Genomic DNA, 144179 nt, shown 5'->3' on the forward strand with positions numbered 1-144179 from the left:
ATGTCAGTCTGTGGCAAGGGGGGGGGGGCCTTTCAAAAATCTGACCAGCATTATTCGAGCGCACTCTGGCAACAGGGCATAAAAAGTTCATTGACCTCTTAAAGGTCACCAGAGGTCAAATATGAAATGCCCTTCATAGGAAAATGCTTTTCATAGCATGAACACCTAACTTTTACAATTGGGTTTTGAAAAAGTTGGGGTTTAAAGTGCTTATCTTATAAATTACTACAAATACTGTATATATATGTCATTGACCTCTGAAAGGTCACCGGAGGTCAACTATGATTTTTTTTTTCACATCTGATCATTATTTCCATTGCCTGAAGACCTATGACATAGACTGAGGTCATAGGAAAGTGGTGTTTTCAAGACCAATTAGTATAAATAATGTATGTAAAGTTCATTGACCTCTCAAAGGTATTAACCAGAGGTCATATATGAAATGTCCCTACATTTGAAAATTTTCTTTGTGGCATGAATAACCAACATGCGAAGTTTCATGCTTTAGTCACAAAGTGCACAATCGTTACATTTGCTGAATGAATAGGCCTATATATTATAGGCATGAGATATTTTTTTTAGGGGGGGGGGGCGAACATGAACCCACCTCCCTCCCCCCACGATCCTCCCTCCCGGGGCCATGCCCTACTCTCCCAATCGTGTCCAATCTGTCCATAGAAAAAATGGACTGGTTTGTACATTTTTTTTCACGTTTTTAGTGCAGCCCAGGCATGTTGGCCATACGGGTTCAACTTAACGAATTATCATATAGCTACAGAAACTTTTTTGAAATTGCTTCCAGACAACAAAATAAGTAAAATGATACCAATAAATTACAGATATGACATTTATGTTGGTTTGGGAAAAACGGATGCAAAAAGTGGCAAAGTGGGGGTGAGGCCCAACAAACTGACCTCAGATTATAGGGGGAGGGGCGGGGGGGCCAACGGGGCCATGCCCCTCCCTCTTTATAGTGACGTCGCTAAAAAGGCAGCTATTGAATTTACCACCCACAAAACTCAACAACTAATGTGCAACCCTTCCCCATTTTTTTCATATTTAATTTGTGGCGGAAATTTTTGGACACATTTTTCTTCAACTTAATTCCCCCGTAGCTCGCCGCGGCGAGATAGTAGCTCGCCGCGGCGAGATAGTAGCTCGCCGCGGCGAGATAGAAGCTCGCCGCGGCGAGATAGTAACTCACCGCGGCGAGATAGTAACTCGATTTTTTAATTTCTCGTGGCCCTTCTACGCTTCCGTAAATACCTTTCCGTACGCTTTCTTGCTATTAGCTTGTGAACATTTTTAAATACTAAACATGTCTAGATTATTGGTGGATAGTGTTTAACAATTAAACATTAATGGTCGCGAATTGGACACCTAGTGTTTAACAGCTTCTGACATTTTTTACAAAGCGATAACAAGCTTGTGTTTTGTTGATAAGCACAGTTTTTGGAGTGTCAGTAGGATTATTCGCTAACGGTTATTAGGCAGTGCCATGAAATGTGTCCCAGGCCTTTACTCTGATAACTCTGTTAACATTCATAACTCTACTAACATTCCAGGTCCCTTCGTCGACTCACTAAGAAGCGTTTTTGAGACCTTTATCACTCATGTGAATAATTACACAAACAACAATTCTTCAACAGCCGCGAACGAAGCTAAGAAGAATGTGAGCAATGCAATAAAGCGGTTTGTACGTCAACGTCCGATTACGAAAGAAAGATTGCAAGAGTTGGCGGCGGATAAGGAAAAACGCCACAAGAATGTGCAACCAGCCAAAGTACGTACGTCGTAATTGTCACCGGTCTTAACGTTTTTAGACCTGTATCTTTCTATAGAAACATTGTTAACTGCAGATAACGGATAATTTAATCCTACATTTTTGTCAAGTAGGATATCCGCATCCTTTCATTCTAAGATTGAAATAAAGGGTAATCCATTCGCATCATTCTATTTTTAGATTCAAATAGGGGTTGTCAATTCGCATCTTTGCATTCTGAGATTCAAATGGAGGGTTGTCAATTTGTATCCTTCTATTTTGAGATTCAAATGGAGGGTTGTCAATTTGCATCCTTTCATTGTAAGAATGAAATAGAGGGTTAAGACACGGAGTTGTAACTGGGCGAGCCTTTAATCAAAAGTCAATCACAGATCCATCACTAGACCGGTATAATCTAAGGCGAGACGAATGCAAGGAACTGTTTTTTTTTTGTGTCACAGTTTGAGTGACGTGACGTCCAGGAAATGGCAGCATCACTGCTTCCAGTTCTTGAACATCGCCCAGCCGTTGTGTATGCCTCAGATTTCTTACCACTGGCATCGCATACTGTTCCCAACGTTGAGTATTTAACGTGTTCTTTCGTCACTATATATATACCTACCAGATAGAGCCTTTTCAATATGTTTGTTTCATTTCTTCGTTCTGAATAGATTGTTGGGAGTGCAGCCGGAATTGTGGGTTCTGTTGTTTCCATTTTTGGTTTCGCAACGTCGTTGTTAACCTTCGGAGCGGCTATCCCTATAGTAACCATCGGGGCAGGCATTGGAGTCGCCGGCGGACTGATCACAGTCGGGAGCAATGTAGCGGAGACATTCACCTCCGACAAAGTTGAGACGGGTGCTCAAAAAGCACTCGAAGATGACAAAAAAGAATATGGCAGATTCGTGGATGCTTTGCAGAAACTGAAACTAACCAACACCGGGAAGAAGCTCACAGTATTGAACAGTCCAGGACTGAGGACTGTAACTGCGTTAGGGCATGGGCTTGGGACAATGGGAGGGATAGCAGGATTGGGCGCCAAGGCAGCCAACGTTGGGAAGGCAGCCAACGTTGCGAAGGCAGCCAACGCTGGGAAGGCAGCCGGTCAGGCGGCGTTCAAGGCGGCCTCGACCGCCGGTCGATGCCTGGCCATCGTCGGTGTGGTATCCAGTGTCGTTGCAATACCCATCGACGTGTACACGCTGGTGACCTCGATCGAGAACGTCAACAACAAGACGGTGCCTGAACTAGCCAAAATACTCAAAAAAATTGCGGATGGGCTCCCTTGCCCATCCGAGCAAGATATGTGGGCTTATGTTAATCGACAGACAGAGTAAAATGTAGACAAGTCAAAATGGAAACAAAAACCTTCTTATACAGGTTTCAAGAGGCCTAGGGCTCTACCCCTGCACAGTGACAACTCTTCTTTTTTCCTCTCACACCACTGATTGATAAAGCATGATAACGAATATTGACAGTTAACCACCATAAATTAAATTTTACATTGCAGTTTTGTGACCTCACAGAGGTGGATTTATGGTTTTCAAAAAGGATGGGAGTTGGAATCCAAAAATCATTCATGTGGGAAAGGGAATGTAGATGGAGCGTTTCCGTCAAAGCTTAACAAAAAAAAAAAGCGATGAATCAAGATTTGTTATATTGAGAGAAAACGGTATTCACTGGGCTTTAGGAAATAATAAACATTGTTGCGTGGACAGGAGGGGGTTTAGCCATTTCACGACTGACACTTCCCCGTTTCCTGTTTGAACCGTTGCACGTTGTGTGAACATGTCGAACACTTCAAATTGTGAACAAACAAAAAACTCTCCTAATAAATCTTGTTCAGACCAACCACTGCAAATATTCCAAAATCTAGGAATTGTTGATGCTAAACGAGCTGTAATACTTCAGTTTCTACTTTTTGCTTATCTCATGAATAAAAGAAAATCGCCACCTAAAGCCACCAAAACACAGATGAAAATGGCAATATAAAGATTAAGAAGAACAGACTGCATTATCATTTAAGTAGCCTATAGCGAAGTATTATGAAAAAGCGTATTCGATTTGCATATCGTTTTTTGTACTAAATAATTCATAAAATTATTCCGTCTGGCTTCCTGTTAGAAAAAAAGGTACATGTAGGTTGTTGTGAAGTGTTTGTAAATGATCGTATCACTTAATCGATGTACGCACGATATGTAGGCCTATATACGCAGCACCATGCTCGCGAACAGCGCGCGGTGACCAATCACCAACGCAAACAAATATGGTTTCTTACACGTCCGCAAAATGCGAACACTTGACGGATGAAATCACAACTAGCATCAAAACAGCTCGACTTATTGGGGTCGCAAAAGTGGACCCCAAAATTCGTTCACGCACGCATAAAACAGGAATAAAACAAAAACGCCCAGTTTTGAAAGGATAGTTGTGTGGATGTTTATTCCCTACTTTTAAATGTTCTTTCCGATTAATATCATTTCATTCAAAGCGCGTTTTGTAACCCAATTGGTCTGTTCTATGACCACTGCACTTAAAGACGTGCAGTGCGAAAAGGTCGGTGACGAATCTCGACAGGCATGTACAAATGCCAGAAAAGATGGCGTAAATGATGTGTATACTGAAGATTGTCTCTAAGATATCAAACCACTGTGCTTCTAATCACATCATGCATCCAAATAAAAAAAATGGATCATGATAAATTCATCATGAAACACGTGAAATGACACAAGGGATGTACGTATAATTTGTTCGTTTAATTGGAAACATTCGAGGAAAACAAAATAATTTCGTTTCAATGCTCATTGCTTTTATCGTAAAATCTAGTACACATTTTATTTTCTTCAGAATAATCTGAGGAATTATTGTCATAGAGCATAACATAATTGTAACGAATATTAGGACAGCAACTGACCTACAAGTAGGCTAAGTTCGTTGGTTATACAATGTTGACAACGTTGCAAATGCGAAGACGAAGTAACTAAAATGCCGACGACGCGTCGACGAAGGACGACGACGAAAACACAACAACGAAGCGATTTTGAAGTGGTAAAACGGTAACTACTGCGTGAAATACCTCTCCAAATAGGATGTGAAATAACTGCATAATGTTCATTGCTCTGTGGCAGGAACAAAGATCCTTCTGAATAACATGGTAACAAGAAGCGATGAAGAAACAGTTATTGTTGCACGTTGTAAAAAAACTATGAACTAAAAACGTGATTGCAGCATGGCACAACACAAAACTCTATAATAGTGCGGCTGGTATTAGTGCTGTTGTGTTAGCAGCCGTTGACCGCTGACACTCCGTGTGGTATGGCGCACCACGAGAGGCATAAATAATAGTACACAACAATTCGCACTAACGTTCTTTTACAATGTGTGTTACTGTAAGAAACGCATGCCTAAACAAAACAAACCAGTTGGTTGCATAATGCTTTTCAATCTGAAGATACAGTTTACGTATGTATTCAACAATTTAAAGCTTTGTAACAATTTAAAGCTTTGTAAATATAATGGCGCAAAATTGTGACTGAATTGTAGACCCTTACGAGGAAATGAGGAAAGTAAAATGTTTAATGACTAATGAGCTTCTGATAATTGTACAGAAACCAATTTCGCTGTTATTTCTAGTTAATGATAAGTCGTGCAAAATTGTATACGGATGTACATATTTAAATATTCTTCACTGGCGATGAAATCCTTTCCGATGGAGAAGAGTAAAAAGGGTACTTTGAATCATTCCACAAATATACAATATTCATGGTATGTTGTAATAAGTAAGTGCTTAATTGCCTGTATCATTTTCTTAAGTAAGAAGAGTGGGAGTTGCATGTTTATTATCTACCGTGTAATACAAAAGGGCTTTCGTTTTTAACCTATCAGGATCCAATGATTAATTTTGCGTCCTTCTCAGGAAAAAAAACCCATCCCAATGTTCACATGGCTTGGCCCATATTCATAAAATCTGATAGGAATATTGTTAGGCCTGTGCACTTTATGACGTCATTCTAGTACTCAAGGCCAACACAGGAGGGTTACTTACTAAATTGTTGCCACTTTTTTGGTTAACAACATTGTTTTAAAATTCTTTCCTTATTTTTAATAATAATTATTTGAGTCATCAATTTAAACAGCTTTCGGCCACCAAACTCTCTGTTAGAGCGCACTACCATGATTTGTAATAATTTTACCGGCGTGCATTGTTGTTGTTCACGTGACCACTATTTCTAGTTTGAAATGAACACTTAATAAGTTCGGGCACAGAATCCCTGTTTTTGACCTCAAATAAAATTTCAAATAAAGACAATCTCAAAATAATGTACAAAAAGAAGTTCATTCATGATAACTTTTTTTCTATCAGTTGCCCTGTCGAACAGTTAGGTTTTTGCCCGTTGATTTTCATACCAGATTGACCATGATAAAATTTAGCTTAGTTCAGCAAATTTCTCGCCCATCTGCCGAAGCGTTGCAGAGCTATTACGAAGGTTGTGGAGAGATACAAATTACTTGACTGGGTCCTGATAAGGTCAATTATATGATTCACAAGGAAACATGATTTTGTTCAACAGGTCCTTCGTCTTTATAATATATCTTCGTGTATATACTTAAAAAAATATATATCAAGCACAATAATTTGATTGAAATGTATTTTATAGAGCATAACAATGAATACATAATTAGAGACTTTGCTTTAACGTTATGTTCTTATGTTGCAATAGGTAAAAAGTCTGAATCACCAGTATCCTATTCTTAGTTAGTACAATGTTTTAAATGTCAAGCTTGAATAAGTTACTGCATGTGAAGCTACACAAAATAGCTGCAAAATATAAACACAGTCGCTTAAAACAGAACATCAGCTTGTCTGAAGAGTTTGTCAGTTTGTCCTTTGGTGTTTTTTTTCTCTCCATGAAGTCTGAAAGCCGTCATTGAGTCTGTACCCTTTTTAGAAAAAAACAATTTGGAATTTGGAAGGGAGGAAGGATTATTAACACACCACCAACTCTTGCAGTTATGAAATAGCAGATTTGCTGGCCCCACTGACCGACCGGCCGACCGAATGACTGTCACTTGCGAGCCGCGCAATCACAAAGACGAGTCCCAAAATTAGCACTAAAAACGAGGCTGTCAGTGCAAAGGCATTTGTGAATTGAGGACATTTTATTCGTTTATTCCTCGCAACATAAGAAAGCCCTACGGCCTTCGGCTTCATTGCCATCCGAGCACGCAATACAGGGCGAGTAAGATAAGAAACGAAACTCAAATGTCGGGACCATTGTTTTAGTGAAGTTCTGCATGTAGCACTTTGAACACCTAGGATATGAAAGCCCAATTCATCAACGTTCTTTTAGTAGTAGTACAAGAATCATTCAAATCACTTATGCAATTTTCAAGTTACGGAATTTTAAACACAACCACCGCTTTAAAGTTCTGTCCACGGATCACAAAAACAGGTGTGCGTTCTTTTAGCAAAACGAAAACAATTCACACACATCCCTATATGATTTTTGTTTTCATTTTTCTGAAATAATTAACAATTACCTTTTTGTGATCTGTGGACAGAACTTTAAAATTATTGTTGTGTTAAGTTAAAATTCTGCAACTTGAAAATGACGTGAGTGATTTAAACGAGTCTTGTACTAAAAGAAAGCTTCTGAGTTGGGCTTTCATATCCTAGATTTTAAAAGTGCTATATGCAGAACTTCACTAAAAAAATGGTCCCGAAATTTTGGTTTCGTTTTTTTTTTTTTTTTTGGCTGTTTTTTGTTTTTGTTTTGTTACTTACCCTGTACATGCAGGAGGCCCACTTCAAGGGAGAACCCAATGTGCACGCTATTGATACAAAGGAACTGCCCCCGGGGCCAATTTTCTGAACTATAGCGAGCACGATGCTTTCGCCATTGAATGGGGCCTTTGTGATAGAATCAATAGAGTGCCCAGATTAGTCTAGAAAAGTATCCCTTGAAACTAACGAATTACTTAATCCAGCATATCGCGGACTTTCAGTAAACAGCCATTTTGAATATCATGCGCTCTGGGACCAGCTCTAATAATAATTATTATTATTAAAACCATTCTTATAGCGAATATCACCATGAAGTCTTTATGCGCTTAAGTCCTAATGCCCTTTACTATAGGCCTGCCCAATGAATTTCGTAATCATTAAGCCACCGGTCCGTCTAGAATCCCGGCCAAAATGGTTAGGACACGTCACATTAAGCACGCCCGCTTTTTATGGCGGTTTTTGTATTTCTTGTTGCATAAAGTATTTCACATGGTTTTGCATTTGGTGAATGAGCATAGCCTCCCCTGGTTTTCACGCTCCCTGGTCAACGTTGTCATCTCGCGCTTGAGCGCAGACCGCAGACCGCGCAATGAGGGACATCACTGGCCAGGAGCAGGGAGGTGGGGGCCCAGTGAGTTTGGTCGGATTGTGGGTCAAACTATTTTCATTTAAGTGGCGCATATCCAGTCTGGGGAGGGGGCAACTTGCCACTTGCAAAAATATTCAATACACCCCTTAAAATATATTGATGACACTAAAACAACACCGAACAACTTACTCTGGAAAATAAAACTATCGGACTTAAATCATACATGGCGAAGTTCTTGCTACGATTATCTCGTCACTTTATGGTAGTGAATCTTAATCGCCAAAGGAACAGCAGCCGCCAACCCAGTCAAACCGAGAATGATGAAAGCGTTGTCGTAACTTCCCGTAGCGTCGTATATCCAACCTATACAACAAATATCAAATCAATAATCTGAAATATTATTTTTTTTTAACAGAGCAGGCGGTGGGTAATGCTTTAACTTGTTTCGAGATTCGAAATAACTTCGACCGTCTACAACCAGTGTGCTGTACAGGGTCTTGCACGGGGGTATTGAACATGGTGTTCCATAGAATATTGAATGGGGTGCTGTATTGGGTTGTGCTTAGCGTGTTGCATCGGTTATGGTATTTGGTATTGCTTATAGGGTATCAGTTAGAATGTTGTATAGGGTGTTGCATTGAGTACTGCATGGGCTGTTCTGCATAGACTGATGCAAGGGATGTTGCGCAGGGTTTTGCATCGGTTGTTGCACGGGGGGGGGGGGGGGGGTGCAGTGTGTTGCACATGGCTCTGTGGATAGTGTTGACTGGGTTTTACAGAGGATAATGCGTGGGATATTGCATTTGTTGATGTAAACAATGTTACATGGGGTGTTGCAAATGGTATTGCATGGGAACGTCGAAGGTTTTATTTTAAAGGTTTTTGTATTTTGTTGTTGTATAAAGTATTGCAGATGGTTTTGCATTCGGTGAAACAAATAGAGTTTTCTATGGGGTATTGCATTAAGGGTGTTTCACATTGTGTTCCATAGGGTATCTGTTTTGTAGAATGCACACGGCTGACTCATTCAATCTTGATATAAGATCCCATCTACATACCGGGCATAAATCCTCCCAGCAACTTTGCAGGACTAGTCAGGAAGCTCATCAAGCCAAAACAGCTTGCCATGCGCTCCGCTCCGTATACATCTCTCACTTGGCGATCCACCAGCGCGTACATTAAGCTACCACTAGCGATCAGGCTTGATGTTGATACTGCCAGCGGTAGAGAAGACATCAGCCACGGATCTACCAGGAAGCTCACAGCATGCACTGCTAGGGTAGCGAAGATAGCAGTGACGTTACTGACCAAACCTCTGTCGACCACCTCACCAGCCATCAATTTGATCAGGATAGCAAACACTCCGGCCACAATGCATAGGTTAGCTGCCACATTGATAGCGATGCCTTTGGCCCCAGCGTGCGAGACATAGTAGATCATCCAGGCCTCTAAGTCGAATCGCACGCAGAAGGACATCCAACTCAAGCAGAGGAAATCAGCTTCCACCAACAGGGACAGATCCAAACCACGAATGACACCACGCAGACAACTAGGCTCATTTTTGTCAGCGTCGTCAAGCCGGAGGCTCGTCAGTTCTGTCGCTCCAGCTCGTGTCGACTTTGATTTTTGACAAGTTGTTTGTTTGATGGTGCAATTGTTACCCGGCAATCTGGCGTATTCTTGGATAGGTGGAAGTTTTAAGGCAGTGCTTATCAGCACCAAATGCACAGTGATCGCTCCAATGATCATAATTGCCCCTCGCCAACCGTACACATCAAGAAGAGCCTGAGACACAGGTCCAAAGAAGAGCAGGCTCAACGGAATGCCATTGTAGGCGATTGCACATGCAAGAGAGTAACGTCTGGTCCAACATCGACCAAGCAATGCTCTGGATACCACGGTAGAGCAGGCCAACCCAGGCCCTTTAAAACAAAATCATGATAGGAATACATTTATGTTATTACTATAGTCTGAAAGAATATCCTGAAACAGGTGCAATAATTTTCAAAGATTGCAAATCGATATAATATTAGTGTATAAATGACATCAACATACACGTAAATGCAATACCGAATACTGTGTGGGCGCAGGCACAATAAAGTTGTACTCAAGTTGACATACCCTGTCGACCAAGTATAATAACAACTACATCTAGCTTTATTTCAAAAGTCTAAAACAAAGTAAACAGATATTAGTTTTAAAATTGATATCACAATAGCATAACATTATCAAAATTCACGTAAATTCATATGAACCTTGGTTCCTGAAATGGCGAGATCGTATAGTTCACAAATTATCCAAAGATTTTAGGCATTACTATGGATATAGGGCAACATTGCTGTCCTATATGCGGGCCAAGTAAGACAGAATAAGATCGGCCGTTGGCTATAATGTTATCCGCAATATGTACCCATTTGTTTTATTATTACCTACAACATTTTGAACTTTTGAATGTTCCTACTATGAATTTATCAAGCTTCGTTCACAAAGCCAACTTCTCAACAACTTATCATAAGTATTTGAAGAGATAACTCATAATGTGCACAGTGTAGATTGAAACAACGCCTAATGCACATCTTTCCAGAATAGTTCAGCTATTTGAATGAAGCCAACGGCTAATTGAAACTCACCTACTACCAAGACAGACAACAGCGCCATCTGAGATGGATGTGTAGTCAGTGATGCCATAATCACGCCCACGCTCAGCATTAAACTACCAACAACCAACAGTTGTCGAGTTCCGAATTTCCTCTCCAAAAGGTTGACGATAGGAGCTGTGGATATTACGAGTAATACCCGGAACAAAGCAAACAAAAATGAAGAAGAAAGATGAAAACATTCAATTGAATGACAAAGTTTAGCCTCGTTACATCACAATGAACTGTATTAGACATGTGCCGATTGCAATGCGAGGATTCAGTAATGCTCACGACATTGCCCTCGTTGATCATGCGTACGAATCAGTTCCATTTGCGTGTGTACATGCACTTATGATCCAAACCCATGAAAAGTGCACATTACACGGAATGATATATTTATCAAACTATTACACATTATAGACTGGTGATGAGGTGAATAGTGCATGTCAATGCAACCCAAGAAACTTTGAGTTACCATAAGAAAGTCGTATTTCCCAAGGTTGAAGTCCGAGGGAAATAAGAACATGTAGGAAACATTTCATTTCGTCAGACTGTAAAAGTCTTATTTTTGGTCGAAAAAAACATTTAGCATAATCGTCTGTCGAACCTAATCATTCCTGTAATGCAGTCTTTGTAGGGTCTGGTTTTATTGCAACACTATGATTACGTGATTGCATTATGGTCTATATACTTACAAAACATATCAACACTAAAACTCATGACAGCCACAACCCATCCCATGATCCACGTGCTTGTGCTAAAGTCGTCTCTGATGGCAAAGAACATCACCCCGTAGCTTTTGTTAACACCGCCCCAGACCGCCAGAGAAATGAGTGTGTTGACAACAACCAGCCAGCTTGCAAGACCGCCGTCGGTCGTCTCGTCCGCACGTCGGGCTCCCTTTCTTCGATGCAGCGCCATTGTAACGCGCAACCGACAATCGTTAAACAACTTTCTCGGGAAAAATGCAAGATGGCGCAAACTTGAAAATTATAGTATGAACGCGGTTGTGATAAGCATTGCATGTCGTACCGTAAACATCCTTTGGCAACAGTTTTACACAGTGCACACAGCCAGATAGACTGTGTGGGCGGTCTTGCAACAGTGCTTCTTTTAGAGTGTGACGAAAAAAATAAGAAGCACCGGTCCGTGACAAGGGCAGATCCAGAACACAATTTTTTGGGGGGCCAAAATTTTTTTTGGACCCCCAAAAAAGTGGGTCCAAAAAATTACGGCGTGGGGTTCCTGGCCCGCTTAAGGGCCCCGAATTTTTTTTGGATTCTAGATGCTCTGTGGTGCGATCTGAGGCAATTTCTGACCACTTTAACCAATGTTTTTTTGAGGAAAAGATTATGGTGTACTCATTGCCTGCCTTTATTGCGATGTCAGATAAAAAAAAAAAAAAAAATTGGTCTCCTTTTTTTTGGGGGGGGGGGGGGGGGGGCATGGACCCCCTTTGGCCCCCCCCCCCGGATCCGCCCTTGGTCCGTGACAATCAACCCGTGTATCTCAATCGGCCTAATATAGATACACGTCAATGTCACGAACAGGAGCTGCTTTTTTTTAAATTTATTTATTATTGTTTTTATGTCCCACTATGAAAGAAGCATTATAACTTTACAGACAATATCCCCTTCTGTTACTTTGCAGGTGGGGTATACCAATAAAGGGACACTGGGTCCTGGAACAGCCCAATTGGGCTACAAAACGCGCTTTGAACGAGATGACGTTAATCGGAAAGAACATTTAAAAGTAGGATATAAACAACCATACAAATATCTTTTAACCCTATTAAAGGGCCGGGGCGGAATCCCCCCTCGACTTTTTTTCCGCGATAGCCTTGATTGGCTCTCTACCAATAGGAATGGGTGATGTCTAAAGTATTTATGAATGCATCTTTGTACACACAATGGACAAGATTTAACCCATACACTGGGATTATTCTATATGCTACCCAACAAGGGGTAATCATATACAATGGTACTAACGACCAACAAGGGGGGGGGGGGGGGGTCGGGATGTCAGTCTGTCAGTCGGGGAGTCAGTCAGTAAGACAGGTACAAAGAGGACACTAGGCTGGGACTACAAGGAAACAACAAACACACAAAAGTTTCTTAACAATGACCAATACACGCGAATCTTCTCCGTTCCACATTTGTACAAAATGTATAAATTGTTTAATCGCAAATTGTTTTAATAGTTTACATACGGAGTATGTTACACTTATCGTACATGGTTGGATGTCAACAGACAAGCATAAAATAATATATGCATGGCAGCAGTATAATAGCAAATGACAAAATCAGTAACAAAATGATAACATTAATAAACATACCTTCTAAGAGTTTTTTTAAGTACGTAACATTTCTAAGAATACTTATGAATACATAACTTGGTATATAACGGACCCACATGATCAGATCCACTTGAATAGCATGGATTCTGACGAACTAAGCTGGTTACATGTTTAGATTAGTTGGGTCAAGCGATAACAACCTCATTAATTGTTGCTTCAAAGTCAATCATTTGTTTTATAACTTAAGTCTGAGAAATGTGTGTTATGCCAATGGTTCAGAGTGTTCAATATACACCGTGGCTGTAGTATATAATGTATGCCCTCAATCAAATACAGTACTGCAGAATACGAAATTAAGTACTGTGACGAGTTTTTTTTTTCACCTTCAATGTATACCAAACTGGTTTAGATAGATATATGCGTAGCATCATGCAACACAAAGTCTAGTCAACTGTAACGCTGTCATAATACAATTACTTTTAAGTAGAACACCAGTGCCCCTTGAACCTATAGTAATGTGATAACAGTTCAGAGATATTTAAGCAATACTGCTCAATTTAATAATTATTCAGTGCATAGTACCTGCATCAGAGAAAATGTTGTGCAATGTTTAATATTAATGCTCAGATCAGGATGCTGAGCAACACGTCCTTGATCGCAGTGATTAGCATTACTTTTGTTGTCCCAATGCCTACTTGACTGTGATGTACATTATGTTTGGCGTGGATAAATAATAATAATCAGCACTTCTCTTTATCCGAATACATATGCATTTTTAAAAAAATAATAAATAAAATGCACCTAGGGAGCAAAAGTACTGTGTTTTCATAGTACATGTACCGGTACCGTAACTACTGAAATACCATAATACTATGATACAATAGTACATGTACCATGCATATTTTGATGTGAATATGGGATCCTCACTATTCAATACAATAAATGTAGGGCCCACATAACTTACGATACTTTTTGCAAAAAAGCATCAGAATAGGACGTACTGAATGTTGAAATCTCATCAAATAAATATTAGAAGTACAAAACCATCATGGACATTTCTAGATAAAAAACATTGTTTTCTTTTTTTCCCAAGAGAGACATAAATTAATGATGCATGAATCGGTAAGGCTTCCATGATTAACCGTAGAGATATTTTGGTAGGAATCTGTCGGAATTCTTTGACATGATCGAGCACCACGCAGGAATTAAAAGGCATATTCCCATGGTTGCCAACAATTGGAAATTTCAATTTGTAATACCACCACGCGGTGAAACTATAATTAGGAACGCCAACATCAACACTTCCATACACATAGGGGTCTTTACATACATGCATTTGGTCTACACTATTGGGCTGGACCATTCACTGGAATTACAGTGTGAATCCTATACGATAGCACTGCTTGGCTCAGAAGTGACAATCAGTGAGTCAGTCAGTGAGTTGGTCAGTGTAAGGCCAAAAAAAAAAAATATTCGGTCTCTGGTCAGACCACAGTTCCGGAATTGATGCCTTTTTTTTTTTTGAAGCTTGGATTGTACAGACAAGGTGGGTACTATTTTGCTTTTGTTGTGTCCTCATATACATTGGGGACCTCCATAATTTGCCTTGGTGCCCTCCATCATTTGCCTTGGTACAATTTCCCCATTCCTTGGTTAAAGACTTTGAGGAGGTGCGGCAATAGAGGGCGCTGCTATAGCTACCGCGGACAATTTGAAAAAAGAAAAGAAAAAAGGTTGACGCGCATGATTAAAATCGACGCGCGCGCTGACCAAAGACCGACTTATTTTTTTTTTGGCCTTATGGGAACACAGACACTAGAATAGCCCTTTACGACCAGCAAAAGCAGCACAATCACATTGTATTAATCCTAGTATCGTATCCAACTGTATTTTTAAGGTCAAATTTAAATGCATACATTCTGGCAGTTAATTTCTATTAAAAGGAAAATACAACATTTGCAAACATCAAAAAATAAAAGTACCAAATCATTTTGAAATACCTTGCTGGACTGTTAGTGAATGACAGTGTAAAGCATCCCGTAAAATCATGGCACGTGGTATACTGTGTTTTTCAAGAAAAGTGGTATTTTTGTATCAATTTCCAACGCTGATCGGCTGATCAGCGTTGGAAAAAAACTGGCTTTTTTTTCAAATACTGGCCCCAGTTGACCAATCGCACTTGTTTGCAATCGATTACACACCTATGAACGGGTACAAGCCAGCTGGCAAGCCAGACTGGTTCCCTGACCTTACAATTCCCCAATGTATGAAAATTGCTCTGTTTCTTCTTAAATGGAGTCAGGGAAACCAGACTGCAGGAAAATGATTGTTTTTCTTGGTTTTTATAGCATTTTCGAACCCAAAACCTCAAAAAAGTCAGTGTAACTATATTTGCTATATATTTCCAATCCCCCAATTCCATCCATTTCTGAAAATTACAGCAAAAGCAAATGATGTATATTCCCTTTAAATTTGTTCATTTATAATTGTTGCCAATTCATCATAACGGTTGGAAGCTATGGCTGTCACTTTACGTACCTCAACTTTCAACCCTTGGAATACAGTGAAAATCCAATGCTTGAATTTGCAGCACTGATAATATGTACATGATTTGGCAGGATTTTTTTCTTTTACATTAAATGAGGTGATCAAAAGAAAATACATGTATATCTTGCAAAACAAGATCAAACGGTAATCCCTAAAAAAAAAAAAGAAGTTGTACATCAAAATGTATTGGAAGTTTGTTTGCTTACTCATAACGTCATTTTAAAATTAACTGATTCTGGCGTTGTTAAAAGCTTGTTCAAAAAATTTAAATATGTTTGTCTGTAAAATTGCGATCATCGATTTTACAATTTGCATCAAGTAAATGAGGTTTGTGGGGTTTAAAACAACGGGTAAACACGAACTCTTGCTCGTAGCCAAAGGTTATAAAAGCAAAAAAATAATAAAAAAAAAATAATAATAATTTGATTGAATTGCAAGAATTACACAAACCGCACTGTAATGCCCATAATCACATAAATCAATATTTAGGTCTTGGAATGGCAATTTTTAAACAAATTCCATTTCGGTGGGCTACAAAAAAAAAAAATGTAGTTACTGTGAATTTGGTCAGATTGGTATACATGTAAATGTATGCACCCCACTGGGTTAATGATGTCTTTGTTTTGCATTTAAAAAAAAAAACAAGTTTACACGTTAACATTTAAATATATTCAATATTTTTAAACTCTGTTTAAAATATATTTACATTATAATACACTATGTGATAAAATACTTCCGCCTCTACATACCCGCACGTTAAGTCAATAGTGGACGATCCAGGTTGAAGGTGATTCATTGAGGTCAAATTTGAAGAAGAAAAAAAAATGGGTCAAAGGTCATTTTGTACATTTTACTGATTATAGGTGCAGGACTAACTAACATGGAGCCCCCTTTGCATTAAAAAAAAAAAATCAAAAAGAAAAGTAATAAAAATATATATTTTGCTGAGGTATAAATACTACAAATGAAATAAAAACAGAAGGAGTTCTATGTACACGCAAAGTAAAAAGTGGTAAAAATGTGCCAGGGACGTAAATCCTGATTGTCTAATGTATCCTTAGTTACAAACTTTGGTGTGGCTGTGCCAAATCAATATACCAAATTTGTGATTCGATCAAGCTAAATGAGTCGTTTGTTCACCCTGGTCATTTTTTTTTTTTTTTTTTACAGATTTGAATAGAACACAATCTCAGCATTACTGCTGTGAAAACTGCATGTTGGTAACATCTTTAGTTCAACAATTATGGAAGTCGGAACACCAAGAAATGCGATGAAGTGATGTGATGAAGTGGCCCTATTTTGGCCTGAATCTTCCAATGAAAATTCCCGACAAACGACTCATTTAGCTTGATCGCATCACATAATATGATCATCAACCGAATATCCGTAAAAAGTGAGCAGTCTTGAAATTATTAAATGCACAGCCCTAGACTTTGGTTAAAGCTCAAATATCGACAAGGGGGAAAAGGACTTTCAGTGAGCGAGGTATTCGTGTATCAATCTCATCCGTTAACATTTAAGGGCAAAGTACTTCAGAGCCCGGTACTTCAGGGACATCTGGTACTATTTCAATGAGTATTAATCACCGGAACAAAACTGTAACAGACATGGAGTAGAAATAAGATGACTACAAATAAGGCCAAAAAAAATATATATTCGGTCTCTGGTCAGACCACAGTTCCGGAATTGACGCGGCCACGCGGCTTTTTTTTTTTTTTTTTGCTTTTTTTTTTTTTTCTTAAAGCTTGGATTGTACATACAAGGTAGGTACTATTTTGTTTTTTTGGTGTCCTCATGTACATTGGTGTCCTCCATAATTTGCCTTGGTGCTATCGATCACTTGCCTTGGTGCAATTTCTCATTCCTTGGTGCTCTTTGGTTAAAAAAAAATTGAGGTGTGGAAATAGAGGGCGCTGTTGGAGCTACCGCAGAACATTTTGGGAAAAAAAAGATCGACGCGCATGATTAAAATCGACGCGCGCGCTGACCAGAGACCGACTTATTTTTTTTTTGGCCTAAGATGACTACAACAGAGGCTTTTAAGCACGGCATGGCTCAGTTGGTTGTGGATGAAGAGGAGTACTGGTTTATAACTGGCGCAGCAATTCCTCTGAGGGATGACGGAGGGTGCCAAGCAACCTGACCACAGAATGCCGAACATGGAGCAGTGACTAAGCAAAGGCGTTGTCCACGCTTTCAATCCATCTGAACGCAAACCCTGATAGATACTGATAACGAGTTGATCAATTCTCTCCCACCGATTCCATCACGTTGAGTCTGTGGCGGGTGAGGGGGGTGGTGGGTATGGGTTGAAGAAGCTCCTCTCCGTGGAGGGCGATGGCGGGCAACTCTCGTAGTTATTGTCCGACATGATTGGCGTCGGCGGAGGCGGGTGGGGCTCCGGATCGTACGCCACATCAAAGTTTGTCACATTGGTGTAATACTTGTTGCCACGCTTCCTTCGGGCGGCGTGGTGCTTTTGGTGGTGAGGCGTCTTGACGTAAGGTTCACTGTCCTCACAGAAGTCGGTGCTGCAGGGCGTCGGTGGGGGTGGGATGTTGCGCATCTTGTAATGTCTGTAAATGAGAAACGTACTAGTAAGTAAACTCGCAAAAGAATTATCACTGCTATACGAAAAAGTAGCTTTTGTGTGTGTGTATTTGTGTTGCTCATAAGTCGCTCGTGCAAATCAAACTGTTAGGGAATTTTTGTGTCTGCATCGGTGATGTAGTTGTGTCCATCGTAAATCGTCCAGTCTCGTCAATTCACAAGCTCTTCAGATAAGCTGTGTTGTTGTTCCATTTCCTGTTACTTATGAACCGACTTGTAAATAGTCTTGATTTAATACTTGTGTCCTGATTTGTAAAATAATTATGATGGATTTGAACAATCCTAAACCAACTTCGATGATATTCCCACTAGGATCTACCAGTGGTAGGATTCCGAGGTGGATAGTCAAGATCACTTTAAACTGTGATTTAGAGTCTCCTTATGAAGCATTCCAACTTTTTCCAAAAACAATCTGTAGAATTCCCCACAAGTTAGACACCTGAAATTGAGACCAATGTCACCGGAACACCTAATACTTACCTATATGATCTACTCGTGGTAGGATTCTGGGGTGGATAGTACAGATCCGCCATGCACTGTGACCGATCCGTGACGGGACTCGGCGGAGGGTTCAGGGTCTCCTTGGGGTAGTTGCTGTTTCCCGAGACGCTCATCATCTCAGAGCTGCAGGACGACGCGCCGGTCGGGTGAGCGCGCTCAAAGAGACCGCCGCAGCTGCTGCTGCTGCCACTCTTGCCGTTGGCACAGCTGTGCAGGTTTGTGGACTTCGGGTTGCTGCCGCGCGCTGAGCCTGTTATGCCGAAAAAGAAAAACAAAAGTCAATAGAGTTCATTATTGCCTCTGATGAAATTGTTTTTGCTTCTGATGAAAATGTTTTTATGAAAGCTTATGCAGAGTTTTTCCTCAGGTTAGTCATTAACGAGCTACACGTCCCTTATCACTCTACAGAGAATGAATAGTGCAGTGCATTTGACCATCACAATGCACGATAAACTAAAGCCGCCAGCCATTCACTTTAAAGGTCTCCAATGGCTGGTGCTACATGCTTGCAGTGTACACAGTGGGTCATGCAATCAATACTGCCACACACATTTGAGTATATTTTAGGCCTCGCAAGATGGTGCCATGCAATTTCTGCCTGTGATCTTGATGCGTTATCCTGTGTGTGTATATAGTGATCAGTGATAAACAAAAGAGGGGTTGTCTGTCAATACAGCTTATTGTCTCAGGGGAAACTGGATAATTGTTGACACCACAATGTGAAAGAGCAATGAATCGCAAACCAATAAGGACGTGGTATCAAGTGCAGAACGCGAGAAACAAGGACGTGGAAGAAGAAAAGGACCACTTCAAGCGGTTCTCTAAAGGACGATACCATGCCGACTACCTGATGCAAATGAAGAAGGTAGCGCCGAGCTACTGCACATACCGTAGTACAAGGAAAAGGATTCTCAAAGATCTTAACTTACCTGAGAGATATTTACTAGACGAATCTCTCCCTCCAAGCTGGTTGACCATCAAGACAGTAGAATACTGACCGTTATCCGCTGCTCCTCGGCCGGCCCCGCCCCCTTGTTGGGCGGCACACCGGCAGTGACGGAAGATGATGATGATACCGATGACGATGAAGATGACAAAGATGAGGGCTACGATGCTTCCAATGACCGCGCCAGACATCTCGGCGGGTTTGTTGACTGTTGGAACATCGTCGGGATTGTCATCTGAAAAATGCAGTGTAAGATTCGTAATCATGTCATCGAAAGGAATCTCAAGGAATCCAATGTGATCATAAGGGATCACAAGGAATCAAATGTCACCATAAGGAATCACAAGTAAATCACAAGTCATCACAAATCAACCACAAGTCATTCACAAGGGAATCACAGGTCAATCACATTTTCACAAGTATTTACAAGACGTTCACAACATCACGACTCATCACAAAGCATCACAAGTCATCACAAAGCATCACAAGTCATCACAAAGCATCACAAGTCATCGCAAGTCATCACAAGAGGTCATACATGTCCATGATATATGGCCAAATACACAATGACTGGTATCAGACTCTGTATATATCTTAAGTGTGAGCTACTCACCGCAATTCTTCTCGTCGCTCCCATCATAGCAGTGCCTGATTCCATCGCAAGCCGGTTCCTCCACATCCACACACTGCTTATTGGAGCACTCATACTGATTGGCCTTGCAGGGCGCCGTGCAGTACTGCTCATCGGAGTCGTCCGAGCAGTCGTTCTTGGAGTTGCAGCGAAGGACAAGATCAATGCATTGGCCATTGTCGCAGCGGAACTCGTTGGGTTTGCAAAACGCTGAGAGATTGATCAAATATAAAGCATTAGAGACTGATCCATTAAAACCTAACTCCCTAGGCCTTTAACCCTAACCCCCTAGGCTCTTGCACTAGAAAGTATACCAAACCTAACAAATTTCAACAGCTGCATACAGGTCTGTAAGCACTGGTACCAAAACTGCCAAACTCCAACAGGCCTTGTACGGGGAACAGTACTAAACCTGCCAAACTCCAACTGTTGGAGTTTGATTGACTTGGTATGGATGGGCCTACGCATTGTCGAGTGATTGGATAGGGATGGTACCAAACCTAACAAAATAAAGCAATATGTACATGCACATTTGACCACAAACTGTGCCGAGGGCCATGGGTGAGCATACCCACAAAGAAATGCCAGTGAACTCCCTCAAACTCCAACGTGTTCACAAATCTCATGCCCTTCTGCCCCGAACCTCACATAATTCAACAGGGTCTCCCTGGGTCTTTGGTACCCAGTCAATCAAAGTCCAACACCAGCTGGCCAGTGTTCGGTACCAACCCTGCCAAAATCAAGCAAAACCCGCTGTTGGAGCTTGATGGGCTCAGGGTTGTTAGGGTTAAGCTAGGATGTAGCCTTAATTCCAATTAGCCCAAAACCTCCAATTAGCCTCATGGAAAAATAACATATAGCCTCAATCCTGCAAATGCCTCCATATTTCTTGACTAAGGTCTGTGGAGGGGTGACCACTGCCTGAATCCTGCAAAATCTGCGGCAGTGACTGTCAATGTTGAGGCTTGGCTAGTGACATCCTGGAGCAGTACGAAGGATTTCAAGCATAATCCAGGCCTATATTTATGCATGGCTGAGCAAAAACAACACAAGGTCTGGCCCAAGACCTTGACAAAGTGCACCAAAAAGGTGTCAAAATACCATTTAAAATGGTGAAATGAAAATCAAAAATAAGGATAAATGGGACACGAAGGTGCATTTACAAGGGCCTGTATTAAAAAAAAAAAAACATAACATGGCCCTTTAAAAACACAGACAAAGCTTATCAGCAGACACAAAGAGAGACAAATGTCATGGGTCAAAAGTTCAAATTTCACATATTGACTGAGGAATGACACGACGGGTCGTCGTTCAACTTACGACAATCTTCTTCATCGCTGTGATCATCACAATCAAAATCAGAATCACATCTCCACGACAACGGGACACACAGGTTGCTGTCAGAGACACAGGTGAACTCCTTGGTGGAACAAGTTGGTGGATCTGTCAAAGAGAAAAATGAAGGCAAATATGTAAACACAAACTCTGAAAAAAAGATTGGCCCCATGTTTACAGTTTAATGCATGTTCAATATTCAATGTCAATCATTTAATCGGAAATTGTCAGCTACGGAATCTGTTCACAAGTATCCCCTCAATGCTTACAAAGCTTTCAGAGTTGATTCTGTAAAGACCACTAAAATATATTTCAAAGAATCATTTTTTGCGTACCTCCACAAGTACTCTCATCTTCCTGTAGAACCAGATCCAGTGGACATGAGCATCGTGATTGGCCGTCGCCCATGGCGATGCAAATATGAGAACAACCACCATTATCATCGATGCATGGATGATCAGCTGCAAAACAAATAACAAATTACCAATAATAATAATGTATTTGCATAAAAAGAAAGCAAAAAATTCAAAAGTAGTGAACACAACATCCTTATTATAATGGCACTTTAGTTGTTGGAATTTTTTTTGGCAATCTTTGCTTCACATTGTGAGTTAAAATGGTGTGTAAAGTTCTGAGTTTTGATGAAGTAAAAAGACTGCAGAACTGGGTGTGATGGACTTGTGATTAACTTATGTCTTGGGATGGCTTGTAATGACTTGTGATGACTATTGATGACTAGTGACAATTAGTGACAGTGTATCGACAGACTACTGATTGATTTGTGGTAACCTGTGATGACAAATAATGACATGTGATGACTTGTGCCAATTAGTGTTAGAGTATTGATTGACTTCTGATGATTTATGACGACTTATGATGACTTGTGATGACTTATGACATGTAATGACTTGTGCCAATTAGTGATAGAGTATCAACTGACTTGTGATGGACTTATGATGACTTATGGTGGACTTTTGAAGACTTATGATGACTTTTGATGACTTATGATGACTTTTGATGACTGTTGATGACTTATGATGACTTTTGATGACTTATGATGACTTATGATGACTTATGGCGACTGTTGATGACTTATGGCGACTGTTGATGACTTATGATGACTTATGGTGACTGTTGATGACTTATGATGACTTTGGATGACTTTTGATGACTTATGATGACTAATGATGACTTATGGTGACTTTTGATGACCGATGATGACTTTTGATGACTTATGATGACATATGGTGACTTTTGATCACTTATGATGACTTTTGATGACTTATGAATACTTATGGTGACTTTTGATGACCGATGATGACAAGTGATGACTTATGACATATAATGACTTGTGATGGACTTTTAATGACTTGTGTTTAACCTGTTGATGTTTTCTGATGATTTGTGATGACTTGTGACTGACTTGTGATGACTATTTTCCAAGCAAGGAAAATAAGATTTGCAGTTACATCAGATTTTGGTTGAAAACAGTTATGTCCATTTTCAGAGAATTAGGGTTTACCTTGCATTGGAGTTCCGACAGCCTGTATATCAGTCAGATAACTAGTCTCTCCCTGGATCCGCACCCAGCCACTGCCTGTGTGCTTGTTGACTCTGGCGATGATCTCGGCCTGTTTGTCCACCCAGTACAGGTGCTCGCCTAGCACCGCTATGCCCACGGGGAGCAGAATGTGGTCCTCTACGAGGGTACGGCGATCAGAACCTGGGGTACAACAGAAGGGGGAGTAAGGAATTAAAAAGGGGAAAGTAACAACAGGTGTAGATTGTGTTGTTACTACTTTCCAATATGAACCTCATAATTGATTATTTTATCATTTGACGTTAGTATACAAATATTGAATGCTTCGAGTGGTGTAGTAAAACTAGCCTCCCGAGGTGATCCATGGACATTCTATTTTCCCGAGGCGAAGCTGAGGGAAAATAGAATGGTCCATGGATCACCGAGGTAGGCTAGTTTTACTTCACCACGAGATAAAGCATTCAATATTTGTTTTATAACACTTCACCTACAGATTCTGCTTAATTTTAATATTTCACATTATTTAAATCTGAACACAGTTGAAATAAAGTTCAATTTCAATACAAAATTGGTGGAAAATGTATTTCTCTCTTAAAAACTCCCCCTTCACGAAATGTTTGAACCCAAGTCTGCGGCGCGCTCTCTTTGGAATGATACGCGCTACGCACAACGCGCACACCAGCATGCATTTGCACACAAATACCGCGCCATGGAAATAGTACTTTGGTTGCTAATGGTATAGTACTTTGGTTGCTATGCGCATAGTACTTTTGGCCGTGCACAGAAAAATAGCAAAATTAGACAGTAACATGTGACTTGCTCTTGGCCAATCAAGACACAGAATCTGTGGGTGAGGTGTTATAAATGTTAATATTCTGGTTTTTTTTTAAAGCTCCCCTATCACTGCTTTTTATCCCTAACTTGCATGATTTACTAGGAACCATACCCATCCTGGCAAATTCCAATATCATGTGGGAAACTGCACACACATATTTCTGACTTTGATTCTGGAGGTGTGCCAACCCAATGTAAGAGACTGTCGGTTTAGGGGAACTGTACCCTTCATGACAGATTCCAACAAAACATGCTGTTGGGGTTTGATAGGTTGAGTTCTGTTAGGGTTAGTGTCACGTCCTTTTCTGAAGTATGTGCAAATTTTCTGATGTTTATAATTATATATTGCAATTTGACAGCAGTTCAGCTTTTGGATGCTACGGTCGAATGGTATAATAAACCATTTCAAATTCAACTTCAAATCTCTTGCTTACAAGTGCAGCCAAGGTCGGCTGGCAAGTTCAAATCTGACATTAGCTGTGGGTACTGCAACCAATCACTTTGTTATAATGGACATTGTTTGGGGGGGGGGGGGTCGGGGAGATGTAAATTTCACATTGGGTTTAAATTTCTATCGCCTGGATGGAAAAACAAACTCCATCATAAAATAGAGAACATACGTTACATACTTCAAGATCAATCTTATACACTTATATTCTTGTATGTGTTTTAACCAAAGAAGCATGGGCCACTTATATCAGGACTAAAAACATTCACAGCAGTCAGTAGAATGAAAGGGAAAGATTTCCATACAAGGCCACCACTCATATTCCTCAATATGACCTGAAAAGTTCAAAAACCTATAAATCTGATAAGAAACACTATTTTAGGAGTGCAAAATTACTTTCATAATACTTAATAACTTTTCAAGTATTAGAAGTAAAATTTGTTCAGTGGGTCTGAGTGGTGGCCAATGCAAGCATCCACCAGCGAGTTTTACAGAGTGCAGTGAATTTGATCACCAAGTCTTCGTCAGGACTCACCGGAGATGTGCGCGCTTTCGATTCTCTTCAGCAGCGTGTCGACCCAGAATAGCATCTCGCTGGCAGGGTCTGCAGTCATGGGTCCCAGTTCGCCCAGGTTAGCACTGAACAGGACGGTGTGCTCCGTGCCGTCGTACGACGCTCGCTCTATCTTGTGCTGGGTCCGGACCACGTTGGTCCAGAACATAAGCCTGTCAATACAAGCAACAAGAAGTTTAATTAGCCTATTAGCACGTGTACAACATTGTCTTACATTGTATTTATTCCCGAAGAATCCCTAAAACCATAGAGTGCAGAGGATGCTACAGAAAGTGCAAGGTGTAATAGGCAGGTCAAATAATAACAGAAATCTGCAATAATAGTGTCATATTTTAGAGAACGGTGAAGCCTATTAAAGCTTCATGTTTCATAAATGTTATAGTGACAATCCAACATAAACTCTCTTGCTTTATCCCAATGACGTCAGTGTTTTAGACTAGTACAAGCAATAGTCAAGTTAACCCTCCTATGCAAACATAGATTCTGTGCCAAGTTGTCCTTGCAGTCAAAATCGATCAAGTGACTGTTTTCAACCCGTAAGAATTCCCAGCCCACATACAGCAGGATTGACTGCCTTGGACTGCTTAAAGTAACTTGTTACAGCTATGTTTTGACTCCCGACGACCGGGTGAGTGATAAAACAGCTGTGACCACAACTTGCCTGCTATGTCTATTGACCCAGTTTGACTAGTCACAGTGATTGCTTGACATATGATCTGACATGCTGGTGACTAGCCTTTGTTAAAAGTATAGCAGGGGAAGTGGAAGTGAATTTTGAGTTCAGCACGGCAATTGCACGGTATTTAGAACAGGCCTTACTTTACACTATCCAAGGGATTTTCAAATGGATGATATCTTACCCTTTCTCTGGTAGAAGCGCTATTGCACGTGGTTTCTGATTATCGTCCCCTTTGACCACACCGACTGACGTTCCATCCAGGCGGGTGATGCGTATCGTGTTGGTCTCGGAGCACGTCCAGAACATCATCCGCGTGTAGGGGTCGATGGTGATGTCGTAGGGGTTGTAGACTGGGGGATCGCTGGTGTCGATGAAGACTTCAGGCTGTGGAAAGCATGCCAATAATGTAATGAAACTGTACTGTAATACAATATAAATGTAATGTAATGTAACTTTTCATATGTTATGTATTATAGTATTGCTATTTAGTGCAAATTTTCATTATATTCAGTAATGCACCAGTTATATAACACTATCTTAGTTGTAAAGGGCATTGAAATGTTAACCCTTACTCTCTGAGGGTAGTTTACTGCATGTCAGTTGGTTATGCCAATGCCCTCCAGCTGCAGTTATTTGGCAGATAACAAGTCTTAACAGTGAAGGCTCCAATTGGCAGGAGTTGGAGGCCCTGGAGGGTGCCTGATACTGACCAGCTGGGGGCACTCACTTTGTTATCAGAGGACTCTCATTGTTCTCTGTGGCAAGTATTGGAGTGCCTGTCCAGTTACCCTTGAAATGACATGGCAGATATTGGAGGGCCATGCAAAAAACATAGGAGATTTTCTTGAGGCACAATTGGCATGCGTTGGAGGGTCAAGTAGGGTAAGGGTTAATGTAAAGAGCTCTACAAGTGTACATTATTATTAGGATTATTAACACGTACTTTGTTATTTGGACTGTGCTTTGTCTTTGTGTGAGCTATTGTGCCAGTGTTTGAACTGACATGATATATCAACACTATTTCTCTACATTGAGTTTTATTCTAAGCTAAGCTTGGGCAACTCATTTGAAATCGCATGGTATCAATTTAAAATCTGGAATTGGAATTGTGATCGTAGCGAGCGACTCAGCTTGTATTCACTCAATAATTCAGCAACGTTATTTGGTGCGCTTTGCTTGTGAGTAACAAAATCTTCAACACAATCCTCTTGCAGACTGGACTGGTAGCCAGTGTAGTCACTGAAAGATGGCTGTGATATGTTGATGCTTTTTTTCATGTTGTCCAACGATTCTGGTGGCGGCATTTTGAACTTGCTGCAGTTTGGAGATATCGCAGTTCGGCAAACCAAATGAACTGTCACGCTAGTCTAAACGCGAGGTGATATAACGCGTGGACGAGCTTCTCAGTGGTTGATCGGTCAAGATACTTGCAAATTTTGCTATAACAGTTTGTATATGTAATTATGGTTTTTGGCCCAGCCATCTGAAATTAAACTTGGTAAATTTGGAGTTGATCCTAAATGGAATCCTGACGCCTACATGGAATTGGAATTGGTTCCACAAAGTTTCGATTTTTCCCAAGCCTGGAATTGCAAAAAGAGGAGCAAAAACAAACGTAGCAGTACCTGTACACCATTGTCGTAAGATCTGCGTATAGTCTTGGCCCGTCCATTGATCCAGTACACTCTCTTCTCCTCGGCGTCATATTCAATGGCCCGGATGTTCCTCTTGGGGTTGTAGATGGGTAGGACTACATCTGGGCTCTCCTTGTAGTCCACCGCCATGCGACTGATGGTGTTCTTCTGGGAGAACAGGAGGAACGTGTCTGGCGCTGTTGGGTGAAGAAATAAATAGATTGTCATTTGGGAAAACTGAAATTCATCTCTAGATGAAGATCACTTTAATTCTGTTTCTTAAGGCTTCCCTCTCTCAAAACAAAACAAAAACCAACCCCCCATAAAAATCCAAACAAACAAACAAACAAACCAACAAACAAAACAAAAACAGAAACACCATTGGAAATATACATTTCACAGCGTTAACCAAGACAAAAAAAAACCTTGCAAAGTCCCTTTAACATAATCAAGTGGAAATTGTCAAAATCGTTTCCTACTTTGGACCTTAACATATATGTGCCATGTGTACAGTACATAATTTAATTGAGAACATCGGTTTTTTTTCTTAGGTACAAATGTGGTCAAATATCAAATGCTTTATCATAATTCAGTCTTATCTGTGTCGGAAAACTGAAAACTGAAGCATAGTCAGAAAATCTCAGTTATGAGCAATGACTATACTCAACCTTTTTTCTAGACCTCAATTTATTCATTATAGTGAAATTCTACTGTATGTTGAAAGTACATGTATAAAGAGACTTACGTGTGCATGTTCGTTGGTCTTCATTGAGTGTGTAGTGAGTGGGACACTCACAGACGTAATCCCATTCTCCTGTGGTATCGTTGGGATGGGACAGGCAGAGATACTGGCAGCCTCCGTTATTGACTGCACACTCATTCCATCCTATAGCAAAGAAAACAACATATCACATGGAACGTTAAAGTTTACTTAACCTGTTAGCACTAGTATTGCATTCAGGGTTCTCCCCACGTACAAACGTGCGTATCGGCCCGATACGCTGGAATTGCGGCCCGATGCGCCGACAAAAATGCCGATCACATTTTTCAGCCCCCGATACGCACAATATAATTATTATACAAGCCATTAAAATGCACAACATAATCGTTTCATACACCATTATTTCATCTTGACTGCAAAATCTTGACAAAAATCCCGCATTTCTGATGCATGCGTGATCAAAATGCACACGATGACGGGTCTTTCGCGTCAACCGCCAGCTACACATGTATATATTAGCGCATACAGCACGGTACACTGGTTCCCTTCGCGTGCTAACAGTATCAATGCTATGATGAAGGACCGGAACCAGTGACTACTGCCTCGTGCGTGCATACATGATGATGATGTCGGCCGAAGTTGGATCGTAAAAACACCAAACAAACATCGATGGAGAAAGAGAATTTCTGCAAATTAATTCACAGAACGTGATCTTTATTTTCTGTGTATGTATTTTCCATTAAAATGACGAGATTGCAAAGCTCGAACTTGTGGCGAAACATCGTAGCGTGCTTCTTAGAAGTAGTAGGGCCGTACACAGTGCAGTAATGCACACTGATACTGCGCGATGTACGGCCGGCCAGACTGAATGTTGGCAGTGCCAGGGGCCGTGATCGATGTACGTTAAGCATAGTGGAATCAACCTCCTCAAATATATTTTTAATTAGATGAGGCAAGTTTTAATCACTTCTGATGGTCAGTCTTGATAATTTTCGTGGTGCAAAGGAAAATAATCCAGGCACAAAACTACATGATTCCTTGTTCAATATGCTCCATTCAATCATGTGTTTTTATTCCTCCATGATTCAATCAGCAGCCCAAAAAAATGGCGAAATAATTTTTCCGACCTACCGACGCTATTTTGAAAGCCATGTAGTCGGAAGCAAAAGTGATTTTTTTCTTCACCTTAATTTCTTAATTTGAAACTTGCTTGTAAATATAATCCATACTTTCTAGATCAAGAAGGTTTAACACAGGTTTTGAAATGTTGATTTTTTTTTTTAAGTTAAAAACGTTGATATTTTTTTTCCCTAATTACAAAAAATATCACAAGATCTCCTCTAAATTTTAAGGAAAAATCTTCCTTAAAGACTCCCCAGATTTGCTCTAAAATGCACCAGAGAGCCTCTAAAGTTCAAAATTTTTCGGGGCCCTTAAGCGGGCCCCGAACCCCACACCGTGGCTTCGCAGGTTGGTGAATCACAACAAAACTTCCCCCACAGGTTTGAAAAAATCCTGGGGAGAACCCTGTATTGCATTGTTTAATACTGTATTACACTGTATAACATTGTATTACATTGTATTAAATTCCTGATGAATCCATTCATCAATTCAGTGTTAGGCCATATCATGCACAATCCATCTTATAAATAGTTTGCACAATATGGATAACTGTTTATTAAAATTCTGTGTGGTCATGATGATTTAGATAAGGTGAAAATTGTGCTTACTACTCATCCAGCAGGGCCTTTGAAGTTCTGCCCATGCTGCCTGTTTGCAGTTTCTTAACACCACGTATCTTACATGTGTAATTTGTTGATGTAAAAGTTCACCCAGAAAAGTAACCGATAATACCGAATACCGCGGTGTGTTTTGTGGCGGTATACCGTGGACACTCAAAATCTATTACCGGCCAAGCCTTGTACTGTTCAATTGTTTTGTTTCCTGTTTGGACTTTGACATGTCCCATACATGCCATAAGGTTTGTTTCACAAACAGAACCGAGGACTAGGGCTCATGTCCTCTGTTATCTCACGTCACCCATTGTCTCAAGTCCGCAGATATAAAGGAAAACCTGTACATCCTTACCTGATTGTCTTGAAGAGTGGAAGACAAGAATGTCCAAGACATATTCCAGGCCGTCTTGGATGAGCGTCCGGTTCTGACCATTAGTCTTATTGGCTCTCTCGATGCTCTGCGTGTTCCAATCAGCCCAGTAGATGTAATCCTCGTACTGTGTCAGACCAAAGGGGTGGGGGAGATCATCAGGAATGACGCGACGTCTATTACCACCTGAGAAGAGAAGGAATCATTGGATTTTTCTTAAGGTACAAATTCTTCTGCCTCACAAATTAGGTTGTATAGACATCAAATTTAGGCAACCGGCCGTTATTTTAGCTTGCTGACCAGTCTTGTTGACATGACGATGGATTATCCATGCCCAGTGGCGAGGCCGGCTAGACTCACTAAATGCATGAGGATTTTATTACACAACATGCGGTTCTTGTCAGAAGGCTGGTGTCTGGCCGGAAAGAATGTTGCAACCCGACGCTGTTTTTTTTTCTTCGTATATCATCTCAATGAAGGTCAGTCAATGCAAAAATGATATGACCCATGAATCTGGGACTAAGAAATATTTCCAACTTTGTTAGGAAGTACTTAGAAAATTTTCTTGACTCTCCATAGACTTTGTACACAACCGTTGCAGTAGCGCCAGGTTGCAACATTCTTTCTGTCTGGCCTGCATTGGCAGGTCAATAGTTTTAAATATATAAAAAGGCACTCATAAAGTTATTTGGCAATTTTTGTGATGAGGTACGTGTGGAATATGAAATTCGTTAGACTGAGAACATTTGGAGTAATTAAAAAATAAGAAAACAAGACTTGATTTTAGAGCATGATCCCACAGAGCCATGTTAGAAAGTCAGGCCACAGCCAAGTAAATCAGATTCAGGCTTTCAGTCTCATAGAGCAAAGACTAGCATCACACTTACCAATCAGATCCGCAGACTCGATAGTGTTGGTGTCCAGTGAAGTCCAGTACAGTCTCTTCTCTAGGTAGTCTATGGTCAAGCCGTTTGCACGGCCACCGCGATAAATGACACTGCGATGTGTGCCGTCCATGTAGGCACGCTCTATCTGCGCCTGACCACTGAAATCTGACCAGTACATGTAGCTGTCGGGGGGAAATTAAAACATAACTTATTTTCTTTGTTTGTAAGCTGAAGTCTCAGGATTATTTATTAGTGCACCATCTGGTAGCACAAAACACAACAGTGGTAAACAGCGGTATTGAAAGCTGTAATTATCACTATAATGAGACATTATACCAAAATGCAGTTTATAGTGGAGACTAGAACCAGGCATGCAACTGGGAATTTAGAGGGGAAAAAATAGGAAATTCCAAACCATTTGTAGTGGCATTCATGTGAAGTAAAAAGCGAGGAAATCAGAGATCAGAAGAAAAGTTGCATGCCTGTCGAACTTAAACAACCCTTTTGCCAAGTCGAATACAATCAATTACAAACTTTGAAGCAGGATTATAACTCCTCTCAATGTGTGGGGAAATGTGGTATGCGTACATTATTCCACTGAGTATGAAAATTCCAAAGATGTCTGTGTCAAACAGGATTTCAAGAAAAAATAGAAAGCAATAATAAACAGTTGTCAAACAATTTACAAAACAGAAATTGTCAAAATCTTGTGTAATGGAATTGTTTGTCCTGGTGGTGTCATTTTGTAACAATGGAATTTGCCTTTCACCATTATCAATAATACATGAAACCACTCACTGCTCTAAGGCAGTGCGTGCATCCGTTGTCTAAAGCTACTGTCTAGGTTTTTTACAACTATGGGTTCATAGGAACATGCTGACAATATCTGTAGCCATAGCTCTAGAAGCCAATTTCACCCACAGCCTTGGTAGAAACAAACATGGTCTGGTACCTACCCTTCTGATGGGTGCAATGCTATGGATCGTGGAGACTGTACTCGCTCCCACACTAACACTCGTCTGGCTGAACCATCTAGCCGCGCCACCTCGATGCGGTCCGTTCCCGTGTCAGAGAAGTAGATGTTGTGCGCAACCCAGTCGATGGCCATGCCTTCTGGGAAACTCAGACCAAACTCAATGACGTTCTCGACACCGCTGCCATTCAGGAAGGCTCGACTTATTGTCTTAAGAAAAAAAAAAGATTAATTAATTGATACATGTTTACTGATGACGTCTCTTCACATCTTGTGCATGTGCTGGTACACATAATCTGTTGTGCAGATACATTCCCTACCCAACTTGCATCAGATCAAAACATGCTAATCACATTGCACATAATTTGTACATTTTTAAAGTAGAAATGGTCATCAACAACCAACGTTGGAATGACCACGTTACCAATATTAAGTAATAATCCATACAAGTCGGAGGAACTCTTACTTTGAATAAAATGTTCTGGGCCAAATTTCACATGCTGGTACACATAATCTGTTGTGCAGATACATTCCCTACCCAACTTGCATCAGATCAAAACATGCTAATCACATTGCAAATAATTTGTACATTTTCAAAGTAGAAATGGTCATCAACAATCAACGATGGAATGACCATGGCACCAATATTAAGTAATAATCCATACAAGTCGAAGGAACTCTTACTTTGTATGAAATGTTTTTGTACTTCATTCAATCTAATAATCCTAACCTTCCCAAGTCCTCCGAAATCATCTTTGCAAAACGAAGGATTTTGCAGGATTGAGGCTGTGTCAAGGTCTTGGGCCGGACCTTGTGTTGTTTATGCTCAGCCATGCATAAATTTAGGCCTAAATTATACTTGAAATCTTCCGCACTGCTCCATGATATCACTGGCTCTGCCTCAAGATATTAACAGCACTGCAGGATTTTGCAGGATTGAGGCAGTGGTCACCCCTCCAAGAACCATATTCAAGAAATAACGGAGGATTATGCAGGATTGAGGCTGAATACAATTAAACATGAAGGCAGTTGGAGGATTTTGCAGGATTGAGGTTACAATACATCCTAACAAAAATGCCTAGGGAGTCAGGGTTAAAGATTGTAAAATTGCAATTTTTCGATTGAGGCAACATTTAAATTACATCAATAACTTGAGATTCACGTCTGGTTGCACTACCAAATGGCATCGTTACATAGCCCTTCCTTGGTCTATTGGATTTTGTTTGTTAATTTCAAAAATAAAATGGAGAATTACTACAAACCAACCTTTGCATCGATATCACTCCAGTATATCCTGTTATCATTGATGTCAAAATCCAACGCCCCTGCTTCTTTCACCCCGGTCAGCGGTATCTCAACATCATTGTGATTGGTCTCTAGTGATATCCGTCGGATGTCGCTAGCCAATGAGAACAGCAGGAAGGCCTCGGGGACGATGCAGGTGCGCTGGTCAGCCAGAAGCTCGTAGCCGATTGGACAGGAGCAGGTGTTGCCCGGAGGGAGGTAGAAACAGAGGTGGGAACAGCCGCCGTTGTTGTCACCGCAAGGGTTGTGACCTGGTCGACAGGAAACAAGAAATGCATAGGGGACCAGTGAATAAGGAATGATTTGGTATAACAGGAATAACGGTAACTGCTGATCAATTTCTTGATTTAAATTTTGCTATTAAAATTCCTTACATTTTGTGTTGAGTGTAAAGGTCTAAATGTTACAGTGTCTGACAGTGCATGGGAAAATAGTGTCTGTGTTCTTGGGCAAGACACTTTACTACCGTCTACGATAGGCTCTATCCACCAGGGAGTATATTAAATGAGTATGTGTGAAGTACAGAGGTTTAATGGTTCAGGTGTCCGACTTGTTTAACAGGTGCATGGGTTTTGAGCCCTGACTGGCACAAAGTGTAGGTGTTCTTGGGAAAGACACTTTACAACAATCGCCTGTGGATACCTGTGACGATATGACCAGATTGTGCTTAACTCAAGCCGCTGCGTAAAACTGGTCTCATGGCCTGACAAACAGGGGTGATTAGTGAGAAGACCATTGAGACATTGGCATAAAATGCTATATCAACCACCTAATTATCGGGATTCAACAATTGAGATTCAGCTTTTAAGGGCTGAAAATTTGATAGATACATTTCAAAGAAGCTCACTGTTAAACCCAAACATCTTACATTCTTCAAACTTAAATTAGATACCACCAAGGATTCTGATAGGATTTCGTTGGATTTAGGATGGCACAGCCTACCCACTATCACTTGACATGGGATTTAATGCCAAGTGAAAAGCAAACACAAAAGTGTAAACAAAAGGAATGGCCGATCGATTGATTACTTGATCAATTGATTGATTGACTGACTAGCTGTGAATACCTCGTATTCCTCTGACACTGCTTGCTGTCAAACCCATAACATCCGATGTCTCCATAATCATCTGTCGGTCCTCTCCCGTGTGTTTGTTGACTCGCTCAATGGTCCTCCGCTGCCAATCAGTCCAGTAAATGAAGTCACCTGAGAGAACAAACATACAAAATTGGTCAAATACTCTGTATGCTGTTTGCGATTGCCAGACTTGAAGGGATTTGACCTGCATGCCTCAAAACGTCACTAAAGCCTTGTGTAGAGCCCAAGCCCCTTGCAGCATGGGATCCAAGCTGATCAACCTATTAGCACCTTTCCTACATTGTGTTACATTGTATTTATACCCTGTAAAACTCATGAAACCATAGAGAGCCTGGGCAGGTTTTGGTCAATACAGGAGGAAAAAGGCAAGGCAGTTTAGGGCAGTGCAGGTGCTATTGGATTGATGACCTAGGGAATTTTGTTTTATAAGTCTAGATACTTTGAGTCATGTTAGTACCCGATAGAATTTAACTCATCTAGCAAACTACAGTCAAACATATGCACTGTTTTCAGCACTAACCCACAACAGTTACCGCACAAAGCCAGTAAAGGATCTCTAGCTTGTGCTCGGACAGAATTAATCCTGAACTCACCTAGGAGACTGAAGCCGAATATATGCGGTATCTCATTATCCACCAGGACCCTTCGATTCCGTCCGTCCATGTCCACAACCTCGATTCTGTCCTCTTTACCGTCGCCCCAGTAGATCTTGCCCCCCTCGTGGTCGATGGCGATACCGTTGGGCCAACTGATGGAGGTATTGATGAGGACCGAGCGACCGGTGCCGTCTAAGCTGGCTCTCTCGATCTTGGGAGTTTCACCCCAGTCACTCCAGTACATCAACCTGTTGGACATCAAACAGGTGTATTAAATCATTAGACATTGTTTGGCACTGTTTGACATTGTATGACACTACATGACATTGTATGACATTGCATGACATTGCATGACATTGTATGACATTGCATGACATTGTATGACATTGCATGACATTGTATGACATTGCATGACATTGTATGACATTGCATGACATTGTATGACATTGCATGACATTGCATGACATTGTATGATACTGTATGACACTGTATGACAATGTATCACATTGCATGACATTGTATGATACTGTATGACACTGTATGACAATGTATCACATTCTATGATACTGTATGACATTGTATTTATTCCCTGATGAATCCATTAAACCATACAACGCTTGGACTGTTTTAGGTGGAAAAGACTTAACAGGAATGTTTGGGGAAGTACAGGAACTAAACATGAGTTAAGCTACATGTAGTTATCAAATTAAATTCAACTTAATAATGTACCGGAACCTCTTCTCTTGCTGGCAAATTCACCAAATCCATCCCAGCAGCCAAAATCAAGTGACCATTTTTAAAAGTCAAGTGCTATCTGCCTACTTAAACTATGGCTGACTAGCTATGACTGTTTATGTACATGTATTGGTAGCTTGATTCAGCTACTTGTATACATATTCTTTATCTACTGGGTGACTGACATTAAAACCAGCTGTACCGGTATCTACTAGCTACATGTAATACTAAATGTATGTTTTTCCTGCTAATGGCATTTGACTTGTCACAGTGCTCTATCAAAACGTGATCTGACTGGTGGTGACTAGCCTGTATATAAAGGCATGGCACAAGCATACGATTGACTGTCTTTGACTGTTCAGACAGCAGAAGGGTTCACGTTATAGATTTATTTACTTACCCTGCCAAAGGATCAACTGCAATCGCTCTTGGCTCGTCTAGCCCTTCCGAGATCAAAACCTTCCTGGATGTTCCATTCAGTCGGGACACTTCAATCCTGTCGGTGCCAGTCACTGTCCAGTACAGGTTACGTGCGATCCAGTCGATGGCGATACCCTCTGAATGGTCAATGTCTGATGTTACGATGTACTCACTCGCTGTGTGATAAAACAAGAAGAGAACATAAAACATGAATGACAACATTCCGCGGCAATTTCTCTGGCAAGGTAACAATTTCTTTGATGTAGAATTCCACAAAATACTCACTTAGTACAGAATGTCTCTTGCTGTCTTTTATGAGTATTTAACAAAAGTTTCAAAAACTGGACAAGGTAAAAAAAACAAAAAAACGTCGGTGAAGGGCAAAACCTAATTTGATTTATATCACCCCGGCGCAAAAATTCCATCTTATAATAGTTTATGCGGTACCTGCTGCTATGTACATCAGATTCGAACCGGCCAACCGATCCCGTTAGCTCGGTGGTCGAGTGGTAAGACATCTGCACTAGAAAGCAGGAGGTCGTGGGTTCGAGTCCCACCCGAGTGATTTTTTCCAACTTTCACTCGGGAGGTAACACACTGAGTATACAGTGTTTAAAAAAACCAAAAAAAAACAAACGTCGGTGAAGGGCAAAACCTAATTTGATTTATATCACCCCGGCGCACAAATTCCATCTTATAATGGACAAGGTAAAACGCATCTCGTTAATTTATGTACATGTTATTTTTTCGTTGCAAAGTTGTTCAGTTAAGATATGCAGTTAAGATGGTTCCTACGATGAAATTCTATAAATAATCCAGCCCATCTTTACCTGAACCGTCCAGTTTTGCTCTCCTGATTGCCTTGACATCATTATCGGTCCAGTAGATAAAGCCTTCGACCGGATCATAGTCGATAGCCACAGCGTGTTGGATATCATCCAGTGGTACGATGATATCCGTGTAGTCCGGTGTGTCTAGCGAGATCTTGCGAATGTCTCTGCGGCGGGCTAGGATCAGGATTTCTTGAGCACCTGAGGTGGTGTCCACACACACAAAATAATAGTGAGCATGAAGACCTCAACATACTTGTACCTGGCTCGTTAAAAAAAAATTGGCCAAGTAGAGAAACAATCAGCTGAAAACCAGCCATAAGGAAGACACTAGGCATGCGCGACTGGTTAACTTGTATAGTCGACTAGTCGTGTGATAACAAGTTGTGACTAGTTGACTAATCAGGCTATTAACACATTATTTATTTATCCAGTAATACCTCTAGTCAATGGAGCAATGTAGCATATGGATCTGCGCATGTGCAATAACAATTTGGAACGATGTCACACTTATCCAGTTTTGTGTGGGTAAAGTTTTACCACGTTTATACCTTAAGTTTGAACGGCTTATTAGGCAGTTTTGAACAAAAATCTGTTTGCCCAACAATTCAGTGATCATATCTATAATTACATGTACCAGTATGCTTACGGTACATCGACAAACTCGACGACGTGCATGTACATGTACATACATGTATGCACCGTTCGTGACTGTGTAGTGCAACTGCTAGCCCCAGCATAGTGGAACGACTATAGTTGACTGACTAAACAATTGGCAGTCGTGACTTACCAATGCCTTTTAGCATTGGCGACTAGTCGACTAGTCGCACATGCTGAAAAGACGCACAATATGGCATTCTGGCTAAGGAATCATAAAAGGAAATATTTTGTCTTAGCAAGTTTCTGTGCTGATCAGTTCCGTGAAATTGGCCGTTAGGTTATAGTGAACTCTGCTACTCACGTTTTATTTCTTAGGACTCGCAGTGCAATTCGTAACAAAGGGGATGCCCTAAACATGGCCCATTTTATCAGGATCTACATGTACCGGTATGTACATGTATACTTGTGCATGTACCGTTTCAAGTGAGGCAGTTAAAGGGAAGATACAACATTTGCAAACATCAAAAAAAGAAATTATCAATTTATCACAAAATATCTTACTGGATTGTTAGGAAAGACAGTCCAAAGCATCCTGTAAAGTTGGGGCTCCTGGTTTGCTGACATTTTCAAGAAAGACTGTATTTTTCCAACGCTGGTCGGCCGACCAGCGTTGGAAAAAAATGGCTTTTTTCCCAAAAGTGCTCCTACTTTTTTATATTTTGTTCGTCTGCTTTTTCTTTGCAATTGATTACACACCTGTGAAGACTACGACCCTGCTAGACTGATTCTCTGATCTTACAATTCCTAAAAGGCTATCAATTGCTCCGTTTCATATTAAGTGGGGTCAGGGAACCAGACTACAAGAATATGATTGGTTTTCTTGTTTTTTTTCCAGCATCTGCGAACCCAAAACGTGAAACAAGTCAGTTTAACAATATTTGCTATAACATACTAATCCTCCAAATCCATATACATCTGAAAATTGCAGCAAAAGCAAATGTTGTACATTCCCTTTAACCCTTTTGTCACTGTAGCGCCCGGAACCGTCCTGCCCATTACTCACTGTTGCACCCAAAACCGCCCAAGCACTAGTCTCTGTTTTCTTTTTCTTCTTCAGTGAATACACACAATGTAATGATATGTAGCACAGGTGTTAATGGGTTAAACAGATCCAGGCTGTATATTTAATTAAAGCATAACGCTTGGTCTGTTGTGTCATCATCAAAAATGTTGGCATGTTGGCACACATGTACATTGTACAATGTACATGTAATCATTTTTCAATGTAAGCATTTCTTATCTTACAATTAAAATAACAATCTATTGCATGTATACCGGTAAATATACTACTGACAGCAGTATCCATTTGTTCATATCACTCTAATGGAAACCAGACTGTTGTACCATTAGTACAGTAGTTGATGAAAGAAGTATGCATCAAAAAATGATCATTATAGGTGTATGATGCACTCTAGTGTTTGGATAAAGTGAATAGTCACTGAGCAGTCATGCACGACTGCCATGTGCCTGGCTGGCTCGCTGGTTGCGGCTTTGAATATCAATAATTGCACGCGAAGAGTGACATGTCATGAAGTTTGCTCATTCTTAAAGGGGCAGGACTGGGCCAAACTTCAGACAGTTGTTTAGCAGAACAAATCAGGAAATTTATTGTATAGCCCCCTCAACAAATTTGGTTGGGAACCAGATACAAGCTGTATTTCAGACACAGGTTGTGGTGTGCATTTATGGGTAGTGCGGGAACCAGGTACCCTATTGAAGTACAACACGGGTAAGATACCCAACCCCAAAATATAAATTCTGAAAGCTGTCTGAGGGCTTTATACCTTTCCATTATAAACTACAACTTTCGTGAGCGTTATCTGTTGCACGTGTTATTAACTACAACTTTCGTGAGCGTCATCTGTTGCACGTTAAAATGCATGTAATTTGTTTTGGTTTTCCATGTAGCCTGGCATTCACTTTGAAAATTCTCCACAAATGGCATTCCAACCTTTCAGTTTCATTGTCTGAGAAGTTAACTTAGTTATTTGTAAAGTTTGTAATGGGTACCCGATACCTTATCTGGAACTGGGTCCTGACATCAGCAGTTGGGTACACGTTTCCGATGCACACCCCTAGACACTGGCTATATACGCAGACAAACTGTTACCCTACACTGCTGCTTTTTGATGGCGTACATGTACACATGTAGGTCTGAATCCCACCGCTGCCACCATGTAACAATATCAATGGATTCACTGAACAACCATGACGCATGCGCGCCACTTTGCTAGACTATAGTGTTCCCTATGAATGATGTCCATAACACTGCACGTCAAGCAGCACAAAAATTTCCGGCGTCAATGTGTTTTTAATTTTCCATCCAGTTTTGTACATGTACCGTATGGTTTTCCGGTACATGTACATGTTGTATGCATTTTGACTCATTTGCTTGATGCATGACCTCACACAACCAACAAGCATTCTATCACTGTTCAATGCCTCTTTGGCAGGGGGAGGGCTACTTCATAAACAGTAATAACTTTGCCTCCATTTGTTATTGTTGGATTTCAAAGGGTGTCTACATGTGCATGTACATTTAGCCTATCGGTACACAAACAAAATGCACATTGTACAATACAATGTGCATGTAATACTGGCAGCACGTACCGGTATGTGCGTAGCCTATAGGGCTCTACAGGTACAATTTACATGAACATACATGTACAATTGTACACATGTGCGCCATGTACATGTATGTGTGTACTTTATATGAGGTTTGTAGACCTAACCAACAGTCTTGGTCAAGGCTAACCCAACTCGCCTGTGTGATGTAGGAAAGCCTCTTTAAACATTCTCACACCAGACAGGGTGTGGGTCTCTGGAGTCTCATACATCAATTCACTGATCTTTGGGCTCTGAATGGTAAACGACCACAGATGTGTGCTGATGGTGGGGTGGTAGTTGGGGGGCACTGCAAGGAGTTCTCTGATGAATGTCTTTGAGTTCAATGATTCCACATGATCTGGACTGATTATATTGTATATCTAACCATATAGTACATGTGAATGAGGGATTCCGGAAATAGTGGGATGGGGGTATGCCTAGAGGGGCCTTCTAAGGTTTGGCATACAGCAGGGGTGTGAGTGACCACTGATAAAAAGAGCTGAAAAAAGGATTTAAAAGGCTGAACTTTGGAAATCTCCTATACTTTTGCACACAGCAAGTGAGGGAAAACCATCCAAAAAAGAAGAAGAAGAAGCTGAAATCAGATTTAAAGCTGAGATTTCACACCCCTGTGACAGCAACGCAGATAAAGACATAATCAAAATCCATGCATACATGTGTACTAAGAACCTCCCTGAATCCTTGAACAACACATCGTAATTGTACACATGTGCATGCCAACATTCATTGTGCATGAATTCCCGGTTTGTGTGTATAGAGTATATGTACCTGTACATTGTACATGTACATGTATACATACACATGTACCAGTCCTTGTACACATGTACATGTACATGTACAAGTACATGTACATGTACGGTAAATATGTATTCTTACAGGTCTGGTCCTCCAGGGGTATACACACTGTACATGTACATGTACCTGTACACATACATATGCACAAGAACATGTACCGGTACATGTGGAAGTACCCAGTTAACACAGTAGTTCTGTACACTGTAAACATGTTTACAGTGTATGGTACATGCATGTACAGGTATGTTTAACAGTGACACTAGAAACTTAGAAAGAGGCAGCCATGCATCTTTGCAGGGTTGGCCCCAAGTTTAACTTCTCGTTCATTTTCTTAAAAATTGTATGGCTTCCAGTAGGAGGATTTTGGTGATTTTCACTTTCTCAAGAATCCACCACCATCTTGAAGAACCTGCATCACACCTTCCAATTATTTCCACTTGGTTTTTCCCACACACAGCCTGGGTCTGATCAGAGTCCTCCCCACAAATAAATCAGCCACATTCACACATTGCATTGGGCGACGACAGACTGACAACGATTAATGGTGTTGCCCCACTCACATGCATGTCAATGCAAAGAGAGAAAAAAAAAGGGGGGGGGGAGGGTTGGCTCTTTGCAGACACTGTACTCACACTTTATGCTATGGGATCAAAGGTTGGGTGGATGTGGCCAAGGCAGGTAAAAAGTCTTGGGTCAAGTTCAGGATTGTTAAAAAAGTGACAACACAACAGCACTTTTTTTGTCTCGGTGCAGATTCAATTGGAAGAAGTCATCATACATGTACCGGTATTTCTGGTAATTATGCTGATAGATCACCGTAAGTATAGACTTCATGTAATTCGACGACAGCTATTTCCTAAGGTAGCACCAGGCTAGCGTGAGTAGTGCTCAGGTAGTGCGCATGCACTCTGGGCTCCTTCGACCAAAAGGGTTACCAAAATATGCGCACACCTTGTATTTATTATGTAAGAATGTGTGCAACATGCACGCGAAAGCTAGTGGTTCCATCTCAAAAATGGCTTCTCGTTTAGATCGTTGACTCAGTAATTAATGTTTATGTAGAACTCTCCAGAACATGTATGTACAGTTGACTCTCGTTAGTACAAACTCGGCAAATGTTTGTTGTATCAGAATTTTGTGTTAAGAGGAGCATAGTCCCATTCATTGTGCACATAAATGCTCAGTCGGGACCAAGCCTTTCTGGGTCATTCTATCAATTTGGGGTCCAATTTTTTCCCCGTCCCTGTTACATCTGACATCTATGATTGTATAATTCTGATGCACTCCTTAATGCAGTCATCCTCCAAGAGTGATTATGAATAGCAAACTACCTACCCAACAAATAAACAATCATTTGAAGTCACTTTTAATGATGCTTGAATGGCAAATTACAAAGTACCAAGGTAACAGGGACGGGAAAAATGTCACACTTTGGACCCCAAATTTATAGAATGACCCACCTGTTTGTTATAACCAGAATATGTATTAAAAGTGTTTGAACTTTATAGGAAAGTCGACTGTAATTCCTGACTTTGCAAGTTGTTGGAGCAAGCACACAGAAAAAAATGCTGATTTTGTTCAAAACAAACTTGTAGCAAAAACATTACAAAGATCATTAAATCAGTGGATTTAGGCCTATAGTTAGATCAGATTGTAACAGGTTCAATGTGAGCAGGTGTTGACACCAAACAAGACTTCATATTTGTCTGGCCTCACTCCAAACCCATCAATGATTTATGATGCCATCCAGCCAGCCATAATGCCCAATACGGTTCTCTCAGCCAAACAAATCCATATCCAAACAGACTTGACAGTTAATATTCCCACAATCCTGTCAAGACTGGCTCCATGTGTTTTTTTTTTCTTCTCTTTTATTTTCTTCAGGTCTGTGTTTCTGTCACCTCCGCCTGATCTTTCTTCCGAATTTGCCCGTCCTGAAAGATTTGCACACGTTCAACATGTTACAGATGCCAGGAGTTGTGGGCACTAAACAGTACAGTAGAAGGTCTGATAGGCAGCAAACAACATGTCATAAATAATAACTGCTTCATCAAATTGGCTAATTCAAATGCCAAAGTGGACATGAAATATGTGGAGATGGTTTTGAAAGGCTTCAGAAAAAAATAGCGAGGTGTGTAATAATGTCTCTGATTGTTTTGAAAAGTAACTCCGGGTAACTGTTTGCAAAGCTCCCAGAATATTTTAAATCAATCATCAATAAGAAAAAAAAACAACTACCAAAACGTTTTTGTACAATTTGGGAAAATTGCTACATAATGAGCAGTGAAGAAGCGCTGGAAATCTAGATGTTTCTTTTTGATAAATGTCTGTAATCCACACAGGGGTAACTGCATTACTTTCAAATGGTTAATGTGTGAAATGTTGATGTTTGTTGCAAAGAAACTGGATTACATTTTCCAATGGGGTTCACATAATTTCTTTGAAAATGTTTGAGTATTGAAAATGTAATATTTCAATTTAACACAATGGGTTCACGTCTTTTTTTTTCTTTAATGTGCAGTATTTAGGGTAATGGACCACATCACCAGTTGGAATTTAGATTTCATTCAAAGAAAAGAATAAGATCTGTTATTACATGTACATTTTTTCCTCTTAAATTCACAGCCACCTCAGGTTCTGTCAACATTGGCTGTTTTTATTACACAGACAAAAAAATAATGTGCCTCATGCTGCAATATGGCCGTTCCATCAATCACTCAACGCAGCATTCCCCTCTGCACCACATGTGACAGATAATACGGCCATGAAAGTGTCAGGCCAATTTTGGCATTCTTGATGGCTGGACAAAAAAACCTTGGTGGGTAAATTCTGGCCCTGAAATTTCACCTGATGTGTTGGAGAATATAATGTTCTACAGATGTTAGGCAGAGTCCTGCATAAAACACACTCTGGTCAGAGTTATCAAATATAGTCCTAGTGTACAGTCCTCAGTCCTTAGTGGTGGGATGGTACAGCATGCACAGGTTATTGGACAGTGCAGCAATACACTGAAGTGGGCGCTGCACACATGCTTACAAGCCGTAAAGGACGTCTTGGGAATCTTGTATTTCTGCTTGGAAATTCCGAGCAGAGTTGTGTGGCCTTTATTAGCAAGTCTGGTTTCTGTACATACTGCCGCAGTTTTCCAAGCATTATCAAATGCACATCTACCGGTACGTTGTAAACATGTAAGTCACCTTACTAACGGTTTTCAGAACAGCTATTTTTTTTCCACGACGGCGCATGCTCTGTTATTCTGCAAATCTGCATAGTACGTCACGCCCTATTGCAATGCAAGATTCCCAAGACGTTCTTTGCGATTTTAATTTCCTTTAACATTGTTAATTTGTTTCAACTTAAATACAGAAGATGGGGGAAAGTACCGGTACAAACAAACAAACAAAACCACTTGAAAACCCTTTTCTCTTCAGCTTGCTAATAGTTATAAAATGCAAAATTTCACGCATTCAACCTACCGTCAGCGCAGGTGTAACCGTCGGACTGTAACCGTACCCCAGTAGGGCAAGCACAGGCGTAGTAAGGAGGGTCAGGCGACATCAGGCAAAGATGGGAACAACCCCCGTTATTCACCGCGCAAGGTCTTGAAACTGAAAAAAGTGAAGATGTTAGTTGCAATTTGCATGTCTCCTTTAAACCGAAAACATGACAAAAAGCCAACTTGATATTAGGCCAAAAAAAATTAAGTCTCCGGTTTCTGGTATGGAGCTTGCCCAAAAAGTGGTGCAGTGACGCGACTTTTTATTTTTTTTACCTGATTTTTTTTGCCTCAAATGTCGGCTGATGACTGCAAATGGTGCCCGACTAGACTTAGTGCAAATACATGGGAGTCCAGAGAAGCCACATAAAGCTTATTCTCGATCATAACCCCATCTAAAAACACATTAAAATTGTGCAGCAGCAGGATTCCAGTCAAACCAGTGAATTTGGCGGTTTTGAGACATCATATTTCATTGGAAAAAAAACCTTTTTCATTTTGCCGACGCGCATGGCTACGGCGACGCGCGCGCATACCAGAAACCGGAGACTTTTTTTTTTTGGCCTTGCATGTATCAACAAGAGAATTGCAAAAGATGCATGTTCTATGTTCCGTGATGGGGAACAATAAACTAACTTGCTGAATAGAACAGTTTTCCAAAACTTGGTACACTATCAAGTGACCACAAGTGTGACATGCTCCATACAGTTCCATACTTTTGCCTTCAGGGTCCAGTCGCAGCAAATATGTGCCTGAAAAGAACAGGCTGCCACGATTAACTCTTTCCCTGGCAAACAAATACACCTGACTTTATGTCACAAATTTTCCAATTTCTACTCTTTCCACCAGGGGAAAAAAAATCATTCCAACATCCGAACACCAACCTTCCTTTTGCCTTAAGGCTGAAAAACTGTGTATATCCATCGGTGAGAACAAGTCCTCATGCACAACCCGCAAGTTCCCGCCGTCTATTTTATCACAAGCGTGTATCGAGTGCGTCTCCCAATCTGTCCAATACAGCGTATCCTCAAACAGTGTCAGCGCGAACGGATGCGGCAACGACCCTTGGAGGACCTGCTCGCGATTGCCGCCGTCAAAGTCGCACCTGTGGATGTAGCTGTATTTGGCGTCCGCCCAGTATAGCTTGGACGCATCGTAGTCTAATGTTAGGCCGTTCGGCCAAAAGATATTTGTGTCGATAATGACCATCCGGTAATTTTCGGAACCATCCATGCCGGCACGCTCTATCTTGGGAATTTCGCCCCAGTCTGTCCAGAAGAGCAGCCTGTGTTGGAAGAAAACAATAAAACAAAAACAATTAGAAATAGAAAAGTTGTGTAAATCTTTAAATAATTTGTAAAGATTGAGATTGCATTTACCACAGGTAATTCACATCTACATGTAGTCTGAAAGTCCTAGAAGAGACCATAATTTGAGAATTTCACATTAACTTTCTATTCAATTTCAACTCAACAGTCTCAACTTAATGTTCGAACCAGTCTATAAATGCATCCTACAAATTGGAATGAACAAATACATGTAACGCAGATATGAGAAAAAGGATTTGAAATGAATGGTTGAGATAACACAAAGTTTCACAAGACATTAAACGCTTATCTGTGTTTAATATCCTTGTATCATCCAGAAGAGATAACATGTAAGCTATTTAATTAAGAGATTAAGGGACCTATAAATAACCACAAATGATACAATGTATTAAGTCACCAACATTATAAGGCATTAAAATGTACCGGTACTGTACAATGAAAACAATTTAAAAATAAAATGTGCAGTTGTGTACCATTGAAAGGGCACAATGATTCAGAATTTTTAAATTTTGTTTGTTCTTTTTAGTTCAAGTTTAAAAGAAGTACACAACTAATTGAGTTTACACCAGACTGGGCATAAACTTACAATCAAACCCTGATAAAAAGAGCACTGTTAATATAACATCCTGCTTTTAGGAAAATGTAAGGCCCAAGTCTTTGTTTTTCTTTGTTTTCCATTACTGATAATACAACTTCAAGGTACCGGTACATGTACCTGTTATAACAAGGTAATTTGTAAAGTCCCAAGGACCTTGTTATAAAGGTGTTCAACTGTACATCTTTAATTTCAAAGAAACTGCTTCTAAAAATGCCCATGGAAGTTGAATACTGATAAGCCAGTAGCTGTAAGCTTTCTACCTACGTACCGGTATGTACTTCCATTTTAGCTTTTTATTAACTTCTAAAAATACACCAGCCGTGTGTGACAAAATGTAATATCGAGCAAAATTGCCGAGATTGTTTTGCGCTTTTCGCCCATCGGGTTGGCTCCACCTGAATCCCCTTGTTCTCAGATGGCTCTTTTCTTCTCTCAGGTATCACCAGTATTTTCTTCTTGCTCATAAAAAAAAAGAGAGAGCGGGGAAAAAATGGCCATTTCTGTTCTCAAATATCCGGGCCGGCCTAAGGGAGGGAAGGAAGCCGCGCTAACGTTTTCCAGTCGCATATCGATTGAAAGTAGTCTCCAGAATGTCTAGCGGAGTATGGATCGGCTTCTATTTTCCTCCGTTTTTTAAAGCTTTTTTTTTTCTGGATGAATTTCTCTCTCTTTTCTTTGTCAGCCTGGGGGGCCTTTTTTCCCTAGTGATATGGAGAGATGAGTGGTTTACCTGGCTTTCGGGATATTGTGGTTTTGGGAAGGGATGGGTGTAGTAGGTCTTTGATTACAGGTAGTGTATGCGCTTTATTAGGTTGTTATTTGGCCAGAACATGTAAATTCTGTCTGCCCGAGTTTAGTCCTGAGAGCAAGTAACGCAGGTATGGCAGTGTCTATTACTATACACAGTCGGCCGAAAGCATTTGAAATTGTTTTTGTTAATCTGTGTGCAATTGCTACACGATTCTTATGTAACCTCACAAATTAAATAAAGATTTATATATTTCAGGTCCATCCAGTCAGTAAGCAGTTTGCAGCAGTCTTACTTTTTTTCATTTTTTTCAAATTAAATAATGGTTAACCTACATGAATTAGTGTTTTTACTGCCCAAAACCACCCCAGCATTGAATTGTTTTTGAGACTTATCAATTTCATGTGAATGAAATAATGTATTACAGTGTGATACAATGAAGTACCGGTACAAGAGCTACTGGGTAAAAAAACCAAAAAAAAAACCCCATCCCTCCCCCCAGGAAATAGTATAATTTGTTTTAATTGTTCGATAAATGTACAGAAACTTTACACAATATTTCTTCAATCTGAAAGGAAGGTTTGTTAGTTCTCATCTGAAACAAGAAGAGTTTGCTGCTTTTTATATTAGACTGTCGGTGAAATATGAGTAGGAGGTTTTAATAAACTTGATTGACACTGGACCAAATTTCATTAGTTTATGAGAGTGTGCGAATGTAAACTGTGCTCTGAGTCACTTCAGCCTGATGCCACTCTGTCCTACAAATTTCTGCATTCTGCAAGGCCACATAGGCCTACTGGAACAAATTTATCCCTTCTGCATTCTGGTATATTTTCATTCACGCAATTTGTTTCTCGCTGCAAAAAAAATATAATTTGTTCAGTAACAGGTTAATGTGTAATGTGTTAAAGTGTAATATGATAGAAATTACAGTAGGCCTACAGTTGAGTCTCGTTATAACAAACTCGTTCGGACCTAGCCAATTTGTTTGTTATATCAGAATTTTGTATTAAGAAGAACATCAGTCCCATTCATTGTGCACATAAATGCACAGTTGGGACCAAGGCTTTATGTTTGTTACAACCAGAATTTTGTATTAACAGAGTTTGTACTAACGAGAGTCGACTGTATTTGCAATTGTACATGTACACTCTTTTTCTCAAACTCAAAATGAAAAGAGGCATATTATTATTATCTACAAGTCACTGGTACCAGAACACTGGCCCTTGAAACAAATCCACTTTTCAATGTGGCCCCATAAATTGATTGACCTGTGGAACTTGATTGAATCACCTGGAGTGCTCACCAAAGGGGAATAATTATTAATAACGTTATTATGGTTAGCACTGAGGCATAATAGTACATGTGCGATAGGCCTACATACTATCTGTATACCAGTAGGGATACAAACATAGGCCTACCGGTACTATACAAGTGCAATGTATTTTAGACAGTAAACTAAAAAAAAACTTGTGACTGAACCGTTCTTGAAAAATAATTTTATAACATACATTGTACAACATGTAGAGTTTGAACTTGAGAATCGTTTTAGGATAGAATTTTAGTGTACATGTACATGCACATGAACAGGCACCAGTGAGTGTACCCGGTACCTGTACAAATGTAAGTAAGATTTGAGGCTTTGCATGGTGGAGATACTAAATAATGCAAGGTTTGCGGAAACACCATGTGCGAATAATTTCTCAACTAAGAGAATGGTTCTGAAAAGAACCAGAGGTATAAACTCGACGTTCCGGTCAGTGTGCTCTGACCGTCTTCAGGAGAGTGTACAAATGTAGTGCGTCCACATCGGTGGGGTACATGAATGTGTGTGTACATGAACATTGTCCTTGTTTTCTATATTGTCGATGCTTGTTTTGTTTTGTTTTTGTCAAAGTTTGATCAAGTTTGTGAGTTAGAACCACGGCATGAAAAAAAATGTAGTACTTTAATTGAAAAAAAGCTTTTCTGGACAACAAATTCACTGAAGCATAATATAAAAAACTTTCCTGGATACGTGATCAGACTGGCCCCACAATGCAACCCATTCCCAATGTAGTTTGTGTGCTGCGCGACACAGGAGATACGACTTCAGCCAGAACCCCACAAACAAAAGAGGCCTGTCAGTGTGAGACATGTCAAACTCCAAACTGCCTCTCTCTCTCTCTTTGAAAAAAAAAAAAAAAAAAAAAAAAAAAAAAGCAGAAAGATGGATCACCTCAAGACTGAATAGAAGAGAACGAATAATCAGAGGAGAGAGAAAAACACTCTAGAGCCCAACCTCTGTTGTTAGGCACACCACAGGGTTACCAATGTGTCTGTAGGAATAACACCATGCACCACTGCTTCTATTGTGGGCTAACATGATGGGAACAATCACCCACAAAATGGGTACTGGAAGGTGGTAGGCAGTGCAGTAACACAGGGTTTTTGTGGCAACCGTGGCCGGAGAAAAGGAAATCTTAAGCCCGGTTGGCTAGATCGTTTTTCTTTTCCAGCTAAGCCCTGTCTGTCTAAACACAGGGTGGATTTACCTTCTCTTTTTTTTTTTTCTTGTCTTCCAGGGAACCGATTCACCAACTGTGGAAAAAAGAGAGAGGCTTGGCATGCCCTGAACAAACATGACCTTTGACCTCGGTTCGCTCGGTAGCCTGTCAATCATATGTCAAGTTGTCTGGTATTCTACACTGCTGGAATGTTCGGTGCTGGGAGCAAGGGCCAAGTTCAGGCTGATAAGAGCCAATGGTTGTGTTTACTTTGGTGGGGTATGCTTGGTTCAGCCACACTGCTGTTTCCAGCATGTATACTGTACGCGCTGGAGGGTTTTTTAATGCACTGAAACACTGCATGTGTTCATGTACAAATACTCGATCTAGCTTGAAAGTGTTCTGTGCAATTACGAAACATGTGTTTGTAGCAATGTCAATTTGTCTTTCTTGCTATGCTTAAAGGGAAAATACAACATTTGCAAACATCAAAAAATAAAACTACCAAATCATTTTGAAATACCTTGCTGGACTGTTAGTGAATGACAGTGTAAAGCATCCTGTAAAATCATGGCACCTGGTATACTGTCATTTTCAAGAAAAGTGGTATTTTTGTATCAATTTCCAACGCTGATCGGCCGATGAGCGTTGGAAAAAACTGGCTTTTTTTCAAATACTGGCCCCAATTGACCATCGCACTTGTTTGCAATCGATTACAAACCTATGAACGGGTACGAGCCAGCTAGACTGGTTCCCTGACCTTACAATTCCCCAATGTATGTAAACTGCTCTGTTTCTTCTTATATGGAGTCAGGGAACCAGACTACAGGAAAATGGTTTTTATAGCATTTTCGAACCCAAAACCGCAAAAAAGTCAGTGTAACTATATTTGCTATATATTTCCAACCCCCCAATTCCATCCATATCTGAAAATTACAGCAAAAGCAAATGATGTATATTCCCTTTAACAAAACACTCCAAATATATTTGGCAACAACGGAAAAATATCTCCCATTACAGCTAGCAATGTCAATTTGTCTTTCTTATTGTGCTCAACAATCCAAATCTAGTTGGCAACAACGGAAAAATATCCCAGTACAGGCAGACACTGTATTCTGTTTCACATTCAATGTTTCACATAATGTTCAAGGGGTCTGTAGAAGAATTGAATACTCTGCTAGTGTGACCATAGATTTTGTAAACTGTATGCATGTACATGTATGGTATGCATTTTGAGTGAAACTACGGTACAACAGAATTTAGGATGCAAATAACTTTAGTCCCCGGCAGATGCAATATACCGGTAGGCCTATTGAAATACTGTACTTTGAATGAGAATAACACTAACAGCAGTGGAAAAAAACCAAACAAAAACAAACAAACCAAATGCACAAGGAGATCATATCCAGGAGTAATTCAAGCCCCTTAAATTCTATTGGTTTCTGATTGTGATTTGCAATGACATGACACTAGCGCGTTCAGACCCACTGACTACACGGCCCATAGAGATCTCCGTTTGCATTGACAGATGAACTCCCAATCAAATGTGACAGCCACCGTGATTAAAATGTGCTGCATGGATGTAGCGTGTACTTTCCTGACCCAATCAGTGCAAGAGGGCAGATCTGATCCAAAGCGCGCAATGTTGAATGGGATTGAAAACGGAGCCGAGTACAAACTGTGGAATTTAATTGAGTTTTCTTTTTTACAAGATGGGGAATCAATGCACGAGTTTTACACTGTACTTTTATTGATAATCAATCGTAACACGAATTTCAACCACATGATTGATTTGCATCTTAACAGTGGGGCTTTGAGAGTTATTAAATTTAAAACATTTTTTTCCTTGGATTTAATCTTTGATTAGATTAGAGTAAAATTTTCAAGGAAATCAGAAACTCCTTTGAAAAGTTGCCCTCAGTTTACATGTATGTAATACATCTGATCAACATAGACTGGATTTGTAATTATTTTTTTTACCAAAACGCTTCTCAGCTTACTATGCAGCTTGTTGGAAATTTCTGAATGGAAAACAATTATCTTTTTCTCAAACAGTGTTCACCAAAATGGTGCGGCAAATAAACTCTTTCCCTCCTTCAGGATTGGCCAAGTTGTTTGCTTCTCTACAAAAACTCTGCACCCAAAGACCTCTTTGGAAAAAAACTGAATCCCAGTTAATCCCGCTTCTGCCACCAGAGCAACCTCCCATACAAATACACAGGCAACCCATACACTCAAGTACAATGTAATTAGGGCAAGGTGGCCCATTCAGCCATCCCCCACCACCACCTCTTGGGAATTCTAAACAAAGGGCACAGGGTTTGAGTGACAGGGCGTCAAGATCTAGCTGACATGTTTATCACTGGCAGGGATGGGGTGGTTTCAAAGAAACTGGAAACCATTAGAAACCTGGTCATGAAAATGATGAATAGTGCTCAAGTTAAACTTAGGTATATTGATGAATTTCTGAGTAATCGTTAAGGCACAGAAAACAATGTGCAAGTGGTTAGAGCCATGTTCAACACTCAACTGATTTTTTTTAAGGGGGGAATTAGAGGAAAAACCGAAAATGCTTGAAATTATAAACAGGGTATATGTATGTTTAAAAATAAATTTAGAAAATGCTCACTGTTTTTCAGATTTGATACTGGTGTGAACTGACAATGTGTAAGTTTATAAATTATCAAGGATATAGATTTTTTTAAATATTGCTCTTGAGGGTTTCACATGTCTTGAGGGTTTCAAATGTGTAATTTTTGTGTTGTCCATTGTAATTACAACACATATATGTAGAACAGTGCCAAAGTATTTACTCCATTTTTTTTCTTTTCGGGGGGGGGGGGGTATTTATGGGCCAAATTGGAAATGTTTGAAACGTTAAATCTCAACAATTCACGATAGGATAGATACATTTAGGCTTGTTGTAAAATTAATTCAGAAGGTTTTCACTGTGATTTTCATAAACTTGTACTCAGAAACCAAGGATGTAGATTTGTTTTCAGAGGATACCAACAATCTTTTATGATTGTCATGAAACTAGCCACAATCCAACACGCACTTGATGACAATCCCAATAGAAGGGCAATGACAAAACGCATGCATGACCGCCACTTGATCAAGCACACATCAAATGCTTTCCCTATATCACTCAATCACTATGCACTAACCTGACAGGCAAAATGCACGGAATAAACCACTGGTAAACCGCACAGGGAAATGCATTTGTATGCCAACAATGGGCAGTCCACCAGTTAGCTAGTACAGCCTGGTGCAACCAATGGGCCAGTGCGCACACAATGCAAACGCAGATTTGGGATTTTTTTTCTCCTTCTACCACACAGGGGCAAGTTAATAGAAATGACACTGTGTTCAGGTGTGAACAACTAAAGAGCAGTGTCAATAGAGAGTGTGAATATGGGGACAATTGCTGGGTGCTTGTGGCTGGGCAGAAAGGGGGCAAGTTGAGAAAGCATTCAGGAACTGTGTGAATTTATTAACAGTGGTTGTCCATGCACGTACTGCTGGGACAGCTGCAGAACTGGAAAATGTTGATCTCTAACACATGGCATCTGACATATTTGTACAGTGTAGGACATTTTGGGCACATGAATACCCAAACAATATGGGACTAAATTATGGATTTTGCCCTTCACTGACATATTCTTATTTTTTTTTTATTCTCATACATTGTAGATATATACTAGAAAAAACATCACTGAGACAGGACTCGAACCCACGGCTTCCTGCTAACTAGTGCAGACGTCTTACCGGGTCGGCTGGCTGGTTAAAATTTATAAACGGAAGCAGTGGGTAGGCCTACTGCAGCTAAACTGCACGTAATCATAAGATATATCTGCAGGTTGACGAATTTTGATTTCAGTTGTGTCAGTTTGCGTTTATATGAAGAATACCTGATGGGGGTTAGGGTTTATGAAAAAAATGAATAAACTAAATTGTAAACGTGAACGTTTCATTCCAACCTCCCACCCCCCTCAACCCCCCCCCCCCCCAAAAAAAGTTGGGGCCTTTTTGGCCTCTGAAAAATATATATATATTTTTTTAAATACAGATATTTTAAGCAATGCTTACCCTCTTTCAGGATGTACTACAATTGCTCTTGGCTGGTCCAAGTGCTGCCAGTATAAAACTTTTCTGGACTGTCCATCCAACTCGCTTACTTCAATTCTATTCGTTTCTGTGTTGGTCCAATAAATCTTTCGGCCCACCCAATCGCAGGCCAATCCGTCGGGGGCCTTCACGTCCGTGGATATCACATCCTCTTGGATCTGAGACCCGTTATATCGCGTCCTTTTGATCATTTCAATGCTGACATCCGTCCAGAAGATGAGTTGCTCAGAGTAGAGGTAGTCCATGGCCGCCGCGTCCTCCAGGTTGCCAATGATGACACTGGACTCTGTCGTCATGGTCACGTCCGAGTCGTTGGACATCCCGAAGTTCAGGATGCGAATGTCTTTGCGATTGGCAAAGACAAGTTCTGGAGGTAAGGCTGAAAGTAGAAGTAGAGAAATCAAAAAAGTAAGTTCAAGAAACTGTCCAAGTTAATTTGAAGTACATTTTTTTTGTAAAACTTGTGAATTTTCAAAAAGATACATGTTGGCCTGAACATTCGTGTCAAGATCACAAAAAAAGTGTTTATTCATCATGTTTCAAAGGACGGGTCACAGGGAACCAACATGTCTTACATTTCTGCCACACAAAAGTTGGAAAATGTGGTTTGTTTTTGTACACGTATATATCCGACTATTGCTTCATCATGTACCGGTATGTAATTATGCAGACACAGTTTGTGAAAATTATAGGAAACTTGAACACACAACACTTAACAGCTTTGTTTGAACCCTTGTGACTGGAGTAACAAGTGTAACGACTAGGGTCTCCAACCGCTCAATTGTTGGGACAAAAAATTGGTACCTTGAAATTCCTTAACGTGATACACAATTAAACAAATGTACCGGTAGGAATTACTAGAAAACCGCAGATTTCCACGCTGTAGTTGTGTTCACCTACAGTTGTGTTCAACTTGATGATCTTTCTAATTTTTTTTATCTTTTTGTCGGATGTGTATTAGGAAGAAAAAAAAGGCTGCATTTTAATACATGTTCATACACATGTCTGCTCCTTTAAATTATATTTTGCACATTTGCAATTAGAAAAAAAAGATGCCATGCATCCAAAGTATCTATCGGTAATTGCATTAATAATACCGGTACATCCTTAACAGTACTGAATCCTCCAATTTCAATACGATTTTGCACACCCCCTAGGGAGTTAGGGTAATAGAAATGTTATATTGTATGTAATATGTACCGGTAACTACTGGTAATGCAATTTATACTCTGCAGTTTTAAACACTCCTTTCCTTATGTTTTTTTATTCACTTTGGCAGGAAATTCATATTTTGCCTTTTGCACACGTGTACGGTAATCATTTCTGTACGGTGTATTTGAGGTGACTACAAATTTGCATGCAAGATTCTGTATGATGCCCGTACTTTCACAAGATAATGCATGAACGGTATTTTTACAAGATTATAGGAGACTGCACTTGTGCATAATGTTACCATGAGTTCAGAGACCTGCTGTACTGGAGTACCTGGGGGAGAATAAACAAGCAGGCTACAAAGGCAGAAAGCCACTCAGCCAATTATGCAATGCACTCATTAGTTACAAGCACAATGCAGCAGGGCTGGTCATTCAGGGGCCTTCTCACTGGCCCATTCATTGACACAGTGGGATCTCTGGGTCAAAGGTCAATGGGTTATTAGCTCCACAGCTGTAACATGTGTAGGCCCTTATTAGCATTCCTTGTTCTGTTATTAAGTTATCAATCTTTTGTCATGGAATTACATGTATGCAATGAAGACTTCAGTGTAACTTGGGAAGGTGTTCTGAGAGCTTGTATACATTTTTCTTTTGCATTTCCCCTTACATTTTTATTTATTTTTTCCTCTCCACCCATGAGTATTTTAACATGTACCAGTGAACGGAAGGCAGAGTATGTACACCAAACTGTTCTGATCTCGAGCTGCTGCAGAAAAATGGTCTCATTCCTGATGGCATGCACACGGATAACAATTGAAAAGCACTTTGAAACCGTACCAATACATCGTAAGCACCATACTTTGTTATTATTATTATTGTTACGTCAACTAGGCCTATACATTTGTACACACAAACAGTACAAAAATACATTGTAAGCAGACATAGTGGTACATGTAACATGTTGTTTACATCAATAGATAAACTTACAAAATACCCAGCGAGTGCTGCACTATAAAACCTTCATCTACAGTGTACATTTAAACTACATGTAAGTTATAAATACCCGGTGCAAGGTTGTTGGAGTATTCAATCAAACCTGGTGGTGACAAGAATGTCCGTTTAAATTTAACAGCCATCATAACTAAATAGGTAAACGTACATGGTACATGTTTGAAATGCTGGGCACATGTACAGGTACATGTATACTGAATGTGTTTTTAAAGCATCCCTTTTCCCTGGATTGTGGAAGTCCCTTTAATGCCATCCATCATTTCACAGTAATTAGACATGTCTGAAACTCTGGTCCCCCCACTGGGCCACAGTCAGATTTGACCTCAGCCCAAGATGGTGGACAATACCATGCATACATGTAGTGCTGCGCTACTGCTTGGTGTCCAGTGCACATGTACACAATGTAATACAGGTCGTTTACACAGAGGCACAGAGCTGCACCATACATGTACATGTTCTGGTCACTGTAGGCCTATGCATGGAGGATGGGAAAACATGCAATGTACGGTACAGGTACATGTGCAGTACATGTTGTGCTTTGTAAGATGATGTGTTGTATATTATGCACTACATCATACAACATTCGTAAAATGCCAATAATGTCCAAGATACTTGTTGGTAATTATGTGAAAGTCAATATTAAACATGAATGAAACAATGGAGGAATAAGTATTCCTCTGTGATGAACGGTGCATTTAGTACGTGTTTTTGGTAACAATTCAACTGATCTCCATGATTGGTATTAATGAAAATAACTTTGCTATATATACAATGTGTGTATGTTGCTCTTCAGTGTCAGTAAATTAGATTTCATTTAATTTGTATGGTTTGTACAACGCTCGGTAAAAAGTGTAGGCCAAAGTCATGGCCAAAGAATATTCTCACTTAACAACAATGAACATTTCATGAAGAAGAACAAAAGTTGACACATGACAAAATACATTAAATTACAACTTCATGTGCTTTGACCAGTAACATACCAAACAGCTCCACAAACTAACCAGCAGCCAATTTCACAAAAAACATTTACGCCACAGCATATGTCCACATGCACCACGATTTATTACAAAAGTTGCACAACGACAATTTCTCGAAAGTTTAATATTACTTATAAATGTCCGCGACTTGCGCAACAAATTATGGCGTAACTTGCACAATCATCTTAGGTTGCGTAAGTTGTGGCGTAGCCACTGAAAAAATACGTATATTACCAGGAAATCGTGATCGTCGTGGAGCCTGTTATTGTACACACAACTTATCAAGGTTGATTCAAGACACCCACAGCCTTTTTTTTCAGTAAAAGAATTGCTGTTTTACTCGTGGCACACAATTCGAAAGAAAATCTAACAAAACTATTTTCAAAATGGCAGGCGAACGTGATTCAAAGGCTGTTTCATGAACGAACAATATCATGCACGAACAACCGTCGTCAATGCTGTTACTACCGTATCCTCATCCAGGATGTTAACATTATTTAAAACACTGCCCAGCTACGCTTAGTTTCGTGAAATCAATTGTAAACTTTGCGCAGCTGCACAATACATTTGTTGCGTAATTATGAATGGCGTAAGTTATACACTGTTTTGGTGAAATCGGCTGCTGAATTTTGAGGAATGCATACTGATCCATCAAGCTATGATCCCCACCATATCAACTGCATTAAGCAATATCATTCACACGTACATTGTAAGTGCCAAGCGTTCAGACATAAAATATGGCACGTTTTGACCGAGTGCCTCGCAACTGCACTCAGTAACTCTGAGATTGTCTGGCAACGTTAATTATCCAACATGCCAGTACTAAAAGTACACGGTTGTCGCCTGAAAAAAAAAAAGAGATTGACAGTTAATTCTAGGTTTAACAAGGTGCAATGAAGTTAATGTTAGCTAATAATGGCACAAATTATTAACTCGCCCAGGTTATGTGTACATATGTGGATGTTTTGATACAGACAGGTGGAAATTGATGGGACTTTGTAAGTGAACATCTACATGTAGGTTCTATAGGTTGATACACTTTCAATGGAGAAAATCATGGCCAGGTGGTTCAACATTTATTTCATCTCTGACAATTTTCTCAAACTACTTAAAGTAGATTTATTTTTAAATTTTGATTGGGAAGGGCTACAAATTAAACATCCAAACTTCAATGAAACAAACCCAATCTAGAAGTGAAACAATTCCAAAACTGCTTTAAATCATCATTAACCCTGCTATGCCCAGTGCAGTTGGCAGAGAATTATCAGACCTTTCAAAACATTTTAAATTTGCCTGACTAAAAGGGTTTTGAAAGGTGAAATAGTGCTGGAACTTTGAAACTTTTCGAAAGGTTTCGGAAGGTGAAGCAACTCTGTGGGCAAATTCAGTAAGTTGCATTTCAATACCTTTCGAAAGGAATTGAAAGGTGTGGTAGTGCAGTAACAATAAATTCTGGAGGATTTTAAAAGGTCCTGCATTTTTTGTCCTCCAATTTGCCAGAACCCAGATTTTGAGGTGTTTTGAATGGTCAAACCACAGGAGAGTTAATTATTTATTTTTGAAATAATTTACTCCTGTAAGACTGAAACTTCCTGATCTTATCTTTCAGGCTGCATCGCCAATAACATACTTCAACGAAGATCACTGTGTCCACATTTCGTATAAAACAGGTAATTCAAGTAAAGCGAAAGTCGTAAACTTTACAAAAATCATAGCCCAAGCCTTGTGTGACACACTGACTAGATTTGATAGGGGCGTAAGCATTATTCGGTTACTTGATTCACCCTAAGTATCGTACCTGAACCCATCCAAATCCAAACCCCTGTTTTGGAGGATTTCGGCGGATTCAGGATACCACCATGTTGAAAAAGTTGGGGATTTTGATGGACTCAGGACAGTAAGCCTAGCGGTACTGCAGGATTTTGATGGATTCAGGATACATGTACAGTTTGAGCAGTTGGGGGACTTTGATGGATTCAGATCTCAACAGTTTAACTTCTTGGCTACAGGTACGGCCTTTTTGTTTGGAGTGTACCAGGCATACTACATTGGTGAATTCTGATGGACTCACTGGTGGATTCTGATGGACTCAGGACACCAACATGTGTCCACAGGACGATATGGTGCTAACATTGCCCTGATTATGTTTGTCTAAAAGAATCGGAAAGTCCAAAAAAATATGAGATATGTACATGTAGGCCATTTATTTTGTCACTTTTTACCCAACCCGCATTTTCCAAAGAAAAATAAAATGGCTGTTAGATTATTTGAAACCGTCATCGAAAAGGAAACGATTAAGCGATTGAAAAAATAATCGTAAATTTGTGGCCCTAGACTAGAATCAATGAATGGCACTACTCAATACTCACATCATGCTGAGGAAAGCATGAGTAATGGCAGTAATTCAATTGAACAGAGTTACTCATCTTCCATGAACATGATCCCTCCTACTGCTCCCCCCATCTTCAATTATCTCTTCAAGGCATTAAAAGGACCTATCGAGATGGGTCGTTACTAAATACATGTAGGGCCTGAGTTCCTCCGCATCCTGGGGTAAAGCCTTGAGAGAGTTGGAGACAGTAGTGTCAGGGAGGATAGTGTAACTTAATACCCGACAAGGTCAACGGGGACAAAATGCCCCGACAGTATAAACTTGACACGTGGGACTCCTTCCCACACCTCAAGCACACCGCTTCCCTGAGAAAACCTGTTAGCAGATTATTGTTCACTGAAACATCATCGCCTGATGGAAATTGCTCTGGCAAACTTGAAGCTGCTGCACTGAGGTTTTTTTTTTCCTCTTGGAGGGAAGGATCATGGATGTGCCATGGAATTAAATGGATATGGTGGCTCGTCCGGAAAATGGCACTGCCTCAAGGCTACGGAGCTTTAGGGCCAGAGCAGGGTTTATTTTACGTAAATTTATATTGACTTATTTATTTACAAAACATGATGTATACTGGAATTTGCTGAACAAAATTAGAAGCAAGTTTTGCGATGGTGCCACGCTCACGCGCATGCTGCACGCATTCTTAACCCTAACTCCCTAGGCATTTTTGCTAGGATGTAGCCTCAATCCTGCAAAATCCTCCAATTGGCCTCATGGAAAAATAGCATATAGCCTCAATCCTGCAAATTCCTCCGCTATTTCTTGAATATGGTTCATGGTGGGATGACCACTGCCTGAATCCTGCAAAATCCTCCGGCTATGACTGTCAATAGGCTGAGGCAGAGGCAGTGACATCCTGTCAGTGCGGAGGATGTCAAGTATAATCAAGGGCTAAATTTATGCACGGCTGAGCATAAACAACACAAGGTCCGGCCCAAGACCTTGACTCAGTGCGTACTCCGAAATCAGCAACGCACTTTTGCCATGTAACCTCAATCCTGCAAATTCCTCCAATTTGCAAAAAGGATTTTGGAGGATTCAGGGCGGTTAGGGTTAAAGACGAGGTGCACTCATCTTGGTAACCTATTGGTTGACAGAGTCCAGAGTGTGTGCATACTACTGGTACCTGAACGCGACTTGCAGAAGCCTGGAGTCACCACAGAAAATGGCTGTTGCCCAATTAGTCTACAAAAACGAAGGACATCAAACTTGCAGATGGGTTGAAAAAAGAAATTTAAACTCAATGACCCTAACCATTATTGCAAAAACCCAAACTGAATACAGATCTAAGGTTCTAACTTGGGATGCACACCCCTTTACATGTTCGTGATGCTTAACTAAACTCAATGACCCTAACCATTATTGCAAAAACCCAAACTGAATACAGATCTAAGCTTCTAACTTGGGATGCACACCCCTTTACATGTTCGTGATGCTTAACATCCTTGGACAAGTGTTAGAGTACTGAAAACGAAAAACACAATACTTTCGCATTGTTCACTGTAATAAGATAAGAATAAAATCCTGGTTTCAGTCAAAATAACAGAGGCTTGTACACAAAACTCTAAGTTAACTCCCATGAAAAATCTCAAAACTCTACACGTACATTACCTCAACAAGCGCTCAAAAAAAGTTGAAATTGTTTACCAAATTACTTCGTACCCTGAATGGAGCCAACGACAGAACTAACAACAATAACAGAGCTAGCTGAAATGTAAAGGGGGGAAAAATATGAAAAGACTTCACCTCCCTCCGGAAACCAACAGGTGTGACTACATGCACTTTACTTTTGTGGAGCTATTCATTGGAGCCAATCAATCATATTTTCCCTTTACAGGTGGATTTTACCATCTCATCTGGCAGCGAGTCAGGTGCACAAAGGCACTGCAGGGATTGCTTCGGCATGTCTTTTCAAGCAACCAGGTTCAAGGACGTGCAGCACACCAGAGCGTAAAATTGTAAATCCTTCAGCTCCGAGTGTTGCACTATCCCAATCAGAAATTGATTGGGACTCGGGAAAAGCTAACATGCTTGGTTTCATAATAAAAGCACATGTTTTTATATAATGTATCTGATCTGCATGCAATCTGTTTGGAGCATCTCCAAATAACTTCAACATATTGTAGATTCAACATTTAGGCCTACTGGTTCACAACTTTCATATCGTTAATCGTTTGGCTGTTTACCTCGGATGTGTCAACATTTATAATGTGGACATTTTGCTGTAAATCATTTACACACACGTGTATGTTGCCAACTTCACAGAAATTGATTATTTGAGGAATGGGGTAATCTGATCGGCTGATCGGCACAAGCACACAATTAACCACAACGCATAGCCATGCATGATTGATAGTACGGCAGCACTGAACTTTTTTTTTCTGAAGAAGCCAACGAAATCATCAATAGGGCCTATTTTTTCATATTTTAGTAACTTTTGCATCTGTTTCATGTCGGTCATTAGCTTTGTGAATGACTGAGTGCAAACTATGAGGTATGTATGTTTAATGGAATCTGGGTTGGGATAATAGAGGGAAAAAAGACCATTTTGTCACGTTTGTGAAGGTCTTTTTTTAAGCTCTCTTACAATCTCATATATTACAACGTAGTTTTGAATCCAGCGTTACATGTGAATTCTTGATGAGCATGTCAGCTGGACTTACTCCAGCTATAAATTATAGCTTGATTATGATAATCATCATTACTAGTCTTTCATTTTGGTTTATAACACTATTAAACAGTGGATAAATCCAGCGTTAGCCCTAACCCTGCTGAATCCAACAGGATGCAGCAGGATTGAGCAGTAAACCCCGGGTTGCACTAATAAGCGTCAACACAGCGTCAACACAGCGTGTACATTCTGGTGTACATTCCTGATGCAAAATGTTGGATTCAGCAGGCGAATGAACCGCATTATAACGTCAAGTTGAGTTGGACTCCGTTGGATCTAGCAGACAACTAAGGCACAGTGGATTGAGTGCAGGAAACTCCCGTTGGACTCTGTTGATTTAGCAGGGTAGTCCTGAGGAAGCTATTACTAAGGGGTTAGGGGGCTAAAGGGGGTAGGAATAGATCCCAGATGAAGTGTTCGTATTATGCAGTGCGTTTATCTTCAACTAAATAGGAAAAAGAATGACATGAAGGAGTTGTAACAAACAAATCCCAACCGTACATGGTCCATGCCTTCACCATGTTCCAGCATGGTTCATGTGATTGACATCCAAGACAGGATTGCTAGAGCAAAGATGCCCTAGATAAATTAAACTTAAAAATACACACTTGACAAATGCTTGAAATCTGTACTTTTCATTAGAAGTCGTAGTAAATTATTGTATAAAATGTATTGGTAAGTAATACTGGTAGGGATGTCAGAATTGTACTCCTTACACCATAAATGATGCTAAAAACATGCAGAAAACACAAATCGGATAACTTCGTTTTTAAGGCAACCACTGACATGACTGAGTCTACAGACCCAGTAAACGTGCACAAAGCACCAGCATTCGGTGCCGTAATACGAGCGGGACTCCACTGCGTCCGCTGGCATTACCCTCCAAAAACTCACCTCGAATTTGTGCTCGAAGACAGCATACAAAGACCAGAATCCATAGCCTTGCCATCTCTGTAGGCAGCCGAGATGTCACCTACATGATATTGTCCTCGAATGTAGCATAATGTTCCATGAAAACGGCCCAAAAGGGGGGTATTTTCTACGATTCTGTCAATTTTCCCCGGTCACATCGTACGCATACAGCTTCAATTACAATACACACCATACAGCATGCACTGCATGCACTAGACAGGTACTGTGTTGTGTACATTAGCGATGGATAAGGTGATTGCAATATCCCTCCGCCACACAGTTCTTCCGAAATTTTATATTTGAATAACCTTTTTTACAGCATAAGCACTTGAATAAGCTTACAGTAATGATTCAAACACCCCATTCTGCCAATATGATGTTTTTTAAAAAACATTTAAGACTATATTTGGAAGAAAATAGTTCTCAGCGTAGGCATGTTTCCCAGGAAGTCACTCAACCGTAACCTCTGACCTTACTCGCACAATGTGTCAATTATCGTTGGCTTGTCATTGTAAAAGTAACGCCGTAAAAAAGTTGATTGACAGACGAGACGGGTTTTGTTGTGGAAGGAAAACATTGTCCCCCCAGACCAGAATGTGCTCCAGAATCCGGTCACACACCGGGCCTGAAATGAGAAGGATTGTAGGGCGGGATTATAGACCTTGCAAGTCGACAGCCAGACAGAGAAAAGAGGGAAAACTATTGGAGTATGCGGCCTGTCATGCGAGTGATAGTATTCTTCCCATGTAACTTCCCATGTAAAATGTAACTTCCCATATTGGAAATGATTGTTATATTGTAAACTATTCTTGTTTGTGTACACTGTTTGGGCGAAATCATTAAAAATGCCTTTTTATGGAGAGCTAGGAGTGTAGGCCTACATTTTGGCTTGTTCATTTTTGAAACTGACACGTGCCCAACATCATGATGTTCGTGTTTATAACTTAGACTTTCAACTTTCAAATGTTAAAATTTGATTGGGGTATGGCTTATGAGGATGGGGTGGGGGGACAGGCTCTTACATGTAAAAAATGGTGTCATGTGACAACAGTTTGGTCACTTCCGGGGGGGGGGTGTTCACCCGGCCCGACTGCAACCCCCCCCCCCTTCCCCCACCCCTGGAGTAATTCTTCATTCCTCTGTGCATCACTATTTGTCCCCGAATGAAACAAACTCAATGGATTTAGCTCAACTACAAACAAACAAAAACAGAAATCATCAAATTTGACAGAGATAATTAAAATAAACTGACACATTTTTAGTGTACATTGTACGTTTACTTTATTCTGATTTTCTGATTACATATAAAATATTTCCAAGTTCTTTTGCCTAATGCTATATATGCTGTTTTTTTTTTGTTTTTTTTAAATAAAAGTATGTCTTGGGAAAAATGCATTTGATATTGAACTGAATTAAATTGTATTGCACGCATTGAGTGAACTATTTAACAGAGGAATGGTAAGTATGGGTTGATCAGAATGCATCTTTGTCTTCATTTATCAAACCATTTTATCATTAATAATAATTGTGTTAATGTTGATTTAAATCAACTAATGTGCAATTTGTGGAACACTCACAAATTGTCCTTTACCATTGGCAAGTGTCAGTTGTTTATTTTGTTTATTTTATTTATTATTTTTTGTTTTTACCATGACATAATGCATGGGGTTTGGGCATAATCATTCAAAATAGCTTATGTCTGGAGAGGAGTGTAAGCCTACATGTATAAGCTTAGTGTGTGATTTTTTTTAAACGTTGAGTTACATAGGATGTTTCATGACTTTTTTAATGTTAAAATTGTTTGTAGTGACCCGTCATGCGAGAAATTGCACCAAGTTTGTCACCGAATAAACAACTCGACAAATTTAGGTCGATTACAAAAATGAAACCATAATCAACTTATATAGCAACCAATAAATCAAATTTGACTCAGATAAAGTAAAATTGACACATTTTCAGTGTTCCTTACAAAAGCATAATCATTATTCTAAAATATTTTATTATGATTTTCTGATTACATGTACAATATTTCATTGTTTTTTCCTAATGGTACTGTAAACACAAAGTAATGTAAAATAAGGAAGGGTACGTATGAATTTATCAAAGTGAATCTTTCTCATTTATTCAAACAATTTTTATTGTTAATTATTATTTTGTTTTAGTGTTGATTTCAGTTAGACTAAATGTGAATGTTTTGCAGAACACACAGAAAAGTGTACTTCCCATTTTTGAAGTGTCTGTTATTTTGCTGTTATGCTTTATACATGTATATGACATATTGTTTGGGCAAAATCTTTCAATATGCCTGATAGAGCAGAGTTTAGGCCTGCATGTGAATGCATGTAGTGTGTGATTTCTGAAAACATTGTGTAATATAGAGTGTTTAAAGATTTTTAAATGTTAAAACTGTTAATGAAATGCATATGATAGTGTTATGGAGGACATCTCCATTAAATATCACACATTCATTTGTATATTTTTTCTTTTACTTCATGTAGGCTGTATTAACAAATATCCAATACACACAATTTTGCAGATTGAAGTAAAGGTGCACATAATTACCGTGAAGTGTGACCTCCTGCAGATTTCATCATTGTGATAGTATGGATTTAAAATTGAAGATGCATTTTGTAAATGAAATTTCTGTAGCAGATTGTCAACCAGATTGGTTTAATGTAAGATTCATCTTTGTTTTTTTTTTCTTCATCAACACGAGTGCAGCACTGAACAAATGTCTTATTTCAGTGATGTGTGATGAGGAAAACTTGGACCTATGTGAAGGTAAGTTTGTTGATAATAAACATCGAAAGTGGTTACTGTGTCTATTTTTAGAAGTGTTCAAAGGGAGAGAAAAATGTATAAGGCAAAATTGATGATTGGGCATACAATGAATTAACACATACAGAAGAATACACTTGTAACAAACCTGTATTTCGGTGGGCCTATGTATGCATGTACATGTACACCAATTGTAATTGCTTATCTGTCAAGTGAGTAGAACATGTTTACACCTTACTAGTGTAATAAGGAACTCGGGTCTGACCAAATACATTTACCTAGCAAACTGCAAAATAGTTAAGTTTTAATTTCTGGGGGAAAAAATCACCTTTGAGTGCATGTAGTGTGTGATTTCTAAAAACATTGTGAACCAGAGAATGTTTAAATATTTGTTTAGATGTTAAAACTTTTAATGAATTGCATTTGATAGTGTTATGGAGGTCGTCTCCATTAAATACACATTACTGTGTATGCATATTTGTTTTCTTTTACAACATGTAGGCTATATTAAAAAAATATGCAATTATACACACAGTTTTGCAGATTGAAGTAAAGGTGCGCATAATTACAGTGAAGTGCGACCTACTGCAGATTTCATCATTGTGATGTATGGATTTAAAATTGAAGATGCAATTTGTAAATGAAATGTCTGTAGCAGATTGTCAACCAGATTGGTTTAATGTAAGATTCATCTTTGGTTTTTTCCTTCATCAACATGAGTGCAGCACTGCACAAATTTCTTATTTTAGTGATGTGTGATGAGGAAAACTTGGACCTATGTTAAGGTAAGTTTGTTGATAATAAACATCGGAAGTGGTTACTGTGTCTATGTTTAGCAGTGTTCAATGCAGATTTTATCATTATGCCATAGTATGGATTTAAAATTGAAGAATGACATTTCTGTATTCAACCAGATTGGTTTCATGTAAGAATCGTTTTTTTTCTTCTTCATCAACATGAGTGCAGCACTGCACAAATTTCTTATTTTAGTGATGTGTGATGAGGAAAACTTGGACCTATGGGAAGGTAAGTTTGTTGATAATAAACATCGAAAGTGGTTACTGTGTCCATGTTTAGAAGTGTTCAAATGGAGAGAGAAAAAAATGATTGGGCATACATTGAATGAACACATACAGAAGTATACACTTGTAAAAAAAACCTGTAATTCGGTGGGTCTAGTAATATACATGTACATGTACATTAATTGTAATTGCTTATCTGTCAAGTGAGTAGAACATGTTTACACCTTACTAGTGTAATAAGGAACTCGGGTCTGACCAAATACATTTACCTAGCAAACTGCAAAATTGTTAAGTTGTTTTAATATCTGGGAAAAAATATTTCATCTTAACCACCAGCTGTGTGGAAATCCTATTCAAATTCAAGATATAGGATTTGAGGGGGAGTGTTGTGAACAAAAAAACCATTGTATTTCTGAGTGATGCTTCATCATGTTCATGAACAAAATATATTGTAAATGAAACATTCCTTTTCTATATTGTGTAACTTTCTTTGGGCTATATACTTCGATTCAATTTCAATTAATTTCAAAGGAATCCAAACTTGTTTAAAAAAACAATGCCACCTGGTTACATAATTATTTGCGCAGGACATAATTAATTGAGCAATTCATGCAGCACAGAAATTGAGCCCGGTCATACCGCCCTCTTGTGTTCAGAGTCGGCAAGGTATTTTACAAGTTAGACTAGTGATGCGCGTTGTTTATACATGTACATGTAAATGTAGATGTTTGGGGACAGAGTCCTATATAGTTGAATATGAATCCCACATTATTGGCCTACAACATCATCATCACGGATTCGTTAAGTGCTTCCCCAAAGTAACCAAGAAACGTGTTATCGGTAATATACTCCATTTTGTAATTGGCCTTAAAGTGAACAGATCAATTGGAGTATCTGGTCTAGATGGTTGCAACCCTGTAATTATCCCCAGCCCATCCCCTAGCTTGGCTGGTAGTCGTCGTCGGCCTGTATCGTTCCACTGCTGGGCAAAGGTCTCTCCCATACCAATTTATCTCGGTCTTTGGTATGTCCTCTCCAGGCTGTTGTCCCTGTACTGTTTCCACCACCGGCTCGTCTCTCTTTTGCCGTTAGTGGTTGCCATTTTGTGAGTCGGCTCCGCCATTGCCAGGTGTCCAGCCCATCTCCATTTATTCTTGTTTGCTGTTCACCATCACATCATTTACTTTTGTCAGGTCTGCCTTTGTCATCAATTGCTACCTCTTCTGTTAATGTTCAATTTTGCTTTGCACCTAACCAATCTGACGTCACTATTACATATGGCCAAAAAAAAAAAGTCTCCGGTTTCTGGTATGCGCGCGCGTCGCCGTAACCATGCGCGTCGGCAAAATGAAAACGTTTTTTTTTTAATGAAAGATGATGTCTCAAAACCGCCAAACTCACTGGTTTGACTGGAATCCTGCTGCTGCACAATTTTAACGTGTTTTTAGATTTGGTTATGGTTGAGAATAAGCTTTATGTGGCCTCTCTGGACTCCCATATATTTGCACTAGTAAGTTTAGTCGGGCACCATTTGCAGTCATCAGCCGACATTTAAAGCAAAAATATCAGGTAAAAAAAAAAAAAAGCCGCGTCGCCGCACCACTTTTTGGGGAAGCTCCATACCAGAAACCGGAGACTTTTTTTTTTGGCCTATGTTATATCTGTCACAACATGTAGTCTGTTTCATTTGTGTATCCTTTATTTGGGCTTTTCAGGTACATTTGCGAGCCTTCTTCGTGAAGAAAGTGTTTGCTGTCCATAGCCTTCAGCTGATTAACCTCTGCAAATTTCACAAGTTTGTCTTCTAATTATACCATTCATTTATTTACTCTAAATTTCCCCATTGATGTTTCATGTTTTTCTTCTTCCCTGCTTGTTCGTTGAAATCTCCCAATACCTATCCATAATTATTCGCACATGCATCAGCAACGGTACTCACGAGGATGAAGTTGTATTTATAACTGGAGCTTGTATCTCTCTGATGATTTGAAAGATGAGTGAGCTGTCCAGTCTCCTTAATTCCTGTATCTAGTTAGTGACTATATCCGTTATAGTCGTATTCACAAGAGGAAGCCTATACTCTCGATGTCCCGCCCTTTGTATAGTAGAACATTGGTCCACTGTTTAGTTCTAGGGGCCTACGTTCATCTCTCCTTCGACGTCCTATTTTATGTGTTCCAATTCACTTTCCAGTTCCATGAGCCTATCGTATAACCAGTGATCGGGTGTTTTATGTGCAAATACATGTATTGATACTTTTTGGTAACTCCTGTGAACCCAGTGATTCTTAGCACCCCTGCTCCAAGCAGTTGCCGTTGTGTGATGCTCCAGAGGAACTGGTGGGGGGTGGCTTCCATGGTATTTTCCGTAATATGATATTTGGGAGGTATTCTACCAAAAGACTCACCACGTGCGGCGGGTTGGTGAGTTTGTGGATGTTGTTGTCCACCTTTCAATGGCATTCCATTCGCTGTCCGAGTTGGACATGTTAGTTGCTTCTGCCGCGCAAGTGGATGACAGTTTGATGCGTTTTGCTGACAGTAGCGTACTGTCTCAGCACAGATGGTGTAACGCCACAGTAGGGTTCATGTCCTTTTGGACATGAAACTAACTTATGGTTGCAGTTTTGTTTAATTCAGCTGATATAAAGTGGTGGCAGAGTGGATTGCCTCAACAGCGCCCTCTGTTGGGCAGATCGGTCATCGTCAAAGCTGCAAATCGCCAAAAGTTGTTTAATTCAATGATCGGTGAAGTGTAGATATTTTTATTGTCAATAGCGATGTAAGTAGATTAAATATAGATTTAATTGTATAACCATGAATTTCATTGCTTAGTAGTGCCATATGCTTGGTTACGGTGCTCTATTTCCCCCTTGAGTAAAGTTTGTCAGTGACTGAGAGATGATTGTGTTTATGTACACTGCAGCTCTTGACGGTGTACGCGTTCTTTCACGCCACGATGAATGTTAAATAGTTATGCTAATTTAAATGGACCGGGAGAATTGTACTGAATAGTGTTTTTTTTTTTTTTTTTTATCATAATCATTATGTCACCGTTGAAGTTGAATCACGCAGGTGTACGCTTAGTTTTAGCATATGCACATCCTTCCCGTGTTTTCTCCCAGAAGGGTTTTTCGCAGTTTTTTTTCGCGCCTCCTGTAATCAGCGAATATGTAGCTTTTTTCTTTCTTTTTTTGGTGATGTTGTCCAGTTTCTTTGTGTTAATTTAATTCACCTTTTAGTGGCCCGTTAGCGATGTTGTTTCACACTGAACATGCGTGCAGTTGTTATAGTTTCACAATATTTACAATAGTTGCTTAACAATGACACATTAATCTCATGCCTTTAATTCATTGTATTGTATGGTATTGTTGTATTGTGTTTATTTGTATACATGTGTTTAGTCATTTTGTTGTATACAAGGCTCAATGGAAACCCGTTTTAAACTGTTTTGGCCATGGGCGTCGCCAGGATTGTTTGGGGGGGGGGAGGCAAAGCAAATTTTCCCAAAAAATTCCTTAACTTTTTCATTATATTCTCAATCTATCCTTTTTTTCCGAGCGTAAGTAGGGGAGCATTTGCCCCCCCCCCCCCATCAAATTAACAGCAATATGGCTTCGCACCTCGTTTCGGCATATCCTGGGTGAATATAATGTAATAAGTAACAATACTCAACTCAAACACGGTATAAAACTTGATGATTACCGTCGCTGTTTTGTCATACATCATTGAGCTTTGGTGTTTACATTTACTATATAAGCGGCTGTTATATGTTTCAATATTCTAATAACGTTGCTTTAGATTTGGATATGAAAATAAAAAACCTGAAATTTGTGACCCAAAGGACCAGCCTACTGCGAGACGCCGAATGAGTTAATTACTGAGTAGGCTGAGTATAAGACTTCCGGATCAAGCTGGCCTATTGTCTACGTGTAGTACAGTACACGCAGTCCCGTTTTACAAGTCATGGAAGAGCTACATGTTCACCATGCAGGGGGAGAGGGCACCGTTTTGTTGATGTCAAACGGCGTGTGTCTGAATCTTTCAATTCAGTCAGTGGGGCTTACAAAGGGGTACTTTGATGGCTTAAAAACGTCGAGGTCGGACTTCGTCACGAGCAAATGATCACTGTACACTTGGTTACAACTAAAGCAATACTAAAGAAGAATTTGGCTGTTATGCTCCACTCACTTCAGTTTTGGGACCAAAACGCATTTGAACACACTCGTTCCGCAGATTAACAAGCAATCCCTGGTGTGGTGCATGCAGTACCAATTAGAATACTCGTTCAAAGTTAATTTCCAGCGATCTTGAACCAGACTTCGTTCGGAGTGATATCTTGTGATGCTGACACTTTTTAGGTGAGTATATAGCAGTTCTCCCCAAACATGAATTGACCTTTTCAACTTCGTACAATGCAAATTGTGTTGTGAAGTGAGTGGCGACGGGGGTGCCGTGTGACGGCCCGTGTTCATTGCCTAGTGTGTTGATGTTGTAGACTAATCCGGCGACAGCCATTTTCTGAGGTGGCACAAGGCTCTCGCGAGTCGAGCTCGGGTAAGGGTCCTAGCTCTATGGGTAAATCGTGCTCCTTAAGGCCTTCGACCAGAAGAGTTGCCAAAATGAGCACGCGCCGTGTCTTTAAGAACGTGCGCAGGATGCGCGTGAACGTGCTTCTTATTCTGGTCGCAAGACTTGAGCAACCAACATGTACATCAATGCTTTCCGATTTTGGGCAAATTTTATGATCACATTTTACGCTACTTCAATTGCTTGTTGTGGTGAACATTTAGCAAAGATGTTTTTGTTACAGTATATTTACATTTTGTTTATTTTTCAATTAACTTGAAACTGCAAGCCTATATAATAGAGCTGAAAAAGAGCACTGGTATTGTAATCCGGAGATTGCAGGTTCAAATCCCCTTCTATTCAATGTCTTTGTTCAGGTTCATGAGTAAGCCTATTTTTCAATAATTTTATTTCACATTTCACGACATTTAGCAACTATAGGGCCTAATACTTCTCACCTGAAAATAAATCGGAAAACTTGCCCACTTAAAAATGTAGCCCCTAGTAACATAATGTAAACAAACTTAATTACAATAAAAGAAGTGGCCAGTGATTATATTTTAAGTCTTCGAAATGTCTTTGTCATCAGATCAGTGCGGAGATTTTGAAGACAACGTTTGGCTGTGACAAGTGCAAGTTTCATCTCCACAATAGGCCTATCCGTTACTAATCACAATCGTCATAGCTTACGATCACCAACACTGCAGCTCTTATACCCTCATCACCAGCACCACAACCACCAAACCTACAAAGTTCCGGCCAACCTGGTTGCAATGGATAGCGAACAAGTCCAGTACGCCCTCCTACATGACAAGTACAGCCGCCGGTACTTCGAGGGAGTTTACCCCGTCAACGGTCTCCCCCAGGAACGGGTTCCCTGGCCCAGCGCGTTCGTGATCACGGCCAGATCTGTCCCCTCCTTTGGCATGAACCACTGGGTGGCCGTCTACATCACTCCGTACGGGGAAGGAGAGGTCTTCGATTCTCTAGGTAAACCACCGAAACATCCGATGCTGCAGGAGTTTCTGCGAAATAATACGATCCGGACCGTGTACAATCGGCTCAGGATACAGGGCGACTATTCGGAAGTCTGTGGCCATCATGTACTGTTCTTCCTGCTTCAGAGGTGCCGGGGTTTTCATCCGGAGTATATCGTCCGAAACTTCTGTCCGGATCGAAAGCTGAATGACGCGTTTGTTGAGTGCTTCGCCCGGCCCCTGCTTATACCACCTGTCAATTCACCACTTCTCTAGTGATGAAGACCACAAAAGCAAGCATAGTAAAACTGGTCACAGAGTGCACCAATGCTATTAAGCTCTTCAGAATGGTTTTTAACTTGGAACTCTTTTTGTAGATCTGGTCTGCACAATGGACTGGATACACCACTTGCATGGGCATCGCCAGGATTTTTTTCTAGAGGGGCAAAGCAAAATATTTCCAAAATCCGTTAACTTTTTCTAGCAAATTCTCAATCGCTCATTTTCCGAGGATTGGCGGGGGACATTTTCTCACCCCACCCCCATTGACACCCCTGCAGACGCCCATGTTGTTAAATGAGTATTACATTAACAGCAATATGACTTCACACCTCGTGTTCTCCCCCCCCCCTTCTTTTACTGGGGTGGGGTGGGGTGGGGAAGCGGCCCCACTTGCCCCATCCTAGCGACGCCCATGACCACTTTTGAATAACAAAACAAGGCAGCCCTAGTAAACCTAGTATTCAAATTCATTCAGAGCAGCTATAGTTATTATTCAATTGGTCTTTATATACTTCTGGTCTAGAGAGTGGGCCGACATTTACGATGGTACTTCCCAACTCACACAAGTTAAACAGTCAGTGAGTCAATCAGTCAGTCAGTCTTGGATAGGAAGGGAACAAATCTGAGGCTAACCTTTTGTTTGGAGCAGAAGATTCCACAATTATCCATGTTCCTTATTTTTATGTGGATCTGTAGAGAACCTTTGAGATGATCTCATAAGATAATATTTCATTTTACATGATAATCGGCATTGTATTCCATTGTCACGGAAATAATCAATTTTGAGAGTTTTGATTTGTAATCTTTAAGAAATTCATTTTTTTGAATTTGTTTTTAGTAGAAATATATAAATCCATTAATCTTGTGGCCTTGAACGACGAAGTGAACCCAGTAGTCAAACGTCGGTCTGGATAAGCAAGTGTTCAACAAAATGTTGCCCTTTTCCTTTATTTTTCGAGCCTTCATTTAACAAGACATAAAGTACAACAAGATACAATAAGGTTACATACAAACTGATTGTTATTAAAGAATTATTACTTCTTTTTCAAACGAATATAATACTTGATCTCAATATTGAATGCTCTGCAGCGTTCCGAAAAGGGCTTTTTATAATGGGATTGTATTTTGCGCCTTTTGTGCACCAAATGATCGCCGGTATAATTATCGGGTTGCAAAATATTTAAAATGTGTTAAGTAATTTGTCCTATTCTGTAGCTAAACGTGGGTGGGGTTTCTGTTCAATTTCTTAATTATTTTCCCTTTGTTCGGTTTGCAACTCGCACTGAGTTCTGACACATCTTTAATTTCGTTGAGAGTAACGTTAAAGTTTAGGCTAAAGTTTATATAATTTATATACAAGTCGTTGTTAGTGCATTTTGTTTTTGGGGTTAATAATTATTTCTTTTCTTAAGTTTGCGGGAAAAGTCTTGAAAATGTTCTGAAAATTTGCAACCTTCATGTTGTTGATTCTTGAATTAGAAAATAAACCAGTCCTGATAGGAAACGTGTGGCCCGCACAGTTACCTGATGATAACCAGTAAAAGTGTCACTTGTTTTCCCAGTGTAAAGTTGAGTGCGCCTTCCTCCCATGCTTTGACATAAAGGTGTGTGACCCATGGAGTTGGAGGAAATTACGGTACGTTCCACGTCTTGGTTACTTCGTTAACAGTACTTAAATTTACAGATTACAGTATTATTTACACACTCAAAAGACACTGGTCTGATTTGACCCGACACTTTACTAGGTCAAATTAACACTTCTTTATGTGAAAAAGTGTCATGTTGACTCCATCAATTTAATCAGACCTAGTACAGTGTCAGGTCAAATCTGACATAGATTTCGGGTCGAATCTAACACAGGACTTGGGTGAAGTTGTCCTTGCTAACTTTTATATTTCTATTAAGTTTTTGGATTTATAATCGTTATAATTGTTCATTCCATCTCAAAAGATTTCATTTCACGTGCATTGTCATTCAGTGTAGCATTCTTGTGGAGATTGGAGTTATATTGCAAAAATGGTGCAAAAATTCAATTGAAATCAACAATTGAGCACAATCTTGTTGTGGAACATGGAATTAATATGATACGAGTGCTAAATTAACAGGAGAGTTATAACTATATCAAAACTGAGGATTTCTCCTCTTACGCAGCTACTGAATGAGCCGAGATAAGTGGACAAGCATTCTCTTTAAACTCCGTATTTTTGGTACCAACTGTATTTTTTCTCTTCGGTGGGTTGTACAGTCTGGAATATAATAGTTGTATCATTTGTGTAAATAACTTTACCAATTTTAATGTTTATAATACTTTCCCCTTGGTTTTCAGGTAACTTTTTTTATGTATTTTATGTATTTCAGTCCTCAACCGAACAGAATAACCACAGAGGGCGCACTCCTCAATCTTAGACATACCTCCCATCTCATCATGGGGGAGTGAATTGTGTGGCTTGATGCTACTCCTGTTTAGGTCGGAAGACCATGCATTTGCAGAAGATGATCACCACAATGATGATGCCAACTAGAATGATAACATTTAGAGTCAGCAGAAAGATGAAGAAGTTCTTTAGGAAATCTGCAGCAAGATAAAAATAATAAACGTTCATTGATATTTCTTCATAACGGAAACGTTTTACGTAAGCTGATCAGAATATTAATGTGCCCCTTAAGATGATCGGACAATGGAAAAGTGCCAATTTGCAGTACAGTGGAGCACAACCAAACCTTGAAAAATCAACTTTGAAGGGATGGTTTTCTTTTGTCTTTCCTGCGTTCTTCTGACCAGCGAAGTATTACCACAATGAATTATCCCCCCCCTGAGGGCGCTAGCCATTTGCTTAGCTTTATTTCCTCCATTCCGCCCGCCATGACACTTCGTCTTTTCTCTTAGCGCGTGCTACGTTCAAGATGTGTTTTTTTTCCAGAGCTGATCCACTTTCGCTCTTTTCCGACGTCTATCCTGGGTCATTCTTGTACTCTAAGTCCAAAGAAGAAATCACCGGCGACGTCTTTCGGCCAACCACAGAACATTTACCGGCGACACCTTATCCCGGGAGCACATGTCCGTCAAATGTTCGCCCTGGTAATGTAATGCCTAAAGAAAAAGCCAAGCGAACTCTCGGCCGTGACCGCTTGTCACCACCCACTTTTCAGCTTCGGCTGTGGCACCGGCTTGGGGAATGGGCCAGGGACCACTGGCCCTGCCTGCTCGGGCTGCAATTCAGTTCTGCTCTCCCATCCCATGGTTTTCCCGAGCGGTTGTCTTACCTTCCCCACCTCCGCTACATAGCTTGGTGCTGGCCTTAAGGAGAAAAAGAAACACCAGATTTCAGACCAATCTTATGATAGGTCATTTATTAGCAGCAAACGCCACAAGTCAAAGTCCACTAGCCACGACAAGACGCTTCTTCAGACTTATGTCTGATGCTTTGTCTCAGCCTCCTCTCAAAAGACCTCTCTCTCTGACTCAGGTCCGTGTTCCCTCCCACCGGCGTCAGTGCCCGCTCCAGATACTTTGGGCGGTGACCTGTCCACTGGATCAGAGGTTTAGCTCCCTTCTGACGTAACTCACTAGCGCATTGATATATATATTTATTTTTTACAAACGGGAAGACATGTTTGTCAGCTAGTTCCAGACCCGGATGTAAAATCAATCTTGTTTTCAAAGAACGTCATGCATACATCCTCTATCGCCCCTGGAAGAGCCCATCCGGTTTTTTTCAATCAACCGTCAGAGCCAGCCCTAACATTAGGCTGTGCCACATGTACATGCGTCCGTCCATCGCCTGCTCCTTCACCTGATGGCCTGACCCACTCTCGTTCACGGTCAACCGGTGCACCCGTGCCTAAGGCCTACGAGGCTACGAAACTCTTAATCCGGGCCTGATCACTGGTTTGCACACACGGCATTTCCGCCCGTTATCACGCCCGCTGAGCCCCACACAGTCCACACCGCCCTGATCTTTACTAGCCTCGATCAGGTGTTCTCAATCGTAATCAGAGAAGTGATTGTTTGACGTGTTCGCCGTTGTCCAATGTTCCTTCCGCCATGCTATTTTTTTCCTTAGGATGTTGCCGCCCTCAGCCCAAAGCAGTCAATGATCAATAAACCTGTACTGTCTACGACAGGCACTTCTATAAGTGGTGTCGACGACATTCAATGGACACACCTTTGACAGAATCGGCAAGATTCTCCTCCACCTTTCCATTCCGGCCTTATTACCGTTCGCACTATTAAAAACTACAGCTTGGCGATTGCGGCCGTAAATGTTTGAATCCTGGACGGTTCCTTCGTCTTTGGGAATTTTCATATAATATTGGATGGCTTTGAGGTGGATACAAAAATATATTGCACGAGCTATGACAATATTGCACGAGTCGAAGACGAGTGCAATATTGTCATAGCGAGTGCAATATATTCTTGTATCCACCGAAAACAAGCCATCCAATATTATTATTATTATTTATATCAGGCTGACTTGATCTGCAAGAAGCACAATTCAAGACACTGTCCATTACATCTTTACATCAAACGTCTTGAAGCTGCCACTGTAATTGTTAACAACAGTGCGCGTATACCTGGCCTTCTGCGCGCTGCATACGCGCGGCGTGTTCCGTGCATAGGTTCCGTGTTCGACGGTACGCGCGCGCTACGCTCTGTTTAGTGGTTGACAACTGTGACTTTCTATGCCCTTGATCAAGCGGGAACCTGCGAAAATGCCCGGATTGACTGTAATAACAATGTTATTGCAGTCAACTTTTTAGGAAAGCATACAATATGCTGATTTATTTTTACAGCTGGAAGCCTGATATAAATAATAATACATTATATTGCATTCATAAATACCTCAGACAGTTTAGCTATTCCTATTGGTCGAGAGCCCGTCACGTGGCCGGTCTTAAACGGATGATAAAGACATGGCTAGCTGGTCTTAAACACTTTTCCAGTGTCACAATAAAATGTGGACTCCTAAAAATCCAGTGCCTCTTACCGTTTCATTGGTTGAACGTTCACAATCCTCACGTAGGCATGCGCAACACTACAAGCGAGTCAGAATTTTATAGTTCTAAATTCAAAACGCAACGCCCCAGGTGCGTCTGCGTGACATCGCGCAGAACATGTTACGCGCGCGTCAATCTCCATAAAGGGGTTGTTTACATCGTACTCGCCAGCTGAACACTCCATTATTTTGCTAGAGGGATGTTTCAAAAAGCATGAAGTGAACTTGTTGAACAAAATCGGGATTTTTGGAACGAATTATTTGATATTTTTTTACGGATAAGGTATTTATGAATGGGAATAAATATGTGCTCGGTCGGTTTTTATCACTCTGTTTAATACCGCTTAGAGTCTGGGTGCTGATAATTACCCTCGCCTCCGGCTCGGGTAATTATCAGCACCCAGACTCTAAGGGGTATTAAACGAGTGATAAAAACCTCCAGAGCACACATTTATTCCCTTATTAGTGCATAAGCTATCGCAATTCCCTATGGGTTAGCACTCACTAGTAATCAACCCACACTTGTGTGGGGGATTTTCAGGTAACCTCGATCTGTAAGTCCTGTTTTATATTTCCTATATAATTTTGTTTCATCAAACTTGTTTCAAACATTTGTTCGTCCTATTTAACTGTTGCCTTTTCATTCACTGAAATGCGACAGCGGGATTTGTTTTCAATGCCTTCTCGAAATTTACTTCCACAACTCCAACTTAGTTTCCTTTAATTTCTGTCACTAATGAAGTCATTAGACCCTACCCCTAAATGTCACATGACAGTAAGAAGCTCGTGTTCCGTAGAATCTAGAAATATAAGATATCAGTTTTGAAATGTTATATTTTCTTAAGGTCTTACCAGAGCAGAACTCAAGCTGAACCGTGGCTGTAATGTTGACGTCGCCATGAACTTGGACCTTGCAGGTAAGATTCTTCGTCAGACCCCTGTTTGGCGAGTTGTACACGGTGAATCTGCTGCTGATGGTGAACAGTCCCTGTTGTTCACACTTATGCTCAACCACCGGGTACTTGCGCTCCGTTTCCTCAAATTCCCACACGATCGTCAAAGGTGCGCTGGGCAGAACATCCGCTCTGCACTCAAAGGTTCGCTGGGCGTCTGACTGGACGTAGATTGGTTCACTCACGTTGTGGACTAGAGCCCCGGAAGAGAGATCTATCAGTTCAATGGAGGGTTGTGGAACTGCATTGATAATGATACGAGAAGAGGGGGTAAATCTTGGGGAATGGGGGTATATGTCTCCCCAGTTTTTGATGGGGAGGGGTATTGAATCACCCCCACTTTTTTTCGTGATGAGAAACAAAAAAATGCTGATTTCGATGTATTTTTCCCCGAAATTCCCAACAACCAATAGGTATTGGAAAGCACTGACTGCTAAGTACTGACTACGGAGACGAGTTTACGGGAATCAACATGTTGTTTTATTATGACACGCAGGTCACGAGTCGACTGTAACTACGGTGTTCCATATGTGACATCTCCTTTTCTCTCATTTTTTTTTTGTAACACACAAACAACAACTATTTGAAGTGTCTGGGAAATTGTTTAGAGTCCAAGTGTGATTAAACACAGTTCCAACTGTTCATGAAGAACTCAACATTGATAGTTCTCACAGCTTCAAACTGTCATGTTTCTTGAGTAAGTTCAAAGTTCAATCAACTGAATTATTTTCCTCCTTTTCTGAGAAAAAACATAAAGGGGAAAAAAACAATCTGTTCGGTTTTGCCATTCACTTTTGGCGGAACAAAAGAAAACATGAAATGTGAAAACTGGAGTGGTGACTGGCAAGGTAACGTGGTCTGGATCTGCAGGAGTGCGATGAAGAGGCTTGTTAGCTTCATGGGTGGCAAGACGAAGATCCCGTCTGTTTCTCCTGTATTTTCGGCCATTGTGCTCGACCACATAAGAGCGAGGTGTTGAGTGATGATCAACAACTGTAGCTGAGAGCCAGCGGTTTGTACCAGGAAGTGGGGCCATTCGGACTGGATCTCCAGAGATGAGTGCAGGAAGGTTTTGGCCAGCTTTTTTCTTGTCGTAGTAGAACTGCTGTTTGGTTTTGTCGTTGTCGAAGCGTTGCTTCACTTCTGGGGTGCTGTATAGCTTTGGCTGCAGTAGTGACTTCGATGTTGGTAGCTTATTACAGGGTCGGCGTCCCATTAGTAGTTGGGCTGGAGATAAGTTGCAGCTAGCTAGTGGGGTTGTGCGATAGTCGAGAAGAGCCAAGTGTCTGTCTGGGCATTTCTTCCATAGGCGTTTTACAGTTTGTACGGCTCGTTCTGCCTCGCCATTTGACTGTGAATGATAAGGTGAGGAAGTGATGTGTTGCATCTCGTAGTCCTTGCAGAACTTGCTGAACTCAGATGAAGAGTATTGTGGGCCGTTGTCCGTTCTCAGCTTTTCTGGGATACCATGGCGACTGAATTGTGCCTTCAGTGCGTCTATGACGGCTGCGTTGCTCATATCAGGCAACTTGTCTACCTCTATGAATTTTGAGTAGTAGTCGATCGTGACGATGTACTGTTGTCGCTCAAAATCAAATATGTCGCAGGCTAGTTCGCTCCATGGTAGGTCTGGAAGCTTGGTGGGCTTCAGTGGTTCTACATGTTGACGGTTCTGGTTGGTGTTGCACAGATGGCAGTCTTGAACAAGGTCTGTGATCTGTTCGCTCATGCCAGGCCAGTAGAGGGCTTCTTGAGCTCGTTGTTTGCATCTGACAATGCCAAGGTGCGATGCGTGGATTTGCAACAGCATGTCAGCTCTCATGCTTGGTGGTACAACAATGCGCATACCCTTGTAGACAATGCCATCAGCTACTGACAGTTCGTCCCTTGAGGTCCAGAATTGTCGGATGGAGTGGGGAGTTTCACCCTTAGTATCAGGCCATCCCTTGCAACCATGGAATGCAACTCATTGAGCTTATCCGCTGAGCATTTCTGGAACTGGGTGTATCGTGCTGGCGATACGGCAATGAAGTCGGTCATATTTACTACTACTGGTTTCATGTCTGGCTCGGATTCTGGTAGATTGGCACGGCTCGGTGCATCTGCAATAGGTATTTCTCAGCCAGGCTTGTACGTCACGTTTAAGTCGTAGGGTTGGAGTCTGAGTACCATTGCTTGAAGTCTCATTGGTGCTGCAAGAAGTGGCTTGCTGTAGATGGCTTGGAGTGGCTTGTGATCACTCTCTACCTTAACTTCTTTGCCAAAGATGTAGTGATGAAACTTCTTACAGCAATGTACTATGGCTAGCATCTTCTTTTCTATCTGGGCGTACCGCTGCTCGGTCTGAGTCAGGGCTCTAGAAGTGTACGCAATCGGTCTGCCATCTTGAAGGAGAACGCCTCCGAGAGCAAAGCTGCTGGCATCACACTGAATTGTGACGCGTTTGCGTACGTTGTAGTAGGCGAGTACGGGTGCGCTGCTACACATCTCGATGAGCTTGTTAAAACTCTGCTGTTGCGGCTTGTCCTAGTGGAATTCTGTGTCCTTGCTTGTGATCTCTCGTAGTGGAGCATCGACATAGCGCTAAGGTTTGGGATGAACTTAGCTAGGTACTGTACCATTCCAAGGAACCGTCGGATGTATTCTTTGGATTTGGGTGTTGGTAGTTCTCGGACTGCTCTCACTTTATCAGGGTCGGGCTGTAGACCATTTTCTGTTAGCACGTGTCCAACGTACTTCACTCTCCGTTGTTTGATATGACACTTGTCCAAGTTTAGCTTGAGGTTCCACTCTGTTGCTCGCTTGACGACTTCCTTCATGATCTTGTAATGGTGTGCTTTGTCTCTGCCAGCAACTAGTATGTCATCCATCACTGCACGAGCGCCTTCTATGCCTTCGAGCATAGTATCCATGATGCGTTGGAACATCTCTGGTGCGCCTTTGATGCCGAATGGGAGTCTCAGCCATCTGTAGCGTCCAACTGGCGTGTTGAATGCTGTCAACAGGCTGGACTCGTAGTCGAGTTTGATTTGAAGAAATCCTGATTTGGCCTCAATGACGGAGAATACTTTGGTGTTTGGAACCGCCGCTACTATTTCTTCAACTGTCGGGATGGTGGTAATACCCCCTTCGAATGGTTTTGTTCAGGTCCTTTGGGTCTGAGCATATTCTGACTTTGCCGTTCTTGACCACCGTCACCATCGAGCTGACCCAGTCTGTGGGCTCTGTGATTTTGGTGATATGGCCATCTTGCTCCATCTCTGCTAATTTGCTGATAATCTTCTGTCTCGGCGCCTGTGGTTGTCTCCTTGGGCCGTGTACTACCGGTGTGACTGTCGGGTCGATTTTCAGTGAGTACGTTCTTGGGAGTGTGCCAGTTGTTTTCTTCAGCTCTGGATATCGGTCTATGCTGAGGATTCTGTGGATGAGTCGTAGCTGCTGGCTGGCTGTTCCGGACAAGAGTGGCGGTTTTTTGTTGGAACCGACAACGTAATACAGAACATCGAATGATTTGTTCTTGTATCGAGTTGCCATCGTCACACATCCTTTTACTTCCAGTGGGTGACTGGAGTAGGTCTCGAATTTCTGCTTTGTTGGCTCTAACTTCTGATTTGAGCCAAGCTCGACGAAGGCATTGTATGGCATGATGCTTTGGGCAGCACCCGTATCTATTTGCATGCGGAGTGTTTTGCCTGCTTTTGTCACATTCTCATACCATTCGTCAGCATTCTGATCTCCAATTGAGCTGATCATGTGTGCGTAGTCGTTGTCTGATGCAGAGTCGTTATTATCTGATGTGTGAATCTCGTTCTCTTCCACCCGATGTGTCGTCTGACGTTGGCGGCACACTGCTGCAAAGTGGTGCAATTTGTGACAGTTGCTGCATCGTTGGTTTTTAGCTGGGCACTTGCTGTGTGCTGAGCTGTATCCACACTTGTGGCATAGTTGATCACTTGATTGGGCACCTTGGTAGCGTTTGGTCTGCTGTTGTGGTGTCTTGCCAGCTGTAGAACGTCTGGGTGGAGGTTTTTGGTATTTCCTTTCCGTGTTGTCAGCTGGTTTCGAGAAGTGATGGTTCTTGATGGAATGGACTTTCGAGTCCTCTTCCTTGCTGATGATTTTCAGGCTTTCTTGCGACGTTTCGTGGTTTTGCCCAATACTTATCGCTATGTCCAAAGTCAAGTCATCACCTTTGTCAAGACACTTTTCTCGAACTTTGGAATGCCATGCATGACATACAATGGCATCACGGATCATGCGGTCCTCATCTGTGTAACCGCAGTCCTTGACCAGAATTTTCAGATCAGTGACGAATGCATCACATTTCTCACCGTCTTGTTGTTTTCTGCGATGGAAATTTACTGTAGCCCTGATCTGATTTTTCTTTGGTGCCACGTAGCTCTCGTATTTAGCACACACTCCTTACAGAGTGTCATTCTCCGCTGGGGTGTCACCCACTGCAGGTGTCCATGTGAAAGTCTCATAGATCTCTCTCCCCTTGTCTCCAATATGTGTCATCAGGTAGTTGACTTTCTCTACTTCTTTCTTAGAAGCAAGAGGGCCTTTGAAGGTGAACTCACAGTGTTGCTTGAAACGTTTCCACTCTTTGTGCAGATCAGTGGCAAGCCAGTTCATGCTAGGCTCGTCCGTCTTTGACATCTTGATGTCTTTTACAGGCCTCCGTAGATGTTATTTTCGCCGATGGTTGTAAGTATATGCGCCGAAATTCGATTTAAGTTCGGTGACTATGGCTCATTTATGAGTTATTTAACTCTACAGTTACTCAGAATTAGTCGTACGGCTGTCCGTTGCACTATTTTGGTGATTTACTGCGAGTTATTATCCACCTTTGGTCACGAACATGTGCCAATTCATCTATCACTACGTGTTGTCGAGCACGTGAGGAAAGGCTCAATTTTCTGCACGAAAATTTACAGTTATTTCTGGCTATTCACTCACCGTCCTTCTATTGACGAAATCAGGAATTTATCTTCATTCCTTTGGCGAACTTGTCTGGTTCTTTTACCCTTTGAGACAATTTCCAGGGCTCCTTAAGTCTGACACCATGTTAAGTACTGACTACGGAGACGAGTGTACGGGAATCAACATGTGGTTTTATTATGACACGCAGGTCACGAATCAACTGTTACTACGGTGTTCCATATGTGACACCGACCAATTGAGAAAAAAGTTCAAAAGCTTATAATGCGCCGCTTTTATGTAACCACGAGTACACATAAGAATGTACGTGTGTATCATGAACAGCGCCCCTACACAGTGTCCAGCCAGCCCTCATGCTTTTAAAATTTCCACGGCCGGGCAATTTTTGGATTTTGGTAATCACCAAAGCCCATTTTGGAAATCCCCAGGTAGCCTACCCCCTCCCCCACTCACCGGCACTGATTTACGCCACTGGATACGAGGAGTTGGTTCCAGATTCTCAGAAAAGCGTCGTTACAAAAATCGTCAATACAAGACAAACTACAAGACATATCATGCAAGAACACGTACACAGCGTATAAATAGAACTAAATGCTAATCCGAGGACAAAATTATTCAACCAACGATGTACGTGACGTTAAAGGAAAACAGCACAAATAAAGCAAGATCAGAAACGAAAAAAAAAGAGAGAAGAGAATGCGCCTGTGGACTGCAAGCATGGAGATTAGTCACATTTCACGACAGCTCTGAGGGAGGGGCACACGGAGCCGTAGCATAGGTCCGACGCCTCATAAGTCCGACGCCTCACAAGTCCGACAATGGACAAACGCTGTTTCGGACTTATGCGGCGTCGGACCTATGAGGCGAAATAAATACATTTAATGTCTCATAAGTCCGACGCCTCATAAATCTGACGCCTCATAAGTCCGAAATTTGGGACTTATGAAGCGTCGGACCTATTAGGCGTCGGACTTATGAGCGGACCCCGCGCACTGGTTAACACGCGCATTGCGTGGGTACACACGGAAAGTATTAGATTATGAATGTGCACGGACCCGCGCCATCTTCATGTGAACGTCAGGCGTACATAATACAGCGACGAGCGTTCATGGGTCCTCTCCAAAAACTTCGTTACCGACATAATTATGAGGTCTATACACTCACCAATGAACAACTGCATCGTTGACCCCGGTCCGCTATCTGGGAAGTACTCGCATGTGTAGTTGCCTTGATGTGTTTCATCAACTGGTCCTATAACATGACTACACTGTCGGGCTGACGAGCCGGTACCCACGAATTCCGAGCTGTTGCAGGAATGAATGGGGTTATTGTCGAACTTCATCCGCACGACACTTCTGTTATCAGAGCTGTTAATAACGCACGAAATGTTTACGTTTGTGCCGACGACTGCAGAGCGCTGTCCTTCATGGAGTATTTGAATTGATGTGGATGGAGCTAGTCCTGTAAGGGAAACGAAACAGAGGTGGGAAATTTAAGTGTGCTGGAAAAGAATCGCAGTTTTGCTTTCACATTTCCATCTCTAAAAACATGAAATGAGATGGCCACAAACATGTCTAACTTACCTGTAAACTGCAGAAAAATTGCAATTACCATGAGTCGATATAAATTACCCATATCTCCAAATGGAAGTAAATTTTGAAGTATCGAATATTTCTGTAGGTAGTTCGCTACAACTTCCCTCTTCTTTGTGATAAAGTGAAATCAATAAATGTTGGCATGTATATTATACTGTACATGCCATTGCATAAACGATTGCAAGATGAACGTAAATAAAAGCTTATACACTTTTGGTTTGGATATGCCTATTAGCGAAACAGAAACCGATACAGACTTCAACTGTGACAACGGTCAATGGGTTAGCAGGAAGTTTTAAGATTTCAATATCAGGTTTTGAGTTCAAATGTGAAGTATATGAAATATTTATGAGTAATGTATATTTGCAATAATAAATGTGAAACATTGGAGAGATAACGCAGATAGAGTTGTCTCATTTGAAACCTAACAAAGGAAAAACAAATGACAAAATCAATATATTTAGGCTTCAACAATTATTTTCCAAGAACTGTGGTAATTTGAAGTAACATGTTTAATTCATTATTTTATATCTCAGAGGAAAACAAGACCGTAACCAATAAAATTTGAGTGAACAAACTCTTGGCAATCTATTCAGACTGGTTATTTCATTTGAAGTCTGTTCACGCATGCGTGTTACCTGTACAATAAGCCGGATTCAGCCTATTCATTGGCATTTCTGGGTAACCCTATTTCAAACTTGTCGGCCAAACCGAGACGTGTGCAAGTGTAATTCACAAGTTGGAATCAGTGAGTTGGTAATTGAGTCAGTTAGGTGCATTATTGTCGGACTACAAGGTGGCCCCTCTGAGACGAGTAAAATGCCGATCATGTGCAATAAAAATATTGAATGTTCTAATAATACTATTGGCAGTGTTGAAACATTTTTTTAACGAATGCTGTCCTTAAGTAGGCCTCAACATTGAACTCTAAAAACACCATAATTTTATTCGCCGAATGCGAACCATTATTATTCAAAGGTGTTATTCCCCGTTTTATTAGTATTTTGTTTTCAATTGCTGCAGGTAGGTCTATGTAGAAATAGCCAGATGGAAATTCCCTTTACAGTCTGTTGCAGCCCCGACATAAATTAAAGACTGTTGATATAACAGTATCGTAAATACGCCCCTTGGACCCGTATACTGGGCGTATGTCTATGTGTATGTCTTTTGTATACATTACCATATTGATGTATACATTACCATTGATGCTCCACGTAGCCATTTACATTTAGGGTTATAAATGAAATTGGTTAGAAACGAAATTCTAACTTTTGCAGTTACCAGGACAAAGATCAATTTGAAGGTGTGAGGTCAACCTCAGATAGTGTTGTGAGATACTCTTGAACATCGTATAAATACTGGTAAGTGCCTGACTGTTGCCCCCCTCCAATTCATTTCACACTGACTATATATCCCGTGTAGTAATAATGATCTTCACCATATGTTAAGCCCCTGTCACACCTTTGCGTATCCTAATTCCTTATGAGTTCCTTATCAAAAAAATTCAATATGCAGCCGTACGCTCAAATAACGTCGAAATGTTTTGATCACTTTGACTTATGTGCGACGCACATCTAGCGTACAAGTAACGAATTCAGCGCATCCATTGCGTATGAGATGCGTATGAGTTGCGTATGCAGTGCACAACATTATTTGTCGGGCTGCGAATAGGTCAGTATGCAGTGCGCATGCCGAGCGTATTCCGGACGCACCCGACTTATGCCGACTGCATGCTTGACGCACTTCTGAGCGTATTCCCGCCGCTCGCCGTTCAGCGTGCGTTGCATCTGCGCTGCAAGTACGCTATGTATACATCCAATACAGGCGGTTCATATGCTGACGGGGTGCGTCACGAACACATAGCGTACTCGTAACGCACTCGACCGATGCGGGACCGATGCGCTGCTTATTTATAGCTTATGACCTGCGTAACAGCGTACGCAGCGTAGTTTTGTGCATGCCCAAAACTATCCTGCGTACTGGGCCGTACCATGCGTATATCTGCGTACATAAAACCTACACAAAGCGATAGAGATGCATATGAGGTGCGTATTGTGCGTACGTCTGCGTATGAAAAAAAATGTCAATGCGCAACTCATAAGGAATAAGGATACGCAGAAGTGTGACAGGGCCCTTATGTTCACAATGTGCCTCTATGTTCTTTCCTAGCTCTATGTTTGGGCATAGCTAGCTATAGCTATAAAAATCCAGATGAAAATGTTAAGGGTACCTGTACATTCGTTCGAGGATGTATAGTGAAATAACATCGTCTTTGAAAAAAATGGTGCATGAAGTATGAAAACGTAAACCAAGCGAAGGCAACAAAGAGAAACCAGTTCATATTTTAATCAATGATGCCCTTGGTGTTCCATTCTTTCTATAGGTCTGCTTGCGAACGAGCGTATGGACTCCGTGGACATGTTTGTTTCGCTCTTCTTCCTCATATTTGGGTTGTGTACTGTTGAGAGTAAAACATGCCCAGCCAGTTCTGGTAAATGAATATTGTTTATTATTTTAGTCTCGATATTACATCGAAATAAAACAAACAATATACATCCACAGTGAAACAAGAGCATGCAAGTCTTGTAACTACCGGGTCCGACACCACAACACATTTTGTCTGATGTACATAATAAGCTGTGATGGAATAAGGTAACCTTGTTAATTCGCAAGTGACCGTCAGACGGCGCGAACATTATATGTCTTAATCAAGTCTAAAGTTGTGATTCAGTGAGTCTGTTTCTGCATTCAATAGGGGACGTTGAACAATGGAGGACAATGGGGTCCCCAATTCCCGAAGGTCCCCAATTTCCGATCGCGAACGTTTAAAACATTTGGGAGGTCTTCTTAAAAAGTTGAAGTTCAAACACAAAAGAACAATAGGGGGTTCCCGATTGCAGGAAAATACACACGTGCTGCATTGTGTCTGTGTGTCAGACAGGCACAAAGATATCTTCAGGCTGGCCCCATTAAACATTGCGCGAACACGATATTTTCCTCCATCATTCATAATGCATGTAGGCTTTTACCTAGTAACCAATCGATCGTCTAACATTTCAAAAAGAAAAGATACTTCTTAAACACATTACTTCCATCTTGCTGCATTCTTGTGCACCTACATTTGCTTATGGTATGTACCACAGATGACCTGTATAGTGTTCTTTGTCTTTGCCATTCCTAATGAAAAGGCTTTTCTATAATGTCCCATCCTCTATTTTTCAAGGTCCACCGTTGATTGCGTGTACAAACGTACATGCATTTCACACTTGAAACTGTCCTCGAAGTATATCTTGTCTTGCAGGATCTCTTAAATTACGACTATTGTCATTTCACAGATACGAAGGTCCAAGATGTATTCTTTGATGCCAACAATCGAGGGAACTTCCAACGAGGGTTGTGGCACCGCATTCCCTGTCGATCCTATCGTTCCGGGGAGAACTTGCTCGCCATATACTGGTACCAGGGACAAAGCGTGTCCGACCCCAACAAAGTAGTCGTTAACAGTTACGCCAACAACCAATACTTTCCAATCAGCGATCGATACACATTTTCGTCAGAGTTTAGTCTCGTCGTCAAGGATGTCATAGAGAGCGATGCAGGGAGATACATATGTCAAGTTGTGCCTCGCTCTACGAGTGAGAGGCACGACAAGACGGATATGAAGGTTATCGGTAAGGATTTTGTCATAATCAGCAAGTCCGTCAGTCATCAAATTACGAAATGCACAGACCTTATTCAGTTTTAGTAAGTGTTTGATTGCATACATAATGTGAGAAAACAAATCTTTTCTAAGTTTGTGTTGCTCTGGGGAGAACCTAGTCTGGTTCCCTGATTTGGCAATTCTGGATGCCCTGACGTCTAAATTGTATGTCAGGTAACCGCAACCGGACTAAACAGTAAACATAAACACGAGGGCCCTTTTTCAAATCTCGGCATCACTATTAAAAGCTTTTAATGTTCTGATAAAATTAAAAGAAAGTCACTTGCTTCACATATCATACAGTTATATAATTCTGAAAGAAAACAGTGACTTATGTTGAGCTGGAATCATCAAAGTTACGGACCCAAATAGCAGGCAAATCGGAAGCAGGCAAGTTTTGAAACCGTCGTCAGATTCAAAATAGTACATGACGCAGCAAATCTCGCCCCTCATAATTATGATCCGAGTTTCTACGTGATGCTTAATGTCGTCATTGTGTTTTGAGTTTTCCAAATGCAAGCAATGAATATCAATTATCAACTCAATTTTATTTTGTTTTGGTAAAAACCATGGCAGGTAAATACCACTTATTTTATACCCTAAAATGCTGTGCACTATCCGAGATTGTCGACGAAATGCATTTGGCAAACTTCGGACATTTTTTATTTGTCACGTGCTGTATATATTGAAGTGGTTACCTGACCTAAGATTCATCAGAAATGATCAGACTCTTTTGGCCTGGTAATCACACTCGAAAGAACTAGTACACACTCACTCGTTCCCGACGCTTGTCAAGAGACTTACCGATTCCAACTGGTTAAATTTACGGGTGATGCAGGCAGACAGCTGGAAGCAACGAAGCGTCACGGTTTGAACAAATAAATTACTGAAATTGAATCACTAGGCCAGTAATATCAAGTAAACAAGTCGATGAATAAAGGGTCCCTGAAATTTTACCCTGGAGCATATCCATTCCCGGAACATCTGGAACGCTTACAAATTATGAAACATATCCCTTAAAAAAAACAAATTTGAAGTGCATTTTTTTCCAAACGTTCCAAATGTTTCATGCTTTTCCTGACAATTGTGGGCGTTGTTGCTGTGATTTTACTTGAGGAACACGCTCTTTCGGTTATGTTTTTTTTTCGTTTGTATTTGTCAATCCCAAATTCTGCTGTTGAAAACATTTCCTGCGTACAGTGTCCTCATCATGCTGTCCTTTACTGAAATAACAATGAAGCATTGGAAATAGAAAATTAGTCAGGGAAAATGCTTAAACGTCTTTTGACTTTTTATGCTGAAGCATGTGAAACTAATACTCTCTCGAAAGACATTACAGAATATGCCCCAGAATATGAAAATTGTCATTAGCATAAAAAGGCACCAAATTTGTTTTTAAAATGGCAATGTGAAGATTAAAAATACATTTAAATGTAATCAAAGATATATTCACATTACATGGGCCCTTCAAACAACATCACAGGCAGTGGCTTTAACGATTTTCATTGGCAGAGCTGTCTGCACTCACAAACTACGTTCACAGATCAGTCCAATATGTATTTCCGTTAACACCATTAGAAAAAAATGTACGTGATGGCAAGAGCAATAAAAACAGGAGATGAGGTAAAAACATAAAACTTACAGACATAATAAGCCTAAGCTACGGTCAATGTTGTGTTCATGTTGAATTGTTATATTGCGCTCATTTTTTTTCTTTCTTGCATGTTGGCTGATAACATGCATGGCAGTGTTGATTACTATTTTGCGTACATAGAATATTATTTATTTGTACCCATACTCCTCTTGTACATAACAGTCAACTGTTCATAACAGTTCAATTCTTTTACCTGATTACAGGTGACACCTTTCCAGCCTGCTCCAATTACACATCATCTAATGCTACTCTTCAGCGAGGACGCAGACAGACGATACCGTGTCAGTGCGCGTCACATGCGCCAGGTGCACAAGAATCCGTAGTGTATTGGTCAACGGGAGAGGGTGTTACTACAGATACAAGGATCATTAGTGCACGGTTCTCTGATGGTACTTTAGTTCAGTTCCAAGATGGTGCAGATTACAGTATTAATAGCGATTCTTCCCTCACAGTCTACTTTTTGAGTGGACTTAATGGTACGTCGCGTTTTTGGTGTCACGTCTTCATGGCAGATGCCCCAGAGCGCAACTGCTACTACGATGTACTGATTGAAGGTATGTTGATGTGAAAGTTATCATGTGAAACCACATTCTATGTGCTGAGATAACTTTACTCTAGTGGACCGGCTTTAAAAATATTGAACTTTAAGCCAGTGCTTTCCCTGCCCCGAGAGGGCAAGCCTAGTGTTCCCTTTCTACATGACTGGCTTACCGACTTACAGACCCATTGACCTATCGACTTTTGAGAATTAGCCACGCCCCTTCGACAACCCTATGGAGTTTTTGTACACATTGATTTTTGTTTGTCTCAGATTTGCGCGTTTCGCGTCCATTTGTATATCATGTAATTCGACAATATTTCACAAGCTGCGTTGACGCGATTCTAACGCGATTCTACCGCGATATGTCAATTGACTGACTGGCTAACTGACTGATTGACTGGCTCAGAGACAGAGAGACTGACTCAGACTTACTGGCTTGGTGTTGCTTGCAGTGAGATGGGTTGTACCCTTATATCCATCCCAATTGGTTTACATGATGTTGTAAAAGTTTTATTATGAATAACCAATTGAATAGAGTTGTGTGCGCTCTGGAAGCAGTTTCACTATGGCTGCCTTGTTTTGTTTCCTTTATCACCAGAGGAGAATCCTGCTGACTACGTTCTTCAAGCGTCTGGCTCATCTTTCTATCTTCAAGAGGGAAGAAATCAAACCATTCCCTGCATCGCATGCACGCCTGGTGATCACCTATGCATGGTACAGTGGTTTAAAGTCGACACCTCGTTGGGTCGACATCTAATCCTCAATCACTCCCTGTCGACTGGTGGCATTGACGCCTATCCTGGATTCAGAATCGGTGACGGTTTTGGTCTGTCTATCAAATCCGTTAATAACACACACACAGGGCGGTATATGTGTATCCCGGACAGCAATTCCACACACGAGAGTGCAGTCGACGTCCATGTATTCGGTAGGCAATGCATAATTGTGATTTCAAAAAAATACCTTTATCTTTGTTGTAAAATCATATAAATTTGAATTATGCTGTATTTTCATTATTTCAAATACATGTGCTTTTGCGAATATCTAATATGTTTAATACAATTCCTTTTTTTGAAATTTGTACAGTTTACCAATAGTAACACACAGTTATGAGAGGGAATATTTCATGAAATCAGATGAGAGCATATTGGGTATTCCCTCTGCAATACGCACGCTGACTTAGAAGTAGTTTGTCTGCTAACCCAGAGTTAGAATTTAACGTTTAATGCTCTAATTACAGTTTATTATCATATATCATAAAACAGGCAACACCTTTCCTCTGGACAACGGGACTGTCATCAGCAGTATTACTGTTACCTATGACCCGTCAAAGAAACAAGAACTAAATTGTGCCGTTGGTACAAACACAATCGGGATGAATAAGTCAACAGTGCTCTGGTCGTATGTCCCGCCAAATGCGACAACAACCACCATAATTGGTCGGCTAAATCTACCCGGTGGCACTCCGGAGATGTCTCAGTGGGGCGGCAGCGGCTGCTTCGGCATAACATCTGCAGGAACTCTCCTCCTGAACAAGTGTCTCCAAGACTCTGACGTCAGGTACTGGTGTCACGTCTTTCCCTACGGTGATGTGCTGCAGAGATCCTACGTGGATGTTATCATCAAAAGTAAGTACACAGAAATTGAAAAATATAAGACGAAAAATTCTTTAATTGTCTTTGAAGATTGATTGAAAGGATATCACAGATGACGGATTTCGTCCGCTAATCGACGCAGCTGGTAGGTCTTTAAAAAGCCCCTTTCAAAGGACGCCCTCCACTTTTTAGGACAATGTAATACAAAGGATAATTTTGCATTTCACATAGGAAAACAGACCAGCCCTGAGCTTTGGCAATCTAGCTACGGTAATACTAATTAATATCAAATATGGTAATTTCAAGGCAACAACCCGCTATGATTTTGTAATATATATCAACAGGTGCGACCCAGTATACACCTGCTACACTGGTTCTACTCATCTGTGTTTGTTTATCTGCGATGGTCATTGTGGCTGTTGGTGTGTGCTTGGTGTTGAAATGTCGCAGACGATGCTATACTAGTGAGTTGACGTTCAATAAATTGTCATGATTGTTGTTTTTACTGCCGTGTGTTTCCGTAATTTGTACATCAAAATCTGAAAAATCCAAGATATAACAAAGCAATTATACATCGGGGCGCATGGCACCCTTAGGTTCGCCTCGGGTGCTTTTCCCCCTCTCGCGTGTTTAAAACGCCATACCCCACATCACAGCAGTCAACAATTGTTAATTTAACTATATTGAATGTTAACTTAAAATAAAAAAAAATGCAATCGGGGAAAAACATGTTTTAAACATATATTTGCGTTGTTAAAGTGTTCACTGTTTATCTCTCATTGTAATTATATCCAGATTATATGGTAGAAGAAGTCAAACAGTTTATCAGGACAACCGCGTGCAGGATTCCCACTATGTCATGGCCTTCAGGGGATGATGCTAGCTTCGCTCCGATGGATGATTTATTTACATCGCCAGAATTATTTGGTATCTCGTATATCAAAGGTAGCTCTGTAAAATACAGGTTGGAGTCAATAAACGAACTGTTGTCTGATAACATTTCTAAGTTGTCAGGTCATGCTCTTTTACAGGGGAGAGGTGGAAGTGGTAAGACCACCATCCTTTATAAGATGGCTAACGACTGGGTGGAAAAGAAACCTAGTGCTGCTTTGCAGCAGGCAAAGTTGGTCTTTGTTTTATCGTGTAGGACCATTCTCCAAACTAGAAGCATTGGAGTGGCAGTTTGGCGTCAAATGCTTAAAAAGCAGAAAAATATGTCACCAAGTTTTATTAGCGATTACTGTGTGGATCACCCGGGCGAAGTGGTTATTCTTGTCGACGACTGCAATGACAAAGCTGACGTCGAAGGTGTAATGACAGTCCTAAAAGACAAGGGTCTTCTTGGATGTAAAGTGGTTATGGCAGCACAGCATGGGCAGTGGGCAGAGGATATCTGTAATGAAGAAAGTAACTTACGGCACGTTATTACCAGCGGGTTTCAGGCAGGTGATATAAATCAGCACGTAAATAATGTGTTGAGTACCACTGAGGCTACAAATGCCTCCGTAGATTCGGATGCTCATGCGAGTTTCTCTGAGTATTTGTGTGCAGATGTTTTGCCGCCAAGGCTTTCCTGTCTCCCAGTCATCCTTCGCACTTTGTGTAAGTTGTCTATGTGCACGAAGGGAAGAGCCTTCAAAGATTTGCCAACCACCACCGATGTGTTTACCAGGCTAGTGCGATGCTTGTTTGACAAGAGTCAACCCACTGCCAAACAGGATACACACGTAGGGGAAGGAATATATCCAAAAGGCACGTTGACAGAGGAACAACTCGACGTAGTGGTTGGACTTGGTAAGGTTGTCTTCTTGAAGGTCTTCGACGATTCTGAAAAAGATGTAAGCTTTACCAAAGCAGATTTTACTGATGAATCCGGAAATGGACAGAACATCATCGACATTGGTGTAAAGGTGGGCCTCATCCGTTGTGATGAGAAGGTAGACTTGCCAAGGAAGAGTAGAAAGTTTCTGTGTTGCAATCGTAGTTGTGTTTGCAAACCAGAAACTGGAACAGAGGATGCGGAGTTGGTTCCGCTGCAACCTAAAAATGGTGAAGTCAAGTTTGTTCTGGAGAGCCTGCAAGAGTATTGCGCTGGTATGTACATAGCACACACAAAAAACAAGTCCATATGGTTGGAAGTAATCAAAGAAGTCGATGTTTTGAAGAATATTGAAAAGCTGGCCAACGTGTTTGCTTTTGCCGGTGGGGGAAGTTTAGCTGCTTGTTCTGCACTCGTGAACCATCTAGTTTGCTTTATCACCGAGTCTCGGTCAAGAGTGCAGAAACTTACAGAAGTTATGAAGCTTCAGAAAGTGATAGAATTGTGCCTTCAGCTTAACTTTGAAGGTAAAAGCGAGGGTTCTTTGAACATGGAGCTGCGTGCATTGCTTCTGGACGGTATGGTACGTTTGATTGGAATTTCGAGGCACAAGCTGCGGCTTCTTTCGTACCTGCTGAAATATGCGGAGCCAGCAAGCACAGGTTGCGGATTAAATTTAACGTCAGTTGAGTTGTTCCGGTTTGAGGATTATGACTGGGACGAGCTTCAGAAATACCTGGATGATTTCGCTGAAGAGTCCACTAAAGGTATCACATGCGAAAACCTCGGCAACTTGAAGGGAATTCCTAAACAGTCGTGTCTGGAGGAGAAAATGAAATTAAGCTATCAAAACCAGTCTCTGTTTCTCCGTCAGGAGACTGACGAGGCCACTGCTGTGTCCACCTTGGAGTCTGTTGCTCTTCATGATCTAAGAGAGTCACAGTATGATGACTGTTTGATGTCAACGTCACAGGTGCTTGTCCTCTCCCTCTCAGATGTAAAAACGGTTTGTAGCATCATTCTCATAGGAACGATATTGGGTTCTGGCGAAATTTGCCATTTTGCCAACAGTGCACTTCATCATCTGCCAAAATTGCAAAAATTAGATTTACGTCTGAATAAAGCGATTGATGATAAAGCATTCTGTACACTAGTAAGTTCGGTGCAGAACTGCAAATCTCTGACCGACTTCAGGCTGTCACTTTTTAATGTGACGGACGAAGGTCTCTCTTTAGTTAGACAGGTGATGAGAAAGAAAGACTGGGTAGAATGGAAGAGGATGACGACGCTGTATCTTCTTCACTGCGACCCAAGTGATTTGTTCGTGAAATTCCTTACAGGCATCCTACGGTACCTTACAAACCTGAAAATCCTTCACATATCAGGTCGTGCAGGTCTTGTGGAGAAAGTGTCCAAATCTGTCCTCGAGGATTTTGAGAAGAGCGTGGAAGACTCAAAGCTGACAGAGAATGTCGAAGAGCTTATTATTGACAAGATGGAGTCCTTAACAGCAGTCACATCAAAAGTTAAGATTCAACAGCAGTCAAGAGGGCATTCAGTCGTCGTGTAGCGTGTACTTCTTCGTAAAAGTACAACATATGCTAAACGTCAAAAGATGGACTTGTGAGGATCCCTAGTTGCAAAGAAGCGTTTTACCATATCGGGACACGCCGAACAGCCGAACCGACATTTTTTCCATGCACGTTGGCCCAGATGTCTTTTCGTTTTCCACATGCATTTTCCTACATACCGATAGTCCGTATACATCAAAAGCAGTTGGTCAATCTGTCATCAAGGAGTCCCAAGAGTGAGAGGAGTGCAATGTTGTTACCGAGGTTAGGAACAAGTTTCACTCACGATGGGCAGTTCTTCGCACAGACCCCTTGCATCTAACGTCACATCTGATGACTGGTGTTTGTTCTTTTGTGTTACGCATGAGCACACACTTTGCTTTTATAAAGCAATAACTCACCTCCAGTTGTTGGATTCACCAACCCTCCCCGTGGGGTTTACGTTTTGTCTTCATACTGCCTGTCTAGGCCAGGGTCTGCTCGTTCCGCACTGAGCGTTCCTGAACACTCCCGGCTCTGGAAGTATATAATTTGCTAGGTTAAATGTCATCATGATGTCGTACAATGTGCGAATCGAAAGACTGTGTGGCGTTGCACTCCTCACACGGACAGTAGGTGGCCGTTGACTCTTAAGAAGTACTTCTGCTTTTTGAGAGGGTTTGTTTTCAGTCCTTCTGGGTGCCTACACACCCTCCTCGCCTAGTTAACTGGAGTGCACCGGGAGGTTTGTGGTCAGAGTTGTCCTTCTCCTAGTCAGTGTTGACATAACTCGTGTAAACGCACGCCATTGTAATTGTTTAAATGTTCATCTCAAGCTACACTACCAATTCTTTTGGCTAATCTTACTAATTTTCTGTTTGCACAAAACTATGGTCGCATATATCTTTACTATTCATCCTGTGTGGTACTCTAATCATAACTGTTAAGTTTTACAAATTGCTTTTGGAGGACTTTTGAGGTATTTTAATGTTCCAGGAGTCTGATAAAACCTCAGTTCTCCTTTAAGTTTGTGGACCGCAAGTTTTGATCAGTTACATAGTGTCAAATAATCGTCTTCAATTTTTGAGACTATTTTGTTCATAGTAATTTTGAACTACACGTGCAAGGCCAATCAACAACACAGAAAACTAGAGGTTCTAGTTGAGTTACAAATGATGGATTGTGGTCAGGCGGACAGCCTATTAAATTATTAACTGTCCAGTTAAGTTAGGAATATATGTTGATGTAGAACAAAGGATCACAAAATTAAATCCCTTCCAGTACAATCAACAATTTTGTTAAAAAAATTTCTGAAAGGTGAGATAAATTTGAGTAAACACTATATTTGCGCAAACAATATTTCTGGTTTAATGACGTCATCAGTAACGAACGGTAAGTGAATAAAGTTCAAAGAGGAAACATTTTTATCGTGAGGGAAAAAAAACGGACAAAATATGGGAAATATAATTGTTTTATTAATAACACCTAACATCCGGTTTGATTACGTCACAGCATTAGAGATCAATAGGTGAACAATGTAATGGATATCATCATTTGGACCAAGAAGATATGACAGTTATCAAATGATAGATTTAAATTAAAAACATGATCCTTTTTAAATTCTTCTTAAAGTAACTTCTGGTCGGATGGTTTTAGAAATTAAAGCAAGAAAAGTATATTTTATGTGCCGCTAGGGGCGCCCTTTCGGACAATGACGTCATCACACTATAATTTTTGTGTCTCGTATTTGTCACTTAATACAGGTTGAAACATGATTGATTGTTTTGTTAGAGTTACAGGTGAAAGTACTTTGTCACTTTTTTTTCTAAAATCACTCATATTTTGACACCCGATGACGTCATCGTGACGTCAAAGTAATATGCACCACTTGGCATGAGGGTCAAAATAGACTGAAACGATACAAGTTCATAGCGTAAACCGTCCAGGAGAAAACCCGCCGGAGATGTATTGTCCGGAAAAAGAAAGATCTGTGGTATTAACTCTAGAGAGTGGTCGCGTTATACCCGACCACTCGACAAGTGATATTCAATATAAAAAATCTTTTAGGAGTTCACATACATTTTTACAAATTGTGTTACTTCTACAATTTGAATAATTCTAGCTTATTAGTAATTACTATTCCCTTATGAAAACAAAATACATTTTGAATCTTACAACCTTTATGATAGTTTAACTTACATTGTTAACGGTTTGATTGTTTGTCTTTGAAACTTGATGAACTAAAAAATGGTACTAATTGACAATATGGTTACCGAACGTTCACGTGATGTGATGATTGTTTGGTTAAACTAATGGCAAACATTTTCATGCGTCCGGTAATCTTTGAGAAAATAAAACCCAAGAGATTTGGTACTGTGAGTTACACAATATTCTTGCACGAAGATCTAATGATTGAATTCCTCCATACATTTAATGACTTTAAGTAACTAATAATGAGCACTGTTGTTACCTAAATTAGAATGATAGCAACATGTCATATTTCTGTAGCGGTGAAGCCACACACTCATAGGGTCGCCTCGTCGGCAGGCCTCGCCGGTTTATCAAAACACGGATGGCAAAGATTCTATCTCCAAAATTTCTTCGTTCTTTATTGTTCAGTGGCGATGCAGTAAAATTAAGAAGTAAACCCTGAAATTACAATTAGTAAACAACTTAACGAGCAAGGGCATATTACACACTTTTGTATTAATTAAAGTTTCCATTTTAAGAATTAGATTTCTAAAATAATGTAGTACAGATACATACCCCAGTATCGAGGTTCAAAAAAAGGATATTTCTTGATCGGATTACAGCACAGCTCAGTTCAAACCCAGTGATCCAGGCTCATCAAAAAGGCCTGGAACGTGCATGCAGCCCGACAATGAGAAAAGGCCTACATTGCGGTCTGCAGAATAGTCGAACTAACTAACGTGGTAGCTGTTTTTTTTGCATGCGCGTCCCGAATGTATACATTTTGTGGCAAATGTATACATTTCGTGGGGCTGAAGAAATATGGAGCGCATAAAATAACAAAATTATTATGGAGCACCTCAATGGTTTTCGCTAATTCCAACATTTCAATTGATCCAAGCTTATTTTCCTTTAGTACAGTATGTGTAAGAAGCATTTTTGTGTTTCCTACTCAAATATCAATTATAAGACTACTCCAAATTGAAAATCACACTAGTTGTATATACCATGCCCTGTAACATCATGCCGAGAGGCAAGTCAGACGACCATCTGGCATAAGAAAAATGTAAGCATATTTTTATGTTTTACTTCCCACATTTATATTTCCCACATTCAAACCGTTCATATTTCTAAAGTAATAGGCCTACATGCCTTGCAGCAAAGAATCGTTTCCTTAAAGATGACATAAAGCAACTGCAACATCCCATTTTGTAAAGAAATGCTCACGCATGGGTTTTAAAGGGACAACAAATATGCTTACCGACTATGAAATATGTTTTGGCCATACTGGGCCTTCTTTGTTGTGTGTATTTGAGTATATATATTGCATTTTCCGTTGTTTCTGATCTTAAATGTATCAAATTGAAAGTTCCTTTAAAGGAATGATACAACATTTGCAAACTGATTCATCTTTTTCTGCCATCGCTTCATTATTCATTTTATTTACTTTGTAATTTCTAAGAGTGAACCTAAATCTGTGTTCAACCTTCATTTTGTACGTGCATTTTTAAAGAGATTTTAACGACTGAAATAAATTCCAAGCTATGTACTGTAAAAGCCAAGTATACCGCCTCCGTGTTTTCATTTCTTCTTTCACCTGGTTGTTTTTTCCAGTTATTTTACAAATTGTTCATCTCACTCTTGCAAGCATGAAGAAGCAGATTGAAATCAAGACTAAGACGCAGTCACGGAACCGCTGCTCGGCTTCGCCTGATCATAACCCGTGTCTGAATCGGGCTTTCAGAGCTACCACTTATGTATATGCTGCCGGCAAAGATTGGTAAAGGAAAAATACTGTATTCAGGTTGATTAAAAAAGGCACCCCAAATGACAGGACCAATTTTTTGAATGAGGTTTTGTCTATAGCGCTTTCAAAATCTAATATTTAAAAGTCCAATTAATGAGCTTTTTTTCCAAAAAAATCATTCAAATCACTCATGTACTTATTTACGGAATTTTGAACACAAACAATTATCATTCATCACTATCGAACTTTTCAAGTTCAGTATTTTGAACACAAAGACCATTTTTAAGTTCTGTCCACGGATCAAAAAAGATAAGTGTTCCTTCAGCAAAACGAGAACAATTAAGATGCATCCCTATGAGAATTGGTTCGTTTTGCTGAAAGAACTCTTACATTTTTGGTGATCCCTTGACACAAATTAATAAAGCGGTCAATGTGTTCAATATTCTGAACTTGAAAAGTTCATAAGTGTCTTCAATGATTCTTGTACTAAAAGCTTAAAGACTGGGCTTTCATATCAACTTCATTCAAAAATTTGTCCTGTAGTTTTTTGTTTGTTTTTGTTTTTACTCAGCCTGTATAGTTACTTTTTTGGTCACATCGGAAAGTGAGTTTCTGTGGAACCTAATGTATTCTTGTGTATTTACATCCAAATCCACGTTTTGTAGCCAGTGAAGGGGGCAGTACCAAGGTTGGTATCTGGGCAAAAATACAATAAATGTCCCCTGTATTGAACCATCAATTAATTTTGCATTTGTGGTAAGAGTACAACATTTTGATGCATTAAACATCAAAGACTACCTCTTGTAGATCAGTAGTTCCAAAGAGGATCAAAAGTCTGAACAGCGAATTGTTTTATCGTTAGCCGACGTTTCCCCCATTTACCATGGACGGCGATCCAAGGAAGATTGGGCAACATGTCTCAGTGCGTATAGAATTTAAACCAATTTACTTAAATGTGTACATTATTTTTCCCCATTAGATGTACGGTAAATGTCCAGCAATGGGAAAGTATAGCCAAGGATAGGTCAGCCTCTCGAACTGCCGTGCAAGCTGGATCTGATGCAGCTGAAATGGCTAGAGCAGCAGACGCAGATGCTCAACGGTGCCGCCACCATGAACGTGCTCGACCATCCCCTCTACCATCTACTTCCTGCACACTGTCAGCCTTAGCGTGCAGGCATTGTGGCAGAGGTGTGACGTCACGGACGGAATTTTCTCCCATGAACGAGCTTGTGGCCGGCGTTCTACTCCGGTCACCTGAATTTCATTTACATGACTACAATGTCGTCTTTCTCGTTAGCGAGCTGACAGCCGAAGGAATATGTACGGTATTACTTGTGCACCGACCTTTTCACGGAAATGTCATATAATAGGCCTACAATGTGCGAAGTTTCCTTTGACATGTGCATGCATACATACATCCTTGGTCAGCACCCTCTAAATTCAGATGTCCATCCCGCGCCCTTTCGAATTTAGAAGCTGCGTGCCCCCCCCCGTCCCCCTTCCATATATGGACAAGAAATTGCCGCCGCTGCCATTCATAATAACGGGATTTTTTAGTCATTTTGCATGACTACAAACGTTGTACTTTTAATTATTCTGCCCACAGGGAGAGCGCACCATGCAAGCTATACTAAAGTACTCGTACTCGGTACTCGTACTCAGGTATTGCTCAAGTACGGTTTTAGAGTAATCGTATTTGTACTTGTACTCGAATATCAACGTACTCGAACTCGAACTGACGGGGCCTCATGTGATGATGGGATGAGGTGGGTCTCCTCGCCAAGGATAGGTAGATTTGTGTGTTGCACCAGTGGGGATGTCGGCAAGGCAGAAACGGGAATGGAGGGTGCGGAGTTGATCCCGCGGCTACCTAAAGAGGTGATGTCAAGTTTGCTCTGGAGTCCTACAAGAGAATTGCGCTGGTGTATACATGTCAGACACAACAGAAAACATCTCCACGTTGATAAAAGCAATTAAACAAGTTGATGCTCTGGAAAATGTTGACAAACTGACAAATGTGTTGGCGTTTGCTAGTGGGGGAAATTAAGCTGGTTTTTCTGCACTCGTAAGTCATATAGTTAACACAATCACGTCTATAATGGACAAGTGCAGAATCTTGCAGACGTTTTTGCAGTTGCAAAATTTAATAAAAATGCGCCTGGAACTAAACTTCGAACGTAAATGCAAACTTGCTCTTTGAACGAAGAGCTGCGTCCATTATATAGATGGGGTGGTACGTTTGATCGGAATGTCAAAGCACAGGTTGGTGCTTCTGTCGTACCTGCTGAAATTATGTGGAGCAAGAGAGCCTAGGTTGCGGATAAATTCGGAGTCGTTAATTGATCGGTTCCAGTTTGAGAAACAAGACTGGGGCAAGCTTCCGGAATACTTTGAAAATTTCGCTGATGGGTCAATCACGGGTATCACATGCAAAAACCTTGGCAACTTGAGGAAAATTTCAACCCATTGGTGTCTGGAAGAGAAAGTAGAATCAGGTTATCAGAAAGAGTCTCTTTTTTCAGTCATCAGATAGGCGTATCCGGTGCTGTCTCTGTTTGTTGCTCTTCATGGCCTTAAAGAGTCACAGCATGGCAACTGGTTGATGTCACCATTGTCAGAAATGCTGGTTTTCTCCCTCTCAGTTCTGAAAATGGTTGACACCATCATTCTCATTGGCACTACATATATACCTCGAGTTCGGGCGACATTTGGCATCTTGTCAACAAGGTGCATCTTCCGAAACTGCGAACATTGGATCTACGTCTAAATCAAGAGGTTGATGATACTGCTTTAGAACAATAGCATGTTCGCTGGAGCACTGCAAATCCTGATGGACTTTAGCTGTCACATTTAAGGTGACAGACAAGGGTTTCTCTGATTTAAGACAGTTGACGTGTTGACGTAACTCGTTTGGCCACTTTTATTGATTTCTTTTGTTTAAAACTATGGTATCTATTTCCTTACTATTCATTGTTCGTATGTGCTCTGATCATTATTTTTCAGGTTTCAAATTGATTTTTGGAGGACTTTGAGCCATTGTTATGTTTCAGGAGTCTGTAGTAATTGTATTAAACACGTATGGACTTGCTGTAAATTCAGTTTAAAGTCATGCATTTTAAAATTGCATCTCCTGGTTGATGGGGAATATTGGCGTAGTTGCGTTTTTGGTTTAAAGACCGCCCTTGTAATTCATTCGTTCCTTGTTATTAACAATTACATTCAATTACTATTACTATTACTATTACTATTTTATTTCTCGGGAAAATATCAACAAATACATGTAAACAAATGACTAAAGTTACAACACAAAGCAACAAAAGCTTTAGATACATAAACAAACAAACAAAAACAAAATACCATTCAGCTCCCGAAGGATTGCCCAAAAGAAACGTTGTTTCTGTCTAGGGGTTCTCCAAACTGAATGGCATACGTGAAAACAACAAGCAATAAATATAAAAAGAAATTTTAACTATACAAAAAAAAAAAAGTTAAATAAGTTACATTAAGTCAAGAACAAAGTTGGTAAATTATATAATTATTAGACAAACAAATCAAAAGAAAAAAAAATCAATTACATTTGTACTAAGTAAATTAAATGAATAAACAAATTTTCAAACTCCTGTTATGTTTACACTAGTCATTTCTCTAGTCATTTCTCTTTGAGCTACATATCTGCATTCATCGTTTATTTCATAATATTAAATAAAGAGCCGACTAAACATTTAAATAAAGAACCAAGAAAATAAAATTCAAATCTCCAAATAACCTTTTTGGTGGAAATTGTTTCTGTGACTTATAAAAGTGTGTATTATTTTTAAGTGTGAATTGATCAAATGAAACGTGGTAATCAACAGAAGAACGATACACGTGAGGTTGGTTACAGAATGATCTCTTGGTGCATGGCGTGTTTTAGGGATTCAAATTTCCAGTACATTTTCTTATGATGAGACAACCTTTTAATTTTAATGAATAGTGAGTGAACAATGTAAATTCCACACAGTGAGTTGTTTAATGAAATATTCTTGTATTGAGTTCTGTGATTTAAATATTTAATTTAAAAAGTTGGTACATCTAACGACTTTTAAATGATTAGTACAAAACATTTTCTTGTGTTATGCAAATCTCAAATTTCAATCGATAAAGACTGTTCAAAAATGTGAGGCTACTGTATATGAACAATTTAATTACAGAACAATTCGCATTATTTCGATGAAACGAGTCCATTATAAACAAAGCAACAACAGGCCAATAAAACAACTGTTACTATCGTGAGTCAGTTTTAATAGAAATGAAATTGGAATAAAACATGTATGTATTTGATTATTATTTGAAATATTCAGGTTTGAATGATATCTTGTTTCTGGTCTGTATTTTGTTTCTGATCCATGAATGAATACTTCACATTGTTAGTTATTTTGAAAAAAAAGTAAAACTGCTGCAAACTGCTTACTGACTGGATGGACCTGAAATATATAAATCTTAAAATTAATGTGGCCTGACGTTGCGAACTAAGCAAGTTCTTCTTCAGAGGCTAAAACAGAAATGACAGAGGTACATACATTAACATGGGGGTGCACAAAAACATGCAGGGCTGAAAGAAGAAACACAAAAGGAGGATTAGGTGTGAAAGGTGTGGAAAGATGCAGGGGAGGGTGGATGAGAGAACAAAGAAACAAAGGGATATGGCAAACCACAAGGGGTCTTGTGTAAACAGGGGAGGGACCAGAAAGGGGAAGGATCAAAGGTCACAGGGAGTGGGAACGGACAAAAGAGTGTGAGAGTGAAGGGATGATGTGGGGGGGGGGAACAGTATTGAGGTGGAAAGGGATGAAAGATGGGGGAAGATGGGTAAACACAAACAAGGAAGACCAGATGGATTATCTGTAACAGAAGACAATGGAGGAAGAAAAGGATTAATCATTTCCAAGTTGGATGTTGAGACCATGTGGTTGAATAGTTCGAAGACGATTCATCCACACTTTCTCTCTGCTGAGGCGAACTGAGTCCTTGCGATGGCCAAGAGATTCAATGCCTTGCAAAATCATATCAGAAATGGAGTGGTTAGGCAGGTTGAAGTGATGACCAACAGGGGTGTCTAGTTTCTTGGTGTTGACCGTTGACCGGTGGGCATAGAAACGCTTCTTGAGCGTATTCTTAGTCTCACCTACATACTGCACTCCACAGACCCTGCAAGAAATGAGATATATGACATTAGAGGTGTTACAAGTGATGTTACCAATGGTTCTGTGGGTAGTGACAGAAGAGTGGCCAGAAAAGGAGTCAGACTCCTGGATATGAATCTGGCAGACAACACATCTGGAACTGCACTTGAAAGTACCATGCTGGGTGGGAGGGGATGCAACAAAGGAAGGGACTTCAGCTCGAACAATCAAGTCCCGTAGATTTCTAGGACGCCTGCCCAGGTCGAAATAAAATAGAGAAAAAATATATTTATTTCCTATTGAAAATACATTTTTTTAAAATCTATTTTTTTCCATTGTATTTCGACACCCCAAAAATACCGAAAAAATAGAATAGTGAAAAAATATCTTTTTAAAAAATACAGGTAAAATAGAGGTAAAATAGGTTGCTATTTTTAAAAAATAGCATGCTATTTAAAAAAAATTATGCTATTTTTAAAAAATACAAAATGGCGTCTGTCCAAACAACTGTTATAATACGTGGACATACATATTAATAGTACACATGTCCTTGTGGACAATAGGCATCTTTAGCAGTCCTCAAACGTACGGTACATGAAGTGAGCAAGCAATATGACTGCATAAAAATGGAATAATTGAGAATAAATACATGTATGTCTATTACCATGAACAGTAATAATGCTGTGACAACACAGTGTCCAAACAATTAACATACACATACATCATGCACCATCAAGTTATTAAAACAGTTTGGTTCAACATGCTACGGTTGTGCGTGCTTTTTCAGCAAAATACAGCTTGAAATGGTACAAGAATGTTACTCATAATTGTCCTGGAAAATCTACTAACCATGTGGTGCACTTGTCACTCCATTACAGTGATTTGGATGCATTTTAACCCCAGATATACATGCCCCCATTGCACACATCTCTACTGCAGCTGTGCTTCACAAACGGCTCTCAGAATGCAACTGACAAAATTCAAACTTGCCGCACACACACAGGATGTTTATCTGGTATGCAAATTAAGTGCTTGGCCTTCAGATTGTGTTGTACTGAGCATATGTCTACAAAATAGCCAAAAAATAGTCCATGGTTCTCATAAACATGTGTAAGTGTCCAGAAAATAGACGAAAAATAGACTGTGAACCACACAAAAATGTCTAAGTCTCAAAAAATAGTCATAAAATAGCGTGCAGTTTTAAAAATAGAAATAAAATAGAGTGGCAACATGTACTCATTTTGACGTAATAGAAATAAAATATATTTTGTTCCTATTTTCTAGGAGAAAATAGCTTAAAAATGTATTTTCAATAGGAAAAACATAGGATTTTGCAGGAGATTTTCTATGAGGGTGTAAGCCAATGTGGGGCCGTTGGGGATGGCGCGGGACTTGATTGTTCGAGCTGAAGTCCCTTCCTTAGTTGCATCCCCTCCCACCCAGCATGGTACTTTCAAGTGCAGTTCCAGATGTGTTGTCTGCCAGATTCATATCCAGGAGTCTGACTCCTTTTCTGGCCACTCTTCTGTCACTACCCACAGAACCATTGGTAACATCACTTGTAACACCTCTAATGTCATATATCTCATTTCTTGCAGGGTCTGTGGAGTGCAGTATGTAGGTGAGACTAAGAATACGCTCAAGAAGCGTTTCTATGCCCACCGGTCAACGGTCAACACCAAGAAACTAGACACCCCTGTTGGTCATCACCTCAACCTGCCTAACCACTCCATTTCTGATATGATTTTGCAGGGCATTGAATCTCTTGGCCATCGCAAGGACTCAGTTCGCCTCAGCAGAGAGAAAGTGTGGATGAATCGTCTTCGAACTATTCAACCACATGGTCTCAACATCCAACTTGGAAATGATTAATCCTTTTCTTCCTCCATTGTCTTCTGTTACAGATAATCCATCTGGTCTTCCTTGTTTGTGTTTACCCATCTTCCCCCATCTTTCATCCCTTTCCACCTCAATACTGTTCCCCCCCCCCACATCATCCCTCCACTCTCACACTCTTTTGTCCGTTCCCACTCCCTGTGACCTTTGATCCTTCCCCTTTCTGGTCCCTCCCCTGTTTACACAAGACCCCTTGTGGTTTGCCATCTCCCTTTGTTTCTTTGTTCTCTCATCCACCCTCCCCTGCATCTTTCCACACCTTTCACACCTAATCCTCCTTTTGTGTTTCTTCTTTCAGCCCTGCATGTTTGTGTGCACCCCCATGTTAATGTATGTACCTCTGTCATTTCTGTTTTAGCCTCTGAAGAAGAACTTGCTAAGTTCGCAACGTCAGGCCACATTAATTTTAAGATTTGTTAGTTATTTTAAACAATAAGGAAATAAACTTGTCCATGGTCGTTTCCTGCAGTCCATCACGTGTTGCTGTCAGCAGTGAGCTCTGCCTTTACTTCGGCGTACAGTTGGCATCCACCAAGCGGTGTAACAAGGGTTAAACTAGGGGCACCTAGGGTCACTGGAGGCAACTGATATGTTATTGTTGTGTAATGCACGATATTAAATAAGGTGGGGGCATCTGGGGTCGGCCCTTCGCTTGGGGTGAGGGAACCTTCTACCTAGGTTCTAGGAACGTCTCACCTAAAGCCCGTCGCACTCGAGAGCTACGTGCTGAGAAAAAGGTCATTGAGGCCGTTTGCTCTGCACGTAGTTTATAAAATATGCCCGTACGTGTGCTGTGAAGTTTTGCTGACTCGCAGTTTTCTGCCTCGCGAGGCTGGGAGGCAAATGCCTACCCCGTTTGATTTATTTTGCCTCGCAAGGCGATACACTCACTGTATGCAGTCAACTTGATCTACGTGCTGAGCTAAAAAGATTAGCCAATGAATCGAATACTCGGTACACGTGATTTAAAGATATTTTCGTAAACAAAGCCTGCTTGCGTTTGTGTACATTTTTTCCCTTCAAATCACGCGAACGACAGACAAGAATACAGGTTTTCATTGGCTAGTTAATGTCTTAGCTCAGCACGTAGCTCACGGTGACCCATTCGGTGCGTGTATTGCCTCGAAAGAAATCAAACAGGGTAGATATTTTGCTCTTGGTCTCGACCTCTCGAGACAGAAAAACTAAGCAAAAATTCACCGCACACGGGGATATTGTGTGAGCTACTTGCTGAACAAACGGCCTCGAATTACCCTTTGCTCAGCACGTATGGTGTGTACATAATGGGTGTACATCGCCCAAGCTTGAAGCTTGCAGAGATTTTTTTACCAGGTCATTCAGCCTTTGTGGCTCTTATTTGCATTATAATTTGCACTAGATAGAGTATTCAAAATGGGTCATTATCATTACACACCTGACATAAGGCCGATGATCAAGCCACTTGAAGTTTGATAAGGTTATGATCAAATGTAACATCAGTTGAAACACTGTTTTTTTTTGTTATCATTGCGATTCGGTAACCTTATCAGCTGTTATAGGCTTGGGAACCTAGCTGAGGTTGGGTCTGAGTATACTGGGGTGTTGTGTGTCCCACTTGTTTTGTTCATTGTGTCTGGTGTTCCGGTTGACTTTGTATCCATCGCACAAATTTGTGGCTGAATAACAACTGTTGAAGAAATTGATACAAATCGTAACTGGTTTAATTAGTTGTCGACTGAGTATATAAGGGTGTAATTCCCCGTCTAATTTTAAACGTGTTTTTCCAATTGCTTTAGTTATGCACAAATAACCTAATGGAAATTCCCTTCCACAGTCCGTTGTTAAACATTAACAGCCCAGGCACAAACTATAGACTGTTTATGTGACGAGTACTTGGACCTTGTATCTTGGGCGTATACGTATGCGTTATCACTTAATTAAACCATTGCTTCCCGTGGCCATTTATGTTTGAATTCTGAACAAAATCCTCAGGTTCGCCATTTACCACCAGGACCATGCTCATTTCTTGAGGTCGAGAGGTCAAACGCAAACAGTTCTATGAGATACTTTTGAGCTTTTTATGAAAATTGGTGAGTAGCTAAATTTTGTTTTGTTTTCGGGAGGGGGTGTTTGCTTTTTTCCCGCTTTATTTCGCGTGAACGATTGTTGTATGTAGTCATATTTGTTGTAGGCCTAAGCTTATGCAATCTTCCCCGTTTGGGTTCCATTGCTCAATATAATTAGGCAAAGCTAAAGCTATAACAATCAGTGGCTTATTTAACTGGGGGGGGGGGGGGGCATGGGTGCACGTGTCCCCCGTCTCATCACCCAGTGGAAGTCCGTGGGAGGGCTAACCCTATTTGACATATTGGATTGCATGCTAACAACGTATATGTTACCCTCTGTGCCACCTTTACAAACATTGGTGCACCTCAGGACGCTGCCCCTCATTAAAGCTTAGTGGTCACAATGTTGTCGTTAACAAAACATCAACAAGGATGGTGAAGTACATGTATGAATATATCTACAAAGTGAAATAAACAAAGAGAAACCAATTTATATATCAAGAATGTACTTGATATTCTTTTCTTTCAATAGGTCTGCTTGCAAGCGAGCCTATGGACTCAGCAGACATGTTCGTAACGCTCTTGTTCCTCATATGTGGGTTGTGTGCTGTTGAGAGCAGAACATGCCCAGCCAGTTCCGGTAATGAAATATGCTCTTTAGTTTTGTTCTAGTCTCGATTTTACATAAAAAATAAGGGTAGGTAAGCCTAGTAAAGCAGGTCCCAAAGCGCAAAGCTGGTACAATTCATATAGAATAGCTTAAACATTGGTATAAATTAGCAGCGATCATCATTAATTAGCCCTATTTTTCTACTCTCCCCCCATTCTGTTTGCGGGCATTTCAAATTCAAAAGATACTACATGAAAGCTATACCCCCAACTTGCATCCCCATCCACTGCCACAAACACACAAAAACAGAAGCATACCGGGGGGGGGGGGGGGGAGAAGCAGAGTGGCATATTGCTATGGGATGAATATTTGAAATCCCTAAGTTATTATTTAGTTCATCCAAAATACAAAACAATGCTAGACAATATTACTTAATTGTGCCGCCCTGAAAGTGCCACGTATTTTCTTAAAGGCCAGTGCCCATAATCGTGCGGTTTGAACAGCGCCCCCATAGTAATACGGTGTTAAGCATTCCTTCCACAAGAAAATCTCTACAAGAATCTCCCCCCGTCCACATTAACAAATAATCTCGTTACGTTACTGCGAGGTTAGTACGTGTCATCCAAGATCATGGTGACCGTTTTAGCCGATTTTCGGCTAACTTTGTCAGATTTTTTTGTTAAAAAACCGAGTTTGACAGAAAATTTGCCAGAATGGATTTTTTAAACAGATTTCTGGCAGAATTTTGCAAAAATGGTTATTTGACAGAAAAAATAATAGCAAATTTGAAAAAAAAAGTACATTTGTTTAAAAAAAGATTCAATCTTTTCAAACAAAGCCTTGTATAATGGGACAGTTTGACTGGTCTAGGTGCTGAGTTTCACCGGGAACCAGACTTCGTCGTGACGCAACCACGTTCTGTCTGAAATTTACGCGATTTCATGACATATTTATGCTACTATGGATTGTTTATAATGTAATTTGAACCTTAATTAAGGCAATTTTAAAACATCTGCATGTGATTTGTACCTCAAGTAGTTCTGGGATTGAGGCAGATTTTTGATCAATCTGACCGTTTTTTTTATCGTCCATTTAGCAGAATCTGGCAATGATCCGACGGTCACCCTGTCCAAGATAACATTTCATTCGTAGTCCTTCCACCGTGGACCTTACTCTATTACTAATACTTTATGGGAAGAATCAAGGTACATACATTCACATACTCTCACGTACACAGTTTACTGATGGCACGGCTGTCGATTCATTTGCGACGTTTGTCTTGCCGGGTCTCTTAAATTGCGACCATTGTCATTTCACAGAAACGAATGTCCAAGATGTCTTCTTTAAAGCCAACAATCAAGGGAACTTCCAACGAGGGTTGTGGCACCGCATTCCCTGTCGATCCTATCGTTCCGGGGAGAACCTGCTCGCAGTGTACTGGTACCGGGGACAAAGCGTTTCCGACCCCAATAAAGTAGTCGTTAACAGTTACGCCAACAACCAATACTTTCCAATCAGCGATCGATACACATTTTTGTCAGAGTTTAGTCTCGTCGTCAAGGATGTCATAGAGAGCGATGCAGGGAAATACATTTGTCAGGTTGTGCCACGTTCTACGAGCGCGAGGGTCGACAAGACGGACATGCAGGTTATCGGTAACAAATAAATAGACGTCTAGTCTGTTAGTAAATAAATCACGAAATACATAGACAGTTTTCATTAATATTTAGTGTTTGCCTGCATAAACCATGTGATAAAAATATATATGTTTTGCTCTGCGGAGAACTTAGAATAGTTCCCTGATTTTGACAATTCCCCGACGCCCTGACGTCTAAATCGTATGTCAGGTAAACACCACCGGGCTATACATAAACACGATGGCATTTTTTCCAAAGCTCGGTATCACTTATTAAATGCACACTCAGCTGTTGAAAACATTTTGTGGGTCACATTTGGTCATGATACTGTCCTTTACTGAAAAACAAACAAACAATGGAGCATCAAAACAGAAATTAGCCCTAGCAAACCCTTAAACGTCTTCTGACTCTTTATGCTGAAACATAATTTGCAACTGAAGCTACTGCCTTGAAAAAAAAACCGTTATAGTTTTGCTCAAGAATTTGGACATTTGCATTAGCATAAAACACCCAAACATCTTTAAAATGGTAATGTGAAGTTTACAACGACACTTAAATGGAAGACACAGATTAAAAAATATCTCAGTCAGTGCATCGGCTTTATTAATTTATCATCGGGTCAGCTGTCTGCACCATATAGCCCTCTGCACTCACAAGCTACGTTTATATCAATCCAATCTGTATTTCCATTCAGACATTAGCCCCCCCCTAAAAAAATTAATAAATAAATAAAAAACATAGATAAATACATAAAATGGGGTTAGGAAGAAGAAGAAAGAATGAAAAGCATGTACGTGATGACAGGATTGATAAAAATAGGAGATAAGGCAAAAACATAAAACAGACAGTCGTCATGAGCCTAAGCAATGTTGTGGTTATGTTGAATTGTCATGCGCTCAATGAAGATTCTCTTTTTCTCTCGCCCGTTGGCTGATTACATGTACGATTAGGGCCGCTTGATTTCAACTGTGCTTTCATAGAGTACAATTTATTTATACCCATACTCCCCTTGTACATAACAGTCAACTGTCAGATGTTTTCAATTCTTTGACGTGATTACAGGTGACACCTTCTTTCCAGCCTTCACCATTTACGCATCATCGAATGCTACTTTCCAGCGAGGACGCAGACAGACGCTTCCGTGTGAGTGCGCGTCACAGGTGCCAGATGCGCACATATCCGTAGTGTATTGGTCAACGGGAGAGGGCGTCACTATAGAGACACAGATTATTGGTGCACGTTTCTCTGATGGTACCTTAGTTCAGTTCCAAGATGGCGCAGATTACAGTATTAATAGTGATTTTTCCATCACAGTCCACTTTTTGAGTGGACTTAATGGTACTTCGCGTTTTTGGTGTCACGTCTTCATGGCGGATGCCCCAGAGCGCAACTGCTACTACGATGTACTGATTGAAGGTATGTTGAAGGTAAAAGTTTGCACGTGAAACCACTATCCCATGTGCTTGAGACAACTTTACTCTAGTGAACTGGCTTTAAAAGTATTGAACTTTAAGCCGGTGCTTTCCCTGCCTCGAGAGGGCAAGTCCACTGTTCCCTTTTCACATGACTGACTGACCGACTTACTGACCCATTGACCTATCGACGTTTTAGAATGAGCCACGCCCCATAGACAACCCTATGGAGTTTTTGCACAATAATATTTGTTTGTCTCAGATTTGCGCGTTCCGCAACCATTTGTATATCATGTAATTCGACAATATTTCACAAGCTGCGTTGACGCGATTCTAACGCGATTCTACCGCGATAGGTCAATTGACTGACTGACCGACTGACTGACTGGCTCCACGACAGTAACTGACTCAAACTTACTGGCTGGGTGTCCCTTGCAGTGAGATGGTGTAGAATCGGAGGATGGAGACAGATTGTTTAGATTGATCTGTATGCTGCTTTATTGGAACTACACATGCAATGCACGAATACTGTACACAGGGTACAAAGCTCAAACCTGTACATTTGTATGGTGGCCTGGAAATGTGGCTTAACACTTATTCTATATTAAACGTGTATGTGTTTGGATACTACATCCCTCCCAACCTTGGATTCTGTTTTTCAGGAGTTTTAGATTAAAAAAGTACTTGTGCATCATGTGAACCTTTTTAAGTCCAATGGCGATTTAAGAATAGTTTTTTTGGAAAACTTTAGCCAGAACAATGATTGAATTAAAGATTAACACATTAGTAACTTTAACTAGAACAATCATGTAAACATGCAGTTACCTCACATCTGCAATATTTGCCCTTTTTTTCTTTTTGAATTAAAGAGATTAACTGTTACAGAACAAATAACAAAGGATACAAAAATAAAGCGTGCTTGATTTTAAGCAAACAAGTCTGTTGTCTACAGTTCAATGTCCAGTGTCCTTTGGCAAGAGTCTTTGGTCTGTGTGCCTGTGATGCCTAGGATGGCACATAGTCCTTGAGGTACTCAGGTGATTTCCGAGTGCGAGTCGGGTAGCGTTGTTCTGTGTTTGTTTGTGTCTCTGGTGACTCGCTTGTTCCAGTGTTCTTGGTTGGTTCATCGGGTGCTGTCTCTTGGACGATGTCTGTTGGCTCAAAAGACTCACTGTCTGTAGCGACGCTGTGTGGGAGTGTTTTGAAGAACGAAGAGTTTCGTGTGACTCGATGTCCTTCGCGTTCGGCTGTTATCATGGGACCTTTGACGTCAACGACACGGTATGGATTCGTGTCATACGGGGTTTGCTGCTTTCTGATGAAGCCATCACGCTTCACCAAAAGTGGATCACCGCGAGTGATTGGCTTGTGTCTCTTTGTCATGTGTTTTTCAGCGTTCTTTTTCATGTTGAATTTCTTGCGCTTGTCGCGTTCGCGAATTTCGCGGTCAGCGTTGTCTGTTGTGATGTCTGTCTGAGGGATGCGTGTGCGAAAAGGGCGTCCGAACAGGAGCTTGGCGGGTGGAGAGCCTGTAGTTGAGTGTGGTGTGGTGCGGTAATTGCGTAGAAATTTGTGGAGTTCTTGTTTCCACGCTTTCTGCTCAGCATGTGCGATGCGGTATATTTTTTTCAAAGTTCGCATGAAACGCTCTACCTCAGCGTTTGCTCGTGGCCACAAGGGTGTTATGCGGCGATGCTTGAACCCGAGATATGCTGCAAATTTCTTGAAGTCTCCACTGTTAAACGGTGGGCCGTTGTCGGACCGGACGATTTGTGGAATGCCAAATTGCGAAAATATGGCGTCCAGTTTCGGAATGACAGCCTTGACGGAAGTCGAAGATACAATTTCGACCACAGGATAGTGGCTGTAATCGTCTGTTACAACAAGAAGGTGTTCGCCTGAAGGTAAGTCAGCGAAATCCACACTGACTTCAAGCCATGGTCCGGCTGGCAAGGTAGACATTTGCAGTGGCTCGCGTAGTGTACTGGACGATGTTGCTTGGCAGGGAATGCACTGGCTGATTTTGCGTTCGACCAGCCTGTCAATGCCAGGGAACCATATTTTTTCCCTGAGCAATTGTTTAGTTTTTACAATGCCCTGATGTCCTTCGTGAGCAAGTTCGATGACATGGTCTTGGGCTGAAGCAGGGATGACGATGCAGTTTCGCCGCAGGATCAGGTCATTTGTCGGGATAACTGTCAGTTCGTCGCGTATTTTGTACATGCTTTGCAGTGTGCTTTTGGTGTCAGGATCCACTGCCTGCTTCATGAGTGCTTTCCAGTTGTTCGTTCTCAGGGCTTCGATGCAGAGTTGTAGTGCGTGATCAGTTTCAGTTGCACTTTTCAGTTCACTCAGTGTGAGAGTCTTTGGGACTGCGTTGCTGGTTACGAAGCTGACGTGCTGTTCTGCCATTTTTTCTTCGTGGCTTGCTGGCTTGGTCGTTGGAAGCGGATGCCTGGAGAGGTAGTCAGCCGGGTTCAGCTTACCAGGCTGATATGCTACTTGGAACCTGTATTCTTGCAGTTTCAGGATCCAACGTTCAATTCTCATGGGTGGCTTGCTATTGGGGTTGTTGAAGAGTGTCACAAGCGGTTTGTGATCTGTGACAACCTCAAAGTTATTACCATATAGGTAGAGATGGTAGTGCAAAGTTCCCCATGTGACTGAGAGTGCTTCGCGTTCGATCTGCGAATATCGTTGCTCGACCGGTGTGAGTGACCTGCTTGCCAGGCCGACAATGGATTGGTTTCCAGCTTTGTCAGTCTGTGCGAGAATGGTCCCTAGACCGACAGGGCTTGCGTCGACGATTAGCTGTGTTGCTTTGGCGGGGTCATAGTAGGATGTAGAACAGCTGGTGGCAAGGCGTTGCTTGATTTCGCGTATCGCATTGTGGTGCTTTTTGGTCCACTTCCATTCGGTTGATTCGCGTGTGAGATCGCGAAGGGGAGCAGATATTGTTGCGAGATCGGGAATGAATCTGCTGCAATATGTTGCGAGGCCAAGTAAGCTGCGTACCTCGCTCACCGTTTGCGGATCAGAAGCATTGAGGATTGCTTTGACCTTCTGGGGGTCTGGTGATATGCCTTCTGCGCTGAATATGTGTCCGAAGAAAGCAATGCTGTCGCGATTGAATTCACACTTGGCTTTGTTTAGTGTGAGGTTGCGATCTCTCAACCTTTGCAGGCATGCATCGAGCCGGGTGTTTATCTCGTCTTGTGAGCGTGCGAAGATGAGTATGTCATCACTAATGTTTATGACACCATCAAGACCGTGCAGTGATGATTGGATGAGGTTCTAAAAAAGCTCTACGGCTGAGGTGACTCCAAAATTGAGTCTCTTGTACCGGAATAGTCCGATGTGTGTGGAGAACAGGTGGTATCCTGCATTCAAGTCTAGCTTTGAGAAGACTTTGGCTCCATTGACTTTTGAGATGATGTCGTCGATTGTAGGCGTTATATGGCGTTCGCGTTGGACTGCCTTGTTTGCCGCACGCATGTCCACACAAATGCGGATCTGATCAGGACTCTTGGGTTTCGGGACAACTTGAATCGGTGAGACCCATGGGGTTGGCTCGTCACCAACGCGTTCAATGATGTCGAGATCGAGGAGACGCTGTAGCTCCTTTTCTGTTTGTTTGCGCACGTGGAATGGAATTCGACGATGTGGTTGGGTAACTGATCTTACAGTTTCGTCGATATGGAGCTTGCATTTTGTGTCCTTTAGTTTGCCGATTCCCTCGAAGCGATCTGCATATTTCGACAGGATATCGCCATCATGTTGTACTGCGTACGAAATGTGGACGATTTTGAGGGCCAACGCTGTGTTGAAACTCAGCAGAGTGTCACAGTTACCAGCAACGACAAAGAAAGTGGCTGATGATGTGTTTTCTTTGTGTGTCACCGGTGCTTCGAATGTTCCAGTGTTCCTGCATGGCATTACGCCTGAGGACAGACAACAAAAGGAGCACAAAGGGGCCATTGATCCTCGAAGGAAGGTGCCTATTGTCCTCGAACGCAGGTTTGTGTGCTTAGTCTATGGGAGAGTGTTATATTACAGGGACAAAGGAAAACACAAAGCCAATCCTCGGAAGCGTAGCAAAAAACGACTGTGTGATCTGTAGAGGCTTGTCACTGTTGTACGCGTATACGCGAGTGTGTGTTGGCTTTGTGAGGGGCGGTGTGATTTTTAGTGTGTCGAACGTGCGCTGACTCATGACGTCGACAGAGGCTCCAGTGTCGATTAAGGCATTGATGCGAGAACCGCAGATTCGAACATCGACTCTCGGCTGCTTGTTTGAGCTTGCTTTGTGGATGCCGAATAGGTATTCATCCTCGCTTGAGCTATCCTCGACGTTTGCGACTGGTTTGTACTGCCTCGGTCGTTCGCGAGTCGGAGTGTTTTTACGCTGCTTGTCTGATCTGCAGACTTTCTCAAAGTGGTCTTGCTTACCGCACTTTGAGCATTCGTGACCCTTGGCAGGACAGTGGTTCTTGTGGGGATACGATCCTCCGCAGTAGAAACATGTACGCTTTGGGGGCTTGGTGTCATGTCGGGTAGGCTTTTTGAAGTTGCGCTTGGGCTTGGCAACTTTGTTGACGGCTGTTTGTGAGCCATCTGCTTCTACGTCATGTGCTCTGCTCTCCGACAACGACAGTGATCGTGCTAGTTCTAGCAGTTCAGTCAAGTTTCTGTCTTTTTCCAAAGATTTGCGCCGTAGGTGCTTTGAGGTGCAGCCTTCAATGATCTGCGTTTTGAGTTCGCGATCGATGTCACTGAAATCACACTTCACAGCCTGCTGACGAAGCCTCGTGCAGTACTGGCCAATGTTCTCAGTGGTATTTTGCTTGGTGCGTCTGAATATGATGGTCTCATAGACGACATTTTTCTTCGGCGCGAAGAAGTCAGTGATGGCCTTTTTGGCAGCAGCATAGTCATTGCTATCTGACTTGAGCGTGTCATAAATGTCCTGTAGTTCCTCACCTCCATAGTGTAGAAGTAGCGCTTTTTTCCGTGTATCGTCAGTGATATCAAACCCAACCATTGCGCCTTCGAATCTTCGTGTCCATTTCTCCCATTTCGTGGAAACTGAAGATGGATCACTATGTGGATCAAATGGTGGCAGTGTCGGCATTGAAAAACCACCGGAGGCCATGACGAAAATCACGATAAACAATGCTGAAAATCGCGAGTAGGACAGTAAGTACATGTACGTGTATGTATAGCTGTATACACGTGAACGTGTGTATTCTCTATGAACAGCGAATATGCAGAATGTTCACAGTCAGACGAAGTTTTATCCGCCAAATTTCACACTTTTGCACCAAGATTTGCTGCAGATTTTAACTCACAGTTACTGTCCAGGATTCTAATGTTAGGATTGGTGACCTTTTATCCTCGTCGCCAGTGTAGAATCGGAGGATGGAGACAGATTGTTTAGATTGATCTGTATGCTGCTTTATTGGAACTACACATGCAATGCACGAATACTGTACACAGGGTACAAAGCTCAAACCTGTACATTTGTATGGTGGCCTGGAAATGACATGTGGCTTAACACTTATTCTATATTAAACGTGTATGTGTTTGGATACTACAGATGGGTTGTACCTTATATCCATCCCAATTTGTTCACATGATGTTGTAAAAGTTTTATTATGAATAACCAATTGAAAAGAATTGTGTGCGCTCTGGAAGCAGTTTCACTATGGCTGCCTTGTTTCCTTTATCACCAGAGGGGAATCCTGCTGGCTACGTTCTTCAAGCGTCTGGCTCATCTTTCTATATCCAAGAGGGAAGAAATCAAACCGTTCCCTGCATCGCATGGACGCCTGCTGATCACCTATGCATGGTACAGTGGTTTAAAGTCGACACCTCGTTGGGTCGACATCTCATCCTCAATTACTCCCTGTCGACTGGTGACATTGGCGCCCATCTAGGATTCCGTATCGGTGATGGTTTTGGTCTGTCTATCAAATCCGTTAATAACACACACACAGGACGGTATATGTGTATCCCGGACGGCAATTCCACAGACGAGGGTGCAGTCGACGTCCATGTATTCGGTACGTAATGCATTATTGTGATTTCAAATAAATACCTTTATCTTTGTTGTAAAATTATAGAAATTTGAATTATGCTGTATTTTCATCATTTCAAATACATGTGCTTTTGCGAATATCTAATATGTTTAATACAATTCCTTTTTGAAATTTGTACAGTTTACCAATAGTAACACACAGTTATGAGAGGGAATTTTTCATGAAATCAGATGAGAGCATATTGGGTATTCCCTCTGCAATACGTACGCTGACTTAAAAGTAGTTTGTCTCTAGTTTGTTGTTAACGTTTAATGCTCTTACGGTTAATTCTAATATATCATACTACAGGCGACACCTTTCCTCTGGACACCGGGACTGTCATCAGCAGTATTACCGTTACCTATGACCCTTCAAAGAAACAACTAAATTGTGCCGTTGGTACAAACACAATCGGGATGAATAAGTCAACAGTGCTCTGGTCGTATGGCCCACCAAATGCGACAACAACCACCATAATTGGTCGGCTAAATCTACCCGGTGGCACTCCGGAGATGTCTCAGTGGGGCGACAGCGGCTGCTTCGGCATAACATCTGCAGGAAATCTCCTCCTGAACAAATGTCTCCAAGAATCTGACGTGAGGTACTGGTGTCACGTCTTTCCCTACCGTGATGTGTTGCAGAGATCCTACGTTGATGTTATCATCAAAAGTAAGTACACAGGAATTAAAACAAAATATAAGACGAAAAATCCTTTAATTGTATTTGAAATTGATTGAAAGGATATCACAGATGACGGATTTCGTTCGCTAATCGACGCACTATGTCTTTAAAAAAGCCCCTTTCAAAGGGTGCCGTCCACTGTTTAGGATAGTGCAAGTACAAAGGGTAATCTTGCATTTCACATAGGAAAACAGACCAGCCCTGAGCTTTGGCAATCTAGCCATGGCAAACACATTAATATCAAAATATTTTAATTTAAAGGCAACAACCCGCTATTATTTTGTAATTTATATCGACAGGTGCGACCCAGTATACACCTGATACAATAGCTATAGTCATCGGTGTCTGCTTATCTGCGATGGTCATCGTGTCTGTTGGTGTGTGCTTGGTGCTGAAGTGTCGGAGACGATGCTCGACTGGTGATCGGGAGCAAGGAAGCTACAAAAAGGTTGACAACACAGGTATGTGACTTTGTTCTCCCTCAGCCGGCCGTCTTTGTTTGACAACAAGAGTAAGTTGTCAAACAAAATTATTTCATGTCACCCTTCGCTACTTCCACCATGTTTAAGACAAGATAAGGTTGCGGTAGCACCATGTGAATAAATCTCTTTTGTGAGTATGTGTGGTTCTAAAAAGAACCAGACTCAACGTTTCGAACAGTATGCTTAAGTGCCCTTTGCCATGTTTTCACACTTGAGTGGGAGCAGCGAACGAGCAGTCGAGCAGCTGTTTCGGGCACGCGACATGCATGCGAGTTGACGTTAAATAAATTGTCATGATTGTTGTTTTTACTGCTGATTGTTTGCGTAATTTGTACATCAAAATCTGAAAAATCCAAGACAGAGGTATAACAAAACAATTATACATCTGGGCGCATAGCACCCTTAGCTTCGCCTTGAGTGCTTTCCCCCTCTCGCGTATTCAAAACGTCATACCCACATCACAGCAGTCAACAATTGTTAGTTTTATCATATTAAATGTTAACTTAACATAAAAAACTCGCAATCAACATTTCTTTGCGTTGTTAAAGTGTTCACTGTTAATCTCTCATTGTAATTAGATTCAGAGTTGCACTTCCAAAGACTGGTAGAAGAAGTCAAAAAGTTTATCAGGACAACCGCGTGCAGGCTTCCCACAATGTCATGGCCTTCAGGGGAGGATGCTAGCTTCGCTCCGATGGATGATTTATTTACACCGCCAGAATTATTTGGTATTTCGTATATCAAAGGTAGCTCTGTAAAATACAGATTAGAGTCAGTAAACGAAATATTGTCTGATGGCATATCTAAGTTGTCAGGCCATGCTCTTTTGCAGGGGAGAGACGGAAGTGGTAAGACCACCATCCTCTATAAAATGGCTAAGGACTGGGTGGAAAAGAAACACAGTGCTGTTTTACAGCAGGCAGAGTTGGTCTTTGTTTTATCGTGTAGGACCATTTTCCAAACTGAAAGCATTGGAGAGGCAGTTTGGCGTGAAATGCTTCAAAAGCAGAAAGATTTGTCACAAAGTTTGATTAACGATTACTGTGTGGATCACCCGGGCGATGTAGTAATTCTTGTCGACGACTGCAATGACAAAGCTGACGTCAAAGATGCACTGACAGTCCTAAAACACCAGGGTCTTCTTGGATGTAGAGTGGTTATGACAACAAGGCATGGTCAATGGGCAAAGGATATCTGTAAAGAACAGAACTTACGGCATGTTATTACTAGCGGATTTAAACTAGCTGACATACATCAGTACGTTGAAAAGGTGTTGACTACCACACCAGCAACAAGTGGCTCTGTGGATTCGAAAGCCCGTGCGAGTCTCTTTGAGTATTTGCGTGTAGGTATTTTGCCGCCAAGGTTTGCTTGTCTTCCAGTCATCCTCCGCACTTTTTGTAAGTTTTCAGAGTGGACAAATGGAACAGCCTTCAAAGATTTGCCAACCATGACCAGTTTATTTACCAGGCTAGTGCGAAGAAGCTTCGCAAAGAGTGAACCAGCTCATAAACTGGATACTCTCAATTTGGAAGGAAGCGACCCAAATGACAAGCTTCAAGAGGAACAACTCGACATAGTGGTCGGGCTTGGCAAGGTTGCCTTCTCGAAGATATTTGACGGTTCTGAAAATCCTGTTGCGTTTACCAAGTCTGATTTTGCTGTTGAATCCGGAAATGGGCAGAACATCCTCGACAGGGGTATGAATGTTGGCCTCGTCCGTTGTGATGAGGAGGCAGACTTAGAGTCTGAAAGAAGTGAGGTCCCCTTGTCTAAGATAAAAACAGAGGGTGCGGAGTTGATTCCGCGGCGACCTAAGGATGACAAAATCAAGTTTGCTCTGGAGGTCCTACAAGAGTATTGCGCTGGTATGTACATAGCACACACAACGGAAAATATTTCCTCATGGATGACAGCAATCAAACAAGTTGATGTTCTGAAGAATGTTGACAAGCTGGCCAATGTGTTTGCTTTTGCCAGTGGGGGAAGTTCGGCTGCTTGTTCTGCACTCGTAAATCATCTAATCAACGAAATCCCGCCTAAGGGATCATTGCAGAATCTTGCAGAAATTTTGCAGTTGCAGAAAATTATCGAATTGTGCCTTCAACTGAACTTTGAAGGTAAATGCGAAGGTTCTTTGGACAAGGAGTTTCGTAAATTGTTTACGTACAATAGGGTACGTTTGATCGGAATTTCGAAACACAAGCTGCGGCTTCTGTCGTACCTGCTGAAATATACTGAGCAAGCAAGCACAGAAAACAAATCAAATCTGACATCAATTGAGCTGTTCCGGTTTGAGAACCATGACTGGGACGAGCTTAAGAAATACCTGGATGATTTTGCTGAAGGTTCCACCAAAAGTATCACATGCGAAAACCTTGGCAACTTGAAGCAAATTTCAAAACAGTCGTGCCTGGAGAAGAAAATGAAATTAAGTTTTGAAAACAAGTCTCTATTTCTCCGTCAGGAGTCTGACGAGGCCACCGCTGTGTCAACCTTGGAGTCTGTTGCTCTTCATGATCTTAGAGAGTCACAGTATGATGACTGTTTGATGTCAACGTCATCAGAAATGCTTGTCCTCTCCCTTTCAGATGTAAAAACGGTTTGTAGCATCATTCTCATAGGAACGATCTTGGGTTCTGGCGAAATTTGCCGTTTTGCCAACAGTGCGCTTCATCATCTGCCAGCATTGCAAAAATTAGATTTACGTCTGAATAAAGCGATTGACGATGCTGCATTCTGTACAGTAGTTTGCTCTGTGCCTTACTGCAAATCTCTGATCGACCTCAGGTTGTCACTTTTTAATGTGACAGACGAAGGTTTCTCTGTAGTTACAGAGGCGATGGGAAAGAAAGACTGGATGAAATTGGAGAGGTTGACGACGCTGTATCTTCTTCACTGCGACCCAAGTGATTCATTCGTGAAATTCCTTACAGGCATCCTACGGGACCTTACAAACCTGAAAGTCCTTCACATATCAGGTCGTGCAGGTCTTGAGGAGAAAGTGTCCAAATCTGTCCTCGAGGATTTTGAGAAGAGCGTGGAAGACTCAAAGCTGACTGAGAATGTCGAAGAGCTTATTATTGAAAAGATGGAGTCATTAACAGCAGTCACATCAAAAGTTAAGATTCAACAGCAGTCAAGAGGGCATTCAGTCGGCGTGTAGCGTGTACTTCTTCGTAAACGTACAACATATTCTAAACGTCAAAAGATGGACTTGTGAGGATTCCTAGTTGCAAAGAAGCGTTTTACCATATCGGGACACGCCGAGCAGCCGAACCTACAATTTGTCCATTCACGTTGGCCCAGATGTCTTTTCTTTTTCCACATACGTTTTCTTATATACCGATAGTCCGTGTACATCAAAAGCAGTTGGTCAATCTGTCATCAAGGAGTCCCAAAAGTGCGAGGAGTGCAATGTTGTCACCGTAAGCACCGTGTCGGACTCAACCCTCCCCGTGGGTTTAAGTTTTGTCTTCATACTGCCTGTCTAGGCCAGGGTCTCTCGTTCCGCACTGAGAGTTCCTGAACACTCCTGGCTCTGGAAGTATAGAATTTGCTAGGTTAAATGCCATCATGATGTCGGACAATGCGCGAATCGAAAGACTACTCACACCCTCCTCGCCATGTTAACCGACGTGCACCAGGAGGTTTGTGGTCAGAGTTGTTGTTCTTCTAGTCAGATTGCCGAATTGGCTAACGAGTTTTACCTACCCGGGTATGTGATCAGAGTTGTCCTTCTCCAAGGTGGACTGACAACCACGTCTAACGAGCTCCACCTACCCGGATCAACCTAGTTATAACGGTTATATTGCAAAATTAAATAACTTCAGGAGTTATGTATCATTTGGTCCTCAACATTTGCCTATCTCGATATATTCATCAGCTTTTTCATGTTTTAGGAGGCTAAATGGTCCATCGTCAATATTGAGAACTTCAAGCACAACTGAGCGCTCATCAACAGCCCCCTCCACAATAGGTGGTTCTCCTAAAAGGTTCTTGCAGTGCTGTACTAAGCCTTGATCATGTCTTCCTTGGCGCTCCCTTCCAGTTTCCGAACTTGTCTTTTTCTCCTTCTGGTACCTTTTTGATGATGTTCTAGAATTCACTGAGCTTCTGAATGGCATATGCAGCTCTTACCCCTCAATCCTTTCACTGATATCAGAATTCTCTGTCTTCACTCATGTTATTGATGTAATTGATATGTGCTTAAGCCATGTTTTTAGAGTGTTGCTGTTTCTTCCCTTGGTTCTGCGAGAAAACATGTGCACATTAACGGTCGTATTTGCATGGATGAAACGTTCATACCTCATGGTTGGACATTCGTCATAAGCCAGTGCTCCTCTGTACACTGTATCGTTGTTCAAGTTCAATGTCCGTCGAGATTGCCATACAGTCATGCTTTGCCTCCTTCCCCTGGTGGCCGAGGAGATATAAATGATTCCGAATGCCATAGATACAATTCTGTGCTCAGAACTAACGCTTGAGAAGCTGCATGCATCAGCATTCATAACGCGTAGTTCCTCCATTTTCTTTTCTTTGCACGAGAATATTAGCCAGCTGATATCTAATAACTTAATGGCTGGTATACGTCCATCTCCTTCATTCTCTCTCACGGAATAGTGTGTTTGCAGTCTGGAGCTCTTGTTCTTGCATCAGACAACCATATATCCCCCCATTACGATTAGATTCGTCAATAGTTAAATGGGAATGCTGCATTTTCCCTGCCTTAACGGGTATTTAAATCACTCAGAATCATAGCGAAGTTGTGCGGGCGGGTACACTGTTGACTGCTCTTCTTAGATCATCATGGAATGTCTCTTTCGCTTCAAAGTTGCTCTAATTTGTTGAGGAGTAATCACCTGTGATATCTGTGACAGGATGTCCTTTTACTACCCGCTTCGATAATGATTGCACACAAAACAAAGCTCTGCTTGCTTTAGCACTCATCACGATACCTGCTCCACTGGTTTCTGACTGGGCCACGTTCCTCCACGCATATGAAATAACAAGTGATTGCCATAACACTTTCCTGAACCTCAGTGTTTCATCGTGCTTATTAAATTCGATGTCCCTGAGTTCCTAATATTTCAATATTCGTGGATATAAAGTTACATGCTAGCTCTTTGGCTCTAGTATCTTCCGTGCTGTTGTGGACATTCATAGTTGAGATAAAGATAAGCTTCTTACTTCTTAAACGATTTGTTTTGGGTTGTCTAGCGAACCCCTTCCCATTTTCTGAAATGTGGAAGCTCGTAATCCTTAGCAAACGGACCCTAATCGGGTACTGACAGCCATGGCCAGCTGAGCCTAGGGAGCAGTTATACTCCTAATGTGCCTAATATTACTGGTACAAATAGTTTGGCAACTATTATTTTTACTGAATCCCTCATAACAATTTTCCATTTTTATGTATAAATGCTCAGATGTATCGTTCAATTATGTAAATTTTCAATCGATTTTTAACTATATATTTTACCCCTTATACCTGTAGCGTTTATTTGAATAATTGAATTTTGTTTGATAATGTTTAAGCCCAGTCTGTTGCAAAGATCTCCTCTCAATGACCAGATCCAGAATGGTTGTCATCGAGACTGCCTGTTGAATTACTGTTGGTCCAATCTTACTTTTGCCTGAGAAAAAAAAAACGACATAAAAAAATCCTCTTTGTCTGAGAGTCGAATACAATGTTATGTTCCACTTGCAGAACAAGTAGGACTCTCAGTATTCTTAGTAAATTACTCAGAAAACATGGCAAATATGATGCCAACCGAATATAAACCCAGACCAACATATCCGGTGCAAGACAGTTATGAATGCACAGCAGTGACTCCCCTGCATGAACGAAAGGTACTTACATAACAACGTGTGTACACTGCAACAGTACGGACAAAAAAAATAACACATGATAGTCGCTCCTGAATTATTAGATGTAACATGTTCAGTATGTACACAATTCCTATGTATTTCACCGACAAAGTGGTAAGTACATTATAGGCTTGGTTAGCCGACGCCGACAGCGTAAGCTTGTTTTTATTTTCTCGTTGGTGTAAAGATCGCAGGAACTACATGGTTTGCTCTTTACACAATGAATGACAACCTTCACTGCAACTTTGCCAAGTTTATCATTGGAAAAAAAATTAACGTTGCACGTGTTGACGTAACTCGTGTAAATATACGTCATTACAATCATTTTTTAAAGGTTTTGTTTTCAAGCTACACTGCAAATTCGTTTGGCCACTTTTATTGATTTTCTTTTGTTTAAAACTATGGTATCTATTTCTTTACTATTCATTGTGCGTATGTGCTCTGATCATTATTTTTCAGGTTTACAAATTGATTTTTGGAGGACTTTGAGCCATTGTTATGTTTCAGGAGTCTGTAGTAATTGTATTAAACACGTATGGACTTGCTGTAAATTCAGTTTAAAGCCATGCACTTTAAAATTGCATCTTCTGGTTGATGGGGAATATTGGCGTAGTTGCGTTTTTGGTTTAAAGACCGCCCTTGTAATTCATTTGTTCCTTGTTATTAACAATTACATTCAATGTTACACCAGTCATTTCATTTTGAGCTACATATTATCTGCATTCATCGTTTATTTCATAATATTAAATACAGTGCCAACAAAACATTTAAATAAAGAACCAAGAAAATAAAGTTCAAATCTCCAAATAACCTTTTTGGTGGAAACTGTTTCTGTGACTTTTAAAGTGTGTATTATTTTTAAGTGTGAATTGATCAAATGAAACGTGGAAATCAAAAGAAAAACGATACACGTGAGGTGGGTTACAGAATGATCACTTGATGCATGGCGTGTTTTTGGGATTCAAATTTCCAGTACATTTTTTTATGATGAGACAACCTTTTTATTTTAATGAATAGTGAGTGAACAATGTAAATTCCACACAGTGAGTTATTTAATGAAATATTCTTGTATTGAGTTCTGTGGTTTAAATATTTAATTTAAAACGTTGGTACATCTAACGACTTTTAAATGATTAGGACAAAACATTTTTTTGTGTTATGCAAATGTCAAATTTCAATCGATAAAGACTGTTCAAAAATGCGAGTCTACTGTCCTGTTGGTAATTATATATGAACAATTTAATTACAGAACAATTCGCATTATTTCGATGAAACGAGTCCATTATAAACAAAGCAACAACAGGCCAATAAAACAACTGTTACTATCGAGAGTCAGTTTTAATAGAAATGAAATTGGAATAAAACATGTATGCATTTGAATATATTTGAAATATTCAGGTTTGAATGATATCTTGTTTCTGGTGTGTATTTTGTTTCTGATACATGAATGAATACTTCACTTTGTTAGATATCTTACACAATAAGGAAATAAACTTGTTCATGGTCGTTTCCTCCAGTCCATCACGTGTTGCTGTCAGCAGTGAGCCTTCCCTGTACTGCGACGTACAGTTGGCATCCGTCAAGCGGTGTAACAAGGGTTAAACTAGGGGGCACCTAGGGTCACTGGACGCAAATGATATATTATAGTTGTGTAATTCACGATATTAAATAAGGTGGGGCAACTGGGTGGCAGACCTTCGCTTGGGGTGAAGGGGGCTGTAACGTTGTACTTCTACAACGGTTCTAGGAACTTCTAACCTAAAGCCCGTCGCACTCGAGAGCTGCGTGCTGAGCAAAATGGCACTGAGGTCGTTTGCTCGGCACGAGGATCACAAAATATGCCCTTGTACTGTGAAGTTTTGCTGAGTTTTCTGCCTCGCGAGGCTGGGAGGCAAATGCCTATCCCGTTTGATTTATTTTGCCTCGCGAGGCAATAAACTCACCGTATGCGGTCAGCTTGAACTACGTGCTGAGCTAAAAAGATTAGCCAATGAATTCAAGTACTTCGTACACATGATGTACAGATATTTTCGTAAACAATTCAAAAACCTGCTTGCGCTTGTCCACATTTGTTTGAAATCACGCGAACGACAAACAAGCATTGTGTGTTTTTATTGGCTGGTTAATGTTTTAGCTCAGCACGTACGGTAGCCATTCGGTGAGTTTATCGCCTCGAAAGAAATCAAACAGGGTAGATATTTTCTCTAGGCCTGGAACTCTAGAGGCAGAGAAACTTAAAAATTCACCGCACTAGGAAATATTTTGTGAGCTACTTGCTAAACAAACGGCCTTGAATTACCTTTGCTCAGCACGTAGTTCTCGTATGTGGCGGGCATGGGTGTACTTCGCCCAAGCTTGCAGCTTGCAGAGGTTTGTCACCGGGTCATTCAGCCTTTATTACTCTTGTTTGCATTATAATTTGCACTAGATAGAGTAACATTCCTGTTTCAAAATGGGTCATTATTATTACACACCTGACATAAGGCCTATGATCAAGCCGCTTGAAGTTTCATAAGGTTATGATCAAGCCGAGTTGACCAAATGTTACATCGGTTGAAACACTGTTTTTTTGGGTTATCATTGCGATCCGGTTACCTTTGCAGCTGTCAGGCCTGGGAACGTAGCAGTGGTTGGGTCTGAGTATACTGGGGGTGCTGTGTGCCCACTTGTTTTGTTCATTGTGTCTGGTCTGCCCCTTGACTTAGTAACCATCACACAAATTTGTGGCTGATGGACAAAATTGATACACAAGTTCTTGATTGGTTTAATTTGTTGTCGTCCGAGTATAAATGAGGGTGTAATTCCCCGTCTAATTTTAAAACTGTTTTCAATTGCTTCAGGTATGCAAAAATAACCCAATGGAAATTCCCTTCCACAGTCCATTTAACATTAAGCCCAGGCGTAAACTTTAAACTGTTCATATAACGCGGTAGTGTAAATACTCTTCGACCTTATTTGGTTTCATTCGTTGTCGTTGAGTATAATTAAGGGTGTAATTCCCCATTTGATTTTAAACTTGTTTTTCAATTGCTACAGGTATGTAAAAATACTCTGTTGGAAATTTCTTTCCAAAGTCCGTTGTATCATTAAGCCCACTCATGAACTTTAGAGTGTTCATAAAACGCGGTAGTGTAAATACTCTTGGACCTTGTATTGGGCGTATCAAGTGCTCATGCTGTATGCATTGTCACTTATACTATTGCTTCCCTCGACCATTTCTGTCTGGATTCTGAACAAAATCCGAAGGTTCGCCAGTTACCACCAGGACCATGCTAATTTCTGTAAGGTGACAGGTCAAACGCAAACAGTTCTATGAGATACGCTGGAGCTTTTTATGAAAATTTGGTGAGTAGCTACATTTTTTGTTTTGTGGTGGGGGTGTTTTTTTCCTGTTATTTCGCATGAGCCATTATTTTATGTAATCATATTTGCTGAAGGCTATAAGCTTTCGCAATTTGCCTCTATTGTGTTTCCTTGCTCAATATAATTAGGCAAAGCTATAGCTATAATAATCAGTGGCGTAGCTAGGTCCCCCAGCAGAAGTCCGTGCCCCGCCCGCTCCTATTTGAAATCTTGAATTGCACACAGACAACGTGTACGTTACCTTCAGTGTCACCCCCCTTAACAAATAGTGCTCCTCAAGCCCCCCCCCCCCCCCCCCCATTAAAAGCTTAATAGTTACGCCGCTGATAAGAATCCTGATGGGAGTGTAAAAGGCAACCTTCGTTCGAGGGAATATAACGCGCTCGGATGCATGTAACCAATTCGTCGTTGAAAAAAAGGAGGTGCGTGAAGTATGAATACATCAACCAAGTGAAATCAACATAGGGAAACAAATTCATATTTACTCCCGGATGTACTTGATTTTCTTTTCTTGCAATAGGTCTGCTTGCGAAAAAGCATATGGACTCCTTTGTAACGCTCCTCATCCTGATATTTGGGTTGTGTGCAGTTGAGAGTAAAACATGCCCAGCCAGTTCTGGTAAAGAAATATTTTTCTAATTGTTTTTAGTCTTGATTATACATCCAAATTAAACACGAGTAGGCACGCCTCGTAAAGCTGGTCCCAGAGTGCAAACCATGTACAATTCATATAAAATAGCTAAAACATTTGTAGAATTAGCGGAAGTGATCATCATTAATTATCAACCCTTTTCCCCTGATGGGCCTTCTGTTTGCGGGCATTTCAAATTCAAAAGATAGTACATTAAAACAATACCAACAACTTGCATTTCCACCCACTACCACAACTCACAAAACAGTAGGGTATTTCGGGGGGGGGGGGGTTACAAAGTTGCAGTTTGCAGCGGGATGGATATTTTCAATGTAGGATGGAACGCCGTATTATCGCGGTACTTATCACGTTTCTCGTTCGGAATAGAGATTGCCCACTAACCTTCCAGAATTGTCCTGTCTTATGTGTAGTATAACTCTTCCTTTTTAAATTAATATAAAAAAATCTGACGGGTGGTGAGGTTTATTCCGTGTACGATGCCTGTGAAAATAGACATGCGCAGCGTGTGCGAACGGAGGTGGACTCCTATTATCGCGGTATGCGGGAAGTGTTTTTTATAATGATCCCAACTTTTTTGTTCATAGTTTATGTTTGACCAAAACACCCCCTGAATAAAGTCTGATATTTTCCCTGTAACGTTCAAGTTGATTAAAGACAAAATGTCTGCAGGATGATTTCTTAAGACCCTGCCCTTCCCCCGAAAGGAGAACACAAATCCCTGAGGCAAGTCTACTGATCGGCGATTGAGGGCGCCATTCACTTTACACGGTGTGTCGTTTTATTTTCGCTAACGCGCGGTGCTTATTTTGATCCCGTAAAAGTTGTTACGATTTCGCGCTGCAAATATCGTCGTTCGACTTCATTTTACATTTGCAGCTGAAGAATGGGAACCAGACAATGGAACTTTCATGGACAGAGCGCAATTAAAGATTTATGTTAAAATATAAACGGTACCTTTTAGCAGATACGGTGAGGGAAAATTTTGCAAGTTTTGGAAACCGTTAATATTTATTAAAATCGTTAAAAGTCCCGAAAGACACAACATTTTTTAATCGTCCTTTTTATACAACTCGGTAGAAAATCCTTGATGACTGGTGAACTGGATAAAAATCGCCACTTGAAGGAGTTTTGACACTGTAAAAAGAGAAATTTCCCATGCCGCGATAATAGGGATGCCGCGATAATAGGGAGTCCGACTATATCACTCATATTCTGTCCATCAAAAAACAAATTATGCTAGACAAAATTTCTTATGACGATTTAAGAGACTTCCCTCAAGAAATAAAATCGAGAAATGCTGCAACAATTGATAGGAATGACCCAAATGTTTGGACCCTGTACACTGTAAAAGGAAATGAGGACTTATACTCGAGTCCTCGGGGAAGTGTTGCGGCGAAGCCAGTGGGGGGGGGGGGGATTTAACCCCCCTATTCTTTGCATAGAGTGCCTTTTTTACGCAAGTCAGGGAGATTATGTCATGACATTAAGTCCCGTGGGCACTGAATGATTTAAACATGCCACATCTTAATCAGACACTCAGGAACAAGAAAAACCTTGTTGGCAAAATATTTAGCGTTGCAGATGGTGGCATTTTTTAGGATCTTTTTTGGCGAAACGTCAACTTGTGAAAGTCATATTAAATCAATCTTGGTGGAATTATCCGCCCAATTGTTGATTTGAAAGGTAACAATTGACAGTTTTAATTTTCATCAGAAAACCAATGAATGACGGCCATCTGGCTTTTCGAAATGGCTGCAACGTTTTACTGTGTTTCCTCTTAACACCTCAAGAATTTTGTTTGGCCAAAAATGTGGATAATTTTTAATACTTAACCCCAAAATACAAATATCAATTTAATTATTTTTCTTATTTTGTATACATGCAGTATAAACAAGGGCATATGTACGCGTCCGTAGTTACAAAACTATCCTAGAAGGTGATATTGCAGCTGTACGCTACATTTACTTTATATACAGCACATGTTATTGGGCAGAAGTTTACTGGCCTATTGTGATGACAACAGACGATGAAGAAGAGTTCAGTGATGACGAATATAAACCATTTTAACCAAGCAAAAAATAAAATCTATCAACTTTCCACATCCAGAAAACAGACCTAATATGTTATTCAGATGCTCATCCATAAAGCTTTAACTGGCGGCGAATTCGAAATCCAAGATGGCCGCCCACTGCAACAATTTCAAAGTTGCCAGACATAATTTGTTTTGTATTCTCTAGTATCTATAAAACATGACTAGGTGGGTGGGATATTCTAATTATCCAGTTTCCACGGGACACCATAAGCTCTTTGACTACATTGCAACGTACACAGTTTACTAATGACACGGCTATCGATTAATTTTGCGACTTTATTTCTTGCCGGATCTCTTAAATGACGACCATTGTCGATTCACAGAAACAAATGTCCAAGATGTCTTCTTTGACGCCAACAATCGAGGGAACTTCCAACGGGGGTTGTGGCACCGTATTCCCTGTCGATCCTATCGTTCTGGGGAGGGCCTGCTCGCAGTATACTGGTACCGGGGAACAAGCGTGGACGACTCCAACAGAGAGACGGTTAACAGCTACGCCAACAACCAATACTTTTCAACCAGCGATCGATACACATTTTCGTCAGAGTTCAGTCTCGTCGTCAAGGATGTCCGAGACAATGATGCGGGGAGATACCTGTGCCAATTCCTTAGTGCTGCAAATCTCCCGAATGGAAGGGACGACAAGACTGATATGCGGGTTATCGGTAAGAAGCGTTTTTGTGACAGCCTAGTTTGCAAGCAAATCACGGAATACAGGCACTTCATTATGAATACGTAAACAATAAGATCCTTATTTTTCTTTGCTTGCATTGTGTGAGGAAAATCGCTTTTATGAGATTGTGAATTCACTACTTCCTGCCTGTTGTCAGGAGACTGAGGGATTCCAACTGTTAAGATTTATAAGCGTGTTAAAAAAAAAACACATGTAGGTTACAAAACTTCAATCATGAAAATATAAAGGAAACAACAAAGTCGATGATCAAGCATTCTCTGAGACAACGCCTTCATGATTTATCATTGGCATGGCTGTCTACAACTTAAAAAAAGTAAACATTTATTGATATTCGCTCAATAACCAAAAACACATCAAAATTCTTTAATTCGTGACGTCATGAGTCAAAGACAAATAAGATAGAAGAACGAACAAATTATTGCCATATGTAGCCTAGGTTATGAAACAATGTTGTGTTTATGGTTGAATTGTAGAGTCATTAATATACAGGACTGGTGAACCGCTCCAGACTGCGATTCATTTCCCATACTGCTCTTGAACATTACAGTCAACTGTCAGGTGTTTTCAATTCTTTGACGTTGTTACAGGTGACACCTTTCCTGCCTGCACCATTTGCACATCGTCCACTGCAATTTTCCAGCAAGGACGCAGACAGACGCTACCGTGTGAGTGCGCGTCACAGACGCCAGGCGCACCAATATCCGTAGTGTATTGGTCAACGGGAGAGGGCGTCACTACAGAAACAACGATCATCGGTGCACGTTTCTCTGATGGGACCTTAGTTCAGTTCCAAGATGGCGCAGATTACAGTATAAACAGAGATTCTTCCCTCACAGTCCACTTTTTAAGTGGACTTAATGGTACGCCGCGTTTTTGGTGTCACGTCTTTATGGCGGATGCCCCAGAGCGCAACTGCTTCTACGATGTACTGATTGAAGGTATGTTGATGTAAAAGTTTGCACGGGAAACCACTATCCCATGCATGTGCTTGAGACAACTTTACTCTAGTGAACTGGCTTTAAAAGTATTGAGCTTTAAGCCAGTGCTTTCCCTGCCTCGAGAGGGCAAGCCCAGTGTTCCCTTTTTACATGACTGACTGACTTACTGACCCATTGACCTATCAACGTTTTAGAATTAGCCACGCCCCTTAGACAACCCTATGGAGTTTTTGTACACTAATATTTGTTTGTCTCAGATTTGCGCGTTCCACGTCCATTTGTATATCATGTAATTCGACAATATTTCACAAGCTGCGTTGACGCGATTTTCACGCGATTCTACCGCGATAGGTCTATCGACTGACTGACTAACTGACTGACTGACTCCCCTGCGGTCAGTCAGTATCTCAGTCGGGCAGTGACTGAGTCAGTCGGGGAGTGACTCAGTCAGTCAGTGACTCAGTCGGGGAGTGACTCAGTCGGGGAGTGACTAAGTCAGTCAGTAACTCTGTCTGTCAGTGACTCAGTCAGTCAGTCAGTGACTCAGTCAGTCAGTGACTCTGTCAGTGACTCTGTCTGTCAGTGACTCAGTTAGTCAGTGACTCAGTCAGTCAGTGACTTAGTCTGTCAGTGGGGGAGTCAGTCAGTGACTCAGTCGGTCAGTGACTCAGTCGGTCAGTGACTCAGTCGGTCAGTGACTCAGTCGGTCAGTGACTCAGTCGGTCAGTGACTCAGTCGGTCAGTGACTCAGTCGGTCAGTGACTCAGTCGGTCAGTGACTCAGTCGGTCAGTGTCTCAGTCAGTCAGTGACTCAGTCAGTCAGTGACTCAGTCGGGGAGTGACTCAGTCAGTCAGTGACTCAGTCGGTCAGTGACTCAGTCGGTCAGTGACTCAGTCGGTCAGTGACTCAGTCGGGGAGTGACTCAGTCAGTCAGTGGGGGAGTCGGGGAGTGACTCAGTCGGGGAGTGACTCAGTCAGTCAGTGGGGGAGTCGGGGAGTGACTCAGTCAGTCAGTGACTCAGTCAGTCAGTGACTCAGTCAGTCAGTGACTCTGTATGGGAGTGACTTGGGGAGACCAACCGACTGGCTGACTTACTGGCTCAGATACAGAGTTACTGGCTCAAACGTAATGGCTCGGTGTCCCTTGCAGTTAGATGGGTTGTACCTTATATCCATCCCAATTGGTTCATATGATGTTGTAAAAGTTTTATTATGAATAACCAATTGAATAGAATTGTGTGCGCTCTGGAAGCAGTTTCACTATGGCTGCCTTGTCTTGTTTCCTTTATCTCCAGAGGAGAATCCCGCTGACTACGTTCTTCAAGCCTCGCGCACATCTTTCTATCTCCAAGAGGGAAGAAATCAAACCATTCCCTGCATTGCATGGACGCCTGGTGATCACCTTTGCATAGTACAGTGGTTTAAAGTCCACACCTCGTTGGGTCGACATCTCATCCTCAATTACTCCCTGTCGACTGATGGCATTGGCGCCCATCTAGGATTCGGTATCGGTGATGGTTTTGGTCTGTCTATCAAATCCGTTAATAACACACACACAGGACGGTATATGTGTATCCCGGACAGCAATTCCACAGACGAGGGTGCAGTCGACGTCCATGTATTCGGTACGGAATGCATTATTGTGATTTCAAAAAAAAATATCTTTCCGGTAAAATCACATAAATCTGAATTATGCTGTGTTTTTATCATTTCGAATACATGTGCTTTTGCGAATATCTAATATGTTTAATACAATTCCTTTTTTGAAATTTGTACAGTTTACCAATTGTAACACACATTTAGGAGAGGGAATTTTTCATTTAATCAGATGAGAGCATATTGGGTATTCCCTCTGCAATACGTACGTTGACTTAGAAGTAGTTTGTCTGTAGTTTGTTGTTAACGTTTAATGCTCTAATTACGGTTTATTCTAATATATCATACAACAGGCGACACCTTTCCTCTGGATAACGGGACTGTCATCATGAATATCACTGTAACCTTCGACCCTTCTAAGATACAAGAACTAAAATGTTCCGCTGGTACGAATGCCATCGGGATGAATAAGTCAACAGTGCTCTGGTCGTATGGCCCGCCAAAAGCGACAACGACCACTATAATTGGTCGGCTGAATCTACCAGGTGGCACTCCGGAGATGTCTCAGCTGGGACACAGCGGCTGCTTCGGCATAACATCTGCAGGAACTCTCCTCCTGAACAAGTGTCTCCAAGAATCTGACGTCAGGTACTGGTGTCACGTCTTTCCCTACGGTGATGTGTTGCAGAGATCCTACGTGGATGTTGTCATCAAAAGTAAGTACAGAGGATTTGAAAGAGTGAATACGAAAAAACCTGTATGTATTCGTTCAAAGTGAACGGAAGGATGCATTACAATTTTAGTCCGTCAATACAATCGCCCTGTTTTACCACTTGCACAGAGCCTCCTCACTGAGAACAATCTTTGTATTAAGGGTGTACTCGTTTTTAACAAAGCAGCAGAGACCATCCATATATAGGAAAGGGCCTCTAAAAAAATTATTGATATTAATACAAAGGAATAATTTGCAATTTTATAACTAACAGGTGCCGACCAGCAAATGACTACACTTGTTATAATCGTATGTGTCTGTTTATGTGCAATTTTCATCGTGGCTGTTGGTTTGTGCTTGGTGTTGATACGTCGCAGACGATGCTTGACAGGTATGTGGCTTTCTTCTCCTTTAGTCGGTCATCTTTGTTTGACATAACAATAAGTTGATGATTTCACCCTGTGAAGTGAAAATATCCTCAATATTATTGTGCAACCAAATTTATCTTATAGCCTCCTCCACAGTGCAAACCTTGACTCATCCATGTCTATTTTGTTCAACTTAGGATAACATATATTTTATCATGCTTCCCATATCCTGATAAGAAAAGGCCGATTCACTTCAAGTTTATCTTGTATGATTCTTTTTATAAGGATAAAGTCTGGCCCTTCATGGCATGTTACATTTTCGGTGAGGTTTAGAATGGTAAATCTCGTAAACAAATAATTGTCTGCAACATGTTTGCCTTGTTAAGCTTCATCATTGTCAAGCTTATTTAATTCCATTCATTTATCATTTTTATTAGATCCAGAATTGCAGTTCCAAAGACTGGTAGAAGAAGTCAAAGAGTTTATATCACGGGACAATGCTAACTTCGATGTGCAGGATGGTGTGTGTACACCGCCAGATTTGTTTGGTATCTCGTATATCAAAGGTAGCTCTGTAAAATACAGATTACAGTCAATAAATGAAATCTTTTGTGATGGCATATCCGAGTTGTCAGGTCATGTTCTTTTGCAGGGGAGAGCAGGAAGTGGTAAAACAACCATTTTCTATAGGATGGCTGTTGAATGGCTTACAGAGAACCCCGGTGTTGTTTTGCGGCAGGCAAAGCTGGTCTTTGTTTTATCGTGCAGGGTCATTCTTAAAACAAGAAACATTGGGGAGGCAGTTTGGCATCAAATGCTTCAGAAGAAGTCAGCTTTGTCTCCAGGGTTAATTAACGATTACTGTGTGGATCACCCGGGCGAAGTGGTAATTCTTGTCGACGACTGCAATGATAGAGCTGACGTCGAAGGTGTAATGAAAGTCCTAAAAGACCAGGGTCTTCTTGGATGCAAAGTTGTTATGGCAACAAGGCATACCCAATGGGAACAGGATATCTGTAAAAAAGGTAGGCCTTACTTACGGCATATTATTACCAACGGGTTCAAAACAGGTGATCTACATAAGTACGTTAAGAATATGTTCACTATCAGTGGCATTGCAGATTCGGATACTCATGCGAGTCTCTCTGAGTATTTGCGTGCAGATATTCTGCCGCCGAGGCTTTCCTGTCTCCCAGGCATTCTCCGCACTTTGTGTAAGTTGTCCAAGTGGACGAAGGGAAAAGCCTTCAAAGATTCGCCAACCATGACCGAATTGTTTACCAGGTTAGTGCGATGCTTTTTTGACAATAGTCAACCCACTGCTGAACAGGGTCAGGATACACATAACGCGGAAGGAAGAGACCCAAATGATAGGCTCACACAGGAACAACTCGACGTCGTCGTTGGACTTGGTAGGGTTGCCTTCTTCAAGATCATTGACGGTTATGAAAATCCTGTTGCAATTACCAAGACTGACTTTGTTGATGAATCCGGAAATGGGCAGAGTATCCTCGACATTGGTACGAAGGTGGGCCTCATCTGTTATGATGATGAGGTGGACTTCGAGTCTGAAAGAAGTCAGATCCCCTCGTCAGGCAAAGATAGCACATTTCTGTGTTGCACTCATGGGGATGTTGGTAAACTAGAAACTGGAGCAGAGGGTGTGGAGTTGGTTCCGTTACGACCTAAAGACGAGGAAGTTAGGTTTGCTATTGAGGTTCTGCAAGAGTATTGTGCCGGTATGTACATGTCACACACAAGAGAAAACATCTCCACATGTATGGAAGCAATCAAACAAGTTGATGTTCTGAAGAATGTTGACAAGCTGGCGAACGTGTTTTCTTTTGCCAGTGGGGGGAGTTCAGCTGCTGGTTATGCACTCGTAAGGCATCTGGTCAACACAATCACATCTAAGCAACAAGTGCAGAATCTTACAGACATGTTGCAGTTGCAAAAATTGATCGAATTGTGCCTTCAATTGAACTTCGAGGTTAAACCCGGAGGTTCTTTGAACAGGGAGCTTCGTGCATTGCTTACGTACAATCGGGTACGTTTGATCGGAATTTCGAAACACAAGCTGCGGCTTCTGTCGTACCTGCTGAAATATGCGGAGCAAACAAGCACAGGTTGCAGATTAAATCTGACGTCGGTTGAGCTGTTCCGGTTTGAGAACCATGACTGGGACGAGCTTCAGGAATACCTGGATGATTTTGCTGAAGGATCTTCTAAAGGTATCGCTTGCAAAAACCTCGGCAATTTGCGGGAAATTCCAAAGCAGGCGTGTCTGGAAGAGAAAATAGAATCAAATGGATTTCAAAACGAGTCTCTGTTTCTGAATTACCAGTCAGGCAGAACCGGTGCTGTCTCTACGTTGGAGTCTGTTGCTCTTCATGATCTTAGAGAGTCACAGTACGGTGACTGTTTGATGTCAACATCAACGGAAATGCTGGTCTCCTCCCTCTCGAATCTGAATATGGTAGATAGCATCACTCTCTTTGGCAGTATCTTGAGTTCTTGCAAAATTTTCAATCTTGTCAACGTTATTCGTCATCTGCCCAACCTGCAAAAATTAGACCTACGGCTGAATCAAGAGATTGATAATGTTGCATTTAGTATAGTTGCGTGTGCGCTGAAGCACTGTAAATCTCTGATTGACCTCAGGCTTTCACTTTTTAAGGTGACAGATGAGGGTTTCTCTGTGGTGAGACAGTTGATGGAGGAAGAAAAGGGGATGGCATGGGAAAGGTTGACGACGCTGTTTCTGCTTCATTGCGACCCGAGTGATTCATTCGTGAAATTCCTAACGGTCACCCTGTATTACCTGAAACAACTGAATGTCCTTCACATATCAGGTCGTACTGGTCTTGACGACAAGGTGTCCAAGCCTGTCCTCGATGATTTTGAGAAGAGTGTGGAAGATTCAAAGCTGACTGAGAATGTCAAAGAGCTTATTATTGACAAGATGGAGTCCTTAACAGCAGTCACATCAAAAGTTCAGATTCAACAGCAATCAAGAGGGCATTCAGTCGTTGTGTAGCGTGTACTTCTTCGTAAAAGTACAACATATGCTAAACGTTAAAAGATGGAATTGTGAGGATTCCTAGTTGCAAAGAAGCGTTTTACCATATTGGGACACGCCGAGCAGCCGAACCGACAATTTTTCCATGCACGTTGGCCCAGATGTCTTTTCTTTTTCCACATACGTTTTCCTACATACCGATAGTCCGTGTACATCAAAAGCAGTTGGTCAATCTGTCATCAAGGAGTCCCAAGAGTGCGAGGAGTGCAATGTTGTCCGGGGTTAGGGACAAGTTTCACTCACTATGGGCACTTCTTTGTACAGACCCCGTGCATCTAACGTCACATCTGATGAATGGTGTTTGTTCTTTTGTGTTACGCATGAGCACACACTTTGCTTTTTTAAAGCATTATCTCACCTCCAGTTGTTGGATTCAACAACCCTCCCCGTGGGGTTTAAGTTTTGTCTTCGTACTGCCTGTCTAGGCCAGGGTCTGCTCGTTCCGCACCGAGTGTTCCTGAACCCTCCCGGTTAAATGTCATCATGATGTCGTACAATGCGCGAATCGAAAGACTGTGTGGCGCGCCACTCCTCACACGGACAGTAGGTGGCCGTTGACTCTTAAGGAGTACTTCTGCCTTTTGAGAGTTTTGTTTTCAGACCTTCTGGGTGCCTACACACCCTCCTCGTCTAGTAAACCGAAGTGCACCAGGCGGTTTTTGGTCAGAGTTGTCCTTCTCCTAGTCAGTGTTGACATAACTCGTGTAAACGCACGCCATTGTAATTGTTTAAATGTTCATCTCAAGCTTTACTTACCAATTATTTTGGCTAATTTTACTAATTTTCTTTTTGCACCAAACTATGGTCGCCTATATCTTTACTATTTATTCTGTGTGGTACTCTAATCATAACTTTTCAGTTTTACAAATTGCTTTTGGAGGACGTTTGAGCAATTTTAATGTTCCAGGAGTCTGATAAAACCTCAGTTGGAAAACAAAAACAATATTAAACATAGTCTTTTTTACAGGGCCTGTCTTTTAAAAAAGGGGATTTTATAAATTATATTGTTTGCCTAACCAAGGTTGTTAGTAAAGTTATTGTGTACTATAGTTGTTGAAACAAGTATTCTGTGTAATTTGTTTTGTTCCAAACAGTCAGAATACACACTAAAGTGATTTTAGGGTGTTTAAATGGTGATATTCTTTGAATGGATTGAACAATTTCAGTATTTTTCTCATCTTAAAGTAGTTTATTAAATTGGTTTTTGGGTCATTATTATGTCTGGTGCTACATATTGTTTTATTTATGAAATATATTGTTTGAGGTTTGGGTTCCGCTTTTTTGACTCACCCTGTATTTGACTCGCTTGCAATGTACGTTCTTCAGTTTAAAACCGTGCATTTTAAATGTGCTTCTTCTGATTAGAGGGTAATATTTGCGTAGTTGCTTTGTTCAGTCACGGACCGCGTTTTTATTCAATTTATTTCTTATTAATAACAATTGTATTCACTGTTGTTTATTACTCGTTTCATTTGAACTGTTTATCTGCATTTGATTTAAATATATCGTGATATTCAATAATTACTGTAAAAAGTGTGTATTATATTCAAGTGTAAAATGATTGAATGAAACATTGGTAATTTTGAAATTATCAATGAAACATTGGTAATTATTACCTGAAAGGTGGAAGTTTGGTTGGTCACCGAATGATGACTTGATGTTTTTTGTGTTTTTCAATTTCAATTTCTAGTACACATTTTACGGTTCGCCGACCCTTTTAGTGGATATATTTGTTTTTAAATGTACATTCAACACAATGATTTATCATGTTATTTTCTAAAATGGAGATATGTTATTTAAAGGTAACATGTGTTAGTACGTTCGATGAATTTGATATGATTAGTTCTAAGCATGTTGTATATAATGCAAACGTCAAATTTCAATCGATATAGACTGAAATTTACTTTGAGTACAATCATATAAAATGTCACTTGCTTTTTTAATTACATTTTTCAAATACGAAATTTCAAACATATTAAGCCTATTGTGCCGTTGGTAGTTGTTAATGAAGAATTTCAGAACAGTTCTCATAATTTCGATGAAACGTGTCCCAAATAACAAAGCAACAGCAGGTTCATAATAATGTTACTACCGTGGGCAAGTTTTAAGAGATATGAAATTAAATTAAACATGACTTGTATACAAGTGATTATTATTTGAAATGTTCAGGTTCAGATCCATTGGCTGTCTTGTTTGTTGTCAAAATTGTGTTTCTAATATATGAATAAATTACATTGGTAGTTATCTTTAAAAAAATGTACATGTCCATTTCTTCCAGTTCATTTAAAAGAAAATGTGTTTCGACTGACAAGCATTAAGTCACATCAGCGGCTGGAATTAAGTTCACTGCGGTGACGTAAGCGCTGACTGATATTAATCACATTTCTGTCCGGTCCGTGTGCGCCCTCGCCGAAGTGGTGTTCAGCCGGCGTCCGCCCAGTGGCGTAACTATGGTAGTCATTACTACTAACTAATAGGGGTGCACCAATTTTGTTTTAAGGGGGCACTGGAGGCAACTAATCATTATATTGTTTTTGTGCAATTCACGATATAACATGGTGGAGGGGAGGGCATGTTGGGCGGACTTTTGGTTGGCGGGTGGGGGGGGGGGGGAGGGGCTGCACGTGCATGCTTCTCCCCGTTGTAACGTCACTGCTTCAACCTCTGATATCCCACTAGAGAATATTAATCTCTTAAGACCAAAGTGTACTCTTTGATAACTGTACAATATATTCACATTATTCCACTCACGATACAGTTACCAGAGAGATCCCGTTGTAACGATGTCATAATAAGAAATAGGTCATTAATTACCTCGAACAAAGTAAGATCTACTCTTTGATAAAATGGATATAGGCAGTGTCCATAAGAACTGTGTAAAACAAGCACCTACTCAATTATAATAGTTAAAAACAATGTTCCTAAGTGTTTTGAAAAAGGCATCTCCAATGAAATGTGTAGAGCACTCAAGATTCAACATAAATATCGGGCTGTTTTACCTAAAAAAATATTCACATCACTCATCATAATATTATTTATTATTATAAACAATACTACATAAAGCGTGTACTATTCTTGTTCTGCTTCTCGCTACAATTACGGCGGCCACGGTGACCGTGCCGTAAAATACCGCCTCGCTTGCGCTCCCACTTATTTGACCTTGCTCACTTGGGGAAGTTCCCTAGGTTGTGCTAATCTCCTAACCAGCCTACATGTTTTAAAGAACACTTTTGCTACAGGACTTCGCCCAAGCTTGCATCTTGCATCGGTTTTTTTTCAGCGAGTCTTCCTGCCTTTACAACTCCTGTTGGCATTATAGTTTGCACTAGATCAAGTAACCTTCCTGTTTCAAAATGGGTTATCATTGCACACTTGACATAGGGGTCACAAGTTTAATGAGGCTATGATCAAGCCGACTCCAAGAACTTCGCTGAACGCCAATTTGCCACGTTCGTTTATGGATATGCACAAAACAAACACCGTGCCTCCGCGTTTTGAGCAGAACGTGGTAAGGACTCTGCGCGAAACTCATCGCGAACGGCCGTGACGTACTGGCAATGCGCAGAAAGACGCGCAGGGAGCGACGTCGTGAGAACGCCACGGACGTGCATGGTGTAACGTAGCCTTTCACCAAGGCCTTCGTGGCTTAACTTGCCCGCATTCAAATCAGCGAAAACGCGAAGCGACTGGAAATAGAGACTACACATGCGACTCGTATGTGCTGACTTAATCTTTGCTCCAGTCGCTTCGGGTCTTCGCAGCTCCGCCTCTCTAAGCCACGGTGGCCTGGATGAAAGGCTTGGTGTAACGCAGAGGACATTTGGTGACATCGCCCGTTTTGGCCCGAGTATTTATACAACCCGCGCTTCTGGCTGCTGACGTCACACATACGCTAAGGTCGCATTAAGTGCACGATAAGGACTCCAAGAACGTCGTAAAAACTTGTTGGACGCCATGAGAACAAAGCGAGGCCGCAGAGGGCGCTGCGCAGAAGTCTAATTGGCCTTCAATGGAACTCATAGAGAACGCCACATGGACGTCCTAGATTTTCCGTTGACACTGGCCGTTTTGTTACATTTTAAAGAATTTCAACAACGCAATATAAACCCATGCATGGACGCGACAGTGTGACAGGGTCTTTAGCAGCTGTTGGAGCTGGGTACCTAGCAGTGGTAGGGTCTGGGTCTGAATACCCATATTTTGGGTCTTGTGCCCCACTAGTTTTGTCATTGTGTCCGGTTTGCCTGTTTACTTGGGTATCCAGCACAAAACTTTGTGGCAGAAATTCATTCAATAATTCTTAACTGGTTTAATCCATTGTCCTCCGAGTATAATCAAGTATGTAATCCCCGTCTAATTTTAAACCTGTTTTTCAATTGCCCCAGGTATGCAAAAAAAAAAAAAAAAAAAAAAAAAAAAATGGAAATTCCCTTCCACAGTCCATTGTTAACATAAACCCAGGCATAAAGTTTAGACTGTTTATATAACGCCGTAGTGTAAACACTCTTGGACCTTGTATTGGGCGTTTCAGTTGTGTTAATGCTGTAGTGCATGATCACTGATACTATTGCTGCCCGTGGCCATTGCTGTCTGGATTCTGAATGAAATCCTAAGGTTTGCCAGTTACCACAATCACCATGCTCATTTTCTTGAAGGTGTGAGGTCAATCGCAAACGGTTCTGTGAGATACTCTTGAGCTTTTTATGAACATTTGGTGAGTAGCTAACTTTTTTTTGCTTTGTGGTAGGGGTGTTTTGCTTTTTTCCGCTTTATTTTGCATGAGCGATATTTTATGTAGAAATAGTTGTTGTAGGCCATAAGCTTTTGCCATCTACCTCTTTTGTGTTTCCTTGCTTAATATAACTAGGCAAAGCTACAGCTATAATAATCAGAGGCGGAAAT

At 40.9% G+C, this 144179-nt stretch overlaps 4 protein-coding genes across 4 annotated transcripts; 1 reads left to right on the forward strand and 3 right to left on the reverse strand.

Annotated features, from left to right (window-relative positions):
* Nucleotides 1-8090: 8090 nt before the first annotated feature.
* Nucleotides 8091-9530, reverse strand: LOC119721432. The gene is made up of 2 exons (XM_038191746.1): nucleotides 9195-9530; nucleotides 8091-8499 (listed from the first exon to the last, which is right to left on the reverse strand). Exons 1-2 carry the CDS (start codon nucleotides 9472-9474, stop codon nucleotides 8381-8383), a joined length of 399 nt encoding a protein of 132 aa, XP_038047674.1. The 5' UTR covers nucleotides 9475-9530; the 3' UTR covers nucleotides 8091-8380.
* LOC119726265 (monocarboxylate transporter 13-like) lies at nucleotides 9483-11836 on the reverse strand. The gene is made up of 4 exons (XM_038197935.1): nucleotides 11471-11836; nucleotides 10767-10910; nucleotides 9529-10058; nucleotides 9483-9497 (listed from the first exon to the last, which is right to left on the reverse strand). The coding sequence occupies exons 1-4, from the start codon at nucleotides 11694-11696 to the stop codon at nucleotides 9483-9485; spliced, it is 915 nt and encodes a 304-aa protein (XP_038053863.1). The 5' UTR covers nucleotides 11697-11836.
* Nucleotides 11837-17620: 5784 nt separating this feature from the next.
* On the reverse strand, nucleotides 17621-63226 carry LOC119738884 (low-density lipoprotein receptor-related protein 6-like). Its single transcript, XM_038213867.1, has 23 exons — nucleotides 62983-63226; nucleotides 53848-54265; nucleotides 45483-45883; nucleotides 44579-44710; nucleotides 37020-37220; nucleotides 36170-36365; nucleotides 35032-35282; nucleotides 34409-34546; nucleotides 33304-33593; nucleotides 32021-32247; nucleotides 31065-31246; nucleotides 30160-30363; nucleotides 28096-28236; nucleotides 27342-27547; nucleotides 25898-26100; nucleotides 24999-25189; nucleotides 23164-23364; nucleotides 21977-22102; nucleotides 21627-21749; nucleotides 20289-20516; nucleotides 19659-19910; nucleotides 18709-18979; nucleotides 17621-18194 (listed from the first exon to the last, which is right to left on the reverse strand). Exons 1-23 carry the CDS (start codon nucleotides 63035-63037, stop codon nucleotides 17885-17887), a joined length of 4947 nt encoding a protein of 1648 aa, XP_038069795.1. The 5' UTR covers nucleotides 63038-63226; the 3' UTR covers nucleotides 17621-17884.
* A 7386-nt stretch (nucleotides 63227-70612) lies between these two features.
* On the forward strand, nucleotides 70613-74156 carry LOC119739037. Its single transcript, XM_038213895.1, has 2 exons — nucleotides 70613-71160; nucleotides 71958-74156. The coding sequence occupies exon 2, from the start codon at nucleotides 72142-72144 to the stop codon at nucleotides 72619-72621; it is 480 nt and encodes a 159-aa protein (XP_038069823.1). The 5' UTR covers nucleotides 70613-71160; nucleotides 71958-72141; the 3' UTR covers nucleotides 72622-74156.
* The last annotated feature ends 70023 nt before the right edge of the window (nucleotides 74157-144179 follow it).

This window comes from Patiria miniata, unplaced genomic scaffold, assembly GCF_015706575.1.
Source record: "Patiria miniata isolate m_02_andy unplaced genomic scaffold, ASM1570657v1 HiC_scaffold_1, whole genome shotgun sequence".
NCBI classification, from domain to species: domain Eukaryota; kingdom Metazoa; phylum Echinodermata; class Asteroidea; order Valvatida; family Asterinidae; genus Patiria; species Patiria miniata.

What these genes read in the sequence shown, in the direction of transcription:
- LOC119721432 (XM_038191746.1), bottom strand. Translation starts at nt 9,474, where the DNA reads ATGGCTGGTGAGGTGGTCGACAGAGGTTTGGTCAGTAACGTCACTGCT. An exon ending in GCTGGGAGGATTTATGCCCG is followed by an intron (nt 8,500 to 9,194) that starts GTATGTAGATGG and finishes TTTGTTGTATAG; the next exon opens with GTTGGATATACGACGCTACG.
- LOC119739037 (XM_038213895.1), top strand. Translation starts at nt 72,142, where the DNA reads ATGGATAGCGAACAAGTCCAGTACGCCCTCCTACATGACAAGTACAGC.
- LOC119726265 (XM_038197935.1), bottom strand. Translation starts at nt 11,696, where the DNA reads ATGGCGCTGCATCGAAGAAAGGGAGCCCGACGTGCGGACGAGACGACC. An exon ending in TTTTAGTGTTGATATGTTTT is followed by an intron (nt 10,911 to 11,470) that starts GTAAGTATATAG and finishes TAATATCCACAG; the next exon opens with CTCCTATCGTCAACCTTTTG. An exon ending in GTTGTCTGTCTTGGTAGTAG is followed by an intron (nt 10,059 to 10,766) that starts GTGAGTTTCAAT and finishes TTTGTTTTAAAG; the next exon opens with GGCCTGGGTTGGCCTGCTCT.
- LOC119738884 (XM_038213867.1), bottom strand. Translation starts at nt 63,037, where the DNA reads ATGGCAAGGCTATGGATTCTGGTCTTTGTATGCTGTCTTCGAGCACAA. An exon ending in AGCAAAACTGGACGGTTCAG is followed by an intron (nt 36,366 to 37,019) that starts GTAAAGATGGGC and finishes TTTATCACACAG; the next exon opens with CGAGTGAGTACATCGTAACA. An exon ending in CAGCGATGAAGAAGATTGTC is followed by an intron (nt 20,517 to 21,626) that starts GTAAGTTGAACG and finishes TCAATCTCTCAG; the next exon opens with CGTTTTGCAAACCCAACGAG.